Source organism: Bos indicus, chromosome 22 (genome assembly GCF_029378745.1).
Source record: "Bos indicus isolate NIAB-ARS_2022 breed Sahiwal x Tharparkar chromosome 22, NIAB-ARS_B.indTharparkar_mat_pri_1.0, whole genome shotgun sequence".
In the NCBI taxonomy this organism is placed as follows: Eukaryota; Metazoa; Chordata; class Mammalia; order Artiodactyla; family Bovidae; genus Bos; species Bos indicus.
In genome coordinates, this window is record NC_091781.1 from 81,182 (window position 1) to 225,360 (window position 144,179).

General features: G+C 43.5%; 2 protein-coding genes across 4 annotated transcripts; both read right to left on the reverse strand.

Moving 5' to 3' along the window:
* Nucleotides 1–52,828: 52,828 nt before the first annotated feature.
* On the reverse strand, nt 52,829–75,870 carry MRPS24 (mitochondrial ribosomal protein S24). 2 transcript variants are annotated; one of them, XM_070777274.1, is made up of 4 exons: nt 75,405–75,870; nt 75,257–75,325; nt 75,032–75,143; nt 52,829–53,264 (listed from the first exon to the last, which is right to left on the reverse strand). In XM_070777274.1, the coding sequence occupies exons 1-4, from the start codon at nt 75,441–75,443 to the stop codon at nt 52,981–52,983; spliced, it is 504 nt and encodes a 167-aa protein (XP_070633375.1). In that variant the 5' UTR covers nt 75,444–75,870; the 3' UTR covers nt 52,829–52,980. The 2 variants fall into 2 exon arrangements, with proteins under 2 accessions (XP_070633375.1, XP_070633374.1); XM_070777273.1 differs by lacking the exons at nt 75,032–75,143; nt 75,257–75,325; nt 75,405–75,870 and adding an exon at nt 63,572–63,855.
* Nucleotides 75,871–80,773: 4,903 nt separating this feature from the next.
* Nucleotides 80,774–114,201, reverse strand: URGCP (upregulator of cell proliferation). Of its 2 annotated transcripts, XM_070777271.1 has the most exons (6): nt 113,811–114,201; nt 97,764–97,834; nt 89,613–89,663; nt 89,344–89,382; nt 88,394–88,465; nt 80,774–86,299 (listed from the first exon to the last, which is right to left on the reverse strand). In XM_070777271.1, the coding sequence occupies exons 1-6, from the start codon at nt 113,822–113,824 to the stop codon at nt 83,706–83,708; spliced, it is 2,841 nt and encodes a 946-aa protein (XP_070633372.1). In that variant the 5' UTR covers nt 113,825–114,201; the 3' UTR covers nt 80,774–83,705. The 2 variants fall into 2 exon arrangements, with proteins under 2 accessions (XP_070633372.1, XP_070633373.1); XM_070777272.1 differs by lacking the exon at nt 88,394–88,465 and having other exon boundaries at nt 113,811–114,197.
* Nucleotides 114,202–144,179: the final 29,978 nt, after the last annotated feature.

Here is a 144,179-nt window from a genome sequence, read left to right on the forward strand (position 1 = left end):
TCTGAACCCTGCCCCTCTTGCCAGAGTATTCCCTCTGCTGGTAGATGACCACCAGAGGCCCAGAAACAACAAGGAGGGCGGAAACAGGGCCATCTGGTTCTTGCGCCTATCAGTGACCCAGATAGGGGGACCACGCCCCCAGTCGGTGGGAACAGGCAGTACCATTGCCCTTTGCACCTCCTCCCCAGCCCCCATCGGGAACATTAGCCTCTGGCTGCCCAGGCAACCTTGGCCGAGGAGCATGCTTCAGGACACTCCATGGCAAGACCGGAGGAGGAAGGAGACACACATGGACATGCATCTGTGTGGAGTTTGCCTGTGTGCATGTGTGCACGCACACATCCATGATGGATCCAGGCACATGATCCATCTGTGGATGTATTCCTTAGAGCCCTGCCCCATCTGCAGAGCCACCTGAAGTGATTCAGGTGTGTGGGACTCTCCATCCCCTTCACACCGTCTAGGGTATCTGTGCTGTGAACATTCCATGGGCCTTAAGGTCCTCTCCTCTTGGTGTGTTCTTTCTTTGGTAGAATACTGGGCCAGAGAGGCCAGCAGAAAGAGGACAGTCATTTCTCCTTCTCAAACAAGTATCCTTATGCAAGCCTTCAAGAGGGATTGCTTTCTGGGGATTGTCGCCAGGGAAAAGCTGGCTCATCAGACGGGAATCCCAGAACTTGGTGGGCTGAGTGGTGGGTTGTGGGCTGCTTTGGGCTTTGCAGGCACCCCTCATTTCCCAGGACCAAGGGACTCGTTTGCAGAAAATGGCCCTGCAGAACTTGCCCTGGACCTGACAAATTAGAGAACGGGCAGCCAGGTGGGGTGTTGAATGGGCGCTGGGGAGGCACCAGCATGTTGATCTGGATGGTAACGACTTCTGATGTGCCTGTCTGCCTTTTGCTCCCCTAGACATGGTTTCAAAACCGAAGATCTCAGCACCCCTAGCAGAGCACAAGGGGACTGGGAATGTCTGGGCCCAAGGCCCAGGTGGCGCATCAGTGATGACTACTCCTGCTCCAGAGAACTGAAGGACCCCTCCCACTGTCCAGAGCACCTCTCCTCCCCTTCACACCTCTCAACCACAGGAGAGCATGCCATCCTTGGCTGCAGCCACACCTTTGGGCACCCCACCTTCTGGGTGCCTGGTACTGCCTCTGGGGTCTGTGTGGGCCAGCTGTTGATGATCTTCATGGTCCAGCCCAGCCAGGTGGATCTCCAGCCAAGTGGGAAGCCACCACCTCCTTCCCAGGTAGCAGTTCCCTGGGCTGAGCTCTCCCCTGCTGTCACGGCCCCTTGGCAGCCTGGGCCAGGTGCCATCTTGCCACCTGGGCAACCTGAGACACACATCCCGTGGTGGCTGGAGTCACCCTATGGTGAAGTAGTGGCCCCTCCACTAAAACCACAGCCCCATCCACCCAGGCTTCCAAACTCAACAAGCCTCCTATATGAGCCTGTGGTGGCCACGGGTGTCCCAGACATGCAGGCGCCTTCCCTGGTGGCCACTGCAAATGCTGTCCCAGGCGCACCCAGCTTCCTAGAGGGGCTCTTGATGGCCACAAGCATCCCAGACATGGAGGCGCCTTCTTGGGGGCTGCTGCAGATGCAGGAACACACCCTGCCCTCCCAGGAGCACCCAGCTTTCTAGATGAGCTCTTGGTGACCCTGGGCATCCAGACATGATGGGGCCTTCCCTGGGGCCATCTGCAGATGCACCAGCACACCTCCCCCTCCCAGGCTCACCCAGCCCCCAAGATGAGCTCCTACCTGCCACGTGCATCCCAGGCTCGCCGGGTCCTTCCCCAGCGTCCTCTACTGTCATTGCGGGGACCGTCTAGCCCTCCCTGGGTCACCCAACCTCCTAGAGGAAATCATGTCTGCCACAGCCATCCAGGACATACCCGTGGTCTTCATTGGGGTCCATTGCAAAGGAAGAAGGAGTTGAGGTAATCCTAGAAGCACCGCTCAGTAAGGGTGATTACCAGGCCCTCCCGGACATGCTGCCAGGCTTGCCAGCCCCTCTGGCTTAGAGGGAGAGGAAGGAAGGAGCACCATCCCCCAGAGCACCTTTTGGGTCTCCTTTTCTGGGATGTGGAGCCATGGAGCTTGGGGAGGGGGGCTGTATTGGGTGGGGGGAGGAGAGAATACAGATGGGATGTCTACCAACAACTTTGGGGACAGATCCGAGAGCTGGACATTTGGGAAGCAAGGGCCCCCCAAGAGGGAGAGAGTTGGGGAAGACTGAGTGGGAGAGGGAGGGAGGGAGAGAGGGAAGGGAAGCAGGGAGAGTTGGGGACAGAGGGAGGGAGAGATGGGTCAGGGGAGGTGGGTGGAGCCCCCGTCTGGGACTCAGCTTCAAGCCACTGGCAAATCTGGCAGGTATCCCTAAAATACTCGGTCAGGGACACACTTCCCTGGGTTTCAGGATGCCAGCTCCGGGCGGGTTTTCCAAGGTCAGACCCTCTGAGCCAGCAGTAGGGACCTACCCAGACAACTGCTTTCACAACCAGACTCCATGTGAACACACAGGCCCGGAATAGCTACAAAGGCCAATCATCTCCACGTGTCTCTTTGATCCTCACAGTGTAGTGACTGAGCTCGCCCTTGCCACCAGCAACAACCCCCACCCCCCCACCCCGTCACCCGCAGACATAGAGACCTTATGTACTTGCAAACCCGTTCCTGAATTCGTAGATCCAGTGGTTTTGAAGTACATCCAAACCCCTGACTGTTCTCATGTGAACCCCCATGGTTGGGTTGAGAGACCTGGGTGGCCATAGAATACATTGCTAAAGATGGCTGTGGGTGTGGTGTTGTGGTTCGTTCATTTCTTTTCAATTCATTGGGACCTGTTCAGAGCGAAAAGAGAAGTGCCTCTCATCGTGCATCACCCGCGTTGCCTCATGCAGCTTCCTTCCTTCTTTGTCTGCTCCTTCCTCCTGATTTCCTCCTCCTTCTCCTCTCTACCCTCCGTTTCTTTAAGGAAGCACACATTCTTTCCATGTCCCATTGTTGGCACAGGTCAGGGCTTTGTTCTGTGCAGAACGTGCATGCTTCCTTCCTTGGCTTAGTGGAATGTCCTTCGTAAGAGTAGGGGGTACACTGTACCCTTTCCTGGGTCTCTCCAGGGCACTTGGGTTGGGGGGTGGGCTGGGAAGGTGCGGGCATCAGGCTCCACCTGAAAAAGCCCCAAATGGTGTGGATTGGCCCATCACGTCTCTGGCAGTAGGCTTGAGTTACTGGCACTCAAAGACCCGCGGGTGTAGGTGGGGGTGGGGGTGGGCAGGGCAGTGGACTGGGACTGCTGTAGGGAAAGGATGCCGGGGGCCCCAAGTATCTGGGGAGGGATGTGGGAAATTGAAGCAAGGAAAGGGAGGGGTCTAGGTGGAGGCACTGGAGAGAGTGTCCAGTGTCCGGGAATGCCTCAGAGGAGCCTGTAGAGCCCATTGAGGCCAATGTATGTGTGGAATGTGAAAAGGCAGGAAAACCCAGAGAGTTTCAGAAGTCAAGGCAAGCTGGGAAAGGGGACATGGTCGGCAACTTCAAAGGGACCTAGGGGAATTCCCAGGAAGTTAGGACTCTGTGCACTGCTGATGGGGCCCGAGCCTGGGGTTGATCTTAGCTGTTGCCTGTGTGGGCCACAAACAAAAGCCCCGAACAACCCTCCCAGCCCAAAGTGGACCTTGGGGTGTGGGGCACGGGCCATGCCCATGAAAGCCCACTCGCTCCATGGGATTCTTTTTTTTTTTTTAATTTAAATTTATTTATTTTAATTGGAGGCTAATTACTTTACAATATTGTATTGGTTTTACCATACATCACCATGAATCCGCCATGGGTGTACACATGTTCCCCATCCTGAACCCTCCTCCCACCACCCTCTCCATATCATCTCTCTGGATCATCCCAGTGCACCAGCCCCAAGGATCCTGTATCATGCATCGAACCTGGACTGGCGATTCGTGTCACATATGATATTATACATTGTTTCAATGCCATTCTCCCAAATCATCCCACCCTGGCCCTCTCCCCCAGAGTCCAAAAGACTGTGCTATACATCTGTGTCTCTTTTGCTGTCTCTCATACAGGGTTATCGTTACCATCTTTCTAAATTCCATATATATGTGTTAGTATACTATATTGGTGTTTTTCTTCCTGGCTTACTTCACTCTGTATAATAGGCTCCAGTTTCATCCACCTCATTAGAACTGATTCAAATGTATTATTTTTAATGGATGAGTAATACTCCATTGTGTATATGTACCACAGCTTTCTTATCCATTCATCTGCTGATGGACATCTAGGTTGCTTCCATGTCCTGGCTATTATAAACAGTGCTGCGATGAACATTGGGGTACACGTGTCTCTTTCAATTCTGGTTTCCTCAGTGTGTATGCCCAGCTGTGGGATTGCTGGATCATATGGCAGTTCTATTTCCAGTTTTTTAAGGAATCTCCAACTGTTCTCCATAGTGGCTGTACTAGTTTGCATTCCCACCAACAGTGTAAGAGGGTTCCCTTTTCTCCACACCCTCTCCAGCATTTATTGCTTGTAGACTTTTGGATAGCAGCCATTCTGACTGGTGTGAAATGGTACCTCATTGTGGTTTTGATTTGCATTTCTCTGATAATGAGTGATGTTGAGCATCTTTTCATGTTAGCCATCTGTATGTCTTCTTTGGAGAAATGTCTGTTTAGTTCTTTGGCCCATTTTTTTATTGGATCATGTATTTTTCTGGAATTGAGCATTCTTTCCAGGATTTCTGCTTGGTGGCCAGAGGCGCCCTCTCTGACTAAGCACCCAACACTATTTACAAAAATAGGGGCGGAACCGCCTCACCCTATCAAAAGTCCTGAGCTGCTGGGTCCTGGCCCAATGAGACAGCAGTCTGCAGCGTCCATGTGGCTCTCCCACCATGGCTTCGTCCAGCTCCTCCAGCACCTCAAGTGGTACGTTTGCCCTCGCTCCCTGTGGTGGGATCACGTCTCAGGGGGTTTGTGGATCACCCGGCCAAGGGTTCATGGCAAACCTATTGACTGACCGCCTGGAATGGCAGGGACCAATCGGCTGGGCCCCTGGTTTCCAGGCATCATGTGTGCCCAAAGAGGCACCATTTCGTCGTTTTACTCCTTTGGCATGCACATAACATCTCCTTTCTCTTTTCTGTGATGATGGTGTTGGTTGCGGGGAGCGGGGATGGGGTGGGGGGTGGGGGGAGGGAGGAGTGGGGCCTGGGATGGGGCACTTTTTCCTCATCTTCCTGTGGAAATGGAAGTCGGGGAGCTCTGTGGCTGTACTACCTTCAGCGGCTTTCTCTCCACAACGGCCTAGTGCCTTCTCTCTTCCATCAGGTGGTGCGTGTTGGGCTTCACTTCAGCATCCTTCCCTTTCCTTTCCTTTTCCACTAGTGAATCATATATGGCCCGGGCATGTGTTAGCCTGGAGAAGCCAGGTACTTTCCAATGGTCATCGTGATGGAGGGAATTCTGAGAGAAGCCCCATCAAGACGTTTCCCAGGCATCTGCCCAAACAGGTGGGAAAATGTCTCTGCAGACAGGTGGGAAAATGTCTCTGCAGACAGGTGGGATAGTGTTGTGGTCTTTGGTGGGTGGGATTTCTTGCCAGTTTGTTTTGGGGGTGGGTTAGGTTTCCTTTCTGCTTGCTCGTGTTTCTTGGATTCTGCAGTGAGTGGGGGCTGGGGAGTTTCCCCACCAGCCTTGACTCTCAGCCTGGCTCTCAGGGTGTAGCCAAGTGACTTCCAAATGCAGACCCGTCCCCGGGCACACAGCTTTGCTCAGGCACAGGGGCAACTCCTCTCAGCGGGGATCATGCTTGGGCACCCCCGTCGAGTCCTCCCTCACCCCCACGTCCTCTGAGACTTTTCCCTTTCTTCACTTCCACAGGCCCCATTGCCAAAGGATATCAAAGGAAGAGGCTTGTTCTGAAGCTGAGCAGAAGGACGACCTGCAAGCCCTCTTTCAACAGAACCCCTACTCTGGGATAGTGCCCAGAGAATGAGAGCTTGGCATTGCCGAAAGCAGAGTTCAAGTAGTGCCCTCTCCCTCTCAGGCTCCCCGTGCCGATCCACGTCAGCCGAAAGCATCCGGCGGCCTTTCTCTTCAGAACAAATTCTCTCTGTTTGCCCCTAGGTCTGGTTTCAAAACCAATGAAGAAGACGGTTAAAGCAGAGCCAATCACCTTCTGAAAATGTGCGCCAAGACGGGGAAGGGGCACCAAGGTGCACAGCCAGGCCACCATCACCACCTCCTGGACCTCAGTCTTCCTCTCAAGGTAATTTACCCAGCATTCTGCAAAGGCAAGTCCCAGAGGGGGTCCTGAACCCTTCCCCACTTGTCAGAGAATTCTCTCTGCTAGTGGATGACCACTGGAGGCTCAGAAACATCAAGGAGGGAGGAAACAGTGCCATCTGGTTGCTTTCCCCATCAGTGTCCCAGATAGCGGCACCATGCCCCGATTCAGCGTGGATGGACAGCACTGTTCCCCCTTACATCCCCTCCCCAGTCCCCATCAGGAACTTTTGTCTCTGGCTGCCCAGGCAAACTTGGCCAAGGAGCATGCTTCAGGGCACTCTGTGACAAGACTGGAGGAGGAGAGAGACACACATGGACATGCATCTGTGTGGAGTTTGCCTGTGTGTGTGTGTGCACGCACACATCCACGATGGATCCAGGCACATGATCCACCTGTGGGTGTATTCCTTAGAGCCCTGCCCTGGCTGCAGAGCCACCTGAAGTGATTCGGGTGTGTGGGACTCTCCATCCGCTCCACACCGTCTAGGGTATCTGTGCTGTGAACATTCCATGGGCCTTAAAGTCCTCTCCTTTCGGTGTGTTCTTTCTTTGGTAGAAGATTCAGCCAGAGAGGCCAGGAGAAAGAGGACAGTCATCTCTCCTTCTCAAACAAGGATCCTTGCGCAAGACTTCATGAGGGATTGCTTTCCAGGGATTGCCACCAGGGAAGAACTGGCTTGTCAGTAGGGAATCCCAGAATCTGGAATCCAGGTAAGTTCTCCACCCAGCACATGGGCCCAGGACATGGCCCAGGAGAAAGGAGTGTTAGGCCCTGATGAGCGTCTGGAGCTGGATACACATAGGCTTGGGCTGGGGCTTGGGCTATGAGGGAGGGGGCCAAAAGTTGGTTTTGGGCCAATTGTGGCCGTGCAGGCATCCCTCATTTCCCAAGGCCAAGGGATTAGTTTGCAGAAAATGGCCCTGCAGAAGTAGCCCTGGGCCTGACAGATCAGAGGATGGGCAGCCAGGCAGGCTGTCGAATCGTAGCTGCAGAGGCATCAGCACGTTGATCTGGACAGTCATGACTTCTGATGTGCCTGTCTGCCTTTTGCTCCCCTAGATATGGTTTCAAAACCAAAGAGCTTGGCACCCCCAGCAGAGTGCTACAGGGGCTGGCAGTGGCCGGGCCCAAGGCCCAGGTGGCACATCAGCCAGGAGTACTCCTGCTCAGGGGAGCAAAGGGCCCCGCCCACTGTCCACAGCACCTCTCCTTCCCTTCGCCCCTCTCAACCACATGAGAGCATGCCACCCTTGGCTGCAGCCACTCCTTTGGGCACCCCCACCTTCTGGGTGCCCAGGACTGCCTCTGGGATCTGTGTGGGCCAGCAGTTGATGATCTTCATGGTCCAGCCCACCCCGGGGGCTCTGCAGCCAAATGGGAAGCCACCACCTCCTCCCCAGGTAGCAGTTCCCTGGGCTGAGTGCTCTCCTGCTGTCACGGACCTTTGGCACCTGGGCCAGGGGCCATCCTGCCGCCTGTACAGCCTGAGATACATTTCCTGCAGTGGCCGCAGTCAGCCTATGGTGATGGCATGGCCCCTCCGATACAGCCACAGGCCCATCCGCCCAGGCTTCCAAGCTCAACAAGCCTCCTAGATGAGCTCGTGGTGCCCATGGGCATCCTGGACACACAGGCACCTTCTGCGAGGGTTGCTGCAGATTCAGGAGTGCACCCTGCCCTTCCAGGTGCACCCAGCTTCCTAGGCGAGGTCTTGGAGACCTCGGGTGTCCCGGACTTGCAGGTGCCTTCTGCGGGGGCCGCTTCTGATTCAGAGGTGCACTCTGCCCTCCCAGGCACACTCAGCTTCCTAGATGAGCTCTTGGCGGCCCTGGGCATCCCGGACCCAGAGGCACCTTCCCTGGGGGCCAATGCAGATGCAAGAGCGCACCCTGACCTCCCAGGTACACCCAGCTTCCTAGATGAGCTCTTGGCGGCCACAGGCATCCTGGACACGCAGGCGCCTTCCTCGGTGGCTGCTGCAGATGCACAACCACACCTCGCCCTACCACGCTCACCCAGCTTCCAAGACGAGCTCCTGGCTCCCATGTGTATCTTGGGCTCATCAGGTCCTTCCCCGGGGTCCTCAATTGTCATCGCAGGGGACCACTCGGCTCTCCCTGAGTCATCCAGCCTCCTAGGGGTATCTTGGCTGTCACGGCCACCCAGGACATGCCCTGGTTTTCCCTGTGGGCCACTGCAGAGGAGAAAGGAGTTGAGGCAATCCTGAAAACACCCCTCAATGAAGACGATTACTAGCGCCTCCTAGACATGCTGCCAGCCTCCCCAAGCCCTCGGGCTTAGAGGGAGAGGAAGGAAGGGGCACTTTCTCCCCCAAGCCCCTTTCAGGTCTCCTTGCCTGGGATGCAGAGCCATGGAACTCGGAGAGGGGGGCGGTTTTCATTTGGGAGAGGAGAGAATACAGATGGGATGTCTACCAGCAACTTGGGGACAAACATAAGAGCTGTACCTTTTGGATGCATGGGTGGGGGCAGGAAGGCTCTTTTTTGCCAGTGCCCCCTGCCAATGAAGCGCTCAGCCGTCCTTCCCTACCCACCCCACCCCCCAACCCCTCCGTGGCCTTTCAGCATCTCAAGCCAGCCTGGACATTCTCAAAAGATCCATGTGTCTTAGCAGAAAGACAAGAAAGGCATATGGGTGCAGCCTAGGAGGGACACCCACTCACTCACTGATCTTGCGTCATCGGAGATCACAAGTGCGCTCGTGGTAGGTGGTGGTCGGATGGCGGGAAATTCAATGAAGCAGCAGACGTCTAGGCGTCCACCATGAGCTAAGCTACAGGGCTGCAAAATCCTAGGTGAGATGGAGAGTGTTCAAGCCATGCTCCCGCTCTGCCCCGCCTGCCTGCCTGCCCCTGCCATTCCAGTGGGCTGGTAACTGATCAGAAGGGGAGGAAAGGCAGAATTCGAGCCACCCGCCCTAGTGAGACTGCATCCCTCCCCATGATCATGCCAGGGCAAAAGGGCAAAAGGTCTATTTCCCGCTCTGTGACCGAAGCTTTGCGACCCCCTAGGCTAGTTCTGGAGGCCAGATAGTAGTTTTCTCCCTTCTCCAGGGGATCTTCCCAACGCAGGAATCAAACCAGGGTCTCCTGCATTGCAGGCAGATCCTTTACCAACTGAACTATCAGGGAAGCCCCGAGCACAGGCAAGCCAAGTTCAAGGCCATGCCCCCAGAAGAGAACAGGCTAGCTGATCTCAACGTCATCCATCCGCCACCCCCCAGCCTCCCACATCCCAGCCAACAGCACGTCCCAGCATGAATGAGGAGGCATAGGTCAGAGGAGCGAGCCCCAGTGGAAGCACAGTCCTCCAGGGACTGGCTTCTTTCCCAGGTTCAGCCATTTGGCTTGCACCATGCAGAAAAGTGTCTTCTTTTTGAGAGGTGGGAGGAGAAAACGCATTGGGGTGGACACAGCAGCTTATCAGCGTCCACACACCTTTCCTTTTCCCTGGAGAGTTCGGGTGCTTGACAAAAGTCTTCATGCTTGAGAACCTTGGTGCCGATGAACAGGGCATAGCTCCCATCTCTGCCAGGGGCCTTACCCCATTTCAATTCTTCTTGGTTTGGTGGGAGGGGCAGTGTGGTGAGCCCGGCCTGACCTGCTTGATCCTGTGGTAGGTCCTTCCACTCCACTGCTGCAGGTCCAGGGCGGCATCAGCATCTGCACCTGGCAGGACCAACACTCACAGCCAGGCTCCTTTTGCCACAACTTGCCCTCCTCAACCCTGCCCCCATGACCCAAGGACACTCCCCCTCTCAGGTGCTTTTTGTGGTGGGAAGGGGTGGGCAGGGGAGACTAGTTTTTCTTTTTCAAAAACGATGACGTTGGCCATAGGGTGCTTTTACCAAGCTTAGTAAGCGGGATGGGGTGGCATGGTGTGGTTAAAATTTGAAGGAAGTTCTTGCTATATATCCCCAGGCAAACAAGAGGAGCCTTTTTCTAATAGGACTTCTCCGGCCCACACCCTCTGGGGGAAAAGGTCATTGCACGTATCCTAGGCCATTAACCATCCGGGCTTTCCAGAATGCCCCTGCTTCAGGTGGCGGACAATTTGAACCTTCTCCATTGGTCCTGGACAGGAGAGTGCACTCCTTCAGGCGTGGGTGGAGGCGTGGGGTGAGGCTCCACTCCTTTCTCCTCTCAATCCCTGCCCACCGCCCCCTGACCAAGGTTACTTAAGGCCTTGCCTAGGGGGCCCTGGGTCTCTGTTTGGTCATGGACATTCATAGGAGGGACACTTTGGTTGGACCTTCTCCCTGTGCCTGGTGCTTACAGTGTCCTGCGACCTGGAAGCCCATTGCCAAGACAGAAGGAGGGAAAGCCTGAGTCTTGGTCTGTCTGTTTTGTTCTTATATCTGAGCTGCTGGATGGTGTGGGGTGTGTCGCTTTTGCTCTTGTTTTTGGTGGTGGTGGTGGGGCAGGCGGGGTGGGTGGTGGGGAGTGGGGACGTGTTCCATCCTTGACCCTGCAGGCACTCGCCTACACGTTCATGGAACCGCTATCCCGACACACGCTGCATGCACGCGCACACACACACACACACACACATGTACACGTACACATACCTCACCCCCCATTGCTGCTGAGGGCAGTAGAGGAGGAGAAGAAGGAGGAAAAGGGGTGTGCGGTCAGGGTGTCCTAAAAGCCAAAGGTTTTCTCCAGTTGTCTCATGAGGAGACAGATACAATGGATGTCTCTCACCCCAAGGGTCCTCTGGCCTTCACTGCCCACGTGGTGGGCCGAGCTCACCCAGCCTCTCAGGGTGCAGAGGCGATGCCTCAGCAGGGGCACCGCAGGGGCAGGTTGCCTGCACCCCCAGGCCAAGCACCTTGGTGGTTCCACCTCTAGCGCCCTCCTTGGATTTCCCACTTCCCTGGGGAGAGAGCACGGGGCAGTCCCCACCGGATTCAGGGGGCTCGACATCAGCTTCTTCCCGAGTGGTGTCCTCGCTGTCCCCTGGCTTCACCACGAGGTACCATATGTTTGTCCTGTCGTTGCCTACTCCTTCACGCCCTCCCCTCATGGAGTCCTCTGTGGGCCCCAGCTGCTTGTCGCCCAGCACACCTCCCAGACCCTGGCAGGAGTCAGAACCCAGTCCTTGGGACACCAGCGGTACCTGGCAGAGTTTCCCCATGTCTTGCGCAGGGTCACCCCTGGCATCAGCAGCAGCCCCCTGGGACTCTCCTGAGGACCCCAGCTATTCTCCAACTGTCTCCAGGCTTGTGGGTCCCTGGGCCTCTCCCACGCAGGAAGCATCGACCCAAGCACTGAGCCTGCCAGGTGCTGGCCCAGGATCTTCCCTGGGTTCACCCATGGCCCTTGGCTCCTCGCCACCCTGCACCCTGCCAAGCTACCGGCAGGAGGCAGATGCCAGCCCCTCCGGGCACCAAGGGGCCCTGGCAGACCTCCCCCGTGTCCTTGGCAGAGTCCCCCCTGAGATGGGGCGCAGAACCCTGGGAGCCCTGTGGGGACCCCTGCAGCCGCCAGAGGCACCGGCAGGAGGCAGAGGCCAGCCCGCCAGGTCCCTGGCAGACCTCCCGGGTCTCCTCCATGGAGTCTTCCATGGGCTCCGTCACAGACCCTGGGGAGACCCCCAACTCTCCCAGCTCCTGCCAGCCCTGCAGCCCACCAAGCCGCTGTCTGGTCCCTGATGGCAGCTCCACGGGTCCCTGGCAGACCTCCCCAGTCTCTTTGATGGGGTATCCCCTGAGCTTGGGCCCCAAACCAGGCAAGCCCCCTCGAGGCCACTAGCTCCTGGCCACCGTGCATCCCTCAGATGGGCTGGCGCAATGCAGAGGGCAGCCCAGCGGGCACACCCGGGCCCTGGCAGACCTCCCCATGTCTTTGTCCAGATCTCCCCTGAGCTGGGGCGCAGACCCCTGGGAGCCCCGCAGGTACCCCTGCAGCCGCAGAGGCGCCAGTGGGTGGCAGAGGCCAGCCTGCCAGGCCCCTAGCAAACCTCTTCAGTCTCTTCTGTGGAGTCTCCCATGGGCTGGGACCTAGATCCCATGGAGTCCCCCTGATGCCCCCAGCTCCTGGCTGCCCTGCATCCCACCGAGCCCCCAGCGGGTTGCAGATGGCAGCTACCCAGATCCCTGGCAGACTTCCCCTGTCTCTTTGACAGAGTATCTCCTGGACTGGGAACCTAAATCTAGCGAGTCCCCTAAGGCCCCCAGCTCTTGGCCGCCCTGGACCTCTCTGACGGGCTGGCGGGAAGCAGGGCCCAGCCAGCCGTTGCCCTGGCAGACCTTCCACATCTCTTTGGCAGTGTCTCCCCAGAGCTGGGGTGCAGGCACCTTGGAGGCCCATGGGGTCCCATGCACTCCTCCAAGGCGCCAGCAGGAGGCAGGCAGGAGGCAGAGCCCAGCCCACCGCCGGGGCCCTGGCAGACCTCCTGTGTCTCTTGGGCGAAGTGTCCACTGGGCTACCCTGCAGCGAGCTGGGGCTCTCCCATGGCTCTGCACTCGTCTCCCACAAGCCCCACCCGTCTGCTGGAGTGGGCAGGTTCCAGGCTGGAAAGCCCTGTTCTGGCACAGACCTAATGGCTTGACTCCCTTCCCTTTGCCATTTCCCCAGCAGGGACTCTGGCCTCTTTTTCCATGCTCCCATGCTCACCTGGCTTCCCACTGGGATGGACCCAGGGTGTCCCCACCCCTCCCCCTGACAGTTTCTTCCAGGACAGGAAGGCATTGTCTTGAGGATCAAATGGCAGATTCAGGATTTTTGGAGTCAGCAGCAGTAGGCTCACATAGATTATCAGGCCCATCTGAAAAATACAGAGTCAGAGCCTAGAAAGTAAAGACATAAAATGACATCACTTAGTTCTCCTCAGGGTGCCATCTCTTAATTCAAGTGTGGTATATGCACAAATCAATTCCTGGCACTTTGACAGCTGTGGGAGAAGAAGAATAACCTGGTAAGGGCCTTCCCAGAGGGGCTTGAGGGATTGGCCCCCAGATCCCAATGTTTTTATCAGGACCCTGGTTCTTGGCTCAAAGGGTAGCTGGCTTGACTCAGAGGCTGGGTCAAGAGTCACCTCTTGGACTTCCATTAAGGCCTGTTGAAAAGCTGAGAGATGAGTTTCATAGTTAATTCCAAAGTTCTAGGAAAACTTTTCCATTGAGCATTTTCAGGAATTATTAATCATCCATCCTCTGACTGTAACCACACTTTATCAGTGATCTTTAGTCCTCTTTTCTCATATCTTTCTAATTCTTCCTCAGTATATTATAGTTTTTCCTGTTCCACAGGACATGTTCAGATCAAAGGTGTCTGCATTGAAGGGGTTTCCTAAAGTGTGGCCTTTCTGGCTTGACAGTCAGCCAGCTGATTACCTTCAGCTACTTTAGTCCTGGCCCTGCTGTGCCCTTTGCAATCCATAACATCTACTTCTTTAGGACAATATATAAATAGATGACAAGAGTGAACATCAACATTCTAGGTATCAGTGAACTAACATGGACTGGAATGGGTGAATTTAACTCAGATGACTATTATATCTACTACTGTGGGCAGGAATCCCTTAGAAGAAATGGAGTAGCCATCATAGTCAACAAAAGAGTCTGAAATGCAGTACTTGGATGCAATCTCAAAAATGACAGAATGATCTCTGTTCGTTTCCAAGGCAAACCATTCAATATCCCGGTAATTCAAGTCTATGCCCCAACCAGTAATGCTGAAGTTGAACAGTTCTATGAAGACCTACAAGATCTTCTAGAACTAACACCCCAAAAAAAGATGTCCTTTTCATTATAGGGGACTGGAATGCAAAAGTAGGAAGTCAGGAAACACCTGGAGTAACAGGCAAATTTGGCCTTGGAGTACAAAACGAAGTAGGGCAAAGGCTAATAGAGTTCTGCCAAGAGAATGCACTGGTCATAGCAAACACCCTCTTCCAACAACACAAGAGAAGACTCTACACATGGACATCACCAGATGGTCAATACCAAAATCAGACTGATTATATTCTTTGCAGCCAAAGATGGAGAAGCTCTATAGGGTCAACAAAAACAAGACTGGGAGCTGACTGCGGCTTGGATCATAAACTCCTTATTGCAAAATTCAGACTGAAATTGAAGAAAGTGGAAAAAACCACTATACCATTCAGGTATGACCTAAATCAAATCCTTTATGACTATATAGTGGAAGTGAGAAATAGATTTTAGGGACTAGATCTGATAGACAGAGTGCCTGATGAACTATGGGTGAAGGTTAGTGACATTGTATAGGAGACAGAAATCAAGACCTTCCCCAAGAAAAAGAAATGCAAAAAAGCAAAATGGCTGTCTGAGGAGACCTTACAAATAGCTCTGAAAAGACAGGAAGTGAAAAGCAAAGGAGAAAAGGAAAGACATAAGTATCTAAATGCAGAGTTCCAAAGAATAGAAAGGAGAGATAAGAAAGACTTCCTCTGTGATCAATGCAAAAAAAATAGAGGAAAACAATAGAGTAGGAAAGACTAGAGACTGCAAGGAGATCCAACCAGTCCATCCTAAAGGAGATAAGTCCTGGGTGTTCATTTGAAGGACTGATGTTGAAGCTGAAAATCCAATACTTTGGCCACCTGTTGCAAAGAGCTGACTCATTGTAAAAGACCCTGATACTGGGAAAGATTGAGGGCAGGAGGAGAAGAGGACAACAGAGGATGAGATGGTTGGATGGCATCATCAACTTGATGGACATGGGTTTGGGTGGACTCTGGGAGTTGGTGATGGACAGGGAGGCCTGGCTGCTGTGGTTCATGAGGTCACAAAGAGTTGGACAGGACTGAGCGACTGAACTGAACTGATAGCAGTCAAAAATCTCTCAGTCTCTCTGAAACGCTTAATAGGTTCTCCTGTTGCCATTTTAAACTGTTTTTCTTTCCATATCGCAGCATGAGCATGTAAAGTCAGATAAGAATTCTTAGAATCAGTTTAGATATTTACTTGCTGCCCTTTGTTTAACTCTAGAACTCAGGTCAGAGCCACAGGCTCCACTAGCTGAGCACTTATTTTCTGGGGGAGAGATTTTGCTTTTAAAATCTGTTCAGCCGTCACCAGAGCATAACCTGCTTTATGATTCCCATTCCGAACAAAAGAACTGCCATTTGTAAATAATTTCATGTCAGGATTGTCTAACGGGGTATTCATCAGATCTTCCCGAGCTGCATAGCTTAAAGTTAGACTTTAGGAATAATTATGATCAGGTGTTTCATTTTCCTTTTCAGGAAGGAAAGTGGCAGGATTAAGTTTCCACAAACTTTAAGCTTAGTTACCGGTCCTTTTAACAACAATGACTGATATTTAAGAAGCCAACTGTCTGTCATCCAAATTTAACCTCAGAGTTTAAGAATGCATTCCTAGTTGGTGCTGGTAAGGCCTTTGGGGTTGTATCAAAACTCCCAAGTGAATACCTTTTCTTTCAGTGATGAGGAAATTAAATTCTGATCCTGTGGGCAAGTTCAAAGTGGGAGCTTGCAGGACAGCAGTCTGAAGAGCCTTAAAAGACTTTGAGAATCTGGAGACCAAACCAGTTTGTCAGTTTGGGCTTGTTAATTTCACTTATAAGTTTATATAAAGGCCGGGAAAGTTGCCTATAACCCAGAATCCAAATGTGGAAGTAGACTGTGATCCCTAAAAATCCTCTCAATTGTCTTAAAGTCATAGGTAAGGGATAATTTAGTGTAGGTTTAATTCTAGAAAGCATACTGAAAAATATTTGGCTCATCCAGGAACTTTAGATAATAGAATATAAGGATTAGGTACCATGGGATGCAAAGGAACTACAGCCTTATTTATTATTCCTAAATCTTGAACTAGTCTCCATTTATCATTTGATTTCTTTATACCCAAAATAGGAATGTTGCATGGACTGTTACAAGGAATTAATAGCCCCTGCTCCTTTGAATTCTCAATGAAGAGTTTTAACCCTTCCCCAACCTCAGGTTTCAGAGGATACTTCTTTTTATGTGGAAATAAATGTGCATCTTTGCATTTGACAACTACAGAAATAGCATTTTGTGCTCGACCCACAGATTTTCCATCAGCCCACACTCTAGGATTTACATTTTGTTCAATTAAAGGGAGAAAAAGGGAGGGCTTCATATTCATGAAAACAGAGGCATGTACCTTGCTCAGTATATCCCTCCCTAAAAGGGGTGAGGGAGACTCGGGCATGATCAGAAACTCATGTGAAAATAGCACAGAGTCCAAGCTGCAGCTTAGAGGACGAGCCAAAAACGTTTGGCTCGCCCTGACAGTCCCATTATGGAAGTGGATTGGGGAGAAAGTAGGCCAGGGGCTTCAGTAAGCACAGAGTAAGTTGCCCCAGTGTCTAAAAGGAAATCGATGGATTGTCCCCCACAGTTATTAATACCCGGGTTTCCTCAGGTGTAATTAGGACGGGAGCTTGTGTGCGGATCCCCAGACACCTTCAGTCCTGATTGTCTTGAGAGTCTGACCCCTGAAACCTATGCCTCTAGGGGCAGTCTTTCTTCGAGTGTGGTCCCTTCCAAACTGGATATGTAGCCGGGGGCAACTTAAATGTCCGAGGGCAATCCCACTTGAGGTGCCCTCCTTTCCACAGTAATAGCAAGCCCATCCCTTTTCATCTAGGTCCCTTTGGGCATTTTTCTCTGGCTGTTTCCAACTGCTTCTGACAGCCAGTACAAGGGCTTCTGCCTGTTCCTTTGTCTTTCTCTGCCTTTCTTTTCCTCATATTTTCTACCATAATAGACTGAGCCAGTTGCAACAGATTATTTAAAGACTGATTTGGTCCATACACCTGTTTTAATAGTTTACGGCAGATATCTGGAGCCAACTGACTGAGAAATCTATCTTTTAAGATCACTCTTCCCTCTCCATTCTTGGGATTAATTTCAGTGAATCTGTGAAGGGCTTCGCTCAGTCTATCTAGGAATTTACCAGGAGCTTCCTTCTCTTTCTGTTCTATGTCTGCCAATTTGGTATAGTTTAAAGTCTTAGCATGCACTTGCCTGAGTCCTTCAAGAATACATCTGACAAAATGACTTTGATCTCATCTTCCTTTAGCCATGTTATAGTCACAATCTGGTTCTATAGTCAGGACCACCTGATTCCCAGCAGGGAGGGCAGCTATATCATCCTCCCCCTTCCCTACTGATTCATCACTAAGCCATTAATCTCCATAGGCAACAGCTTTCCCCAAAACTCGAGTTTTTGAGTCAGGAGTTAGCGTTTGTCCCAAGGGCCGTTGTCCTTCCAAGTAAGGTCATAAAGCAGAGTAACACCCTTAAAAGCTCTAATATACTTTTCTGGGTTCTCTAAATAATCTTCCAGATAATTCTTGATTCTTCGTATTTCTTCATAAGAAAAGGGCTTATTAACTCTCATAGATAGATTATTTCTCCTGGTGGGTGCTTCATGAAGAGGCAAAAGCTTGTGTGGCTGTTCCTCAGCCTTCCAGGTGCATATGATCCTATGGATAGACTGGAGAAACCTGCTTTTCTTTATCTCTTTATCTCTTTGTCTCCTGTCCTCCAATCTCAACCTGTATTTCACCCTTAGTTTTTGCTGTCTGAGTTTCCTTTGAAACCTCAGAGTTCTGAGGTTGTACTGAGACAGGGGTTGTTTGGACCTCTACTTGGACAGTTTGAATCTGTTTGGGTTTTTAGTGACACCAAGGCAACCCTTTCTGGGGGGGTTCCCTGACTTTCAGTTTGTTCAGTTTGGAGCCCCAGGTTCGGGGCCAAAGTAGGAGGACAGAAGGGAGCTGAAGGCTTCATACCTAAATCTATATTCTTAGGACATAAGTCTGACATGTCTCACAGAGAGAAAAAGGGCAACACATATGCTACTTCTATCCATTTACCTTGTTTTCTACAGAACTGGTCTAATTGTAAAACAGTATTATAATTAAGAGACTTTCCAACTGGCCTCCATTCACGATTCTCCAGTGGATATCGTGGCCATGTACTATCACATTGGAAGATCAGGCATGCTTCTTCAAGCTCTGGGGATCAAATCTATCCCAGTTTTTCAGGATACAGTTCAAAGGAGTGAGGCTGGAATTGTTAGCTCCCATCTGTATGAGAGGAAAAAAGTGACAGTGCCATCTTTCTACTGGAGGTGTCCCTCCCTGATCTAGATGGGGGTGTAAACAGACTTTACAAGAAAGCTTTCCTTCCCTGGTCAGACTTAGTCTGTCCCTTTCCAACGCAGGCACCATACTCAGCCCTCCCAGTTCTACCACTGAGGCGGGATGGCAATGCACCAGGGGTAGACCTGATGGCATCCCAGACTAGTATCCAGTTCCTCGCCATTAAAACCTTGCTTGCCTCTGATGCCATCTGGGGTGCAATCAGAGTAACCTTCCAGAATGCCTCCAAGCTAAGACCACTGGGGAAAACATTTGTCTCCTGAGTGCCTGTGCATGACCCTGGGTATCTTCCTGACCATAATAAGACCGGTATGAACATAAAACCAATATGTTCCTTTCAAGCGTCACCACACCAGTATAAGTGATAGCAAAAGAGACAGTGAAGGGGTGGCCAGTGAGGAAAAAGTGATTTTTGTCCTCAAGTTATTAGGGCTAGTCCTTCCAGTTCATTCCCACAGATTCCACAGAAAGGATATCTAAGGATTTGGGACAAAAGCCACTGGAGAGCCTCCACTGGTCCACTGAGAGCTAGCTTTACCAAAGAAGACCGCTGTACTTCCTATCTGAGCAACCTTTAACCTGAGAGATGCTCTTGGAGCTAGAGCTCCATCTAGCTTTCGAACTTTCGACTCCTAGCAAGTCTAGGTGCTTCCTGACTACCAGTTCAAGTTTGGGACCTAAGTAACAGTACACAGTAAAAACATAGATCACAAGTCCCTTGAAAGTCTATGATCTGAGAGACTGGGTTAGTATTTCTAATTCCCAGGAAGTTATGAAATGGTCAAAGAGACTGGAAAGTTTGACCGAGAAAGGAGAGTTTGATCCACGGGCTTTGTCCATTTCTGGCCATTCCCGAAGGAGGCGTTGGGTGCCTCTTGACATTAGCAGGGGGGTATAATCCCCTGACAGGGTTTTCTGCCATAAACTGTATGAGGCCACCTCAGAACCGCAGATTAGGACACAGCTCTTGGTTTGCACGTGTGTGCCTCTTTCAATTGATCACACACACAAGCACCCCCTAGAGTTAGTAAAGTACAGCAGAAAACGTGTTTGCTAGGAGACGGAGAAGGCAATGGCACCCCACTCCAGTACTCTTGCCTGGAAAATCCCAGGGATGGAGGAGCCTGGTAGGCTGCAGTCCATGGGGTCGCTACGAGTCGGTCACTACGAGTCGATCGCGACTGAGCGACTTCACTTTCACTTTCCACTTTCACGCAATGGAGAAGGAAATGGCAACCCACTCCAATGTTCTTGCCTGGAGAATCCCAGGGATGGCAGAGGCTGGTGGGCTGCCGTCTATGGGGTCGCACAGAGTCAGACACGACTGAAGCAACTTAGCAGCAGCAGCTGGAGAACAAGAACTAGAGTTTCAAGCGTCCTTAACTTGTCCTGAAGAATCCCAGACAAGCCCCCAAGATGAAAGGTTGTTGCTGAGCCATGAAGACACCAGGATTCTTGGCCTCTGGAGGAGAGGAATTCAATCCAGAGCCAATGAGGAGGCTTGATCACTCAGAGCTTTTGTGTAGTAAAGTTTTATTAAAGATAGAGAAAGCTTCTGACATAGACATCAGAAGGGACAGAAAGAGCGCCCCCCTGCTAGTCTTTAGCTGGATGTTATATAGCTACTAGCAGTCTGATAATTAGAAAAAGGAAATGGCTCTAAACTCTGAGACTGGCACCAGGCCCCTCACTCACAACATGAATTTTGAGATAACATTGGCACAGAACAACAAGATGAGTTGTCCTGGGCCATAAAATGATTTACATGAATCTTGAAGAAAGGCAGGTTTCCAAGCAAATACAGTCTCATTAATATAGCTTAAAGAACATTTGCATAAGTAAAACATACTGGTTTGTCAAGTGGGTTCTGAGTCTTAGGCAGAACAGACTTGAAGACAGAGTCTAGGGTAAATACATAGTTCATTAACATAGCTTAAGACAAACATTTCCATAAGAAAAATGCATTGGTTAGCTCAAGGTTTGAGAAAGGTTAAGTTCAGTTGGAGCGAGGCATTGTCATGGCAACACAGAATTTTAAGAGAAACCCCTTTTAAGTTTGTATTAGTTCAGTTCAGTCCCTCAGTTGCCTCCAACTCTTTGTGACCCCATGGACTGCAGCACACCAGGCCTCCCTGTCCATCACCAACTCCCTAAGTTTACTCAAACTCATGCCCACTAAGTCAGTGATGCCATCCAACCATTTCATCCTCTGTCATCCCCTTCTCCTCCTGCCTTCAATCTTTCCATCAGGGTCTTTTCAAATGAGTCAGCTCTTCGCATCAGGTGGCCAAATTATTGGATTTTCAGCTTCAACATCAGTCATTCCAATGAATATTCAGAACTGATTTCCTTTAGGATGGACTGGTTGGATCTCCTTGCAGTCCAAGGGACTGTCAAGAGTCTTCTCCAACACTACAGTTCAAAAGCATCAATTCTTTGGCGCTCAGCTTTCTCTATACTTCAACTTTCACATACATGACTCCTGGAAAAATCATAGCCTTTGTTGGCAAAGTAATGTCTCTGCTTTTTATTATGTGGTCTAGGTTGGTCATAATTTTACTTCCAAGGAGTAAGCATATTTTAATTTCATGGCTGCAGTTACCATCTGCAGTGATTTTGGAGCCCCAAAAAATAAAGTATGCCACTGTTTCCATTGTTTCTCCATCTATTTGCCATGAAGTGATGGGACTGGATGCCATGATCTTAGTTTTCTGAATGTTGAGCTTTAAGTCAACTTTTTCACTCTCCTCTTTCACTTTCATCAAGAGGCTCTTTAGTTCTTCTTCACTTCACCACCATAAGGGTGGTGTCATCTGCATACCTGAGGTTACTGATATTTCTCCCGGCAGTCTTGATTCCAGCTTGTGCTTCTTCCAGCCCAGTGTTTCTCATAATGTATGCTGCATATAAGTTAAATAAGCAGGGTGACAATACACAACCTTGACATACTCCTTTTCCTATTTGGAACCAGTCTGTTGTTCCATGTCCAGTTCTAACCATTGCTTCTTGACCTGCATATAGCTTTCTCAAGAGCAGGTCAGGTGGCCTGGTATTCCCATCTCTTTCAGAATTTCCCACAGTTTATTGTGATCCACACAGTCAAAGGCTTTGGCATAGTCAATAAAGCAGAAATAGATGTTTTTCTGGAACTCTCTTGCTTTTCCGATGATCCAGCAGATGTTGTCAATTTGATCTCTGGTTCCTCTGCCTTTTCTAAAACCAACTTGAACATCTGAAAGTTCACGGTTCACGTATTGTTGAAGTCTGGCTTGGAGAATGTGTTGAGAAGGGGGAAAATCTAGCACTTATTTGTTTCCTCCTGCAGCTTAAGAGAGAGAGAGAAAATGTCTGACACTTGCAGCCTATTTCTTCCGTTTGGAGACTCCAGTCCTTCCTGCCTGTTACCCTCTCAGTAGGTCATTTGTTTTTGTTTCTCCTTGCAATCTACTGGTGCCATTTAAGAAGTGATTTTCAACTGGGGCAATTTTGCCCCAACCCCCCACACCCAGGCGACAAGTGGCAATGTTTGGAGATATTTGGGGCAGCTACCACTGAGGAGGTGCTAGTAGGCTGAGGACAGGGATGCTGTTCAACATCCCACAATTAACAGGGAGCCCCCACACCTAAGAATTCTCCAGCCCAGAATGCCTTTGATGCTGTGATTGAAAAATCTTGCCTCAGAGCAAGAGCAAAGAGCTTAAACTTCACACAGTGTAAATTGTGCACTTTTAAAGGAGCGTTTGACTAATATCTTTGTACAGAAAGTACAGACATCTTTGAGGTGAGTTGCATTGTAACATCTTTTATTGAAAGTCACCCTCCAAAAATGCAGTTCTTTTCCTGAGCTTCTGGTATATATTGGAACTGTCTACAGCCAGATGTGGGGCTATGCAAAACTCTGTTAAGAGGATTATACTGTCAGAGGGGAAAAGAGCATGCAGATGAAACAAGCTCTGAGAGCTTAGAATGCCCACAACAGGGAGTGGAGTCTCTGGATAAAAGCTGCAATCACAAACTATGAGAAGAAGATTAGGAGTGTATGCTCATACAGTGTCAACCACTCTGTCCTTAGTAAGTGTTCGTGGAATGCCTGCTACATGCCAGGCATGGAAATGTCACAGCCTAGCCTCAAGCAGCTCCCCTGTGAGCCTGGACCCTCAGGACATGGAATAGGTGCTGTGATAGATACTAGAAGATTCTTCAGTTGAGGAGGGCACAAAGCATAGCCTGGGGACAGCAGAGGCTCTAATGTGTAAAGCTTGAGGCTCCACGTGTCCTGGCAATGTGAGAAGCCAAAGAAGACCCTGATGAAATGCCAATATTCTTACTCTGTGTTTTCCTAGGAAGGCTGTCTGCCTGGGGCGCTGAGAGACCAGCCCCAGGGAGGACATGGCCAAGCTGCCACCACAGCTGCCTCCATAAGATCTGAACTGTCTGCTCCCACCAACCATACTGGGCCAACTTCCTCTTTTGTGTTAACAGAAAAGGTCTCTAGTTGACTTTTCTCTGACATCTCTCTGGATGATTATGCAATAACATTTTAAAAGTAGTCAGACAGTTTTGACCAAATTAAGTGTTTTGCAGACTTTTGTACATTAAATTCCTGTTTAGTCTGCCATCTGGAAAAAATGGCACCTAATAAATTTCCCAATGACCAATCTTTGCAAATCTGAGTAGAAGTTAGAAATCTCTTACTTTAAAACTGTAGAAACCAAGTGTACGAGAATAGGCTCACTCAAATTCTGAATTTATTCAATCATCCTACTTTTATCAAGGGAGTTTTCTTCTTATTTTATTTATGAACTATAGCTTAAACCAACTCACTGTTTGTGCTTAAGTGGAAAGTATTAATGACCTCCAATCCATTCTAGCATCCCCACTTGGGGGAATTCAGAATTGCCCTTAGTTGGCCTGCACATCCAACCATCTGGAAGGGAGGAAACTGAGAGCAGGCATCCAGGATCTCCAGCCAGCTCTAAAGGAGGAGGATAGGGGCAAGGACAGCTCACTGACTGGAAGGAAGGTGCATATGTCTGGCTGTGTCCCCAGCCTGGGTGGCACCAGCCGGAGAGAATCAAGGAAGGGAAAGAAAAGAAACAGGAGGGAGGAGAACAGTTGGGAGACAGTAACTTGACTTCTAGACAGACAAACACAAGGGTCAGAGCAGACACTGGGGAGGAGAAAGAGGGTCCTGTGGGAGGAGCTGCAGAAGAAATACCTGGAGGATGCTTCCTCCTCTGCATCCCTCACTCCAGAAAGGGTGTGTGTGTCAGGAGAGGGAGTTTACATCCACTCCTTTCACTAAAACTGTGCAGTTCAAGTTGGTCCTGATAACACACTTCATGCTTCACTTGTGTAATTTAGTTCTGGTGCCTTCCCTATAATTTCCCAGAGAAGCTGGGTCTTCTGTGCCCACCTCCCCCTCATGCTTCACTATGGTCTCAAGTCTTCATGGGGGGGCGGGGCGGCAAACAATATATAGTCAGTGGGCAGAGCTGACCATGCAAAATGCAAAGGATTGATTCCCAGGCATAATATATATTCATATTATTATATTAGTTTATTTATACTTATTAATTTAACTTATTATAATATACATCTTCCCTCAAAACTCAGTCAGTAAAGAATCTGCCTGCAAGGCTGGAGACCTGGATTAGATTCCTGGGGTGGGAAGATCCCCTGGAGAGTGAGATGGCAACCCACTCCAGTATTCTTGCCTGGAGAATCCCATGGGCAGAGGAACATAATACTATATAAATGATGTGTATATATAATGTAAATAAAAAGTTAAATATGGTTAGTATTATTATTTTAATATAACAACATTTATATTAATAATATATAGGCTAGTTTAGTTAGTGACATCCTTAGTAAGAAGACTGGTAAATACTAAAGAAATCAGAAGAACCCAGGATTTTGAAGACCTTTGAGGGAACTCCATGCCCATGATGTAAATGGAGAGAAGTATGGGAGGGCCTCCTGGCCAGGCTACTAACAGGGCTTTTCTAAGCCCCTTTTACTGGGTCAAGAGTGAATCATGGAGCTCTGAGTGTCTGGGCAAAGCAGGAGCCTGAAGGCCAGGGCTCAACCTCCCTGGCCAGCTCCCTTCCTTTTTTCACCACATCACAGTGGCCCCAGCCCACCTGGGTATCACCTCCTCACTTACACTAGTATGAACAAATATCATCACTTCTACAGAATGAAGTGTACATGTTGTATGCAAATTGGCACAAACCCAATGGTGACACACATTTTAAAAATACAGAGAAAAGGAGGAGAGGAGAGGTAGATAAATAAATAGACATGTATTCCCCAGTTTAAGACTATAGTGTAAGATTTATGAAAATAGAAAATGATAATAAAGCTGTTTAGCTCTCAGTTTTTGTTTTTATCAAACAAATGAAAAAAAGAACTAAAGCCTCTTGATGAAAGTGAAAGAGGAGAGTGAAAAAGTTGGCTTAAAGCCCAACATTCAGAAAACGAAGATCATGGCATCTGATCCCATCACTTCATGGCAAATAGATGGGGAAACAGTGAAAACAGTGGCTGATTTTATTTTTCTGGGCTCCAAAATCACTGCAGATGGTGACTGCAGCAATGAAATTAAAAGACACTTACTGCTTGGAAGGAAAATTATGACCAACCTAGACAGCATATTAAAAAGCAGAGACATTACTTTGTCAACAAAGGTCCCTCTAGTCAAGGCTATGGTTTTTCCAGTAGTCATGTATGGATGTGAAAGTTGGACTATAGAGAAAGCTGAGCACCGAAGAATTGATGCTTTTGAACTGTGGTGTTGGAAAAGATTCTCGAGAGTCCCTTGGACTGCAAGGAGATCCAACCAGTCCATCCTAAAGGAGATAAGTCCTGGGTGTTCATTGGAAGGACTGATGTTGAAGCTGAAACTCCAATACTTTGGCCACCTGATGCAAAGAGTTGACTCATTTGAAAAGACCTTGATGTTGGGAAAGATTGAAGGCAGGACAAGGGGATGACAGAGGATGAGATGGTTGGATGGCATCACCAGCTTGATGGGCATGGGTTTGGGTAAATTCTGGGAGTTAGTGATGGACAGGGAGACCTGGCATGCTGCGGTTCATGGGGTCCCAAAGAGTCGGACACGACTGAGCAACTGAACTGAACTTTGTTTTTATCAATGCCTGAATTAAAAAATTTATCAGTCACCTGAGTACAGTAGATTCTAAATCATAAAATAAGATTTTAACTTTTGGAATAATGCATTACAGTTTTTTACATTACCAAAATGTATCTTTGGAACCAATGTTCAAATCCTCCAGTGTCTTTTAAACCAAAAAAAAAAAAAAAAAAAATCCTTTGTTGCATCTTTAGAGGGTTTGTCAGAATATTTCCCAGAGGGTAGGGAGAAGTTTACTGGAACATAGCTGGCCTTTCCCCAGTTGAAAGAAGTAAGAATGCTTATATATGGATGTCAGTTTTGAGAGAGCTTGGTGAACTGATCCAGCTCCTACAGATGTGGAAGGAATTTGTCTCCATCAACATTCTCCCAGAGGTTCAGCCTCCACTTGAATGTGCCCTAAATCCTGAGTCACTATGCATGCCAAGACCCCTGCTGTCCCACTGCCCCCACTGCTTCCATCTGCAAGGATCTTGGAACCATGTGATCCAGAATGGACTGAACTCTCTAGGCCATTTGTCCCTTTCTACCCTTCTTCACAGGCATAGGCAAGTCAAGCTCCTTGCCCTAGTTTAAGGAGTAAGGAGGTCCAGCAACCATCCTGATAAAGGCACATTGGAGGGGTCCCGCCACTCACAGGGGACTGTGGACTCATCATTGGGTTGAATGGATCATGATGGCTGGAGGAACCTTACCATCTAACACCTGTGGGAGCTTGTCTGCTGAACAGACTGAGAAACTGCCTATGGGTTGGTGGAGCTGGGGAACAGGGGAGATTTGGATTGGCTGAGGATAGAGGGGGAGGGTTTTCTATGTTCCAAAGCACAGGGCTGTGGTCTTTCTGAGCTGGAAATATTGACAGCTCAGCACCAGCTCCCACCAAATGGAGGATATTAGTGGGAGGGGTTGAGAGTTTCTTAGGGAGATGAGAGGAGATACTGGGAGAATGTGAAATGGCTTGTTGAACCTTGAACAACATGCCTAGCATTCTGACCCCAGCTGTGGGAGGTAGCAGTTCATTATGTTTAAGGCTGTCCCAGGTCAGAGCAACTCATTTCCCGGGGCCTGATCAGAGAGGAACAGAAGTGGGTGTTGCTATTAATGAGCAGTGTCCCAGAGAAGAAGACAAACAAGGGCTCCCAAGCAGCCAGAACACAGGTTGCTGAGTCAGCAAGACAGTCATGAAGGGGGTGAGGAGGACATCATACTGGGGCCTCTCCCTGCTCTCCCCTCAGTGCGCCCTGCTTTCCATGGTTTGGCCTGAATATGTAACGCGGAAGGACCTTTTGTATTTTTTTTTTAATTCTTTTTTTTTTTTTAACTTTATAATATTGTACTGGTTTTGCCATATATCGAAATGAATCCACAACAGGTTTACATGTGTTCCCCATCCTGAAACCTCCTCCCTCCCCATACCATCCCTCTGGGTCGTCCCAGTGCACCAGCCCCAAGCATCCAGTATCGTGCATCGAACCTGGACTGGCGACTCGTTTCATATATGATATTATACATATTTCAATGCCATTCTCCCAAATCATCCCACCCTTTCCTTCTCCCACAGAGTCCAAAAGACTGTTCTATACATCTGTGTCTCTTTTGCTGTCTCATATACAGGGTTATTGTTACCATCTTTCTAAATTCCATATATATGCTTTAGTATACTATATTGGTGTTTTTCTTTCTGGCTTACTTCACTCTGTATAATAGGCTCCAGTTTCATCCACCTCATTAGAACTGATTCAAATGTATTCTTTTTAATGGATGAGTAATACTCCATTGTGTATATGTACCACTGCTTTCTTATCCATTCATCTGCTGATGGGCATCTAGGTTGCTTCCATGTCCTGTCTATTATAAACAGTGCTGCGATGAACATTGGGGTACACGTGTCTCTTTCATTTCTGGTTTCCTCAGTGTGTATGCCCAGCGGTGGGATTGCTGGATCATAAGGCAGTTCTATTTCCAGTTTTTAAAGGAATCTCCACACTGTTCTCCATAGTGGCTGTACTAGTTTGCATTCCCACCAACAGTGTAAGAGGGTTCCCTTTTCTGTACACCCTCTCCAGCATTTATTGCTTGTAGACTTTTGGATTGCAGCCATTCTGACTGGTGTGAAATGGTACCTCATAGCGGTTTTGATTTGCATTTCTCTGATAATGAGATGTTGAGCATCTTTTCATGTGTTTGTTAGCCATCTGTATGTCTTCTTTGGAGAAATGTCTATTTAGTTCTTTGGCCCATTTTTTGATTGGGTCATTTATTTTTCTGGAATTGAGCTGTAGGAGTTGCTTGTATATTTTTGAGATTAGTTGTTTGTCAGTTGCTTCGTTTGCTATTATTTTCTCCCATTCTGAAAGCTGTCTTTTCACCTTGCTTATAGTTTCCTTTGTTGTGCAGAAGCTTTTAAGTTTAATTAGGTCCCATTTGTTTATTTTTCCTTTTATTTCCGATATTCTGGGAGGTGGGTCATAGAGGATCCTGCTGTGATGAATGTCGGAGAGTGTTTTGCCTATGTTCTCCTCTAGGAGTTTTATAGTTTCTGGTCTTACGTTTAGATCTTTAATACATTTTGAGTTTATTTTTGTGTATGGTGTTAGAAAGTGGTCTAGTTTCATTCTTTTACAAGTGGTTGACCAGTTTTCCCAGCACCACTTGTTAAAGAGATTGTCTTTAATCCATTGTATATTTTTGCCTCCTTTGTCAAAGACAAGGTGTCCATAGGTGCGAGGATTTATCTCTGGGCTTTCTATTTTGTTCCACTGATCTATATTTCTGTCTTTGTGCCAGTACCATACTGTCTTGATGACTGTGGCTTTGTAGTAGAGCCTGAAGTCAGGCAGGTTGATTCCTCCAGTTCCATTTTTCTTTCTCAAGATTGCTTTGGCTGTTCGAGGTTTTTTGTATTTCCATACAAATTGTGAAATTATTTGTTCTAGCTCTGTGAAGAATACCGTTGGTAGCTTGATAGGGATTGCATTGAATCTATAAATTGCTTTGGGTAGTATACTCATTTTCACTATATTGATTCTTCCAATCCATGAACATGGTATATTTCTCCATCTATTAGTGTCCTCTTTGATTTCTTTCACCAGTGTTTTGTAGTTTTCTATATATAGGTCTTTAGTTTCTTTAGGTAGATATATTCCTAAGTATTTTATTCTTTCCGTTGCAATGGTAAATGGAATTGTTTCCTTAATTTCTCTTTGTTTTCTCATTATTAGGGTATAGGAATGCAAGGGATTTCTGTGTGTTGATTTTATATCCTGCAACTTTACTATAATCATTGATTAGTTCTAGTAATTTTCTGATGGAATCTTTAGGGTTTTCTATGTAGAGGATCATGTCATCTGCAAATAGTGAGAGTTTTACTTCTTCTTTTCCAATTTGGATTCCTTTTATTTCTTTTTCTGCTCTGATTGCTGTGGCCAAAACTTCCAAAACTATGTTGAATAGTAATGGTGAAAGTGGGTACCCTTGTCTTGTCCCTGACTTTAGAGGAAATGCTTTCAATTTTTCACCATTGAGGATAATGTTTGCTGTGGGTTTGTCATATATAGCTTTTATTATGTTGAGGTATGTTCCTTCTATTTCTGCTTTCTGGAGAGTTTTTTATCATAAATGGATGTTGAATTTTGTCAAAGGCTTTCTCTGTGTCTATTGAGATAATCATATGGTTTTTATTTTTCAATTTGTTAATGTGGTGTATTACATTGATTGATTTGAGGATATTGCAGAATCCTTGCATCCCTGGGATAAAGCCTACTTGGTCATGGTATATGATCTTTTTAATGTGTTGTTGGATTCTGATTGCTAGAATTTTGTTAAGGATTTTTGCATCTATGTTCATCAGTGATATTGGCCTGTAGTTTTCTTTTTTTGTGGGATCTTTGTCAGGTTTTGGTATTAGTGTGATGGTGGCCTCATAGAATGAGTTTGGAAGTTTACCTTCCTCTGCAATTTTCTAGAAGAGTTTGAGTAGGAGAGGTGCTAGCTCTTCTCTAAATTTTTGGTAGAATTCAGCTGTGAAGCCATCTGGACCTGGGCTTTTGTTTGCTGGAAGATTTTTGATTACAGTTTCAATTTCCATGCTTGTGATGGGTCTGTTAAGATTTTCTATTTCTTCCTGGTCCAGTTTTGGAAAGTTGTACTTTTCTAAGAATTTGTCCATTTCTTCCACATTGTCCATTTTATTTGCATATAATTGCTGATAGTAGTCTCTTATGATCCTTTGTATTTCTGTGTTGTCTGTTGTGATCTCTCCATTTTCATTTCTAATTTTATTGATTTGATTTTTCTCCCTTTGTTTCTTGATGAGTCTGGCTAATGGTTTGTCAATTTTATTTATCCTTTCAAAGAACCAGCTTTTGGCTTTATTGATTTTTGCTATGGTCTCTTTTGTTTCTTTTGCATTTATTTCTGCCCTAATTTTTAAGATTTCTTTCCTTCTACTAACCCTGGGGTTCTTCATTTCTTCCTTTTCTAGTTGCTTTAGGTGTAGAGTTAGGTTATTTATTTGACTTTTTTCTTGTTTCTTGAGGTATGCCTTTCCCCTTAGGACTGCTTTTACAGTGTCCCACAGGTTTTGGGCTGTTGGGTTTTCATTTTCATTCGTTTCTATGCATATTTTGATTTCTTTTTTTATTTCTTCTGTGATTTGTTGGTTGTTCAGCCTCCATATGTTAGAATTTGTAATAGTTTTTCTCCTGTAATTGACATCTAATCTTACTGCATTGTGGTCAGAAAAGATGCTTGGAATGATCAATTTTTTTCAGTTTACCAAGGCTAGATTTATGGCCCAGGATGCAATCTATCCCGGTAAAAGGTTCCATGTGCGCTTGAGGAAAAAGGTGAACTTCACTGTTTTGGGGTGAAATGTCCTATAGATATCAATTAGGTCTAACTGGTCTATTGTAGCATTTAAAGTTTGTGTTTCCTTGTTAATTTTCTGTTTAGTTGCTCTGTCAATAGGTGCGAGTGGGGTATTAACGTCTCCCACTATTATTGTGTTATTGTTAATTTCCCCTTTCATACTTGTAAGCATTTGTTTTACATATTGTGGTGCTCCTATGTTGGGTGCATATATATATTTATAATTTTTATAGTTTCTTCTTGGATTGATCCTTTGAACATTATGTAGTGTCCTTCTTTGTCTCTTTTCACACCCTTTGTTTTAAAGTCTATTTTAGCTGATATGAGTATTGGTACTCCTGCTTTCTTTCGGTCTCTATTTGCATGGAATATCTTTTTCCAGCCGTTCACTTTCAGTCTGTGTGTGTCCCTTGTTTTGAGGTGGGTCTCTTGTAGACAACATAATAGGGGTCTTGTTTTTGTATCCATTCAGCCAGTCTTTGTCTTTTGGTTGAGGCATTCAACCCATTCATGTTTAAGGTAATTATTAATAAGTATGATCCCATTGCCATTTACTTTATTGTTCTGGGTTCGAGTTTATACACCCTTTTTGTGATTCCTGTCTAGAGAAGATTTTTAGCATTTGTTGGAAAGTTGGTTTGGTGGTGCTGAATTCTCTCAGCTTTTTCTTGCTGTAAAACTTTTGATTTCTCCTTCATATTTGAATGAGATCCTTGCTGTGTACAGTAATCTGGGCTGTAGGTTATTTTCTTTCATCACTTTAAGTATGCCCTGCCATTCCCTCCTGGCCTGAAGAGTTCTATTGAAAGATCAGCTGTTATCCTTATGGGAATCTCCTTATGTGTTATTTGTTGTTTTTCCCTTGCTGCTTTTAATTATTTATTCTTTGTGTTTGATCTTTGTTAATTTGATTAATGTGTCTTGGGGTGTTTGGCCTTGGGTTTATCCTGTTTGGGACTCTCTAGGTTTCTTGGACTTGGGTGATTATTTCCTCCCCCATTTTAGGGAATTTTACAACTATTATCTCCTCAAGTATTTTCTCACGGTCTTTCTTTTTGTCTTCTTCTTCTGGGACTCCTATGATTCGAATGTTAGGGCATTTAAAGTTGTCCCAGATATCTCTGAGATTGTCCTCATTTCTTTTAATTCATTTTTATTTTTTCCTCTCTGATTCATTTATTTCTACCATTCTATCTTCTACCTCACTAATACTATCTTCTGCCTCCATTATTCTACTATTTTCCCCTCCAGAATGTTTTTTATCTCATTTATTGCATTATTCATTATATATTGACTCTTTTTTATTTCTTCTAGGTCCTTGTTAAACCTTTCTTGCATCTTCTCAATCCTTGTCTCCAGGCGACTTATCTGTGATTCCATTTTGATTTCAAGATTTTGGATCATTTTCACTATCATTATACAGAATTCTTTATCAGGTAAATTCCCTATCTCTTCCTCTTTGGTATGGTTTGGTTTGGTGGGCATTTATCCTGTTCCTTTACCTGCTGGGTATTCCTCTGTCTCTTCATCTTGTTTGTATTGCTGTGTTTGGGGTGGCCTTTCGGTATTCTGGCAGTTTGTGGAATTCTCTTTATTGTGGAGTTTCCTCGCTGCAGGTGGGGTTGTATGGTGGCTTGTCTAGGTTTAGGGAAGCTTGGTCAGTGTTCTGGTGGGTGGTGCTGGATTTCTTCTCTCTGGAGTGCAAGGGAGTGTCCAGTAATGAGTTATGAGATGTCAATGGGTTTGGAGTTACTTTGGGCAGCCTATATATTGAAGCTCAGGGCTGTGTTCCTGTGTTGTTGGAGAATTTGCATGGTATGTCTTGCTCTGGAACTTGTTGGCCCTTGGGTAGTGCTTGGTTTCAGTGTCGGTATGGAGGTATTTGATGAGCTCCTGTTGATTAATGTTCCTTGGAGTCAGGAGTTCTCTGGTATTCACAGGATTTGGACTTAAGCCTCCTGCTTCTGGTTTTCAGTCTTATTTTTACAGTAGCCTCAAGACTTCTCCATCTCTACAGCACCATTGATAAAACATCTAGGTTAAAGATGAAAAGTTTCTCCACAGTGAGGGACACCTAGAGAGGTTCACAGAGTTACATGGAGAAGAGAAGAGGGAGGATGGAGTTAGAGGTGACCTGAATGAGATGAGGTGGAATCAAAAGAGGAGAGAGCAACCTAGCCAGTAATCACTTCCTTATGTGTGCTCCACAGTCTGGACTGCTCAGAGAGGTTAATGGAGTTATACAAAGAAGAGAAGAGGGAGGAAGGAGACAGAGGTGGCCAGGAGGATAAAGGGAGGAATCAAACGGAGAGAGACAGATCCAGCCAGTAATCAGTTCCCTAAGTGTTCTCCACCGTCTGGAACACACAAAGAGATTCACAGAGTTGGGTAGAGAAGAGAAGGGGGAGGGAGGAGATAGAGGCGACCTGGTGGAGAAAAAGGAGAGTACAAAGGGGGAGAGAGCAGTCAAGCCAGTAATCTCGTCCCAAGTAAAAATGGGTACTGAAGATTGGGTTCTTAAAGGTACAAAATTTATAAGAAATACCAAAAAGCAAAGATTAAAAATCTAGAGTACAAGTTGGATTTTCAAAAATACAATATTAAAGAAAAGAAAAAAAAAGTCACAAAAGTTATTAATATATATATATATATATATATATATGAAGTTTGCTTTAAAAAATAGGGGCTCTCTCTTTTTTTTTTTTTTTTTTGCAAAGTAATAGTACATTATAAAAATGAAAATTAAAGGAGTAATCGAGGACTTAAAAATTAAAAAGATAAAGAATGATAGTAAAAATAGTAAAAGTATATCTAGGACTTTCTCTGGTGTTGTGGTGGGCAGTGTGGGGTCAGTTCATTTTCGGATAGTTCCTTGGTCCGGCTTAAATTTCTCAAGATCTATAGGCCCCTTCCTATGTAGTCGGTACTAACTACAGGGTTTTGATCTATTGCACCTGTCACTTCCAAGGCGGTTCCCTCTGTTTTAGCTTCTTCTGTTTGCTGGTCTCTTCAGTGTCTGATTTCCTCCCTGACACAAGGGGGCGGTGGTGGACACTTTTTTAGGCTCACTTGTTCAGTCGCGCTGTGGGGAGGGAGGGACGCTCCAAACAAATAACACTGGCATGTGCTTGCAGTATCTCAGCCACACTGGGCCTGCCCCACCTCATGGCACGTGTGCCCTCCCTGCCTACACTGCTCAGGCTCTAGGTTGCTCCGCCGGGAACTGTCTGAGGCCGGCCCTGGGCTGCATGCACCTCCTAGGTCTAAGCCACTCAGGTTCAGGCACTCGGGTAGTCTTCAGAGGTGCAGACTCGGTTGGGCCTACATTTTGTGCCCTTCCCAGGTCCGAGCAGTTCAGGTGATCAGGTGTTTGGAGAGTGTGGTCACTGGAACTTATCGCCTCCCCCGTACCTGCCACTGGGTTTTCTGGGTGTACAACCGGCACGCCTTCTCAGGTGCCTGTTGACCATCCAGAATCCCAAGAAGTCTTAGTTAGCAAAGAAGCCTGCTTGCAGTTTGGTAGATAATGCCTCTCTGGAGCCGCAATTGCCCCCTTCTGGCTCTGGCTGCCTGTAACCAGAGGGGGATGGTCTGCAGCCAACTATCTCTGCTCAGACCTTTGTTCTGTGAGTGGGCCTAATGGTGTCTTAGGTTAGGGCTTTTCGCGTAGCTCTAGTCAGTCCTTTGTTCTGTGAGCAGGCCTGGCGGTGTCTTGGGGCTTTTCGCGTGGTAGCTATCCCTCAGTCTGGTTTGCTAGCCCAAGTTAGTTCCCTCAGATTGCCCTCGGGGCATTCAGGCCCAGTCCTTACTCTAAGCAATGCAGCCCGCTTCTCCCTGCCCAGCCCCCGCTTGCTAGTGGCGATGCAAGCGTCTGCACTGCTTCTCTGCTGGGAGAGTCACCATTAGACATGTAATCTTGGGTTTTAATTATTTATTTTTCCTCCCAGTTATGTTGTCCTCTGTGGTTCCAAGGCTTGCCACAGACTCGCAGCGAGAGTGTTTCCTGGTGTTTGGAAACCTCTTTTTAAGACTCCCTTCCCAGGACAGAGCTCAGTCCCTACCTCTTTTGTCTCTCTTTTTGTCTTTTATATTTTTTCCTACCTTCTTTCGAAGACAATGGGCTGCTTTTCTGGGTGCTTGATGTCCTCTGCCAACATTCAGAAGTTGTTTTGTGATATTTACTCAGCATTTAAATGTTCTTTTGATGAATTTGTGGGGGAGAAAGTGGTCTCCCCATCCTATTCCTCCGCCATCTTAGGACCGCCCCTGTTTTATCTACAATTTTAATAACCAACAACTATATTACAATGATATAATGCTATTTTATTTTTTATATAAATTTATTTTATTGGAGGTTAATTACTTAAAAAAAAAAAAAAAGCAGCCTTGCTTAGGGAACTGACAGAAAGCAGCACCTGGGGAAAGCAATGGACAGAGATTAGAGTTCAAGTCTTGTTCTTCGCGATTGTATTCTCTGAACTTCATTAGCAAACGATGAGGACAGGATTCTTAGCATCTGCATGAATTGTTCTTGACTTTACTACTGTTTTGCCTCCTCCTTCCGTGCCTCCCCCCAGTACTGCTAACTTGCTTCCTCTCTCCAGATCCGACATCTTTTTAGTTCAGGTGGGTACTGTTTCTCATTGGTAGTCTTAGTGGGTTCTTGACACAGCCCTCTGGCTGCACCTTCTCCACCCTCCTGTTTGCCTTCTCTGTGTGATAAGTGATCTGTTTTAACTGCAGCTCTGAACACGTCAGTTCTCTGTAGCATTTGAATAGCTCCCCATTTCTCTTGGAAGGAGAATGGCATGTATGGCCAGGCCCTAACCCTTTCATTCTCTCTTCCTTGTCCCCTTCCTCTGCTGCACCCACTCTGCATGAACCCGTACAGCCCATGCTTCCTTTGACATCCTCCAGGAGCTTAAATGTATCCTATTCCTTCACACCTGCCTTTTTCAGAGACTTTCTTTCTATGTTGCACCTACCATTGGCTCCTGGCTCCAGATTCTTGGCTGCTAACTGTATTTCTCAGGCCTTGCCTGATAACCATCTCCTCTGACTCCCTCAGGCTGAGTCACATCTCCTTGTCCATTCTTCTGGTCCTCTGTGACATTTGCTTGGTGAGCATCTACCATATGGTGGGACAAATATTTCTTGTCTGACTCCCTTCCTAGGCCCAGGGCTTCCTAAGAGCAGGAACCCAGTCTCCAGCCTTGCATCGGCACAGAGGTGCTCACTGTTTGTCTGCCCAATGACTGGAAGCTGAGACTGTTTCATAAGGCCTCCTGCCTTCCTTGGTCTTTCATCACAAACACTGTCTGTGCTGTGGAGGAGCAGCTTTTCACTTTAAGAACCCCCATCTCTCCATCTTTACAACAGAGTCATATGCTTTCCAGTTTATCCTACTCTACTCCTTCTCCCATTCACTCTTCAGTGTCTGCTGTCTACCAGGGCTATGGGAGCCCAAGAACACAGACGTGCAGGATTCATCAGCCCTGCATTCCAGGAGCTTCCAGAGCAGTGGGAGGTGTGGGGAAGGAACAGACAGGAAGGAATTTGAGCATGCCACTTCATATAGGCCCTATGTGTGTTAGGGAAAACAATAACTGAAACCACTCACCCTACCCAGGCACCCTATAACCATCTGCATGAGCTATTTTATGACAGGAGGTCCTGGCAAGGAACATAGAACAAATAAGCCACCACTTACCAGAAGAATCTCAGTTAAAGATTCTTTAACTCAGAATGGGTGAATTTAATTCAGATGACCATTATATCTACTACTGTGGGCAAGAATCCCTTAGAAGAAATGGAGTAGCCATCATGGTCAACAAAAGAGTCTGAAATGCAGTACTTGGATGCAATCTCAAAAACGACAGAATGATCTCTGTTCGTTTCCAAGGCAAACCATTCAATATCATGGTAATCCAAGCCTATGCCCCAACCAGTAACGCTAAAGAAGCTGAACAGTTCTATGAAGACCTACAAAACATTTTAGAACTACCACCCAAAAAAGATGTCCTTTTCATTATAGGGGGCTGGAATGCAAAAGTAGGAAGTCAAGAAACACCTGGAGTAACAGGCAAATTTGGTCTTGAAGTATAGAATGAAGCAGGGCAAAGGCTAATAGAGTTTTGCCAAGAGAACGCACTGGTCATAACAAATACTCTCTTCCAAAAACACAAGAGAAGACTCTACACATGGACATCACCAGATGGTCAATACCAAAATCAGACTGATTATATTCTTTGCAGCCAAAGATGGAGAAGCTCTATATAGTCAGCAAAAACAAGACCGGGAGCTGACTGTGGCTCAGATCATGAGCTCCTTATTGCCAAATTCAGACTTAAATTAAAGAAAGTAGGGAAAACCACTAGACCATTCAGGTATGACCTAAATCAAATCCCTTATGATTATACAGTGGAAGTGAGAAATAGATTTAAGGGACTAGATCTGATAGATAGTGCCTGATGAATTACGGACAGAGGTTTGTGATTGTATAGGAGACAGGGATCAAGATCATCCCCATGGAAAAGAAATGCAAAAAAGCAAAATGGCTGTCTGAGGAGGCCTTACAAATAGCTGTGAAAAGAAGAGAAGCAAAAAGCAAAGGAGAAAAGGAAAGATATAAGCAACTCAATGCAGAGTTCCAAAAAATAGCAAGGAGAGATAAGAAAGCCTTCCTCAGCGATCAATGCAAAGAAATAGAGGAAAACAACAGAATGGGAAAGACTAGAGATCTCTTCAAGAAAATTAGAGATACCAAGGGAATATTTCATGCAAAGAAGGGCTCCATAAAGGACAGAAATGGTATGGACCTAACAGAAGCAGAAGATATTAAGAAGAGGTGGCAAGAATACACAGAAGAACTGTACAAAAAAGAGCTTCATGACCCAGATAATCACGATGGTGTGATCACTCACTTAGAGCCAGACATCCTGGAATGTGAAGTCAAGTGGGCCTTGGGAAGCATCACTACGAACAAAGCTAATGGAGGTGATGGAATTCCAGTTGAGCTATTCCAAATCCTGGAGGATGATGCTGTGAAAGTGCTGCACTCAATAGGCCAGCAAATTTGGAAAACTCAGCAGTGGCCACAGGACTCAAAAAGGTCCGTTTTCATTCCAATCCCAAAGAAAGGCAATGCCAAAGAATGCTCAAACTACCGCACAATTGCACTCATCTCACACGCTAGTAAAATAATGCTCAAAATTTTCCAAGCCAGGCTTCAGCAGTACGTGAACTGTGAAATTCCAGATGTTCAAGCTGGTTTTAGAAAAGGCAGAGGAACCAGAGATCAAATTGACAACATTCGTTGGATCATCAAAAAAGCAAGAGAGTTTCAGAAAAACATCTATTTATGCTTTATTGACTATGCCAAAGCCTTTGACTGTGGGGATCACAATAAACTGTGGAAATTTCTGAAAGAGATGGGAATACCAAACCACCTGACCTCCCTCTTGAGAAACCTATATGCAGGTCAGGAAGCAACAGTTAGAACTGGACATGGAACAACAGACTGGTTCCAAATAGGAAAAGGAGTACGTCAAGGCTGTATATTGTCACCCTGCTTATTTAACTTATATGCAGAGTACATCATGAGAAATGCTGGGCTGGAAGAAGCATAAGCTGGAATCAAGATTGCCGAGAGAAATATCAGTAACCTTAGATATGCAGATGACACCACGCTTACGGCAGAAATGAACTAAAAATCCTCCTGATGAAAGTGGAGAGGGAAAAAGTTGGCTTAAAGCTCAACATTCAGAAAACTAAGATCATGGCATCTGGTCCCATTACTTCATGGCAAATAGATGGGGAAACAGTGGAAACAGTGTCAGACTTTATTTTTGGAGGCTCCAAAATCACTGCAGATGGTGACTGCAGCCATGAAATTAAAAGGAAGGAAAGTTATGACCAACCTAGATAGCATATTAAAAAGCAGAGATATTACTTTGCCAACAAAGGTCCGTGTAGTCAAGGCAATGGTTTTCCAGTGGTCATGTATGGATGTGAGAGTTGGAGCATGAACAAAGCTGAGCACCGAAGAATTGATCCTTTTGAACTGTGGTGCTGGAGAAGACTCTTGAGAGTCCCTTGGACTGCAAGGAGATCCAACCAGTCAATTCTAAAGGAGATCAGTCCTGGGTGTTCATTGGAAGGACTGATGCTGAAGCTGAAACTCCAATACTTTGGCCACCTCATGCGAAGAGTTGACTCATTGGAAAAGACCCTAATGCTGGGAGGGACTGGGGGCAGGAGAAGGGGGTGACAGAGGATGAGATGGCTGGATGGCATCACTGACTCGATGGACATGAGTTTGAGTCAACTCCGGGAGCTGGTGATCGACAGGGAGGCCTGGCGTGCTGCAATTCATGAGGTCACAAAGAGTTGGACACGACTGAGCAACTGAAGTGAACTGAACTGAACTGAACCAGAATTCGGTAAAGGGCAAAAGGAGACTTCCCCTACCACCTCCCAGAATCCATCTTGGCTGAGCAACATATGTGACACTATAAAGGACCCTGAGTGAGAATGATTGATCAGAGACAACCTGGAAACCAACCCATTATCATTAAACCTGAGAATGTGAGCCATGTGGCAGAGCAGTTCTCCTGGGTTCCCTTACCCTCTGTTCTGCCGAGTTTTAATTTTCATCTTAAGTTCAAATGATTTGTTAACAAAATAAACCACTTGTTATATACATATTAACAATACTAATATTTATTAGAGAATTATCAAGCTTATTTTCAAGACACTAACAGTAAAGGAAAAAAGAAACAGCAGAGGATTCATCAGCAGATTTCAATCAACATTTAGACTTCAACAGCACTGGGACATCCCATGTCATAGCTTGTCCACGGTCCCAATTGGGAAAAGGTCCCAGGCAGTACGTTTGCTCCATGGGTGAGACTTCAAAAGTTGCAGTTTGGTGTTCCTGCTTATCATCCTAGGGCCACAAACTGATATCATCATCAGTCTGTGAGCAAACTGCAGCTCCGGTTTCATGTTAATGCTGTTTATCTTGTGAGTGTTGATATTCTCTAGGTCTGGGAGATTGGTTGGATCTCCAGGGCTTGGGAGAATTCCACGACTCACTACCTATCCTCTCTATGATGCTACCCAGCTGGCTGGTAACAAGTGCAGGCAGGCATGTAGCCAGGGTGTCATCTAGGCAGATCAGGGACAAGTCAGAGGCCTGCTATGCTTTGTCTCTGAAGCCTGAATAAGACTACACTTTTCATTTCCCTAACACCCTCCTGCTTTCCATCAGGGTGCCCCCTTCCCAATAAAGTCTCTTCTTTGTCAGCACATGTTGGATAATTCATTTCTGAGTGTTAGGAAGGGGTCCCCATTCCTGCAACATGCACAGACCACATGGGTGGCCCAGATGGGGTGCAGAGAGAGGACTGGCTACCCAACTGACTCCCAGGATGCTGGCCTGTGTGCATCAGAAGGTAAGAAGAAGAGGGCCGTCATTTCAGGACATGGTGGGGACCAGATAACGCCTGTAGCTGCCCCAGCACCACAGCTGTCCCCTCCGTGTCTGCAGTGACACCACTTGGCCAGAGCCTCCCCAGCTGTTTGCAGGGGCTCTGGTACTATGGAGTTGCCAGACAGACAGAGACCTCACACTTCTGACACCTGCCAACTTTGCTGATGCCCAAACACTGTTGGAAAATCAAGTCACCCCAAGGAACTCTAAGAGTAGCCTCATTTTACACATGAGGACGCTGACCCCAGAGGTGTCACCCAGTGTGTGGTAGAGCTAGAGCCCAGGGTCTCTCCTGAGCCCACTGCCTTCTCTCACATCAGAAATAAAAGCCCTGTGTCCACACCAGGCCACTCAGGGCCACTGGGCCATCAGGAGGTGTGTCCGAGGCTTGGGGGCGTGGACATCACCTTTAGTCACAGAAGCTGTGAGCTAGGAGTAGCCCATCTGGCTCCTGTGTGGCACAGATGTTTCTTTTCCTTCCCAACTTTCTACTCCTCACAGTGAAATACAACTTAAAGCTTCTCAAGCAAGTCCATTTCATTTTTTACCAACTGTAGCAAAGATTCCTCCCTATATTGCTTTAAATCGTTAATTTCCCACTGGAGCCTTGAAACAATGATGACAAACTCAGTGAAGTCCTCATGGAAAGTGTGACTGTAGACACTAAGAAGGGTTCCCAATAAGCCCTCCAAGAAAAATTAAAACAAATGCCCAGAATGTTAAACCACTTGAGTTATATAACCCAGTCTGTGAAAACCACTGATTTATTTTTCTCTGTAGCAAGGAAACACTACCTCAGTTCATCCCACAGCTGTTTCAGGTTGTCAGGAAAGGAGGCCAAAATGGCCCTTGTGTTCCACTCACTATAATTGTAATCTGATCCCTTAGAAACCAGCCCAGCTAATCTACACCCTCAGGTGCTTTAAGACCTTGCTGTGGGCTTCCCTGGTGGCTTAGTGGCAAAGAATCCACCTGCCAAGGCAGGAAACATGAGTTTGATCCCTGAATTGGGAAGATCCCCTGGAGAAGGAAATGGCAACCCACTCCAAAATTCATGCCTGGGAAATCCTGTTTAGAGCATTTTGAGCCTAGAGGCCTAGAGTCCATGGGTTTGCAAAAGAGTCAGACATGACTGAGTGACTAAACAACAAATTCAAAATACAACCCAGGGATCTGCAGTACTGGCATTTTCTTTTCTGGGTGCTTGTGAGAAATGCAGGATCCCAGTCCCATCCCATCCCATTGTTATCAACGGCCGTATGTATCCTTTACCTTAATGACAAGAAGGGAAGACTGCAAACCCTGAAGGAAAGCTCATCGTTTTGGCTTTGTTTGGAATTGTTAGAATACTTGTTGCCCTCTCCCCACTCTCCCCTGGCTTTTTTCTTGTTTTTAATTGATGTATAATTCACATATACCATTATATTAGTTTCGGGTGTATAATACGATGACTGAATATTTGTATATATTGTGAATGATTGTCATACTTCCACTTCACACCCATCATCTATTCTGTTGTTGTTCAGTTGCTCAGTTGTGTCCGACTCTTTATGACCCCACTGACTGCAGCACAGCAAGCTTCCTTGTCCTTCACCATCTCCCAGAGTTTTCTCAAACTCATGTCCATTGAGTCAGTGATGCCATCCAACCACCTCATCCTCTGTTGTTCCTTGCCCTCAATCTTTCCCAGCATCAAAGTCTTTTCTCATGAGTCAGCTCTTCGCATCAGGTGGCCAAAGTTTTGGAGCTTCAGCTTCAGCATCAGTCCTTTCAATGAGTATTCAGGGTTAATTTCCTTTAGGACTGACTGGTTTGATCTCCTTGGTGTCCAAGGGACTCTCAAAAGTCTTCTGTAGCACCACACCTCAAAAGCATCAATTCTTTGGCAGTTAGGCTTCTTTATGGTCCAACTACACCTGTACATGACTACTGGAAAAACCATAGCTTTGACTATACAGACCTTTGTTGGCAAAGTGAGGTTTCTGTTTTTTAGTACATTGCCTAGGTTTGTCAAAGATTTCCCTCCAAGGAACAAGCATCTTTTATATAATAGCTGAGAACTTCCCAAACCTGGGGAAGAAGCTGTACATATAAGTCCATGAAACTAAGAGAATATCTACCTACTTCAATGCAAAAACCTTCTCCAAGACATATGAAAACTGTCAAAAGTCAGTGACAAAGAAAAAATCTTAAAGGCAGCCTGTGGGGGGAAAAGAAAGTAATCCACAAAGGAACCCCCATTAGGCTATCAGCAAAGTTCTCAGAAGAAACTCTACAGGCCAGGAAAAAGTAGAATGACATACTCAAAGTGTTAAAAGGTAAAAACTGCCAGTTAAGAATACTTTTATCTAGCAAAGTTAGCCACCAGATCAGAAGGAAAATTAAAGGCTTTCTCAGATAAAGCTGAGAAACTTCACCACCACTAGATCTACCTTTCAGAAAGACTGAAAGGAGCTCTTCAAGCTGAAATAAAGACACTAACTACTGACATAAAAGCAAATGAAAGTACACAATATTCTTAACAAACATGAAAAGTAAACAGAATGAGAAAACTGTGACTCCATATATTACAATGGTACATCAACCACTTAATATAAAGGCTAAAGGGACACAGCATTCATACAACTACAGCTATTATAATTTCTCAAAAAATTCACAGCATAAAAAAGGTAAATTGCAACATTAAGAGATGTAAAATGGTGGAAACTATAGGTAGATAAAGTTAAGGTGCTATCTGCATAAAAATGATTATTTCACCTGAGATGTTTCACATAAATCACATGGTAACCACAAAGCAAAAGCCTACAGTAGAGTCATGAAACACACACAAAGAGAGGGAAGCCGAGAAAATTCCATGAAAAAACAGACAGAAAGAGAGGTGAAAAGAAATGATGCAAGACTTCCCTGGTGGTACAGTAGATAGGAGTCTACCTGCCAGTGCAGGGGACATAGGTTCAATCCCTTGAAGATTCCACATGCCACAGAGCAGCTAGGCCCAGGTAATAGCTACTGTGCCCACACTCTATGGCCTGCAAGCTGCAACTACTGAGCCCACATGCCACAACTACTGAAGCCCATATGCCTACAGCCTGCAATAAATAAGGTGACAGCAGTAAGTCTTTACCTGTCAGTAATTACTCTAAATGGACTGAAGTCACCAGTCAAAAAATACAAAAATGGATGGATTGATTAAAAGACAAGACCCAACTATAAGCTACCTATAGGGAACTCATATCAGCTCTACAGATACACAGGTTTAAAGTGGAAATATTGAAGAGGATATTCCATGCAAGTAGAAACCAAAAGTATGCACAGTCATAGAGCTATCAGACAAAATAGACTTTAGCCCAAAAATGATAATAAGAGACAAAGAAGGACAGTATATATTGATAAAAAGGTCAATTGTAAATCACACTGGAGCACCACAATATAAACAAATACTAACATATCCAAAAGGAGAAACAGACAATACATTAATAGTGTGTGCATGCGTGCTCAGTCACTAAGTTGTATCCAACTCTGCAACCCCATGAACTGTTGCTTCCCAGGGTTCTCTATCCGTGGGATTTCCCAGGCAAGAGTACTGGGCTGGGTTACCATTTTCTCCTCCAGGGGCTCTTTCTGACCTAAGGATCAAATTTGTATCTCCTGCTTGGAAGGCAGATTCTTTACCACTGAGCCACCAGGGAAGCCCATATTAATAGTAGGGGACTTCAACACCCAACTGCCAGCAATAAGTAGATCATTCAGATGGAAAATCATCAAGGAAACAATGGAATTGAAAAATACTCCAGAACAAATGGAATTAACAAATATCTATATTTTTAAATTCCATTCAATAGCAGCAGAATACAAGTTCTTCCCAAGGGCACATGGAAAATTCTCCAGGACAGATAATTAGATAGAAAACAGATCTCAGAAAATTTAAGAAGACTGAAATCCTATCAACTATGTTTTCTGACCACATGGTATAAAACTAGAAATCAACAACAGAAAAACCTTGAAAATCTACAAATATATAGAAACAAAACAGCATATTTCTGAACAACCAATGGGTCAATGGTGAAATTAAAAAAAATCTCCAACAATTGAAAATGAAAAAACAACATGTAAAAACTTATGGAGTGCAGCAAAAGCAGTTTGGAAAGTTTATAGCAATAAATACAAATATCATCATCAGAAAGACATCAAAAAACACAACTCAAGGCACTAGAAAAGGAACAAATTATGCCCAAAGTTAGCACAAAGAAGGAAATAATAAAGATCAGAGTGGAAATGAGTGAGAGATCAGAAAAACAATAGGAAGAATCAACAAAACTAAGAGGCGGTCTCCCCAAAGATAAAATTGACAAAACTTTACCTAGACTAAGAAAAAAAGAGAAGACTTAAAATAAATTAAATTAGGAATGAAAATGGTGGGGTGGTGGAGACATTACAACTGATCTAACAGAAATACATAGGTTCATAAGAAATTATTATGAACAATTATAAGCCAAAAAAATTAAATAACCTAGAATAAATAGATAAATTTATAGAAACACACAAGTTACCAAGACTGAAGAGACAGAAAATCTGAACAGACCAATAACAAGTAAATAGATTTAATCAATAACCAAAAACCTCCCAACAGAAAACCACAGAACCAGAAATCTTCAATGACAAATTCTACCAAGCATTCAAAGATTTAAGACCAGTCCTTCTCAAACTTTCAAAAACTGAGGAGGATGGAATACTTCCAAACTTATTCTAGGAAGCCAGAATTACCCTAATAGAGCAAGATAAGGACACAATGAGAAAACTAGACCAATATCTCTGATGAATACAGATGCAGAAATTCTCAACAAAATATTAGCAAACAGAATTCAAAAGCACATAAAAGATTATACACCATGATTAAGTAGGATTTATGAGGAGCTTCAAGATGGCAGAGGAATAGGACAGGGAGACCACCTTCTCCCCCACAAATACATCAAAAGATCATCTCCATGTGTAACAATTCCCACAGAACAACTTCTAAACACTGTCAGAGGACCCCAGACTTACAGAAAGGCAAACCAGTCTCCTCGGAATGAGGTAGGGCACAAGAAGACGAGAAGGGAGACAAAGGATTTTGGGACAAGACGAGAAGAAGACCAAAGATTTTGGTACAGGGGACCCATCCTAAGGAGGGAGTCATGAAGGAGGCTATATTTTCACACAATAGGAAATCCTCTCACAGGTGGGGTCAGGGATGAGTTTAGGAATGTCAGAGGGAAGCACAATGAGGCAAAATGGAGAAAATTCACCACAAAGACTGCACCAAAATGCAACTTCCAGCCAAGCAGCAGCTCCCACACTTGTGTCCAGCAGCAGTGAATGGGGGCTGGGTGCAGAAGCGCAGGCCGTGTGGGTCGGTCCTAAGGAAAAGGACTGAGGGTGAATGCCATGAAGACATGCCAAGGAGGCTAATGTGACACAGCATAGCCAGGATAGAGAAAATCCTGGAACCACCAGAAAAACAAAAGATCATTCCCACAGGAAGGCTCTAATGCTGCACTCTAACTCAGTGCACTCACAGAACAAAGGACTGCACCCTAGCAAATACCGAAGTGGGGTGGGCTAGCTGTAGTCTACAGCTCCAGAGGAAGACAGGCAGGCGCATGACTGCCAGAATCAGAAGGCAAGGGCCTGCTGCTGCCAAGCTGTGAGCAGCCACCAGTTGCCACCCACTTCCTCCTGTGATCCTTGGCGGCTCGTATCCGCCAGCAGCCTAGGGAAGCGCACAACCCACCTGGGACTGTGACCTCATGGACTAGCCAGGAGCCCAAGCGGCTTGGCCAAGGGTCCCACAGACTGAGACCGACTCTCCTGGGAGGTGCATGCCCACCTACGGCAGTGGCAACCTCCCATGTGGTCCAGCCATAGCAACTGCACCCCATACACGCAGCAGCGTTTACAGTGTCCCTCCCTCTCCACAGCATAACTGAGCAAGTGAGCCCAAATAAGTGGCCCCTTTCACCCCCTCATGTCAAGGGGTAGGTAAGACATTGAAGAGAGACTTGCAAGCAGAGGCAGGCCAAAAAACAAAGCAGAAGTGTGAGCAAAGCAAAGGGGGAATCGCACCAGAAGTGGCAAGTGTAACAGATTAAAATCCTACAGTTAACTTCAGACTGTGTGCTTTAGGCAAAACTGTAGGCTTTCAGAGCAAGTAAAAACCTGAACAATGGAAGATCTTGAGACTGAACTGATTCCACACTGCACAGAAGTCCAGAGACCTTCCAAGATATATTGGAGAACCTTCTGAGTAGGCAAAGCGACTGGAGCAGAAAAAGGGAGGAATCACACAAACATTTCTCTCACTACCACCATATACATACTATCTACCTCCTATAAATTTATTATTTTTAGATTTTTTATTCTTTTAACTCCCCTTTCCCCCCTTATAGTGTCCTAATACAGTTCTTTATTACTGCTTTTTTATTTTTATAGCCTTTTACCTTTCTTAAAAAAAAAAAAAACACCTTATTTTTAAAATAAATTCCATACTTTAGTGTTTGATATTTTTTTTTTACATTGGACTTTTGAAGGACTAATTTTTATACTAGGTTTTTAATTTTTGCTTTATGATCTTTTGTTAACTATTTTTTTTTCCTTTGTTAATTTTAATCTTTGAGAATCTAAGTTTCCATTTTCACTTAAGAATTTGATTGTTGGCTTGGTTGCTCTCTTCTGACTTTCCCTTTTCTCCTTTTCATCTTCTTCTGTTCTCTACATAGCTCTGTGAATCTCTTTGGGTGTTACTGGCTGTTGAGAGTTGTTTCACCATTAACCTATGGGTTTTGTCTCCTGTGCTATGTGGCCTGAGAAGTTTTGGTCCTCCTGTAAGAGGTCAGAACTAAATCCAAGGCAAGAGACTCAACTCCAGGACTTTGGAACATCAGAGAACTCCCAAACCCATGGAACAGTAATAGACGAGATCCCGCCCAAAAAGTTCCATAACTACACGGAGACCAAGCTCCACCCAAGAGCCAGCAAGCTCCAGTGCAGGACACCACATGCCAATCCTCCAGCAAGAACACAACCCTGCACATTAACAGACAGGAGGCCCAAAACCATATCAAACCCACAGACACTCCCAAACTCACTACTGCACACTGCACTGCCCTCCAGAAAGATGAGATGGAGCGCCATCCACCAGAACACAGGCACAAATCCCCCCAACCAGGAAACCTTCACAAGGCACTGGTGCAACCACACCCACAGGGAGCAGACTCCACAACTAAGAGGAACCATGCCTCTACAACCTTCAGAAAGGAGACCCTAAGTATAGCAAACTAAACAAAATGATAAAACAGAGAAATATCTAGCAGGTGAAGGAACATGGTAAAAACCCATCAAACAAAGAGGAGATAGGGAATCTATCTGAAAAAGAATTCAGAATGATAGTAAAGATGATCCAAAATCTTGAAAAGAAAACAGAGACACTGGAGGAACAGATTGAGAAGAGGTAAGAAATGTTTAATAAGGATCTAGAAGAAATACAGAATAGTCAATCAGCAACGAACAACACAATAACTGAGATTAAAAACACTCTGGAGGGAACCAACAGTACAGTAACTGAGGCAGTTACAGATAAGTGAGCTGGAAGATAGAATGGTGGAAATAACTGAAGCAGAGCAGAAAAAAAGAAAAAAGAATAAAAAGAAATGAGGGCAGCCTTAGAGACCTATGGGACAATACTAAGCACCCCAACATTAGAATCATAGGTGTTCCAAGAGAAGACGACAAAAGTAAAGGGCATGAGAAAAATTTGAGGAGTTAATAGTTGAAAACTTTCCTAAAATGGGGAAGGAAATAGCCACCAAGTCCAGGAAGCCCAGAGAGTCCCACAGAGCATAAACTGAAGGAGAAACATGCCAAGAGATATACTAATCAAACTAACAAAAATTATTCACAAAGAAAAAATCTTAAAAGCAGCAAGGGAAAAGCAAAAAATTACATACAAGGAAATTCTTGTAAGGCTAAAAGCTGATCTTTCAACAGAAACTCTGCAGGCCAGAAGGGAATGGCAGGATATACTTAAAGTGATGAAAGGGAAAAACCTACAACCAAGAATACTCTATCGAGCAAGGATCTCATTCAGATACAAAGGAGAAATAAAAAGCTTCAGATAAGCAAAAGCTAAAAGAATTCAGCACCACCAAACCAGCTCTTCAACAAATGCTAAAGGAATGTCTCTAGACAGGAAATACAAAAAAGGATTATAAAAACAAACACAAAACAATAAAGTAAATGGTAACAGGAACATATTTATCAAGAATTACCTTAAACATAAATGGGTTAAACGATCCAACCAAAGACACAGACTAACTGAATGGATACAAAACAAGTACCCTATATATTCTGTCTACAAGAGACCCACCTCAAACCTAGGGACACATACAGACTGAAAGTGGGGAGTGAAAAAAGATATTCCATGCAAAGTGAAGGTGAAAGTGAAGCCACTCAGTCATGTCTGACTCTTTGCGACCCCATGGACTATAGCCTACCAGGCTCCTCTGTCCATGGGATTCTCCAGGCAAGAATACTGGAGTGGGTTGCCATTTCTTTCTCCAGGGGATCTTCCCAACCCAGGGATTGAACCCTGGTCTCCTGCATTGTAGGCAGACGTTTTTACCATCTGAGCCACCAGGGAAGTCACTATTCCATGCAAATTGAGACCAAAAGAAAATACAAGTAGCAATGCTTATATCAGGTAAAATAGACTTTAAAATAAAGATGGTTATAAGAGACAAAGAAGGACACTACATAATGATCAAGGGATCGATCCAAGACATAATTATTACCATAGTCGCTCAGTCATGTCTGACTCTTTGCGACCCCATGGACTGTAGCCTACCAGGCTCCTCCTTCCATGGGATTCTCCAGGCAAGAGTACTGGAGTGGGTTGCCATTTCCTGCTCCAGGGGATCTTCCCAACCCAGGGATGGAACCCAGGTCTCCCACATTCCAGGCAGACACTTTAACTTCTGAGCCACCAGGGAAGCCCAATTATTAAATTATTAACACACATGAACCCAACAAAGGAGCACCTCAAGATGTATAAGGCAAGTGGAAATAACTATTAAAGAGAAAATCGACAGCAACACAGTAATAGTGGGGGACTTTAATCCATCCACTCATGGATGGATAGATCATCCTGACAGATAATTAACAGGAAACACAAGCTTTAAACAATACATTGGACCACCAGGTGGACCTAATTAATATCTTCAGTACATCTGATCCAAAAACAATCAGTTCAGTTCAGTCACTCCGTCGTGTCTGACTCTTTGCGACCCCATGAACCACAGCATGCCAGGCCTCCCTGTCCATCACAAACACCCAGAATCCACCCAAACCCATGTCCATTGAGCCGGTGATGCCATCCAACCATCTCATCCTCTGTCGTCCCCTTCTCCCCCCGCATCAGGGTCTTTCCCAGCATCAGGGTCTTTTCAAAACAATAGATTTCATTTTTTTCTTAATTGTACATGGAACATTCTCCAGAATAGATCAAATCCTGGACCACAAATCAAGCCTTGGAAAAATTTAAAAATTAAATCATTTCAAGCATCTTTTCTGATCACAACGCTGTAAGCTTAGATATTAACTACAAATGGTGTATTAAAAAGCAAAGACATCAGTTTGTCAACAAACGTCTGTATAGTCAAAACTATGATCTTTCCAGTAGTCATCTATGAATGTGGGAGTTGGACCATAAAGGCAGAGTGCCAAAGAATTGATGCTTTTGAACTGTGGCGCTGGAAAACACTCTGAGAGTCCCCTGGACTGCAAGGAGATCAAATCAACCAATCCTAAAGGAAATTAACTCAGAATGTTCACTGGAAGGACTGATGCAGAAACTGAAGCTTCAATACTTTGGCCACCTGATGCAAAAGCCAACTCATTGGAAAAGACCCTGATGCTGGGAAAGATTTAAGGCAAAAGGAGAAGAGAATGACAGAGGATTAGATAGTTGAATGGCATCACCAATTCAATGGACATGAACTTGGGCAAACTCCAGGAGACAGTGAAGGACAGGAGGCACAGGGTGACCGAGTTGGGCACAATTTGGTGACTGAACAACAACACGATAAAAAAATTATAAATAACAAGAAACATGGAGGCTACACAATGCACTTCTGAATAACCAATAGATCATTGAAGACGGGGGAGCCTGGTGGGCTGCCGTCTATGGGGTTGCAGAGTCGGACACGACTGAAGTGACTTAGCATAGCATAGCATAGCAAAAGGAAATCAAAACAAGCTTAGAAGAAAATGACAATGAAAACAAGACAATCCAACACCAATGGGATGTAGTAAAAGCAGTGCTAAGGGGGAAGTTCATAACAATAAAAAGCTACCTCAAGAAACAAGAGACAATCAAATCAACAACCTAACCTTACACCTAAAGCAACTAGAAAAAGAAGAACAAAAAAAACCAAAGTTAGTAGAAGGGAAGAAATCATAAAGATCACAGCAGAAATAAATGAAAAAGAAATGAAAGATAGCAAACATCAATAAAAATAAAAGCTGGGTCTTTGAGAAGATAACATTGACAAACTGTTAGCAAGATTCATCAAGGGAAAAAGGGAAAAAAACTCAAATCAATAAAACTAGAAATGAAAAAGAAGCTACAAAAGACAACACAGAAAAACAAAGGATCGTAAGAGACAGCTATGAGCAACTATATGCCAATAAAATGGACAACTTGGAAGAAATTGACAAATTCTTGGAAAAGTACAACCTTCCAAAACTGAACCAAGAAGAAATAGAAAATATGAACAGGCCAAGCACATGCATGGAAACTGAAACTGTAATCAAAAATATAGATCAATGAAACAAAACAGAAAGCCCGGAGAAAAGTCTATACACCTATGAACACCTTATTTTTGACAAACGAAGAAGGATATACATGGAAACAAGATAGTCTTTTCAATAAATGGTGCTGGGAAATCTGGTCAACTAATGTAAAAGAATGAAGTTAGAACACTTCCTAACACTATACATAAAAATAAACTCAAAATGGATTAAAGACCTAAACGTAAGACCAGGAACTATAAAACTCTTAAGAGGAAAACAGAGGCAGAACACTGATATAAATCACAGCCAAGATCCTATATGACTCTCCTCCTAGAGTAATGGAAATAAAAATAAGAATAAACAATGGGACCTAATTAAACTTAAAAGCTTTTATAGAACAAAGGAAACTACAAACAAGATGAAAAACAACCCTCAGAATGGGAGAAAATAATAGCAAATAAGACAACTGACAAAAGATTAACTTCAAAAATATACAAGCAGCTCCTGCAATAGCAAGGAAAAAAAAATTTTTTTAAGGTATTTCCAGAGAAAATATACAGATGGCTAATAAACACATGAAAAGATGCTCAATATCGTTCATTATTAAAGAAATGCAAATCAAAACCAAAATGAGGTATCAGCTCACACCAGTCAAAATGGCCATAATAAAAAAATCTACAAATAAATGCTAGAGAGGGTGTGGAGAAAAGGGAACCCTCTTACAATGTTGGTGGGAACGTAAATTGGTACAACCACTATGGAGAACAGTATGGAGAGTCCTTAAAAAACTAGGTATAGAACGATCATACAACCCAGCAATCCCACTACTGGGCATATACCCTGAGAAAACCAGAATTGGCAAAGACACATGTACCCCAAAGTTCACTGCAGCACTATTTACAATGGCCAGGACATGGAAGCAACCTAGGTGTCCATCGACATTGAATGGATAAGGAAGTTGTGGTTGTTCAGTTGCTCAGTCATGTCCAACTCTTTGTGACCCTGTGGACTGCAGCATGCTAGGCTTCCCTGTCCTTGCCCATCTCTCAGAACTTGTTCAATGAGTCAGTGATGCCATCCAACCATCTCATCCTCTATTGCCCACTTCTCCTCTTGCCCTCAATCTTTCCCAGCCATCAGGGTCTCTTCCAATGAGTTGGCTATTCCCATCAGGTGGCCAAACTGAAGCTTCAGCATCAGTCCTCCTAATGAATATTCAGGGTTGATTTCCTTTAGGATTGATTGCTTTGATCTTCTTGCAGTCCAAGGAACTCTCAAAAGTCTTCTCCAGCACCATAATTCAAAGGCACTAGTGTTCAACCTTCTTTATGGTCCAGCTCTCACATCCAACCATCACATCCATGGCTACTGAAAAAACCATAGCTAGGTATATACGAATCTTTGTCAGCAGCAATGTCTCCACTTTTTTATACACTGGACTGAAGTAGAACTAACCAAACAACTAACCAAAAAAGGGATGTCCTTATGTCATAGGGAAGTGGAATGCAAAAGTAGGAAGTCAAGAGATACCTGGCTAAACAGGCAAGTTTAGCCTTGGAGTACAAAATGAAGCAGAGCAAAGGCTAACAAAGTTTTGCCAGGAGAATGCACTGGTCATAACATACACAATTTCCCAACAACACAAGAGATGACTACACATGGACATCACCAAATGGTCAATTCCAAAATCAGGTTGATTATATTCTTTGCAGCTGATGGAGAAGCTCTATACAGTCAGCAAAAACACAACCAAGAGCTGACTGTGGCTCAGATTGTGAACTCCTTATTACAAAATTCAGACTTAAATTGAAAAAGGTTTTTAAAAAAATAACTGCTTTATAATCTCCGAAAATGGATCTTTCCATTTTAAGAGAAAACAAAGAACTTCAGGTAAAGTTCCTGACACAGTGATTGGCACAGGATATGCACTGAACCATAGCTATTACCTAAACCTCAGGTAACTGGCAGCCTTCTTCGGAACCCTGGAGCATCCTCAAAGACCCTATTCTAGTTCTCTAGACAGACGAAGAAGCAAGACAACATGGAGAGTCTATTTATTCAATAGCAACTCTGAAGACAAAGTCTCAGAAATCTGAAGGGATGTATTTCCCCTATTTCTACTTCAGTCCGTTTTCACAAGTTTCTGTCCTTCGCAGGCTACAACTTGATGTAAAAAGCTTGATGTATGTCCTAGATATACTTATACACAACCTTTGAGGGAACAGTTTGGAGGTGCAGACGAACAGGACACTTGTAAAAGTGGGACAGCAGGGTCTCACTGTAGCCCACAAGGAAGTAGAACTTGTGCGCAGGTAGCTGCCTCAGAACCAGGGCACAGATCTCCACCTGGTTAGCCCGGCGCTTCAGAATAAGCTGGTCAGCCAGGCAGCCTGGGAAGGTGCCCAGCATAAATTTGCGAAGGAAAACATCTTCCACTGTTCGCTCAGCAGCGTGGTCCTCCCCATCCAGGTTACCTGAAAAGAGAAGCGTACCGTGGTGAGTTGGCCAAAACTCCAGAGGTAACATCCAAAAGCACTGGGCATTCAATTCCCCACCTTAGCCTCTTCTCTTTTCTTCTACAGTGGAAAAAGAATAATACTTTGAAGCTTCAAGAACATTATTTCAGTAATCCTGAAATCCTGTGAAGCATTTATTATCATTATCTTGTCTCACAAAAAAGAAGGGCACAAAACTGAGATTCCTTTATGTAGACACAGAGTACCCCTTTCCCACTCTCTCCTCACTGCCATACAAAAGCACTGGTCATTCCATGGGCCAGAGAGATGAGGCCATCAGCTACTTCTGAGGTGTGAGCTCTCTCATTAACTAGAGCCATGGCCTCAACAAGTAAATTCTCACTGTAGACCATAAACCTTTGCACCTCTTACAATATTTGTTATGAGTCTCCACACCCACCCGCTAGACCTCAGAACAAGAACTTGAAAAGGGTTTGGGATAGAAATCCATACTTTAAGTAGGTTCTCTAGACAGATGTATCTCAAACGTTCAAGTTGAGAACCCTTATAATGAACAAAATATTGTTGATTCTCATTAATTCACAGTAGTTATGCTTTGTAAAGTTAAGAGTTATGTTCTATATAATCAAAATGAATAACAAATTAGTAAATACTAAACTAAACCACTGCTCCTGGTGGAAATTCTGCAAGTCTCTGGTTACAATACTTTTATCAACAGATTGATATTGTTTTATTTTCTCTGTTAAAGACACCTACAAATGGCTGATTAACACTGAACTCTCTCCCAACAGCTCTGTAACACATGCTTGAAGAAAGCTTTTCTAACAATCGTGCCCTGTAAAGTACAACACAGTCTTCTTGTGCTTAGAAACACTAGATGGTGTTGCAGTGAAAAGAAAAAAAAAGCAATGAGTTTCTCTTTTTTCTTTCTCTTTCCTGAGAACAAAGGAAATAATGAAAACAGTAAACAAGCTGGAGGGCAAATATAAACAGGCCTGAAAGAGATAATCACTCCTAATTTTACTTTATTCCCAATCTGTAGTCTGTATCTAGGTTTACTTTTCCCCAAACTAATCTGACACTATGTAAATTACATCCTGCACCTATCGCCCCCAAACTGCATGAGTTACATCCAGAACCTATTACCCTTTCCTAAGTGAAGTTGCTCAGTCGTGTCCAACTCTTTGTGACCCCATGGACCAGAGCCTACCAGGCTCCTCCATCCATGGAATTTTCTAGGCAAGAGTAGTGGAGTGGGTTGCCATTTCCTTCTCCAGCGGATCTTCCCGACCCAGGGATCGGACCCAGGTCTCCTGCATTGTGGGCAGACGCTTTACCATCTGAGCCACTAGGGAAGCCTATTACCCTTTAAGTGAAAGTGAAGTGCAGTCGCTCAGTCGTGTCCAACTCTTAACAACCCCATGGACTGCAGCCTACCAGGCTCCTCTGTCCATGGGATTTTCCAGGCGAGAGTACTGGAGTGGTTTGCCATTGCCTTCTCCACTGTTGTTGTTGTTACTGTTGCTGTGTCATTTCAGTCGTATCCGACTCTGTGTGACCCCATGGGCTGCAGCCTACCAGGCTTCTCCGTCCATGGGATTCTCCAGGCAAGAACACTGGAGTGGGTTGCCATTTCCTTCTCCATTACCCTTTAACTCTTTACTAATTACATCCAGTACCTGGTGCATACCCTTATCACACTCCCTTTGTAGACCACTCCTTGTAGCTTTTTCATTTCAGAAAGAAGGCCACATTGAACAAAGCAGAGACAAATGAACCCAATTACTGGGTTACCTGATGCCTGCTATTACTGTTTTAAAACAATGCAAGAATGCAAGACCTTCATTACTTTGAGCCTTATCATTTACCCTAAGACCAGGAGACCCAGGCTATATAAAGTCTAAAGGAAAAAAAAAAAAAATGAAGTCTCTTGACTCACAGTTCCTGAGGCACTAGCATGCTGTGTTCTCCCCTCAGCTAACTTCTTCCTCTAAACTCTGTCTCCATAATTTTTATTTGGCATGGGTGGGCAGAGAAGGGAAGATTTTGGCAGCAATAAATGGGAGCTCACGCAGAATCTGCTTGTGGGCAGGTGACCCCACAGGGCCCGTTGGCTTGATTGGAAGTTTAGGGATCTCTCTCCACACAAGGCTCTTTCAGGAAGAATAGCTCACTGGGGGATTTCTCTGAGGCCAGATGGCCTGGGACTCCCTGTTGTAGGGCTGTACCCCAAACACACCCAACTGGCCAACTTGGCTGCAGAAATCTGAGGCTATGGTGGAGAACAGGGGAAAAGATGCCCTACAGCTGCAGAAGCTTTATTTCTGCCTTGAGGACACCTTCTCTTCCACTGCCCTCTCTGGCACAGATTTCTACTCCGAGAAGACATTAATTCGTGGAGGATAAAAAAGAGGGAGTTTGGTATGTCCCAAACTGCTATGTTTGGTAAGCCCTCTAGAGACAGTTGATGTTTCCTATTTGGGGAATAGCTTCAGTCCCAGTTTGGAAAATTCTATGAAGAGAAACTGCTTTCACAAGGTGCCACTTTGGACAAATGTCACAGGTTTAGCAGGACTTGGAAGTCACATTTGAGGCATTCTTGCCATTTGGCTTTTTGATTTTTGGACATCTTCATGCCATCCTTTTGGGGCATTTTTCTGCCCCCTTGCTTTTGATTTCTGGGCATGTCTTTGCCATTCTCTTTCTTTTTAGTGACTTTCTGCTGCTGCAGTTTGGTTTGTTTATATTGTTATGAGCATGCAAACATCCAGTACTAACTGTTCAAGTTGGAACAGGAAGCACTTCCTCTAAGGTTCCATCACAGAGTCCCCTAGGAAAAATTCTAAGTTATTGTCGACGTATAGATAACAAGGGGTGGCGGCCGGGAGGAGCTACCCCTCGCCTGAGATCAGGGGTGGTGGCCGAGGAGCAACCCCACATCAAAGGGGCAGTGGCTGCACCTAGAGGAGCTACTCCATGTTCAAGGTCAGGAGGGGAGGCGGTGAGGAGATAGCCCTCGTCCAAGGTAAGGAAGGAGCAGCAGCTACGCTTTACTGGAGCAGCCATGAAGAGATACCCCACATCCAAGGTAAGAGAAACCCAAGTAAGACAGTAGGTATTGCGAGAGGGCATCAGAAGACAGACACAACGAAACCATAATCACAGAAAACTAGCCAATCTGATCACACAGATCACAGCCTTGTCTAACTCAATGAAACTAAGCCATGCCCTGTGGGGCCAACCAAGATAGGCAGGTCATGGTGGAGAGGTCTGACAGAATATGGTCCACTGGAGAAGGGAATGGCAAACCACTTCAGTATTCTTGCCTTGAGAACCCCATGAACACTATGAAAAGGCAAAATGATAGGATACTGAAAGAGGTACTCCCCAGGTCAGTAGGTGCCCAATATGCTACTGGAGATCAGTGGAGAAATAACTTCAGAAAGAATGAAGGGATGGAGCCAAAGCAAAAACAATACCCAGTTGTGGATGTGACTGGTGATAGAAGCAAGGTCTGATGCCGGAAAGAGCAATATTGCATAGGAACCTGGAATGTTAGGTTCATGAATCAAGGCAAATTGGAAGTGGTCAAACAGGAGATGGCAAGAGTGAACGTCGCCATTCTAGGAATCAGAAAACTAAAATGGACTGGAATGGGTGAATTTAACTCAGATGACCATTGTATCTACTACTGTGGGCAGGAATCCCCTAGAAGAAATGGAGTAACCTGCCCATTCCTGCCACTATTTGTCAACATAGTTTTGGAAGTCCTAGCCATGGTAATCAGAGAAGAAAAAGAAATAAAAGGAATCTAGATCAGAAAAGAAGGAAAATTCTCACTGTTTGCATATGACATGATACTATACATAGAAAACGCTAAAGATACCACTAGAAAATTGCTAGACCTAATCAATGAATATCATAAAGTTGTAGGATATAAAATTAATACATAGAAAGTCCTTGCATTCCTATACACTAACAATAAAAAATCAGAAAGAGAAATTAAGCAAACAATCTCATTCACCATTGCAACCAAAAGAATAAAATACCTAGGAATAAACCTACCTAAAGAGACAAAGAGCTGTATGCAGAAAAGTGTAAGACACTGATGAAAGATGACACAGAGATGGAGAGATATACTATGTTCTTGGACTGGAAGAATCAGTATTGTGAAAATGACTAAACTACCCAAGGTAATCTACAAATTCAACACAGTGTCTATTAAACCACTGATGGTATTTTTCACAGAACTAGAACAAAAAAATTTCACAATTTGTATGGAAACACAACATACTTCGAACAACCAAAGTAATGTTGAGAAAGAAAAACGGAGCTGGAGGAATCAACCTTCCTGACTTCAGACTATACTATGAACTACAGTCATCAAGACAGTATGGTACTGGTAGAAAAATAGATAAATAGATCATTCTTTAACTTTACACACAAAAATAAGCTCAAAATGGATTAAAAACCCAAATGTGAGACTGTACACTATAAAATTCCTAGAGGAAAACATCAGCAGAATGCTCTCTGACATAAATTATAGCAGCATCTTTTTTGATCCATCTCCCAGAATAACGTAAATTAAAAAAAAAAAAAAAAACCTACTTAAAACTCAAAGCTTTTACACAGTGAAGGAATAAACAAAAAGACAACCCACAGATTGGGAGAAAATATTAAAATATTTGCAAATGATGTGACTGACAGGGTTTTAGTCTCCAAAATTTACAAACAGTTTATAATCCTCAACAGCATCAAAAGAAACAGCCTGCTCGGGCAGGAGAACTGAACAGACATCTCTCCAGAGGACATACAGACAGCGTATGGACAGCTGCTAAACATAGCTAATCATTAGAGAGATGCAATCAAAGCTACAACGAGATACCACCTCACAGGGGTCAGAGTGTTATCACCAAAAAATGCAGACAGTAAATGCTGGCGAGGGTGCGCAGAGGAGGGGCGCCTTCTACACTGTTGGTGGGAATGTAAATTGGTACAGCCACTATAGAGAACAGTACAGAGGTTCCTTAAAAAACTAAGCTACCATATGACACTACAATCCCACTCCTGGGCACATATCTGGAGAAAAACATGATCCGAAAAGATACATGCACCTCAATGTTCATTGCAGCACTATTTACAATAGCCAAGACATGGAAGCAACCTAGATGTCCATAGGCAGAGGAATGGATAAATAAGATGCTACATATATATAATGGAATATTATTCAGCCATTAAAAGGAATGAAATAATGCCATTTGCAACATGGGCAACCTAGACAGTGTCAAACTGACAAATAAGAGAAGAAGAAACATCATATGACATCCCTTATATGTGGAATCTAAAAAGAATATAAATGAACTTACGTACAAAACAGAGACTCAGACTCAGAAAATGAACTTATGGTTGTTGGCATGAAGGGATAGTTAGGTTGTTTGGGGAGGTCACGTATACACTAATATACTCAAAATGGAAAATGAAGAAGGAACTATTATACATAGTAATGATGGAATTCCAGTTGAGCTATTTCAAATCCTGAAAGATGATGCTGTCCAAGTGCTGCACTCAATATGCCAGCAAATTTGCAAAACTCAGCAGTGGCCACAGGACTGGAAAAGGTCAGTTTTCATTCCAATCTCAAAGAAAGGCAATGCCAAAGAATGCTCAAACTACCGCACAATTGCACTCATCTCACACGCTAGTAAAGTAATGCTCAAAATTCTCCAAGCCAGGCTTCAGCAATACGTGAATCCTGAACTTCCAGATGTTCAAGCTGGTTTTAGAAAAGGCAGAGGAACCAGAGATCAAATTGCCAACATCTGCTGGATCATGGAAAAAGCAAGAGAGTTGCAGAAAAACATCTATTTCTGCTTTATTGACTATGCCAAAGCCTTTGACTGTGTGGATCACAGTAAACTGTGGAAAATTCTGAAAGAGATGGGAATACCAGACCACCTGACCTGCCTCTTGAGAAATCTGTATGCAGGTCAGGAAGCAACAGTTAGAACTGGACATGGAACAACAGACTGGTTCCAAATAGGAAAAGGAGTACGTCAAGGCTGTATATTGTCACCCTACTTATTTAATTTATATACAGAGTACATCATGAGAAACGCTGGACTGGAAGAAACACAAGCTGGAATCAAGATTGCTGGGAGAAATATCAGTAACCTCAGATATGCAGATGACACCACCCTTATGGCAGAAAGTGAAGAGGAACTAAAAAGCCTCTTGATGAAGGTGAAAGAGGAGAGTGAAAAAGTTGGCTTAAAGCTCAACATTCAGAAAACAAAGATCATGGCATCTGGTCCCATCACTTCATGGGAAATAGATGGGGAAACAGTGGAAACAGTGTCAGACTTTATTTTTGGGGGCTCCAAAATCACTGCAGATGGTGACTGCAGCCATGAAATTAAAAGACGCTTCCTCCTTGGAAGGAAACTTATGACCAACCTAGATAGCATATTGAAAAGCAGAGACATTACTTTGCCAACAAAGGTCCATCTAGTCAAGGCTATGGTTTTTCCAATGGTCATGTATGGATGTGAGAGTTGGACTGTGAAGAAAGCTGAGCGCTGAAGAATTGATGCTTTTGAACTGTGGTGTTGGAGAAGACTCTTGAGAGTCCCTTGGACTGCAAGGAGATCCAACCAGTCCATTCTGAAGGAGATCAGCCCTGGGATTTCTTTGGAAGGAATGATGCTAAAGCTGAAACTCCAGTACTTTGGCCACCTCATGCTAAGAGTTGACTCATTGGAAAAGACTCTGATGCTGGGAGGGATTGGGGGCAGGAGGAGAAGGGGACGACAGAGGATGAGATGGCTGGATGGCATCACTGACTCGATGGATGTGAGTCTGAGCGAACTCCGGGAGTTGGTGATGGACAGGGAGGCCTGGCGTACTGCGATTCATGGGGTCGCAAAGAGTTGGACATGACTGAGCGACTGAACTGAACTGAACTGAACTGAATGCAACTCTACTCAATGTTAGAGTGGTGAGGGCGTGGATGGGAGGGGGGTGTGGGAGAAAATGGATACATGTAAATGTATGGCTGAGTCCCTTCACTGTTCACCTTAAACTACTACATTGTTAGCTGGCTATACCCCAATACAAAATAAAAAGTTTAAAGTTAAAAAAAAAAAAAAAAAAAACTACAATAAGGTATCACCTCACACCGGTCAGAAAGACCATCACCAAAAAAATCTACAAACAATAAATGTTAGAGAGGGTGTGGAGTAAAGGGAACCCTCTTGCACTGTTGGTAGGAATGTAAACTGATATATCCACTATGGAGCACAGTATGGAGATTCCTTAGAATATAAAGAATGAAACTTTCATGCGACCCAGCAATCCCACTACTGAACATATACCCTGAAGAAACCATAACTGAAAAAGACACATATACCCCAATGCTCACTGCAGCACTATTTACAATAGCTAGGACATGGAAGCAACCTAGATGTTTATGGACATATGAATGGATAAAGAACTTGTAGGACATATATACAGTGGAATATTATTCGGCCATAAAAAAAAGAACGCATCTGAGTCAGTTCTAATAAGGCTCTAATAAACCTAGAGCCTATTATACAGAGTTAATAAAAAGAAAAATAAATATCCTATATTAACACATATTGATGCAATGGTAAAAGAATCCACATGCAAATGCAGGAGATGCAAGAGACGTGGGTTAAATCCCTGGGTCAGGAAGCTCCCTGGAGTAGGAAATGGGGACCCACTCCAATATTCTTGTCTGGAAAATTCCATGGACAGAGGAGCCTAGCAGGGTCCAGTCCATGAGGACACAAAGAGTCAGACACAACTGAGTGACTGAGCACTCCTGCAACGCATATATATAAAATCTAGAAAGCTGGTACTGATGAACCTATATGCAGGGCAGCAATGGAGACAGACATAGTAAACAAACCTGTGGACACAGTCGGGGAAGGACATGATGAGACGAACTGAGAGTAGCACGGAAACATATACATTACCATATGTAATACAGCCAGTGGGAATTTGCATTATGACTGAGGAAACTTCAAACTCGGTGTTCTCTGAAAACCTACGGGGTGGGATGGGGTGAGAGATGGGAGGGAGGCCCAAGAGGGAGAGGACATAAGCACACCTATGGCTGATTCATGTTGATGTACGGCAGAAACCAATACAATATGGTAAAGCAATTATCCTCCAATTACACTCAACATTAAAAAAACTATGCTCATGGCATCCAGTCCCATTACTCATGACAAATAAAAAGGGAGAAAATGGAAGCAGTGAGATTTTTTTTCTCTTCAGCTCTAAAATCACTTCTGACAGTGACTGCAGCCCTAAAATTAAAAAATGCTTGCTCCTTGGAAGGAAAGCTATCACAAACCTTGACAGAGTATTAAAAAGCAGAGACATCACCTTGTCCACAAAGGTCTGTATAGTCAAAGCTATGGTTTTTCCAATAGTCATGTATGGATGTGAGAGTTGGACCACAAAGAAGGCTGAGAGCCGAAGAATTGATGTTTTCAAATTGTGGTGCTGAGAAGACTCTTGAGAAGCCCTTGGACTGCCAAGAGATCAAACCAGTCAACCCTAAAGGAAATCAACCCTGGATATTCATTGGAAGGGCTGATGCTGAAGCTCCAATACTTTGGCCCCTAATACAAAGAGCCGACTCACTGGAAAAGACCCTGATGCTGGGAAAGATTGAGGGCAGGAGAAGAGGGCAGCAGAGAATGAGACAGTTATACAGCATCACTGACTCGATAGACATGAATCTGGGCAACTCCGGGGGATAGCAGAGGACAGAAGAGCCTGGCATGCTGCAGTCCATGGTATTGCCAAGAGTCAGACATGACTTAGTGACTGAACAACAACAAAGATTATACTGTATGGTACATGTGTGCATGCTCAGTCATGTCTGACTTTTTGTGAACACGTGGACTGTAGCCCTAAATTGTTACCGAAATTGCAAGTCTGTGTGCCAGATGCACGGTGAGGTCCATCAATACTAAAACATTACAGTTTAGAACAGAGAAAGGTTTATTATAGATTCATACAAAGAGATGGTGGCTCATTCCCTAAGAACCCCAAAGTTACTAAAAAGATTTCAGCAAGCCCTTTAAAAGAAAGGGTGAGGGATGGGCATGGTTACTTGTTGCAGACTTCTCCATTTCAGATCCTTTGTTCTCAAAGTCAGGTCATGGTTAAGTAACAATGTTCCTGTAAATCTCTACCAGCTGAATGTTATTCTCTGTCCTGACAAGAAAGGGCAAAGTCCCAAGGCACAACAACTTTCACCCTCTAAGGTCCCAGTTTGGCTAAGAGAAGGCAGCTCCTTCCACAGTCTGCCCAGCTGTCATCCCTGAGGGAGCCAGGCACCCAACCAACTGATCGTCAGTCTCCTCAGCCCATCCAAATGAGGAGACCAGGTCCCCCAGACTGTGGCCAGGCAGAAAGCAACTGCTATCAGGTTGCAGAGACAGGGATGAGGAAAGAGGTTCACTGCTGCCTCAAGGCCTGGGCCAAGGCTAGTGGAGGGCCTCAGTAAGGGCTATGAAGCCCTGCAGGACATCCCCAGTCTATTCCCTGGGCCCTCCAGCTCACCTGCTGGCCCAAGGCTGGGTAAGCTGTAAGGGCCTCCAGGAGGCGGCCTGAATCTGCCTCTTACCTCAGTGTCTACCTCATGACCACACCACTAACCCTTGACTGAATCACTTCCCCAGTAGTCCTTCATTGACAGTTACCAGTGGATAGGGCCAACTGTGGCACTGACCGATAGCTAAGCAGGACCACTAACGGTCGCTCACTGACAGTTGGTTGCTTGTGAGCAGGGCCCACTGAGGCCGCAAGCAGTGGCTGAGCAAAACCTGTTGCTTAGTAACAGGGTGCAGAGTAACAAGGGACAGCAACGGCTGCCTGCTAAGGGCTATGCTCATCCTGTTGTTACAGCCTGCCAGGATCCTCTTGTAACAGCACAGTGAGCTCAGCCTTTAGCATACAGCCACTGCTGTGCATCATACTCTGTACCCTGTTATCAGGCAACGGGTCCTACTCAGCTATTGGTTAGTGCCTCAGTGTGCCTCACCCACTGGCAACCAACTGTCAATGAACAACAGTTAGTGAGAGGATTCAGACAATAGCTGAGTATTGGTCATGAGGTGGAGAGTGAGGTAAGAGGCAGATCCCGGCCTTCTTCCCAAGGCCCTCCAGCTCACCCAGCCTTGGGCCAGTGGGGCAGATGAGGGGCCCAAAGAACAGGCTTGGGTCTGTGTACTGTAGGGCTTTTCAGAGCCCTCACCAAGGCCACTCACTAGTTTTGGCCCAGGCCTTGAGGCAGCGGTGAACCTCTCCCCCATCCTGGTCTCTGCGACCTAACAGCCATGCTGGTGTGGGGTCCCAGATGGGACCCAAGGCATAAGGGGCCTTTCCCTCCCTGGCGCTGGCCTGCATGCTCCACTAAGACAGACACCAGCTATAATGGTTCTCTCAGCCATTGCCCCACCCCGGTGGGCCCCTCCCCCAAAGCAAGTGAGCAACCATAGAGAAGTGACCATTAACAGTCCTGCTCTGCCATTGGTCAGTGCTACTGAAAGCCCCTCCCTCTACTGTATAGACTCTGAATTCTAAGGGTTTTTGAGGGGCTAGTCTGCCATCTTCTCTGTTTGCTGACCTTCCAATTAAAGTCATTATTTCTTGCTCCAACAACTCATTTCCAAATTTATTGGCCTGTTATGCCGCGAGCAGAATGAGCTTGGGCTCAGTAACAGTGGCAGTTTGCCTGGGACACAGTCTGTGGGACCTGGTCTCCCCTCTTTAGAGGCCTGAGGACTAGCTGGGTTGGGCAAAGCCTGGAGATCTGGCCCTGAAGGAACTGTCAACTGAGCTCTGCCTCCTCTTACCCAGGACCAGGACTCTGGAGTGTAAAAGCTGTGCCTTGAGACCTTGTCCTTTCTTGTCAAGACAATAACATTCGTTTTGGTAGAGATTTACAGGAAAATCATTACCTGAACATGACCTGACTTCAAGAACAAAGGATCTAATATCAGGAAGTTTGCAACAACTAACCACGTCCCTCCATCACCTTTTTGCTTTTACAAGGACTTTGCTGAAAACTGGGATTCTTAAGGCATGAACCACCTGTCTCCTTACATGGCCCTGAAAAAAAAACTTTTCTCTGTCCCAAACTCCAATATTTTAGTATTGTTTGGCCTTACTGTGCATCAAGCACACAGACTTGACTATGTTCAGTAACACTCTGTCCATGGGATTCTCTAGTCAAGAATACGGGAGTGGGTTGCTAATGCCCTCCTCCAGGGGACCTTCCTGACTCAGGGATCAAACCTGCGTCTCCTGCATCTCCAGAATGGCAGGCGGACCTGGTAAAATGTCATCAACCATAACCCTAGTTATCTGAAAGTGTTTTATGTCACACCAGTAACCTAGTTACTCTGTCAATTGCATTGTAATCAGATTTTAAACATGATTTAAGTCTTCTGTCATTATATATACCTATGGGTTCACTCTGATGCCTTTGAAAAATGCTTCAGCTTCAAGATTTATAGAAGGATTTTTAGATAAATACAAGTTTCTGATTTTCACACCATAATACTGAACTGGCTAAGAAATCAAAGAATCCTAATAAGTACCTGATGGCTTCATAAAATGCTAACAGAAGGATTAAATGGACGGAAGATATGGTTTTAATTTTATGATTTCTATTTGAAAAATAACAGATTTGAATTTGTGTTTTCCGGTGTAAGGAAAACCTTCTCAAACTGATTATGACGTAAAGTAATTTGGTAAATTTTCTTTGTAAGCAGAATGGAAACATTTATCTTTTCCCCTTTGTCTGCTTTCTAGAGATTAGGAACTCTTAGATTCCCAGCAGCTTATTAGGTAAGTCAGGAAGCCTACCTCACTAACAGGTACAAAAATCTCAAGATTTGGGGGACCTTAAAAAGGAAGGAAGTCAGTGGGTCTGATAAGTAAAATCTGTGACAAGCCCTTGGAGTGATTTTCTTAGCCCTGATAAGTCTTTTAAAAGTTCAGTCTGAGACTCCTTAAAAAGTTTCAGCAAGCAAAAACCCTCTAAGATCAACTGTAATTATATAAATCATCAGGCCAAGTTCATTGAAACTAGACTGAAATTTGGTTCTTTCTCTTAAGAGAACAAAATTTTCTTGGAAGGCTGCTTTTAATTAGTCTGTGTAAATTTATTTGCTTTTAAGTGACTTATATTTGTTGTTAAAATCTTCTGTTATTTTGGTAAGGTAAACAAGTATTATCTCACAATGATCTACAAAGGTTATGGCACGTGTAGATAAAGCTCATTCTGCTTCTACAAAATTTGTTATCTTAACATGGCAACAATCTACTACTGCATCAGGGGATTAAAATGGGTAAACAATAGCTGTAAATCAGACTCAGGACTACGGAAAACCCAAGAAGGCCACCTGGCTTTTCCCAGCCCCCTGACAAATCAAAAACTTTTTAATTTGATGGGTTTAATGTCCTCACAGTGGAAACAACTATGTTTCACTTAAGAGTTTTGTTAACTAAGGGTTACCAAGACTCATTTCCCAGTTTCTTGCTATTATGTTATAATGCTAAAAAAGTTTAATTAAGGCGTACTTTTAAGTTTGTTTCTGAAGCTTATCTCAGTAATCTTATCTTTGAAGGGAGATCAGATGCCCTGTGACCTGAAACCAGGGTATTATGCATACTGGAAAAGATCTAATTCAAAGGACAATCACCAACCTAGATGGAAGGATCAGGTACTCTTAATTAGCTCATGCACAGTGAAACTAAGAGGAATTATCTCTTGGATTAATTTTCACTCACAAAGGGTCTCTGCATTGGATTGGCTTATAGTGAAGACTGCTGATCTCAAAATTACCTTAAAACAATGCTCAGAGGAGAAACTACATTCATACCAGGATGAGAAGACATCAGAAGTAGACAGCTTGCTCAAGATCCTGGACCTGACTCATATGATTCTTTAAAATATTTTCTTGACTTCTTGGACCTCTGCATATGAATCAAATGTTTTTCTATCATAGACATGATCCTATGCTAATTTTAAACATCAATCCAATTGTTGGGTTTGTGGCCAATTAACTGTGTCTAGTGCTTCTGGGTTACTTTGGTGGATTTCTCCACTCCAAGGCTCTAACTGGCTGACTGTTAGGGAATTTATTTTAAAGAAAAATTATAGTCATGTTCAGGCCACTATTGATATTAATAGATATCCCGTCACCTGATCAATTAATAATACCTGCTCTGAATTTGGCCATAAACATAAAATTTCCTTATCACTCAAGTTCAGTCACAGCAACAAGCAAAATTTCAGCCAAGGAATAAAAGCCTCTCATAAGTATGAGATTTATGCAGTTAACACCAGGCTACGGTAATTTAAGTTTTAATGGTCCTCTATGTTAGAAACAAGTAGACTATACTAAGGATAATCAGTCTAGTAACATTAGGAAATTAAGCTGGGTGTCTTCTAAACAGTGACAATATATAATTTCCCTTAAAGATAGGGGCTGTAACAGAACAGACTAAGATAACCTGGGGATATACTGGGTTACACCTAATGGAAGTTCTTGACTTAAATTCTAACTTAACCCTACTAATACTATTAGTTATTTTCTATACTGCCTGCTTCAGAAAATTGTTTCTTACATTACCAAATGTGTGATTGAGCCTTTGATAAAATGATGATATGTAGTTCCATATGAGAGCAGTGATTCTAACAGTGTAACTCCAGATATGAGAAGAAGCAACAAGAGGGGATATCTTCCTGGACCACAAGAGACTGACTAGTAAAGACAGGTAATTCAGAGAATTCTGCATATTGTTTTATGGCCTAACCCAGTAACAGCACATTGAGTGGCCTGTCAATGAAATCTTCACCAGACCTGGGAATAAGCATTCCTATTTGGATTGTGCAAAGTAATTGCGGTTGGGGCAAAAGTAATTGAGGTTCAAAAGTAATTGCAGTTGAGTTTTGCACCAACTGTAATTACTCTTACTCTTGCATCAACCACAATTACTTTTGAACCTCAATTACTTTTGTACCAACCAAACAGCACACTGGGACAAAATGGCCATGAATGCCCCCAAACCATGGTCAAATTTATGACCCTGAAGGGAATCTACCAACTAGATATTGGCACTTGCCATCTACCTCTACAAAGATTAAATCATGGCCACTGCAGCTGCTGACTTTCAACATCTCTTGAAAGGAGTTCTGGGTGGAGATCAGGAATGAAGCACTCTGTGCTCTGGAACAACTGGCAGAACAGACCTTCAAATACTTAAAATACTTTCAAGAGGAGATTTTATGAGCCCAGACTCTTGCTCATACCTAGCTCATCCTCTCATACCTAGAGAAACACTAACGCCATTGACAGTGACATTTGCTATGGCTATTAAGGAGAAAACTACAATTAAAAGTCAAAATAGAGTAGCTGTGGTTCAGACATTCAAGGAAATAACTAGATGGCACAATGGGTATGATTTCAGACAAGTCCTTGTATTGTTAAAAACTTGAGTTTTCTGAGTTGTATCCAACTTGGGATACCATTCAGTTTAGTTAAGTTCAGTTGCTCAGTCATGTCCGACTCTTGGCAACCCCATGAATTGCAGCACGCCAGGCCTCCCTGTCCATCACCAACTCCCGGAGTTCACCGAAACTCACATCCATCGAGTCGGTGATGCCATCCAGGATGCCATTAGCCATTCTAAAAACAATGTCTGCTAGCAGTGGGTCACACAATGTTACCTTTTAAAGGTCTCTTCTTGTAATTATTGTTATGTTTAGACAATGAAACTGCCTCAGATCACATGTTAACAAAAATAGAAAACACATGTGGAGTGACCAATAGCCATATTAAAGGTTAAAACCTACTTGGATAAAACCAGACAACTGGCTACCCTGGCTTCAAGTCTCCTTGAAGTGTAAAGTCTAGATTAGGATTCAGGTGTCTTTACCTAAAAAAAAAAAAATAATTTCTATCCTGTTTACTATCATTCTCAGTTCAGTTCAGTCGCTCAGTCGTGTCCGACATTTTGCGACTCCATGAATTGCAGCACGCCAGGCCTCCCTGTCCATCACCAACACCCGGAGTCCACCCAAACCCATGTCTATTGAGTCAATGATGCCATCTAACCATCTCATCCTCTGTCGTCCCCTTCTCCTCCTGCCCTCAATCTTTCCCAGCATCAGGGTCTTTTCAAATGAGTCAGCTCTTCACATCAAGTGGCCAAAGTACTGGAGTTTCAGCTTCAGCATCAGTCCTTCCAATGAACACCCAGGACAGATCTCCTTTATTATGGGCTGGTTGGATATCCTTGCATACCAAGGGACTCTCAAGAGTCTTCTCCAACACCACAGTTCAAAAGCATCAATTCTTTGGTGCTCAGCTTTCTCTATAGTCCAACTCTCACATCCATACATGACCACTGGAAAAACCATAGCCTTGACTAGAGAGAGAGGGACCTTTGTTGACAAAGTAATGTCTCTGCTTTTTAATATGCCGTCTAGGTTGGTCATAACTTTCCTTCCAAGGAATCAGATCAGATCAGTCACTCAGTCGTGTCCGACTCTTTGCAACCCCATGAATCGCAGCACGCCAGGCCTCCCTGTCCATCACCAACTCCCAGAGTTCACTCAGACTCACGTCCATCGAGTCAGTGATGCCATCCAGCCATCTCATCCTCTGTCATCCCCTTCTCCTCCTGCCCCCAATCCCTCCCAGCATCAGAGTGTTTTCCAATGAGTCAACTCTTCACATGAGGTGGCCAAAGTACTGGAGTTTCAGCTTTAGCATCATTCCTTCCAAAGAAATCCCAGGGCTGATCTTCAGAATGGACTGGTTGGATCTCCTTGCAGTCCAAGAGGCTCTCAAGAGTCTTCTCCAACACCACAGTTCAAAAGCATCAATTCTTCGGCACTCAGGAATAAGCATCTTTTAATTTCATGGCTACAATCACCATCTGCAGTGATTTTGGAGCCCAGAAAAATAAAGTCAGACACTGTTTCCCCATCTATTTGCCATGAAGTGATGGGAACAGATGCCATGATCTTAGTTTTCTGAATGTTGAGCTTTAAGCCAACCTTTTCACTGTCCTCTTTCACTTTCATCAAGAGGCTCTTTAGTTCTTCACTTTCTGCCATAAGAGCGGTGTCATTTGCATATCTGAGATTATTGATATTTCTCCCGGCAATCTTGATTCCAGTTCTGACTGTAAATGGCTCCATTCCTTTGGACAGGATAACCCAAGCAGTGATCATTATCTGGACCACACTCAAAACTGTTATCAAATGTAGCTTGGTTCTTATTCCTGCTTTGACTCCTAGTTTGACTCCTAGTTACAGTAATTCTTTCACTGATCTTTGGCCTCTGTTTTTTTTTAAGAAAAACAAAAAACTACTTGTTAAATTTTGCCTCCTCCAGATTATAACAGATTCACCTCAAGGTAATGATGATACAGAGATTACAGCACTCCTAAGAACGAGTGCCTGATGAACTATGGAATGAGGTTCATGACATTGTACAGGAGACAGGGATCAAGACCATCTCCCTGGAAAAGAAATGCAAAAAAGAAAAAAGGCTGTCTGGGGAGGCCTTACAAATAGCTGTGAAAAGAGAAGCAAAAAGCAAAGGAGAAAAGGAAAGATATATCCATTTGAATGCAGAGTTCCAAAGAATAGCAAGGAGAGATAAGAAAGCCTTCCTCAGCGATCAATGCAAAGAAATAGAGGAAAACAACAGAATGGGAAAGACTAGAGATCTCTTCAAGAAAACTATAGATACCAAGGGAACATTTCATGCAAAGATGGGCTCGATAAAGGACAGAAATGGTATGGACCTAACAGAAGCAGAAGATATTAAGAAGAGGTGACAAGAATACACAGAAGAACTGTACAAAAAAGATCTTCATGACCCAGATAATCACAATGGTTTGATCACTTACATAGAGCCAGATATCCTGGAATGTGAAATCAAGTTGGCCTTAGAAAGGATCACTACGAACAAAGCTAGTGGAGGTGACGGAATTCCAGTTGAGCTATTCCAAATCCTGGAGGATGATGCTGTGAAAGTGATGCACTCAATATGTCAGCAAATTTGCAAAACTCAGCAGTGGCCACAGGACTGGAAAAGGTCAGTTTTCATTCCAATCCCAAAGAAAGGCAATGCCAAAGAATGCTCAAACGACCACACAATTGCACTCATCTCACACGCTAGTAAAGTAATGCTCAAAATTCTCCAAGCCAGGCTTCAACAATACGTGAATCCTGAACTTCCAGATGTTCAAGCTGGTTTTAGAAAAGGCAGAGGAACCAGAGATCAAATTGCCAACATCTGCTGGATCATGGAAAAAGCAAGAGAGTTCCAGAAAAACATCTATTTCTGCTTTATTGACTATGCCAAAGACTTTGACTGTGTGGATCACAATAAACTGTGGAAAATTCTGAAAGAGATGGGAATACCAGACCACCTGACCTGCCTCTTGGGAAATCTGTATACAGGTCAGGAAGCAACAGTTAGAACTGGACATGGAAAAACAGACTGGTTCCAAATAGGAAAAGGAGTACGTCAAGGCTGTATATTGTCACCCTGCTTATTTAATTTATATGCATAGTACATCATGAGAAACGCTGGACTGGAAGAAACACAAGCTGGAATCAAGATTGCCGGGAGAAATATCAATAACCTCAGATATGCAGATGACACCACCCTTATGGCAGAAAGTGAAGAGGAACCAAAAAGCCTCTTGATGAAAGTGAAAGTGGAGAGTGAAAAAGTTGGCTTAAAGCTCAACATTCAGAAAATGAAGATCATGGCATCCAGTCCCATCACTTGATGGGAAATAGATGGGGAAACAGTGGAAACAGTGTCAGACTTTATTTTTTGGGGCTCCAAAATCACTGCAGATGGTGACTGCAGCCATGAAATTTAAAGACGCTTAAATTTAAAGAAATTTAAAGACGCTTCCTCCTTGGAAGGAAACTTATGACCAACCTAGATAGCATATTGAAAAGCAGAGACATTACTTTGCCAACAAAGGTCTATCTAGTCAAGGCTATGGTTTTTCCAGTGGTCATGTATGGATGTGAGAGTTGGACTGTGAAGAAGGCTAAGTGCTGAAGAATTGATGCTTTTGAACTGTGGTGTTGGAGAAGACTCTTGAGAGTCCCTTGGACTGCAAGGAGATCCAACCAGTCCATTCTGAAGGAGATCAGCCCTGGGATTTCTTTGGAAGGAATGATGCTAAAGCTGAAACTCCAGTACTTTGGCCACCTCATGTGAACAGTTGACTCACTGGAAAAGACTCTGAGGGATTGGAGGCAAGAGGAGAAGGGGACAACAGAGGATGAGATGGCTGGATGGCATCACTGACTCGATGGACGTGAGTTTGAGTGAACTCCGGGAGTTGGTGATGGACAGGGAGGCCTGGCGTGCTGCGATTCACGGGGTCGCAAAGAGTTGGACACGACTGAGCGACTGAACTGAACTGAAGAACAGATCCTAGAGGAATAACAAGAGAACTCACCAGAGGGCCCCTTAATAAAACATAATGAAACAGAGCGAGAACTCCGCAACCCCAACCAGGTAGGGTCAACGAGTCCCTTGTCAGTCTGAACAAGCTACAGAAGACAGACCATCGTCCCTCATCCTCCCAATAAAGATTTCTTGGGGTTCACAACTCTCAAAGGGGATTTGAAATAGGACATAAATGAGCCCCTTGGTTGGACAGCTGGTAACTGTCAAGTGGAGCAAAACTGAGGTTTTATCCTCAGCCAGACAAGAATGATGCCTATTTCCCTTCCTCCACTGATACGGAGTAAATAAATTAACACTGGGGAATTTGTTGCAGTGAAAAGGAAAAAAGAGGAATGACTTTCTCTTTATTTTCCTTTCCCTTTCCTGAAAATAAAGAAAATAAAGAGAATACTGAACAGGCTGGAGAAGAAACATAAACAGGCTTGAAAGAGCTAATTTTAGTTTTACTAGTTTTACTTTAGTTTACCTAGTTTTACTTTACCTATTCCCAATCTTTGTCTGCAACTAGGGTTGCTTTTCCCAAAACTAACCTGACTTTACGTAAACTACATCCTGTGCCTACTGCCCCCTAATTCTGCATGAGTTACATCCTGCACAACTACGCTTTAACTCTAATGCTAATTACATCCTGGACCTGTGCTTACTTACCTTCATTGCACTCCCTTTGCAGACCACCCTTGTAGGTTTTTGCATTTCAGAAAGAAGGCCACAGTACAATAAACCAGAGATAAATGGACCCAATTACTGGGCTACCAGATTGCAAAACCCAATTACCAGGTTACCTGATGCCAACTATGACTGTTTTGAAAGAATTCAAGAAAAATTCAAGATCTTCATTACTTTAAGCATTATCATTTACCCTAAGACCACAAGACCCAGGCTATATAAACTCTCGTTTCCCCTAGGAGTGGGGCGCAGCTCTTCAGACACTAGCCTGCTGTGTTCTCCCCTCAGCTGGCTGAAGATTAAAACCATCTTTCTATTCCCTCGAAACTCTGCCTGTATTTTTTTTTCAGCATCAATGGACAGAGAAAAGCAAGATTTTGCTGGTAACAAGAGCATGTCAGGGGAATCAACAACAAAAAGCACAAAACTTGAAAACATTGCACTCTGGCTAAGTTGCTTAGTCGTGCCCGACTCTATGTGACCCCATAGATGGCAGCCCACCAGGCTCCTCCATCCATGGGATTCTCCAGGCAAGAACACTGGAATGGGTTGCCATTTCCTTCTCCAGTGCAAGAAAGTAAAAACTGAAAGTGAAATCGCTTAGTTGTGTCAGACTCTTCGCCTCCCATGGACTGTAGCCTACCAGGCTCCTCCTTCCATGGGATTTTCCAGGCAAGAGTACTGGAGTGGGTTGCCACTGCCTTCTAACAGATCTCAAAAAGAGTACTTGTTTACAGCATGAAAGCTGAAACAAGAAGGCAGAGAGCCTTATTCAACCTCAGCTGGGAAGGCATACGCAGAGTTGTTGCTCCGCCCACATCTGAGGATGAATGTCAAAATGAGGTAGGAGATAGACGGAATTCAGGTTGGACATTTATAATTAGCCACTCTTCTGCTTGCATTTCCTGAGATGAGAGACAGGTGCGCTTCAGTTGAGGAATTTACAGGCAACAAAAACAGGGCATATAGCCAGTCTTTGTCTCTTGCTAACACCTCAAGGGAATAATCATGGCAAGGACAAAGAAAGGAAAAAACCCTGTCTGATAAGGGGAACACTACACATGCACGGAAGGGCTCCTTGGGGTCAAAAGTCAGAGGGTAATTCCAGGCCACAGTGACTCTTGCTCCTCCCAGAAGCCTTCACTTAAAGATCCATCTTGGCTAGGGTGTGCGTGGGCACCCTAGAGGAGGGTCCTGAGACAAATTAACCAAAGGGAACAAAGCAAGGTGACTGGCCTGAGGGAAGACACAGACTTGGAAAACTGCCCCTTTACAAAGGATTTAAACTTCCCAAAGGGTTGGCTCTCTCTGAGCTTGTCTATGCACCTTTCTACATGTATTTTTCCTTTCAATAAACTTTCTACTTTATCTTCTGCCTCCTTACCTGAATTTGTTCTTGACTAGGCAGACAAGACTAGGGCACGTGGCCCTAATTGCTGGCTTCTGTGGTACAGTGGTTAGGACTCCCTGTCTGGGAAACTAAGGGCCTGTTATTAGCTACCGCTTACTGTGACTTGCTGCAAGCTACCGCCTAGTGTTACGCAGGTCTGAAATCAAAAAGCACCTCAAGCAGGCAAATTCACAAACATGGAATCTGCAAATAATGGTATCAACTGTATGTAGATTTGTGCTCTGGTGGAAAACTGCAATATTTAGAACAGTTTCCTGGGTTGTTCAAATTCTACAAGGTTTCACTTTTTTCACTGCCTCTGGGCTATTTTATATCTCTAAATTATAATCAAGTTTTATTGTTTTAGTCATTTAGTCATGTCTGACTTTTTTTGCAACCCCTTTAACTGTGTTACCCACCAGGCTCCTCTGTCCATGCGATTTTCCGGGCATGATTAATGGAGTGGGTTGCCACCCCATCCCAGGGATCAAACCAGTGTCTCCAGGTTTCCTGTACTGCAGACAGATTCATCACTGCTGAACTATGCTGCTGCTGCTGCTGCTGCTAAGTCACCTGAGTCGTGTCCGACTCTGTGCGACCCCATAGACGGCAGCCCACCAGGCTCCCCCGTCCCTGGGATTCTCCAGGCAAGAACTCTGGAGTGGGTTGCCATTTCCTTCTCCAATGCATAAAAGTGAAAAGTGAAAGTGAAGTCACTCAGTCCTGTCCGACTCTTCGCGACCCCATGGACTGCAGCCCAGCAGGCTCCTCCGTCCATGGGACTTTCCAGGCAAGAGTACTGGAGTGGGGTGCTATTGCCTTCTCCAGGCTGAACCATGCAGGAAGCCCCAAATAACCAACAGCAATGCAAAACAATTATCTTTAGGCATGCAAGTAATTTCTGTGGAAGTTAAACAAAATCCTTGCCCACCCCCCATGGAAAAAAAACAATTTTGCATCCCTTCAAATACATTTGGACATTCCGTATCACATACCTCTCATCTATATTAATTCTCCTTTACTTTAACTGATTTCTGATCCACCCATTTATTACTGAGTTAACTAAAATATCTGACACGTGTTCAATTCGTGTTTTATGTGACAGTCACGACACAGCACGTCTCTGTCCCGCACCGTCCCCTCACCTGTGTGCAGTGACAGCCAGCCCTTGCGGTGGGCGATGTAGTGAGGCGCATGCGCTTCCTCGTAGGTCACTGGTTTGTTCCCCTTGCCCACTCGGACTCGGGCCGCCCGGTTCTGAAAAGAGAAGCCGTGACTTTCCGCGACCACTGACCAAGGACGAGCCCTAGGTCATGTCCCCACCCCCAGGTCCCAGACCCCGAGGCCGCGAGTCCCCATGCTGCGCTCACCTTGAAGCAGACCGCGGAGGTATGCAGGGCGCGCCAGATGCATGGCAGATCCCGGCTCCAGGACAGCATCTGTAGGGACAGTGAGGGGTGAGACCCAGACAGGGGCCCTCACTTCCACCCGGCCGTCCGGCCCGCACTGCCCACTCACCAGAGGCCTGAGCCCGCCACCGCAGTGGAGCGCCACCATCTTGGACGTGGGGGCGGGGCGGGGCGGGGCGGAGCGGAGCGGGCCGCGTAAAGACAAACCGCGCGAGGCTTCCACCAGGGCGAGACCACCCGCGGGCCGGCGCAGGGGCGCGCACCGTCGGCACCGACCTGCTGTGGGCGGTGGAGGCCCTGGCTCCGGGCTCTGGAGACGGGCTGTGTGGGGCCGGGAGGTGCGGGGAGTTGGACTCAGCGCCTCCCCTCGCAGCCCTGTGCATGTCTCGCACCACTCCGCCGTGCCACAGTCGTGGTTTGCGTCATCTATGCGGAAACTGAAGGATGCTGAACGCGAGGATTCGCTGTCTTGAGAGTTCTCACAGGTGGAATGACGAGTGTTTCGGAGGGTTGGTGCTAACCCTACCGCCTGGCCAGGGTCTCTAGGGAAACAGCGTTTTACCACCTCTGACAGATTAGGCTGCTAAGCTCTGTCTTCAAATAATATCCTTTAAAAAAAAAAAGGTGGGGGGTACTGACTTATCCACAGATAAAGAAGAAATATCTTTTGGTTAAAACTTTATACAGTTCTTGGGAGGGGCAAGATAGGGGTACGAAACTGTGAAATGAAATATTTCCTGCCATATTGGTGGGCAAGCGATGTCACAGCTTTCTGCGTGATTCCAGCCTTCCAAATGTGAATTACTGAGCCATGCTGGCAGTCGGCACCACTCCCTACATAACGTACTTAAGGATGTCACAGTCACCAGTGATTGACCAAAGTCACAGTTACAGCCTCCAGTGTGACCCAGAAGGCCCTAAGGGAACTCAGGAAAGAGAAATTATCTCTGTAAATACGCAACATGGTGGCCCCAAGCTGAGAAGCATATGAAAGGAATGACTTAAATAATCCCACACTCTTGCATCTTCCCATTACATAGAAGAATACTAAATTCCTAAACTTGATAGCTGGGTTTCTTTACTTGACAATAATCTTCGATGTTTAGATTGCCTGCCCCTACCTCTCCCTTTGTTGCAAACTTGACTGCACACCGGGCACCCACGCCCGCCTCCTTGGAGCACTGTGCTCAGAGCTACTGCGCTGCTGTCTCCCAGGCTCAGGGTCCTAAACATTCCCACCAAATAAAACAACTATTTACAGGTTGTAACTAATATTTTTTAGTTGACAGGGTTCAGGGACACAGACTGCAATGTAAAAATAAGCAGGGTAAAAGAAATATTGTTCAATACAGGGAATATAAAAAGTTTTTAATTTTATAATAACTTTAAATGAAGCAAAATCTATAAAAAATATTGAATTATTAATATTGTTGTACACTTGCCTGGAAAATCCCATGGATGGAGGAGCCTGATGGGCTGCCGTCCATGGGGTCGCTAAGAGTCAGACATGACTGAGCGACTTCACTTTCACTTTTCACTTTCAAGCATTGGAGAAGGAAATGGCAACCCACTCCAGAGTTCTTGCCTGGAGAATCCCAGGGACGGGGGAGCCTGGTGGGCTGCCGTCTCTGGGGTCGCACAGAGTTGGACACGACTGAAGTGACTTAGTTTAGTTTTTTAGTTTAGCACCTAATATAATATTGTACACTAATATTAATAAATTAGCTGTAACTTAAACTTAAAAATCATCCAAGTCTTCAAGGATGGGTTATGCAGAGGGTAAGTTTTCAATTAGCTGTAACTTAAACTTAAAAATCATCCAAGTCTTCAAGGATGCGTTATGCAGAGGGTAGGTTTTCACATCGGACCATACCCTAGGATCTGGTCCTTGAGGAAGGGAAGTTTTAAAGGAGAAAGGACTGATGGTCAGAAAATTCTTGAAGATATTATAGAACCTGGTCTACTCAGCATTGCCAAAGCATTGCCATTGTAATTATATCCAGAAATTGTCAGAGGGGAAAATATCAACACTGGATATCTTAGTTCAGAATTCAACATAGTAATGGAAAAAACACAGACTCTGGATTCAGATATAACAATTTTTGTACAACTGAGCCTCAGTTCCATAATCCATATAATTGGTTTTGTTAATAATACCACCTCATAGTGCTGTTATTGGTACTGTTAGGGTGAATCATGTGAAGTTGCCACCGTTTGACCATTTTGACTTAAATCATTCACCTAATGCTGCTTAAAACTGCTGTGCTTTCCCATGGGAGGGAGGACTAGATTATCATGTGTGTGGAAGGGAAACAGAGGCAAAGGCAAACGGTGAGCTGCCTCAGACGACACGGGGAGGTTTGGAGGGGACTCTTGGCTTCAGTGCAGTCCATTTTCCATGATCACGTTTCCTCTGACCATTGGGAGCTGGCTTCTCCAAAAAGGGACAACGTCTTTCAAGCCCACTTTACTAGGAACATTTTATTTCTAAAATGTTTAACTGTGGCCTCCAGCTGTTCTGCATATTGAATAAGGGGACAGAATAGGACTGAGATGTTCTTCAATCACAATATTTTTCAAATATAAGAAATTTCAACTTTAACTGAAGGACTTTTTTAAGCTGATAGTATTTTTTTCTTTTAAAAGTTTCCATAAAGTTTGGTAATTTATATTTTGGTAAATTTTTGAAAAGTGAAAGTTGCTCAATCATGTCTGATTCTCTGCAACCCCATGAACTGCAGTCCATGGAACTCTCCAGGCCATAATACTGGAGTGGGTAGACTTTCCCTTCTCCAGGGGACCTTCCCAACCCAGGGATTAAACTGTGTCTCCAGCATTGCAGGTGGATTATTTACCAGCTGAGCCACAAGAGAAGCATTTTTAAATCTCCAAAGTGGTGAGGCACGTGGGATCTGGTAGATATAGATCAGGTAGAACTACAACTTCCTGGCTTGTAAATTTTGGCAAGTGACTTGACCTTCCTGAGTCTCAGTTTCTCTTATCTATAAAATGAGGACAATGATGGTTGTTGTGAAACTCACATTGTAAAATGCCTGACGGAGTGAGCAGCTAATAAATATTTTGTTGTTATTGTTGTTGTTGTTTAAATAATAAAGTCCCTGGTATCTATATCCTCTTAGAGAAATGAACCAGCCATTGAGGGTTCATGAGAATTCACTGAAATACCACCTTCACCCAAGGAAAGGCCTGGTTTTCCATCAAGGTGACAATGGCCTGGACTTCACAGCAGAAGGCAGTGCTGTCCAGCCGAGCAGGAGCTATTGTGCTTGGGGTTCAAGTTTTGCCACTCTTCCTTATGCCTGAGAGTCTCCCAGGAATTCCAAACTGATCCAGACCATTTGCTACCTTTTGTTTATTATCTTTATTTTATACTATGCCTTGTTGCAAAAAGGGATTCAGCTGGTTCCTTGAAAGGGGGTGGGAGAGGAGGGGGGATCACATAAATGTGTTTGCATGATTTAAACAACTTAAAAGTACATTTTAATACATTAGCATGAACTTACATTGTTTTAGATCACCAAGAGAAATAATTTAGTAGGATATTTATTTTTCTGTAATTTCCATTTAACAAAACACTAACGGTGTTTTTATGTACTTTGCTTCTCCCATCAATCCTAGAAAGGAGGCAGTATTGTCCAGGTTTTGCAGATCAGAAGATGGAAGCTCAGAGACTCCTCTGAGGTTACAGAACTAGCAAAGAGTAGCGGACTTCTTGTTCCAAAGCATGTGCTCATTCCGTATCTGGGGTTCCACTGCATCACTGAGTGGGGGTGAGTGTTCAGAACCATAGAGAATGGACGAATGGCCCATGTGTCTGTGGTTGGGCACAGAGTGCTCAGGATTGGCCCTGGGGGACTCCCTTGCTGGGAGTCCAGACCAGAACCCTGGGGAGACAAGGGTGTCCGGCTGTTTATTCTCACAGGTGAGCTCCTTTGCTCTCCTCATGGTAGCCAGGAGGATCCAGATTCCCCTATTTACTCTCAGAGCAGCGATTCTCCACCCTGACTGCATATTAGAGCCCACTGGACCCCATACCACAAGGACAGTACTGGGCAGAGGAGTGGCAGCACTCCTTAGATGATCCCAATTTACAGCCCAGGTTGAGAAACAGCATCCTCAACTCCAGGTTTATGTGAAAGACCCTCGGAACCTGAGACCCCTTTGCAGGAGAGGGACATTAGATGCTTCTTACAACCCTTTCCTACCACCAGTCTTGTGAGACCATCACAGCTCTTATTCTGAGGGGACTAGAAAAAGGAGGGGGCTGCTGTGTGGTCTGGACTTTTTTTTGAAGATGGTCTGTTCGGTGGGTCCAGTGTAGCCCAAAGGCTGACTTGTATCAAAGGATAGAGCAGTGGCTAGGCTGTGGGGTGGCACTGTGTGAGAAAGAGACTCTGCATAGCACAGCACAGCCTAGAACAGTGTTTTGTTTCCTAGAACTCACAAGAATGCACCCTCTGGGAGAGGTGTCTTAGGCAGAGACGTCTGCAATCCTGTTGGCTGTGGGGTCATGGAGACAGCTCCACTCATGTTGATTCTCCTCACAAGATGGACTTGTTCTAATTCAGAACTGCTGATACTTTAAATTTTGTAACCCTATGGTTTTTGTGTCACTGTTGGTAATTCATTTTCTGCTAATAACCAACCCATTCACCAAGAGAATCCCAGAGGTTCTCACGACCTCTCTTCTGTGAATTATGCCAAACAACCACTGAAACCAAATTAAAGCAGAGTCTTGAATTGTCTTCTCTCTTGCATAGGAAGCTGAAGGGGCCCTAATCCCATGTTTCCCCATGAGCCTCTACTCCTACCTCTCAACTCTCCTTCTGTTGAGGCACAAGAAGAGGGGTTACATCCAAAACTATCATTACTGACCAGCATTGCCATCCTGAGGAAGTCCAGTCTCTGATGGTGGAACCAATTAGAAACACCCTTTGCTACACTGGTAGCCTAAGCTAAAACAATCCTACTTCAGGACGCCTTGAAGTAGATGGATAGGAGTGGGCCTCATGTATGAAAGGCATTGAGACGTCACTCCCTGGTCCTTAGCTACTGTGCTAGACCTGGACACAAAAAAATAGGCTTGATATCCTTTCTTCTGATGGGGAGGGCAGAGAAGGAGACAAGTAAAAGGGGCTTAGACGAGGACCATGACCCCCTTAGGTGGTAGAGTGGAGGTGGGGCTGCCGTCAAAGCCATCCTGAAGAAGGGTCAGCCAGGACCAAGGAGAGGTGGACGGAGGCCCCAGACAGACAGCGTAGATGCAGCCATGGAGCCCAAGTGTGGGTGCTGTGGATGGGGGCTGGAAAGTCACAGAAGCCGGAGCAAGACCACCGTGGAGCTCTCTTTTGCGGCTCTGACTTACAGTGCTTGTAAGGCTGCATTCTGATATAATTTTGTTGAAATTTTAGGAACTCAGGATAGGTTTGTAGCAAAAATCATTTTTTTACTACTGACTCAGAAAGAAAGGATTTCTCTTTATTGGGCTAATTCACATCTGAGGAGCTGGGGAGAGCTACCAGATCAGGTTTACACTGGCACAGATTTCTCAACAGTAGCCCTGCTAGACAATATGTTTCAGTAAATCTAAGATCACATCGTTTAGAAGACATCACTAATTAGAAGGAGAAAAGGCTGTAAATTAAGATATCACTAATCAATTACAAGATAAATCCTTTTTGGCCTGTTAAAATGAATTTGATGGAGAAGGCCGGCAGCTTCCTTTGCGTAAGTCTCATGGGCATGCAGACTGGTGTAGACACATCTTCAGGTGCCTTGTTTGTGCACACAGACTGGCTCCTCCAAAACCAGCTTTTGTGCACTCACCACAGAGGAGGTGCTAGGAGTGACAGATAAGGCTTAGAGACGTTGAATGACTCTGTTCAAGGGCTATGTAATTAGCAGGAAGCAAGGCCAAGTTCAAAACCAGACCTTGAGTTCCACATCCTACTTTCTGTCTCCAGAGAATGGGGCAGGCGTTCTGTGCCCAATCTTAAGACTCATAGGCCCATTTACTCCAAGATCATTGACATGGTTTATGTTTTCATCAAAGCACCTGATACCCTGTGAGCTGTCCACCCACCCATTCTTCTGAGACACTCTCACATTACAAAGCTGGGCTCTAAAGACATTACTGCCCAGTAGCCCTACAGCAAGTCCCATGACCTCTCAGACCCTAAAGATGTCTTCAGGTCTGATGCAGGGAGGCCTTCTGACTGTGGTGTACCCGTGAATGGCTACAGTAGGCTGATGCTTAGTGTTCTGAGCTCCAGGACCAGGGTCACCTGTCTGAGCCGCAGACCCCAACCCTAGCTGTGTCACTAGTTCTGGAAGTCTCTTGCTTGGGCCTAGGGCCTCCTCCCCTCTGTAATTTGCGATTTCAGGAAAATGAGGCCTCCAGGTGGGGACCAGGAACTTGTCTGTTCCCTGAACTCCTTCTACCAGACTTAGAAAGGGAGCCCTCCAGACTGGAACCCTTTCTTTAATGGCAGGCTCCTCAGCCCCCGTTCCAGAGCCCCAGGATGTTCCGCCTGCTGCCCATGTGGTCCCTGTGCTCTGGGAGCCTGGCTCTGGATATGTGAAACAGAGGTTGGAAGAAGTGCTGGAACTCGGGGAACCTAGTCTTTTGCTAACAAATTTAGGAAAACCTTATCACTTCTGAGGGCTTCTCTTGTGGCTCAGATGGTAAAGAATCCACCTGCAATATGGGAGACTAGGGTTCAATTCCTGGATTGGGAAGATACCCTGGAGAAGGGATAGGCTACCCACTCCAGTATTCTGGCCTGGAGAATTACATGAACTCTACAGTAGGTGGGGTCACAAAGAGTTGGACATGACTTTCACATATCACTTCTGAAACTCAAAAGAGTTTCTAGTGCTCAGGCACTAAAAATTCATTTCTTCCTAGATCATTATATACACAAATAGTAAGATGTTGGTTTACCTGGAAATACCAAAACCTGTCCTTCCTTTTTCCCTCTTAGAGTCATGAAAACTACCCAGTTGCCTCTCTAGCACTTATAGGAATTTCACCCAGGACATTCCTGGGTCCCAAATTCAAGCACTGGAAATCTCTTTATGATGGATGAAAACCAATCAGTTCCTTTAAACATTGATTCAAGCTGTTCCAGCACAGACAGATTCCAGCTGGAGACTCACCAGAGGAAAAACTCCATGTTCTGGCTCATGGTGTCAAGTGGGCCATGGATGATGTCAGGGGTCTTGCCCTGGAGGCATGAAACTGGGGACACCCAAGGGGCCAGGCTCGGGTTCAGCCTGGAAGCTGTGGAAGTCTGGGGACAATAAGTGGTCACAAGCAGAGGTGCAGGGCAGAGGGCACCCGCTTCCTCATCAGCTCCTCACCCCTGATGCAGGTTTGCAGGCTGGATGAGCTGCTGAACTGCTCCAGGCCTCCTTTCCTAAAATGGGTAATGATGGAGCTATCATCACCATCACAGAGTTCCCGTGAAGATATTTAGTTCAGTTTTCTATTAATACCCTGAAGACTGGATCTCTGCTTAAAGAAAGGGGACATGATGGCATTTTTAAAGATGCTCTCCCAGGTGTCCAGTATTTCAGATGTTCTAGTAAGCAACCCTCTAAGATGACACTGTGATCCTCTTTGAAGAAAAAGAAAAATCAAGGCACAGAGAGGAACCTGCCCATTACTTACCATTTGTGCATTCACTAATTTCATTCATTCAACACACATTTATTAAGTGCCTACAGTGTGTCAGGCTCTGGGGGTACAGATGTGGGTCATGTACTCTCAAGGAGCTCACAGGTCTAGGCAAGAGGCAAACATATGCACAGGTAAGACACTGCACATGTTGAGTGTTGTGGCGGAGGTGTAAACAAAGTGCTGTGGGTGCAACAGAACCAGCAGGAGCCCTCCTGGGGCACGGGCAGTCCATACATCGCGTGCACACAGCAGGCACTCCCTCAGTGGGCAGGACTGGGTCACCCATGCTGACGCTGAAGTTTGCTAGTTGGGAAGGCCTACCTGCTTCCTCAGGGCACCTTCCCAGCCCTATCCTGATTACTGTCTGCCTGGGCTGCAGTTTTCAGGAGCCACTCTCTGCTTCAGAGGCTAATGACAGAGAGTAGCTGTACAAAAGGCAAACCACCAGGGGCTGCAAAGTTCAGAGACAAAGAACACTTTACTGCTTGTGTCAACAGCTCCTGCCCCAGGTTGTTATACTCCTGAAAGCATCTCTGAGCTGGTCTGTGAGGTAACTTCCTTTCCTAACACTGTGTAGGCAACTCCAGACCCAGCCCCATTTTCACTTTTCTCCCCTCTCAGAAGCTGGGCATAGCCCCACGTGGACAGGCCCATCAGAACAGGTTGCCCAGAGGAGGCCTCTGGCAGCTGATCTTTTCTTTTGATGACTCACAGCCGTCTTACTAGCTCAATGAGCTGCTGAATGTTTTTATTTTGGTTGGACAGGCCATTCCTGATGTTTTCTAGCAGGCATCTCTTCAGTTCAAAAATGGCTTCACTGTACGCCAAGTTCACAGCGGCCATGGGAGGCACTCCATGCCATAAGCCAGGGATGTGCCAAATGTGCTGCTTCTCAGGGTCCCAAAAGGCCAGGTCAGCCAGCGTCTGGATCCCGTCACCCTGTTTCTCCATTTGCACTGTGGCTCTGCCCACATCACTGGGCTGGTCCAGAAGCTGCCTCCGATCTCTTGGCTTGGAGCCAAGGGCAGACACATCATGAAGGTTCTGGTGTACAAACTGATAGTTGGGCATGTGCCCTGTTTTTTCCAGCCTTAGAAATGCATGCAGAATAGCTGGTGGAATGTTCCTTGTTTCAGCTAAACTGACCACAGTGACATTGCTCAGCCCCATAATCAAAGTGGCCAGGGAAGCCTCCCGCTCAAACCTCTCCCCTGCCTCGGTCCGGACTCCAGCTATCAAGCCCCCAGAGTCTATTACCAGGATGTGATCACAGCCCAGGTCCTGGCTAAAGCTCTCGGCCACCTTAATGAGCTGCATGAAGGCCCCTCGAGGACCACGGCCCCTTCCTGTGACAAACCGCAGCCCGAACATGGTATTGAGAAGGGTGGACTTGCCCGTGCCTGGCACGCCAAGTGCTGACAGGACTACCAGGCGTGACCTCCTCTCCAGGCGGACGTGTAGCTCCTTCAGGAGCCCTGTGACCCAGCGCAAGGCGGGGCTTAGGGTGTTCCCATCGATCAGCTCCAGAGGAAGCCCCTTCAGCAGCAGCTCCAAGGCCAAGCCTGGGAAGTGGGCAAACCGCCTCTGCCCTGCTGGCAGCTTCCCTGCCTCCACAAGGCAGCTTTCGGCCTCGTAAAACTGTCCCATCTCCCGCAGGAAATGCTCCACCCCCAGGGGCTCAGGCCAGAACGGCTCACTGAAGTCCACGGCCCCACAGTGCTTTGGTCTCAGGGTAAAAATCATCTCTGGAGATGGTCTTGGCCTTGGCTGGGCCACCCGGGCCAGTCCCCACTCCATCCACTTCAGGAAATACTGCTTCTCCCCCAGGGAGGGGCTGCTGATGCCCGAGATGAACTCCTGGACCCCCCAGGAAGGGTCATGGTCATTCTGCTGCATTCGAAGTTCCAGTAACCGATGCCTCAGCTCAGCCCTGTACTTCTCAGGAGGGTCGCTGGCCCACTGGATCTGGCAGAGCTCCTTCTCCACCTGGGCCACCTTTCTCCAAGTTTCCCCCTGTAGCCTCAGCTCATCCCTGCGGTAGGCATCCAAGTCCTTGATTTTCCTGGTGATCTGCTCCATCCGGTCCTTTGCCCGCTGACACTCCTCACAATCCTCATCGACCTTCAGCCCCAGCTTGCGGGCCGCGTTCGCCATGTCCTCCACGGATACCCTCCTGCAGGGGGACCGGGTCACATGTGTGATGATGGCGCGGACCCTACGCACAAAGCCTACACTGTCTGTGCTGCTGACCTTCACGAGGACGTGCGAGTGGTCCATCTTCAGCACAGGAATTAACCTGTTCAGAAATCTCAGGTTTGTGTTTCGTTTCCCACGGTAGGGACTCAGGATGAAGTAGTATTTTGTGGCTGACCCCTTCATGGAAGACAGCAATTTGTATTCCTTCTTACTGATGTTGTCAGTCAAGATGAATATGGCCGAAGAGATTTCTGTCAAGAGCTTGAACTGCAGCCAGTGAGACCCAATGTCACCTCTCAAGTTTAGGAAGGCCATGGGCTCTGGGAAAATGTCCAAGTCCTCCCTGCCACTGGGAAGAAACCAGGAAATTTCTACCAGCCCGTCTGCTATCTCCCGAGGGTTAGTGCCCAAGTTCAGATCCCGATGCCAGAAACAGTCCTGCTGCCTGTGGCCAGGGCTGAGCACGTCGTTGAGAAGCTGGGATTTAGAGTTGCTGCTGACCTCCATGCGCACAAAGGCGAAGGCAGGTGCTCGGGACAGGACCATGCTGTCTTCTCTGAAGCTTCCCATCACCCTTGGGGGCTGTGACCCCCATGTCCGCACAGTCCCCCTCATGGCCCACAGCAGAAATGTGTGGTAGTGGTTTTCTGGGTCAGGCAAAATGAGAGGGAGTGCAAACTGGCAGAGAGACATTTTTGACACAATTTCCTGTTGCAGGAAACTATCAGAGGAAAGCAGAAGGGCACAGAGAAGGTCCAAGGGATTCACAGGTGTGTCGGGTGTTGGCAGCTCGGAGAAGGAATAGATGTCTGCTGAGATGTCCTCAGCCGTGTCCCAGTAGATGATCTCCTCTTCCATTTGGCTCTCCTTCTCCACAGGCCTGGTGTCCAGGGGAAGGTCCAGGACCATGGTGGTATTCCTGGCTTCAGCATTGAGGGCCTGCAGCTTCCTGAGGAAATTCCAGGGCAAGTCTTTGGGAGTCTGAGGAGCCCAGTTCTTCATGCTGTCACTGCTGATCTGTAAGGCGTCCTGGAGGCTGAGTTTCTGTGTTTGGTATGTCTCTAGTCCCAAAAGGAACAGCATTTCTTGTAGTCTGCTCCTCTCCTCTGTGGAGAGAAATGAAGATATAATTACATACTCTGCATGTCAGAGGATCCAGGTTAGAGGTGGGGAGGGAGAGCCCAACTCAGCAGGTAGGAGATGGCCTCCTTCAGAGCAAAATGCAGGCACCCCTAGGCCACCTGAGAACAAGACAAAGGTAACATCACCCACCCCAGACCCAAGTGTGGCCAGATACATGTGACATTAGAGACGAAAAAGAAAGGGACATCCAGGGGCTACATTTAAGAATTGGGAGATTTTATGTAAAAAATTGGCTAGAGTGAGCAGCTATGCACTTGAGATGTGGAACACAGGCCTCATTCTCTGGCCATACCCCGCTCCCTTCAACATACTCCTGTGCTTCTGGCCCAGCAGTGGATTCCCTCACACTGTTACCAGGAACTTTCCACAGTGGTCACAATCACTGATGCACTGTGGTTTTCTGGTTGATGTTCTTTTCTGTCTACAAACAAGCTGGAAATTTTGTAAAGGAAACAGGGAGTTACTCTTGGTACAGAATAATAGCAATCACTTTTAAATAACATTTCTCCAAACTTGAAGCTGCTAGTATGGTTCTAAATTTTCGCTGTATTAAAATATTTGGTAGAGATCATAAGTCTGTACTTATTTGTTCAGATTTTCAGCCATAACATCCAATAGAGTATGAATTCTTACAAGCACTAGATGCTCAGAACAGTAATGTCACCTGCAAAGGTTTCCTCCACCATCCCTGTTCTTGGCCACAGCATCTTACCAATTTTCATTGCATATAATTTACTGCATATAATTTGTTCAGTCGCCAAGTCATGTCCAACTCTTCGCGACCCCATGGACTGCAGCACACCAGGCTTCCATGTCCCTCACCATCTCCTGGAGTTTGCCCAAGTTCATGTCCATTGCATCAATGATGTCATACAACCATCTTATCCTCTGTCACCCTCTTCTCCTCCTGCCCTCAATCTTTCCCAGAATCAGGGTCTTTTCCAATGTGTTGGCTGTTCACATCAGGTGGCCAAAGAACTGGAGCTTCAGCTTCAACATCAGTCCTTCCAATGAGTATTCATGGTTGATTTCCTATAAGATTGACTGGCTTGATCTCTTTGCTTGAGAGTCCAGGGGACTCTCAAGAGTCTTCTCTAGTGCCACAGTTCAAGCATCAATTCTTCAGTGTTCTGCCTTCTTTATGGTCCAGCTCTCACAACCGTTCATGACTACTGGAAAGACCACAGCCTTGACTATACGGACCTTTGTCAGCAATGTGATGTTTTTGGTTTTTAACACACTGTCTAGGTTTGTCATAGCTTTCCTGCCAAGAAGCAGTTGTCTTCTAATTTTATGGCTGCAGATTTTAGAGCCCAAGAAGAGGAAATCTGTCACTGCTTCCACCTTTTCCCCTTCTATTTGCCATGAAGTGATGGGGCTAGATGCCATGATCTTAGTTGTTTTAACATTGAGTTTTAAGCCAAATTTTTCACTCTCCTCCTTCACCCTCATCAAGAGGCTCTTTAGTTCCTCTTCGCTTTCTGCCATTGGGAATCATCTGCATATCTGAGGTTGTTCATGTTTCTCCCGGCAATCTTGGTTCCAGCTTGTAATTCATCCAGCCCAGCATTTCACATGATATGCCCTGTGTATAAGTTAAATAAACAAGGTGACAATAAACAGCCTTGTCGTACTCCTTTCTCAATCAAGCAGTCAGTTGTTCCATGTCTGGTTCTATCTGTTGCTTCTTGACACATACAGGTTTCTCAGGAAACAGGTAAGATGGTCTGGTATTCCCATCTCTTTAAGAGTTTTCCACAGTTTGTTATGATCCACACAGTCAAACGCGTTAGCATAGTCAATGAAACAGAGGTAGATGTTTTTCTGGAAACTCCCTTGCTTTCTCTATGATCCAGTGAATGTTGGCAATTTGATCTCTGGTTCCTGCCTTTTCTAAACCCAGTTTGGACATCTAGAAGTTCTCTGTTCATGTAATGCTGAAGTCTAGCATGCAAGACTTGGAACATAACCTTACTAGCAGGGGACATGCGTGCAATTGTCCAGTGGCTTGAACATTCTTTAGTATTGCCTTCTTGGGGATTGGGATGAGGATTTACCTTTTCCAGTCCTATGGCCATTGCTGGGTTTTCCAAATTTGCTGACATATCGAGGGCAGCACTTTGATAGCACTGCATATAATTAGAAAATTTTAAATGTTAAATATATTAACAAAACAAATAAACATAAATCCTGCTGAGCTCTAGGATTCTCTCCATTCTTTCCTTAAAAGAGGAAGCTATGCCTATGATGCTACGTTAGGTGCTGACAGAAACCACAGGAGGAAGTGCAGGTGATCAGCCTTCTTCTTGTTCCCAGTAAGTTATATGATGGGATCAGGACCATGCCTGGGTGAAGAGCAGGACTCAAAGCACTCATTCCCCTGTAGGGATCCACTTGCTGCCTAATGTCTCTCTTCAGAAGCTCAGCCTTCCACAGGGGCTAACTGGCCATACCATCCCAGAGAGTCAAGAGCTGGCAAACTTGTTGCAGAAACAAAAGAACCACATGGGGAGAGACACCTTAGTAGAAATCCATCATATAAGTAACTTAATTTTCTGATTGTTGCCTGAATTAAAACCAGGGACATTGTTTTTCTTATCCAGGCATAGAATAACTTTTTTAAGCAGCATGTAGCTAAATGTGACAGGGAAAGCCAGAGCAAACAAACCTATTAATGTGTACACCCATGCCCAGTCCATGACCCTTGGCAGATCTATAAATGAAACCACCGGATCAGATGAATGACTCCCAAACTTGGATAAGCTTTAGAATCACTTTAGGAACTTGTTAAAAATAAGGTTTTTGAGCTTTATGTCCAAATATGCAAATTCATTATGTTACTCTGTATGGTAACAGCTCCCCAGGCGTTATTTTCCTGGCAGTATTATTAATGGCACATAAAGGATTAATGGACTAGCAGTGCTTTGATGCAGTCAGGGGTTGAAACTATCAGCCCAGATGATGTTTTCCATCAATAACACAGACAGAGCAGAGAGATGAAACATACCTATTGGAAAGTCATTATCCTGAGCTTCATTTGGACCCTCTAAAAAAAAGCAAAGGAAAATGAAATATCAATCAAATCAGGGGGCTTGAATTGACACAAATTAATTTAGGCTAAACTTAGAACCCCCATTCTTTCTTACTAAGGTAGTAACTTCTCCCAATTGTTCAAAATCTAAAATCCCAGTTATTTTTTTCACTTTGCCTATCTTTGCCCATCACTTCCTTATCTCTTTCCCTAATCCAATCTGTTGCCAATCCTGTAATTTCTACCTCCATAATGAAACTCGCAGTCATCTCCTTCCATTTCTCTCCATTCCAAATCTGGAAGAAAAAAACATATATACACATTTAGTTTCATCAGCAACTTAGGACCTTTCTACCAGAAAATTCAAGTGAAGATACAATGTTTATTTTGAGTACTATTATTGGTTTCAGTTTTTCCTATGTAAATTTAATTTGCTTACAATCCCAAATAGGACACAAAGTAGTAATAACCACACACACAAGATAATGATTTGCTCTAGGATTATCAGTCCAAAAGCACAGGCCACAAAAAATACATAAACTGGACTTCATCAAAGTAAAATTCTCTATGCATCAAAGAACATTCTCAAGAAAGTGAAAGACCACCTATGAATGTGGAAAATATGTGCAAATCATATGTGATTAGATCTAGTATCTGGAATATGTAAACAAGTACAACTTCACAACAAAAAAAGACACACACAAAAAAACCTCAATTGAAAAGTGGAATATTCAAAGAAGTTGAATAGACATTTCTCCAAAAAAATATACAAATGATCACAAGAACATAAAATGATGCTCAACATCATCAGTCACAAGGGAAATCAAATCAAAACCACAGTGAGATAGCGCTGCACACCTGTTAGGATGGTGACTTTAAAAAAGGATGGAAAATCGCAAGCATTGACAGGATGGGGGGAAATCAGAACCCTTGTACATTTCTGGTAGGACTTTAAGCGGTGCAGCTGTTGGGAAAACAATTTGGCTATTCCTCAAACAGTTAAACACAGAATTACCATTTGATTCAGTAATTCCACTCTGAGGTATCTGCCTAGAAGAACTTAAAACTGGGACTCAAACAAGTACATGTACATGCATGTTCATAGCATGATTATTCACAATAGCCAAAAGGTGGAAACCAAATAGCCAAACGTCCACTTGACAAATGAATAGATAAACAAAATGCAGTCTAACCATACAATAGCATATGATTCAACCCTAAAAAGGAACAACATGGAGGAACTCCAAAACACTATGCTAGGTGAAAAACAACAACAACAACACAAAAGGGCACATATTGTGTGACTTCATTTATAGGAAAATACTTAACATAAATATAAACAAAGACTTAACACAGATTGGTGGTCCAGCCTGGAAATTGAGAGGAGAGATGGGAGAAACTGCTCAAGGCGTAGACAGTTTTACTTTCAAGTGATGGAAATGTTTTGGAAATTAATAGATAAGAAGTTGTGATTTCATAAGTTTATGAATGTACTAAATGTCATAGAATTGTTCACCATAAAACACTTTTTTCCTTCAGTATTTTTCCGTTTTTAAAAATTGTGTTAAAATACACGTAACATAAAATTTACTATTTTGGCAGGGTCGGAGGGGCATGCCATACAGCTGAGAGGATCTTAGTTTCTGGACTATGGAGTGAACCCAGGCCCTGGGAAGTGAAAGCGCAAAGTCCTAACCACTGGACCACCAGGGATTCTTGAGAGTCCCTTGGACTGCAAGGAGATCCAACCAGTCCATCCTACTGGAGATCAGTTCTGAGTGTTCATGGGTAGGACTGACACTGAGGCTGAAACTCCAATACTTTGGCCATCTAATTGAGGGCAGGAGGAGAAGGGGATGACAGAGAATGAGATGGTTGGATGGCATCACCGACTCAATAGACATGGGTTTGGGTAGACTCCAGGTGTTGGTGATGGACAGGAGGCCTGGCATGCTGAGGTTCATGGGGTTGCAAAGAGTCGGACACAACTGAGTGACTGAACTGAACTGAACTGATAGATATGTATAATCCTATTACTGTTTTCTTAATTGTTTTGGGTTTATTTTCTGTAGGTCTTTTCCTACTCTTGTGTTTCCTGCCTAGAGAAGTGCTTTTAGCATTTGTTGTAAAGCTGGTTTGGTGGTGCTGAATTCTCTTAACTTTTGCTTGTCTTGGAAAGCTTTTGATTTCTCCATCAAATCTGAAGGAGAGTCTTGCTGGGTAGAGGAAGTATTCTTGGTTGTAGTACTTCCCTTTCATCAGTTTAAATAAATCACGCCATTCCCTTCTGGCTCGTAGAGTTTCTGCTTAAAAATCAGCTGATAGCCTGATGGGAGTTCCCTGTATGTTATTTGTTGTTTTTCCCTTGTTGCTTTTAATATTTTGTCTTGTCTTTAATTTTTGTCAGTTTGATTAGTCTGTGTCTTGGTGTGTTCCTCCTTGGGGTTTTACTTTCTACGACTCTGTCTTTCCTGGACTTAGCTGACTATTTCCTTTCCCATGTTTGGGATGTTTTCAGCTATTATCTCTTCAAATATTTTCCCAGGTCCTTTCTCTTTCTCTTCGTGCCCCTCTTACTGTCTCACTGCAGCTTCTTGTTTGTCTTAGGATGTGCGGTATTTTTTTTTTGGTGGTTTCCAGCATCCTCCTGTTGATGGTTGTTCAACAGCTAGTTGCAATTTTGGTGCTCTCATGGGAGGAGATACACGCACATCCTTCTACTCCACCATCTTGAACTGGAATCTATTAGTTTTCTATTCTCTATTTCATTGATCTCTGCTCTAATCTTTTATTATTTCTTTCTTTGTGTGAGCTTTGCATTTAGCTTGTTTTTCTTTTCCTGTTACAACTTAAAGTTGTAAAGTTAGTCTGTTTATATGGGATGTTTCTTGTTTTTAACATGAGCATTTATAAATTTCCCCTTAGTACCACTTTGGATGCAGTCCATAAGTGTTAATATGATGTGTTTATATTTTCATTCATGTCTTCTTCACTATTTTTTAAATTTCTTTGTGATTTTGTCTTTGATCCATTGGTTGTTTGAAAGGACATTATTAGGTCTCCAAAATTTTGTGAATTCTCCAGGTTGTTATTGATTTCTAACTTTATCTCAATGGTCAAAGAAGATACTTTGTATGATATCTTTTAGAAACCACTGACACTTACTTTGTGGCCCTATATATGGTCTATCCATATATTTATATATGGATATCCTATATCCAGTTGAGAAGAATGTGTATGCTGTTGTTGTTGCTGGCCGGGGGAGGGGGGTGTTCTGCATATGTCTCTTAGATCTAGTAGGTTTATTGTGTTGTTGAAGGCCTCTATTTCCTCACTTATCTTCTGTCTGGTTGTTCTATCCATTATTCTGAGTGGGGTATTGGAATCCACAACTATTACTGTAGAACCGTCTATTTTCTCCTTCAGTTCTCTCAGGTTTTGCTTTTTATATTTTGATGGTCTGACATTACATAAATGCTTATAATTGTTATATATTCTTGCTATATTGAAATGTTTGTTAACATGTAATGTCCTTCTCTTTCTCTTGTAGTTGTTTTTTACTTAAAGCCTATTTCATCTGAAATTAGTATAGCCACTGAAGTTCTCTTTTGATAATTATTTGCACATTCTCCATCTTTTTACTTTTACAAGTTGTCTTTGGATCTCAAAAGTGAGTCTCTTATGCTGCTGCTAAATCGTTTCAGTCATGTCCGACTCTGTGCGACCCCATAGATGGCAGCCCACCAGGCTCCCCTGTCCCTGGGATTCTCCAGGCAAGAACACTGGAGTGGGTTGCCATTTCCTTCTCCAAAGCATGAAAGTGAAAAGTGAAAGTGAAGTCACTCAGTCGTGTCCGACCCTCAATGATCTCATGGACTGCAGCCTTCCAGGCTCCTCCATCCATGGGATTTTCCAGGCAAGAGTTAGGTCATGTGTTTTTATCAATTCTGCCAATCTCTGGTTTTTGATGGGAGAGTTTAATCCACTTACATTTAAAGTAATTAATGATAAGGAGGCACTTATTTCTGTCATTGTGCTATATCTTTATGTCCCTCATTTCCTGCATTCCTATCTTCTTTTGTGTCTATTTTTTGGTAGTGAAATGTTTAAATTCCTTCTTGATTCCCTTTTGTGTATATTCTATAACAATTTCCTTTGTGATTGCCATGGGGATTACATTTAGTCTCCTAAGTTTATAACATTCTAATTTGAATTTATACTAATTTAATGTCAACAACATATATATTCTAATTGTTTACACACTGTAAAACCAAAAACCCCTTTTGTTTTTTGATATCACAAAATTACATCTTTATATAATGTGTGCCCCTAAACATAAACTAATAACTCTTCAAATGTATTACTCTCCTGAATTACATACAGAACAAGATTTGGAATTACAAATCAATGTTACAGTAATGCTAGCTATCATATTAATTTTTAATTTAAATATATTGGTCTCTTACATTACATAGAAAACAAAAACTGCAGTTACAAACAACTGTTACAATAATACTAACTATATAATTGCCCATGTATCTACTTTACTGAGATCTTTATTTCTCATACAGCATAAGGTTACTGTCTAATGAATGTCCATTCTCTTTGCAGCACTCCCTTAAGCACTTCTTTTAGGAATAACTAGTGGTCTCAAACTCCCTCAGCTTTTCTTCATCTGGGAATGTCTTGATTTCTCCCTCATTTCTGAAGCACAATTTTGCTGGATATATGAATCCTGGTTGACAGTTTTTTTAAACACTTTGACTACATTTTCTGGCCTTCAAAGTTTCTAATGAGAAATCTGCAGATTATCTCTTTGAAAATCACTTGTAGTGACTTATCACTTGCTGCTTTCAAGATTTCTTCTTTTTCTTTGTATTATGTGTCTTGGTGTAGGTCTCTCTGAATTCATTTTACTTGGAGTTCACTGAGCTTTTTGGATGATTACATACACATCTTTCTTTAGATTCAGCAAGTTTCAGCCATTATTTCTTCAAATATTCTCTCTGCTTCTTTCTCTTCGCCTTCTGAGTCTCCTACAATGAGTATCTTGGTCCTTTTGATGGTGTCAAACAGGCTCTGTCTGCTTTTATTCAATCTTTTCTCTTTCTGTTCCTCAGCTTTGATAATTTCCACTGTCCGATCTTCAAGTTCACTAATTCATTCTTCCGTCTGCCAAGTCTGCCTTTGAATCCTGCTCGTAAATTTTTCATTTCAGTTGTTGTACTCTTCAGCTCTAGAACTTGTTTTGGCTTATTTTTAGGTTTTCTATTTCTTTATTGATATTCACCTTTTGTTCACTCACCATTCTCCTGACTTTCTCCATATCCTCCTTTAGTTCTTCTAGCATCTTTAGGATTGTTGTTTTAAAGTCTGTCTAATATATCTGCCACAAAGTCTTTTGAGGGACAGATTTTGTTGATATATTTTTCCTTTTGAATGGACCACATATTCCTATTTTTTCTATGCTTTCTGATGTTTTTGTTGAACACCTTTGAATCTAATAATGTGCTAATTATGGAAATCAGATTATTTCCCCTTACTCAGGGTTTGCTATGCTTATTTTTTTATTGTTTGTTTTTGATTGCAGTTGGCTGTTGCTGTGCTGAGATTCAGCTTAAGATGTAAACTTAAAGTCTTCTCTAAAGCAGAGACATTACTTTGCCAACAAAGGTCCGTCTAGTCGAGGCTATGGTTTTTCCAGTGGTCGTGTATGGATGTGAGAGTTGGACTGTGCAGAAAGCTGAGCGCTGAAGAATTGATGCTTTTGAACTGTGGTGTTGGAGAAGACTCTTGAGGGTCCCTTGGACTGCAAGGAGATCCAACCAGTCCATTCTGAAGGAGATCAGCCCTGGGATTTCTTTGGAAGGAATAATACTAAAGCTGAAACTCCAGTACTTTGGCCACCTCATGCGAAGAGCTGACTCATTGGAAAAGACTCTGACGCTGGGAGGGATTGGGGACAGGAGGAGAAGGAGACGACAGAGGATGAGATGGCTGGATGGCATCACTGACTTGATGGATGTGAGTCTGAGTGAACTCCGGGAGTTGGTGATGGACAGGGAGGCCTGGAGTTCTGCGATTCATGGGGTCACAAAGAGTCGGACACAACTGAGCGACTGAACTGAACTGAACTGAACTGATCTTTTTTGAGCATTTTCCTGGGAATGCACAGTTATTTTCTAATTTTTCCCAGATATGCAGTTGTTTTTGAATGTTCTACTCTTTAATGTGTGGCTTACAAAATAGAAATAAGCAAATAATGATAGATGGGAAGGTGTTGATCTTTTGATTCTCCCTGTAAGGCCCTTCAGCCAGAGGGGGAGGGGCTTGCAACAATGTTTGGAGTTCTGACAATTGCTGTCCCCCTCTTTGCCTTCAGTTCTGTGATCAGAAACAGCAATCAGCAATTAGAGCACAGATACTGGATATTTAGAGGATGGGTTTTTTTTGCTCACCCTGGATCTCACATGCTGTGTCAAGTTACTCCAAGACCATGTACACAGTTGCCTGCCACTTGGCTGTGGGTAGAGATGGGTAACTGCTACTGTATTAAGAGCTGAAACTGACCAAAATTAACTGCAGTTTACCCTCTAATTCTGCCCCTGGAAGTTGGAAGCCTCCATCAGACTGCAGAGTCCCAGAGTAATTACATCAGATTCTGCCAGCACAACTGCTGTCCAGGTGAGGAGAGGTATTCCTGGCATATCTTGCTATGCCATCTTCCAGAATTCTCTTCAATGATTTAAATAATTTTTTTAAAGAAAAAGTTATGAAGTAATTAGAGTCCTCAGACTTGAGATAAAGCAAAAGCAAATATATTCTATAGGATAATTATATAAAGCACAAACCAAGCAAAATTAATCTAAGCTTTTAGAAGTCTAAAGAGTGGTTATGTCTGGCAAAGGCATGGTAGGAAGTGATTAGAAGGTGGACTTCTTAGGTAATGTTTTTGTTTAGCTTCTTCTCCTGGATGCTGGCTAACATAGGTCAGTCTTTGTGAAACTTTATGAAGCTATGTACTTACAATATGGGCTCTTTTCCATATTTATATTATACTTCAATACAACTTTTTTTTTAATCTTATATGTTGAAAAGCTTGCTTTAGGTCTAATATGCTTAAGAGGAATTCACATGCCTCAGGCATGTGAAGAAGAAATTTTTTTTAATAATTACAAAAGCCTTATTCACTGGGAAGATAGAATTTTGGAGAAGGGCTAGAACATCTCTGACCCTCAGTTTCCTCAAATGAAACAAAGGGCTGATAATGACTATCTTATGAGGCTGTTGTAAAGAACTAAATAGGGCAACCTAGCTGGCACCCCACTCCAGTACTCTTGCCTGGAAAATCCCATGGATGGAGGAGCCTGGTAGGCTGCAGCCCATGGGGTTGTGAAGAGTCGGACACGACTGAGCGACTTTCCTTTCACTTTTCACTTTCATGCATTGGAGAAGGAAATGGCAACCCACTCCAGTGTTCTTGCCTGGACAATCCCAGGGACGGGGGAGCCTGGTGGGCTGCCGTCTATGGGATCACACAGAGTCAGACATGACTGAAGTGACTTAGGAGCAGCAGTAGCTCACAATAAGCCAGTAAGGCCACTGCTTTTCCCCAGCCCACCCTGAAATTTTCTTTCCCGATTTTATACAGCACTGCCTGCCAATAGATTGCCTTGTTCTCTATCTACACTGTTAAACATGCAGTCACTAGCTGTATGGCTACTGAGCACTTGACATATGGCTAGTGTGATTGAGGAACTGGATTTTTAATTTTATTTAACTTTAAATGTGTGCCTAGTGGCTAATGAATAGTACAATTCAAGGTCTGGAGAAACTGAAGGGCTTTGAGCAATTATTGCTTGATCTCAGCTTTGCTTAGCCTTGAGCAACTGACCATGAACTCCCACAATGCCTACCTTCTAGAACTTAAGTTCCCAAAAGACTAGGATTTTTGGTTATTGCATTCACTATTGTTTCTTATATTCACAATCCCTACAATAAAACCAACACATGGTAAATAGTCAACAAATATTTGTTTGAATGGATAAAATAAAATTTGATTAACCCAAATTTATTTGCATATTTTTGTAGGGTTATTTCTGCATAACACTATTAATATCCAATAGGACGCATTCATTTTGAGGAGCACCAAATTAATAAAAGATAGATCCAAAATGGGGGCTTCCCTGGGTTGGGAAAATCTCCTGGAAAAGAGAATGGCTACCCACTCCAATATTCTTGCCTGGAGAATTTCATGGAAAGAGGAGCCTGGCAAGCTCCTTATGCTTACTTATTTTTGAGGTCCATGATCCTGCCCAGTATGATTCTGGAATCCAGAATCCCAATGGGACAGAAGAAATGGATTTGCTTCAGGGTGGGCCCAAGCCCAACTTTACCTGCAATGGCCACAGCTGTTCGTCTCTCAGAAGCTTTTATTTCTGATGTTACTTCTCCCAAATCTGAGTGTCTGAAACAATTTCAGAAGAAAATTATTATTAAATTAATGAAATGCCACTTTCACCTATCAAATTGGATGCACATCAAAATCTCTTAAGAAGCCTTTAAAAAGTACAAATCCTGGTCACACTCTAGATCCTCAAAACTAGAATCTCAAAGCCAGGCCCATATGTGTCTAGAAAAACCAGCACTCAAAAACTGTGGAACAGAGCAAACAGCCATCCAGAAAAGCATAAAAGAAAAATATATATATATATGTATCCTTTGACCAGTAAGTCCACTTCTATCCTACTGAAACAATTAAAATTTAGTTACAAATATGTTGATGCCAAGTGGATAAAAGATAGATTTTCATTCTTTTACACTATTATGTGAAAAATTGGACATCTTTTAAATCAAAGTCCAATAACAGGAATTATGGTACAGTCTTATTGTGCAATCATTAAAAAATATTCTATGGATCTCATTTTGTGGAAAAAAAAGATGTTGTATGATATGGAATGATGTTAATGATATTTTCATTGGTTGGGAAAAGCCAGGTTACAGAAGAGTATGTAGAGTCTGATTACTATTTAATAAAACTGTCTTTTTATCTAAAGGTGTATACAGGGAGATCTAGAAGGATGTTCATCAAAAGTTAATACTGTGGGCAGGGAGGGATGATCCTGAATTAATTTAAGTAGCCTTGATAAGTATAATCTATTTAAGAATAAACTATTTAAGGTATATTATAGGAATGATTAAATGTGTTCATTTTGTCAGAAGTCAGGGTTCCATTGTTGAAGAAAGGGCACACAAATAAAGAATGAAGGAAGTTAGAAAAAGAATTCACAGAGGTACACTGGGATTGGAGGTACTGGTATGCACTCGTGATTTCTACATGCATGTCCGTGTATCTGTGTACACATGCATACATTTCCTAGCTCTGTCCATTGAAAAGGCCTGAAGCAAAGACACTACAATATTAGTGAGCATACCAAGTACCTTTCAATATCACACCACACTAAAAGCTATCAGGTCTCCTTGGAGGAATTAGAGAGTCCAGGGCTGGAGCAGCAAAAGAACAAGATGAGCCTGAGCATTTTATTTCTGAAGACTAAAAGTGCAAGTGAAAGTCACTGAGTTGTGTCCGACTTTTTGTGACCCCATGTACTATACAGTCCATGGAATTCTCTAGGTCAGAATACTGGAGTGGGTAGCCATTCCCCTTCTCCAGCGGATCTTCCTGACCCAGGAATTGAACTGGGGTCTCCTGCGTTGCAGGCTAATTCTTTACCAGCTGAGCTACCAGAGAATCCCTCTGAAAACTAGGAAGTACTCGAAAAAAAAAATGCTGGGGTACGTCACAGGACACAGAAGCCACCTTGAAGGGGCTCCCACTACCAAGTGTTAGTCAGTTTGAGCATGAATATAATTAAATACAGTAATCAATTTAAAACCATTGAAAAACAGGTATTAGTGAGTCCGTATAGATAACAAACAGACAAACAAATGGCAGGGGGAGGAAATGAGGGCTCTTGCTTATAACAGAATGCTAATGTGGACGGTGCTGCAGGTAGCACAGCATGACTTTTAGAATTATCCTAATAAAGAATGGTTCAAGCTAGAAACACCAATGAATGCCAGTTCTGGCAAGAGAATGTTGACAGGGAGTAAGATATTTGCCCAGGCCCAAAATGTTTCCTCACAGATTGCTTATTAGGTGCCAGGAGGAAAAAAGAAAAAAACTAGCAATTATACTTGACGGGGTAAGCAAAGCCAGTGAACATGGGGATAGAGAGCTGTATGTGCCTCCAGCTGCGGTACCCTGAGGAAGTACACACCATCACCTATGAGGCACTCTGGCTGAGACTGTAGAACCTTGATGTAATCATAAGGACAAACCCAAAATGAAATGTATTGTGACAGGGGAAAAAAATATTATCACAAAGTATGAACGTCTTGGGCTTCCCTGGTGGCTCAGCAGTAAAGAGCCCGCCTGTGATGAGGGCGACCCGGGTTTGATCCCTGGGTTGGGAAGAGCCCCTGGAGAAGGGAATGGCAACCCACTCCAGTATTCTTGCCCAGAGAATTCCATGGACAGAGGACCCTGAAGAATGGGGCTCCTCTACAGTCCATAGGGTCACACAGAGTTGGACACGACTAAACAACAACAATGAATGTCTGAAAAGAAAAAAAAAATTATTGAGGAACTTTCCAGATTAAGGGTGCTACAGAGATAAGGAAAAAATGTAGTAACTACCCCTGGACTGGATCTTAAACCAGAAGGAGACATTTTGTGATCTATTGACTAAATTGAAATATAGATGCTATCCATGTCACATTTACTGATGTTGATAACTGGTACTGTGGTTATGTAAGAGAATATCTCTACTCTTAGGAAATAAGGTACTGAAGAATTTAGGAATAAAGGGTAATGATACATGCAAGTTAGTTTCTAACTTTTTCTTAACTTCTGGTTAAGAAAAAAGTATATATGTATGTATTTATGTGTGTGTGTATACACATGCATACCCATAGAACGATAAATGGGAATGGTAAATGAGCTAAAAGATTAAGAATAGGAGACTCTGTATGAGGTGCCTTTTTAATTTTGTAACTTATTTCTAAGTAGAAGTTATTTCCAAACAAAATGCGTTCAAGTTAATAGTGTTAGTTATTTGTGGGTAGTATGATATCAGTTTATTTTGTCTTATTTGAATTTTTTAAATAGAAGAGGCACATACTGATTTAATAAAGCTAAATGAGCTATTAAAGTAATGCTATTACTCAGGGTCAGGGTGAGAACTGTATGTGTGTCTGCCCCAAGAAAACTTGTAATCTGCTGCCCCTTCAAACCAATGTTTTTCCAAGAGTGTAAAACACTGTGGCAGGCCCCCTTAGAGACAAGTAATCTAGCTCCATTTAATTCATCAGCAAAACAAATGTTTTGTGTTAATGAAATTCATCCTCCTAGAGGAAAGAAGGATTTCAGGACCATTGGTTATTATCCCAGCATGTTCCTTGAAGGTCTCATCTTCAGCCCTCTCTGAAAAGAGTTCTGGTAACCCCAGTGGTTACTGTGTTCACAGCTGTTTTAGCCATTTTAACAGTGCACTGTGTGTGTGCTCAGTTGTGTCCAACTCTTTGTGACACCAGGGACTATATAGTCTACCAGGCTCCTCTGTCCATGGAATTTTCAGGCAAGAACACTGGAGTGGATTGCTATTTCCTACTCCAGGTTATCATTGCAGAGTACTAGGCAACTCTCTAACTAAATCTGATCCTATTGCTGACAAAAATGGAGGTTTTCATTGTCTTCGCTTCATTTTTCTGAAAAGAACATATATAGCTTTTGTAAAAAGAATAAAAAATTAACCATGACTGGTTAAAAATAGTTTTCCAGAGGGGAAGAAGCAGGCCTGTCGTGGCGGTGACATGGAGCCCTGTGCTGAGACACAGGGAGGACAAGGGCAGAGGACAGGTAGTTCCACTGAGGGTATTCCCTGGCCTCTTCCCCCTGCACACAGGCTTTCAGGACACTCGTCAGAACTTACCAAGACAGGAACTTAACTTCAGCCCTTTCTTCTCCATGCAAGACGTAGAAGACAAGAGTGTAATTATCACAGGGACAACCCTGAATTTGTGCCCATTTCTAAAAATATACATATAAATCTCTTCTTTTTTCTCATCAAAGAACTTCACATCTAACTGAGTCTCTGTGTTTCAACTGGAAGCAGAGCCAAGTCTTGCAAGAGAGAGCAGCAGCAGAATCACACCTTTGTCTCATGCATTTTAGTTTACAACTCTCCTTTCAATGATTGCATGGCCTGAATTATATTCCCCCAAATTCCTATAGTGAAACCATAACCCCCTATGAAACTATATTTGGATATATGACCTTTAGAGGAGTAATTACTGTTGAATGAAGTCACCAGGGTAAGGCACTGATGTGACGGGATTGGTGTCCTATGAGAGGAGACCCCCAAGAGCTTGCTCTCTCTCTGAGAGAACAAGAGGACACATTGAACATAAGGTCATAGCAAACACCCTCTTCCAACAACACAAGAGAAGACTCTACACATGGACATCACCAGATGATCAACACCGAAATCAGGTTGATTATATTCTTTGCAGCCAAAGATGGAGAAGCTCTATACAGTCAGCAAAAACAAGACCAGGAGCTGACTGTGGCTCAGATCATGAACTCCTTATTACCAAATTCAGACTTAAATTGAAGAAAGTAGGGAAAACCACTAGACCTAAATCAAATCCCTTATGATTATACAGTGGAAGTGAGAAATAGATTTAAGGGCCTAGATCTCATAGATAAGAGTGCCTGATGAACTATGGAATAAGGTTTGTGACATTGTACAGGAGACAGGGATCAAGACCATCCCCATGGAAAATAAATGCAAACAAGCAAAATGGCTGTCTGGGGAGGCCTTACAAATAGCTGTGAAAAGAAGAGAAGTGAAAAGCAAAGATACAAACATCTGAATGCAGAGTTCCAAAGAATAGCAAGAACAGATAAGAAAGCCTTCCTCAGTGATCAATGCAAAGAAATAGAGGAAAACAACAGAATGGGAAAGACTAGGGATCTCTTCAAGAAAATTAGAGATACCAAGGGAACATTTCATGCAAAGATGGGCTCAATAAAGGACAGAAATGGAATGGACCTAACAGAAGCAGAAGATATTAAGAAGAGGTGACAAGAATACACAGAAGAACTGTACAAAAAAGATCTTCACGACCCAGATAATCACGATGGTGTGATCACTGACCTAGAGCCAGGCATCCTGGAATGTGAAGTCAAGTGGGCCTTAGAAAGCATCACTACGAACAAAGCTAGTGGAGGTGATGGAATTCCAGTTGAGCTATTCCAAATTCTGAAAGATGATGCTGTGAAGGTGCTGCACTCTATATGCCAGCAAAGTTGGAAAACTCAGCAGTGGCCACAGGACTGGAAAAGGTCAGTTTTCATTCCAATCCCAAAGAAAGGCAATGCCAAAGAATGCTCAAACTACCGCACAATTGCACTGATCTCACATGCTAGTAAAGTAATGCTCAAAATTCTCCAAGCCAGGCTTCAGCAATACGTGAACCGTGAACTTCCTGATGTTCAAGCTGGTTTTAGAAAAGGCAGAGGAACCAGAGATCAAATTGCCAACATCTGCTGGATCATGGAAAAAGCAAAAGAATTCCAGAAAAACATCTATTTCTGCTTTACTGACTATGTCAAAGCCTTTGACTGTGTGGATCACAATAAACTGTGGAAAATTCTGAAAGAGATGAGAATACCAGACCACCTGATCTGCCTCTTGAGAAATCTGTATGCAGGTCAGGAAGCAACAGTTAGAACTGGACATGGAACAACAGACTCGTTCCAAATAAGAAAAGGAGTATGTCAAGGCTGTATATTGTCACCCTGCTTATTTAACTTATATGCAGAGTACATCGTGAGAAACGCTGGACTGGAAGAAACACAACCTGGAATCAAGATTGCTGGGAGAAATATCAATAACCTCAGATATGCAGATGACACCAGCCTTATGGCAGAAAGTGAAGAGGAACTCAAAAGCCTCTTGATGAAAGTGAAAGTGGAGAGTGAAAAAGTTGGCTTAAAGCTCAACATTCAGAAAATGAAGATCATGGCATCTGGTCCCATCACTTCACGGGAAATAGATGGGGAAACAGTGGAAACAGTGTCAGACTTTATTTTGGGGGGCTCCAAAATCACTGCAGATGGTGACTGCAGCCATGAAATTAAAAGACACTTACTCCTTGGAAGGACAGTTTTGACCAATCTATATAGCATATTCAAAAGCAGAGACATTACTTTGCCAACAAAGGTCCGTCTAGTCAAGGCTATGGTTTTTCCAGTGGTCATGTATGGATGTGAGAGTTGGACTGTGAAGAAGGCTGAGCGCTGAAGAATTGATGCTTTTGAACTGTGGTGTTGGAGAAGACTCTTGAGAGTCCCTTGGACTGTAAGGAGATCCAACCAGTCCATTCTGAAGGAGATCAGCCCTGGGATTTCTTTGGAAGGAATGATGCTAAAGCTGAAACTCCAGTACTTTGGCCACCTCATGCGAAGAATTGACTTATTGGAAAAGACTCTGATGCTGGGAGGGATTGGGGGCAGGAGAAGGGAATGACAGAGGATGAGATGGCTGGCTGGCATCACTGACTCGATGGACGTGAGTCTGAGTGAATTCCGGAGTTGGTGTTGGACACGGAGGCCTGGTGTGCTGCGATTCATGGGGTCGCAAAGAGTCGGACTCAGCTGAGCTACTGAACTGAACTGAGGAACTTTTCTAGGAGTTCTGGATTTATCTGTGAAGGACATAAATACCTCTGCTCTTAGCTTACATTCAAGGAGGTAGGGGAAACTGACAAACTATTTTTGAAAGTTTAAATAGAAGATACACTAGGAGGTGTTCAAACACTGTGGAAGAAAGAAAGAAAGTGTAGACTAAGATCAGGGTACCAGACATGTGGTGAACGGGCAGCACATACTGCATAATTAGGTCAGGGTGGGCCTCCTGGAGAAGGGGACATCAAGTGCAAGCTTGGCAAGTGGGGGCATATGGTTGGCTCCATGAGGAGAGTGTTTCAGGCACCACACAGGCCAGAAGGTGCTCAGCATTCAGTGGGAAGATGGTGCAACTGGTATGGAGTGAGTAGGAGGAAGACACAGAAGAGGTCACGTATGAGCAAACTTTCCAGGCCATAGAAAAGACTCCGGTTTTTACTCTGGAAGGTGGTCTGAGTGCAAGTCAATATGCCTGTTTCATATTGGGAACAGACTAGAGATGAGGAAGATCAGATCTGGGTGGCAGCACCAGAGGCAACAACACAGGGTTGGGCTCTGAACTCTGTGCAGGACTGGAGAGCATGTGAGAAAGAGTCTGGTAAACCTCAAATGTTAAGACTCAGTAGAGCTGCTACTGTCTCAAATGGGAAGGCTATAGATGAGCCTGGCTGGAGGGCACCATGAGCAAGCCAATGTTTATGTTCTGGCCCAGGACCCACAAACAACCTCCTTGGAGATGTTGAGCAGCAAAGGGGCTGGGGGCACTTAGGGAAAGCAGCATTGCACCATGGACCCAAAAGACACACAGTCTGCCCATAGCAAAGGAAGAATCAACTTGTTATTTATCCGTGATAACAGAAAGAAAATAGAAGAGATCAACTGAAAAATTGCTGTGAGCAAGAAGATAACTTGGTAAGCTGGGGACATACAAAAAAAATTGTAATAACCAAATTGCCTTCCTATATACAAACAAGTTTAACAATGTGAAAGGAGGACTCCCATGTAGAGTATCAAAAAGAAAAAAAAATTTTAATATACATAAAAATGTTCAACCTCTAAATGAAAAGAATTTCTAAATACTAAAGAAGAGAATGGCACTGAAACATGTATAATATCATATATGAAACGAATCGGCAGTCCAAGCTCGATGTATTATACTGGTTGCTTGGGGCTGGTTCACTGGGATGACCCAGAGGGATGGTACATGGAGGGAGCAGAGAGGGGGGTTCAGGATGGGGAACACGTGTATACCCATGGCAGATTCATGTTGATGTATGGCAAAACCAATACAATATTGTAAAGTAATTAACCTCCAATTAAAATAAATAAATTTATATTTAAAAAAAAAAAAAGACTTGAACAAATGAAAGCCCATATCCTTTTTGGATAAAGAAAGTCTTACCATAATTTTAAAGTCAATTCTCACTAAATTGACCTATAAGTGAATTTAGGTTTAAAAACAGATAAGTTGGCTCTACTCAGGAATATCTGTACAATAATAATCAGGAAAATTCTGAAAAAGAATAGTAATGAAGGAGGACAAAACCTGCCAGACAGTAAAACATAGTATAAACCACAAAAAATTAAAGCTGTAGTACTGGTTCACAAATAGACGAAGAGTTCAGTAAAAGAGGACCCCAGAGTAGGCCCAAATACAGTTGGGAATTTTGTCCCTGATCCAGGTAGCTCTAAGTATCTGGTGATTATTCAATTATAACAACTTGGAAAAAGTAAAGGTAAATTCTTACTACTCCTTTCACCAAAATGAAAACTACCTGGATCAAAGAGTTAAATTAGAAAATGAAACAAAAATGCACTGAAATAAATATTTAAAACTTTAAAATTTGACTTCATAAAGTCAAAAGGCCAGACAGTGGAAAAGCATGTATAACGCAAAGGATGAAAGTTAGTTTTCTCAATGTACAAAGATCTACAAATCCATGAGAAAGAACCAAGCTAAATAGAAACAAAGTAACAAAGATATCTCCAAAAAACATTCTGGGTTTAAAACAGAACAAGAAGGACTGGAATCCACCCTGTGCCCTGCCTCCCAGGGAGATGCTTCTCTAATGAGGAAGCCAGCTTCTCAGACAGGAGCAGGAGGCAAGGTGCCTGAGTTTTCATTTATGTTCATTTTGAAAATTTTACCATGTGCATTTAAGACAACTAACAGTTTTATAAAAAGTTACAATGCAGAGAATCTAAGACAGAACAACGTCTGAACTACAACAGAAAAAAAGGCCTTCCTGACATGCAGGTCATCTCACTAGGAATGTAAAACCTCCTAGAGGGAATTCTTCTTTAAAAGAAAGAGCTGTGTCTAAATTATTCTACACTGAGCCATATTTCATACAAGCAAAATTGAGGGTATAACCACTCTGCTAAAACAGTTTCTTGCTCCAATAAACCAAGTGAACACATCCTCACTTCACTTTCATTCCGAGCATGCCAGAGATGCTGCACGTGCTTTGTGATCAGAACAAAATACTGAATCGAACATTTTTGTTGTGCCTCAGTAAATAAATTTAAACCAGTTATCCATAATGGGCCTGTTAGGTATCAAGTTTTAACTTAAACTGCTTAGCTGGGCCTCAATTTCTTTATCTTTACAATGCAGGTAATAATAGTACTTACTATAGGGTTGCTATGAAGATTAAATAACACAATATAAACAAAAACACTTCAAGAGGGCCTAACAACACACTCCTTAGAAGCAGGCAGGATCTAAATTTAAAAGAACATTCCTTTGGGCTGGAAAACTCCTGACACTCATGGTTATGTGTAAGAAGAGGTTCTCCTTTAAGTTGAGAGAGAAGTCACCACATGGCACTCCATCTGACGAAGCACTGACACATCTGACACCCGTGAGCACGTAAGTGGAGTCTGGTGAGCTGCTCTTGCAGAGCCAGGGATGCTTCAGCTATAACAACCCTCCCAGTTCTCTAGTTTTCTCCAGCAGGGAGCCACTGGGGTGGCTGCTGGTTCACTGAGCAACCCCAGATCTACAGAGGAAGAGCGAAGTCTGCATCCTGCTGCCAAAGCCACATGCATGCATTCTTTGGAAGCCACAGCAGCTCCTGAGCAGAGGCTCACAGCTCTTTTGGACTTTACCCAGGAGCAGATATATATACCTCACACGAATTCCTCAGTGTCTCATCCCCATGGTGTGATCTGTGGGCCCTTTTCTTCCTCCCCCTGGCCTGGCCATAAGACCCATCCTCCACCCAGTGTGAAGAGCTTGAAGCTCTTGTGGTCCATTTGGACCAGAACAGGCTTCACTGGGAAAGCTGAGTCCTTCCCAGGAAGGGAAGCCCAGGATCCTTTCCTTTCCCACAAAATGTTGGTGTTGGAGAGAATCTTCCTGGACAGGAAAGACAAAAGGTTGCATTAAGTCTGGGGGACTTTTAAATATCCAGTCAATGTTAATGGGAGTTGCTTTCAGCTGCCAAGGGAGATGAATCCTGGGAGAGTGGTCAGGAGGGCAGGTGAGGTGTTCTGTGGCTCTCCTTGCTTCCCCTACTTTCAGTCCAGGACAGATCTCATCATCACTCCAGGCCTTGTGTAGAGACTACTTAAGTGTTACAATGACCACATTTTCTGAAACAAAAACCTGAGGGTATGAGTTTACTTATGAGATATTATGGGTGGTTAGAGTTCAATGTTATCAACCAGATCAAAGAAATTAGGACTATTTCCAAGGGCTTTCCTGGTGGCTCAGATGGTAAAGAATCTACCTGCAATGTGGGAGACATGGGTATGATCCCTAGGTTGGGAAGATCCCCTGGAGGAGGGCATGGCAACCCACTCCAGTATTCTTGCCTGGAGAATCCTCATGGACAGAGGAGCCTGGTGGGTTACAGTCCATGGGGTCACAAAGAGTTGGACACTACTGAGCGACTAAGCACCAAGGGGATATAAGGAGTCAGGGATGAAGTTTCTATTTTGAAGACAGGGTGAATGAACATGCCATTAGCTTACTATTTCTTGATTCAATAATTCCATCAGACAGGCAAAACTTTTAAAGTTTGATGTCATCACATGTTGGAAGGTGTAGAGGACCCTTACAATGTGGTGGTGGAAGGGGAATGTGGTACAGTCATTTATAAGGATATTTGGTAGCATCAGCTAAAAAACAGACAGGTCCTCCAACCACAATGCATTGTTATCTATTTTAGAAAAACACTTGTGCATGTCCATAGGGAGACACCAATTGTACAGCATTATCTTACAAAGAAAACTGAAAGCATTCTTAACTAGATAACATAAGCATCACAAAATATTATATAACTGTCAAATTTTAGGTAGATCTGTTCTTTGTTTTCACATGAAAAGCATTTCAAAGCATACTGCCGGGTGAATAAAGCAAGCTGCAGAACAGTATGAGACCACTTATGTAAAAGAGAGAGCAAATATTTAAGACGGCAAATTTTATGTTATTTGTAAAATAATAAATTAAAATATGGGGGGGGAAGGATAAAACATGTAAATGCAATAGAAAATGTCTATCAGGATACCTGCCTAACTAAGATGGTGGCAGGGGCGGCGGGGTGGTGGGGAGCAGAGCATGTCTCTCTGATAAAATAATGGCCTGATTTTAAAAATATCAAAATGTTTAAACTGGTGGTCTATAGAAACTCAGACTACACTTGATTTTTATTTTCTGTTTTATACTTTTTTTGTTTTTAAATTTTATACTTTTGTTTATCAAATTATCTGCCATTAACAATATGATATATATATGTGTGACTTATATAAGTCACACATATATATATATGAGTGACTTCGCTTTCACTTTTCACTTTCATGCACTGGAGAAGGAAATGGCAACCCACTCCAGTGTTCTTGCCTGGAAAATCCCAGGGACGGCGGGGCCTGGTGGCTGCCATCTATGGGGTCACACAGAGTTGGACACGACTGAAGTGACTTAGCATAGCATAGAATATATATGTGTATATAGGTTAACTAGGTTAACAGTTAACTAGGTTTGCTATCCCTCTAGATAGGTATGGATGGATGGTTGTAAAGTTGCTCTGGGTAGGAGCCCCTTCAAGACAGGCTGCAGATGATGAAGGCCACAGACTATGGTCCCAGGAAAACACACACTTTGTACAATTTCTTTATATAATAAAGAATACTAATTCTTTATTAGTATTTTATACAAATTCAAGTATATCCAAATACTTTACACAATTTCAAGGAATGCAGGAACTTGGAAGCCCACCCGTAAGTTATGAACCCCAGGTTATGAACCTTTGATTTGGACATTTAAAGCTGAAGAAATGGATGCAATCATGCAAAGAACATGTGCTACGTAGGAATTAACAGAGATAGACTATAGAACCCAAAGAACCCCCAACGATGAAGGAGCAGGCAGAGTAAAGAAGAGATGCAGGCTGTAAGGAGTGGAGGCCTGCAGAAGAATAGCCAGTAGCAGGCTGATGAGCTCCATCTCTCCTGTCCCCTCTGCCACCTCCAAACTGCTGTCACATGGATTGCCCAAGAACTGTATGACAAACATCCTCCCATAAACAGTGGGCAGTAAACCCACAAAAGGAGGCTAGGTCCAGGAGCTGACTGTGGCTCAGATCATAAACTCCTTATTGCCAAATTCAGACTTAAATTGAAGAAAGTAGGGAAAAGCACTAGACCATTCAGGTATGACCTAAATCAAATCCCTTATGATTATACAGTGGAAGTGAGAAATAGATTTAAGGGCCTAGATCTGATAGATAGAGTGCCTGATGAACTATGGAATGAGGTTTGCAACATTGTACAGGAGACAGGGATCAAGACCATCCCCATGGAAAAGAAATGCAAAAAAGCAAGATGGCTGTCTGGGGAGGCCTTACAAATGGCTGTGAAAAGAAGAGAAGCAAAAAGCAAAGGAGAAAAGGAAAGATATAAACATCTGAATGCAGAGTTCCAAAGAATAGCAAGAAGAGAGAAGAAAGCCTTCTTCAGCGATCAATGCAAAGAAATAGAGGAAAACAACAGAATGGGAAAGACTAGGGATCTCTTCAAGAAAATCAGAGATACCAAAGGAACATTTCATCCAAAGATGAGCTCGATAAAGGACAGAAATGGTATGGACCTAACAGAAACAGAAGATATTAAGAAGAGATGACAAGAATACACAGAAGAACTGTACAAAAAAGATCTTCATGACCCAGATAATCACAATGGTGTGATCACTGACCTAGAGCCAGAAATCCTGGAATGTGAAGTCAACTGGGCCTTAGAAAGCATCACTACGAACAAAGCTAGTGGAGGTGATGGAATTTCAGTTGAGCTATTCCAAATCCTGGAGGATGGTGCTGTGAAAGTGCTGCACTCAATATGCCAGTAAAGTTGGAAAACTCCGCAGTGGCCACAGGACTGGAAAAGGTCAGTTTTCATTCCAATCCCAAAGAAAGGCAATGCCAAAGAATGCTCAAACTACTGCACAATTGCACTCATCTCACATGCTAGTAAAGTAATGCTCAAAATTCTCCAAGCCAGGCTTTAGCAATATGTGAACCGTGAACTTCCTGATGTTCAAGCTGGTTTTAGAAAAGGCAGAGGAACCAGAGATCAAATTGCCAACATCCACTGGATCATGGAAAAAGCAAGTGTTCCAGAAAAACATCTATTTCTGCTTTATTGACTATGTCAAAGCCATTGACTGTATGGATCACAATAAACTGTGGAAAATTCTGAAAGAGATGGGAATACCAGACCACCTGATCTGCCTCTTGAGAAATTTGTATGCAGGTCAGGAAGCAACAGTTAGACCTGGACACGGAACAACAGACTGGTTCCAAATAGGAAAAGGAGTACGTCAAGGCTGTATATTGTCACCCTGTTTATTTAACTTATATGCAGAGTACATCACGAGAAACGCTGGACTGGAAGAAACACAAGCTGGAATCAAGATTGCCGGGAGAAATATCAATAACCTCAGATATGCAGATGACACCACCCTTATGGCAGAAAGTGAAGAGGAACTAAAAAGCCTCTTGATGAAAGTGAAAGTGGAGAGTGAAAAAGTTGGCTTAAAGCTCAACATTCAGAAAACAAAGATCATGGCATCCAGTCCCACCACTTCATGGGAAATAGATGGGGAAACAGTGGAAACAGTGTCAGACTCTATTTTTCTGGGCTCCAAAATCACTACAGATGGTGACTGCAGCCATGAAATTAAAAGACGCTTACTCCTTGGAAGGAAAGTTATGACCAACCTAGAGAGCATATTGAAAAGCAGAGACATTACTTTGCCAACAAAGGTCCGTCTAGTCAAGGCTATGGTTTTTCCTGTGGTCATGTATGGATGTGAGAGTTGGACTGTGAAGCAGGCTGAGCGCCGAAGAATTGATGCTTTTGAACTGTGGTGTTGGAGAAGACTCTTGAGAGTCCCTTGGACTGTAAGGAGATCCAACCAGTCCATTCTGAAGGAGATCAGCCCTGGGATTTCTTTGGAAGGAATGAAGCTAAAGCTGAAACTCCAGTATTTTGGCCACCTCATGTGAAGAGTTGACTCATTGGAAAAGACTCTGATGCTGGGAGGGATTGGGGGCAGGAGGAGAAGGGGATGACAGAGGATGAGATGGCTGGATGGCATCACTGACTTGATGGACGTGAGTCTGAGTGAACTCCGGGAGTTGGTGATGGACAGGGAGGCCTGGCGTGCTGCGATTCATGGGGTCGCAAAGAGTCAGACATGACTGAGCGACTGATCTCATCTGATCCTGCAGTTTGACCCTGCCTCCATCTCTGGCCTTATCTCTATGTAGCTCCAAACACACTGAGCTGTGAGTCATCTCAAATATATCTTTTCCCTTTCATGACTTCATTTTGCCATTTTCTTTTGTATAATGCCTAGCACATTGGTAAGGTCCTCAAAACTTGTCAGAATTTCTTCTTTCCTTACCAATCCTCTTATGGAAATTGTCACTTAGAAAAGAACACTAGATTTGGAGGCTCTTCCATAAACAGCCCAGCAGAAATCATGGCTCCCCTCCCATCCCTGCCCTGAATCTCTGGACTTATTCCTGCAGCACCTCATCTAGTAGACTGACTTGGAAAGGCCAAAGGATCTTAGGAAACCAGGTCTGCCTGGCTAGACACTGGTCTATCAGCAAAACCTGCAGACATCTGGAGATGCAGACTATTCCCAAATTTGTACATACCATAGTAAGTACATAGTTCTTTCCATGAAATGAAAATAAAGTATACTAAAAATGTGACCTCAGTTTTCAAATGGGTACCTCTAAGAAATAAGTAACAACTGCAGACTTATGAGATCACTCAAAAATACTTCAAACTGCAAATATCAAATCTGCACTTATATGATCTACCACAGGGACACAGTTTAGGGACTATTGGCACACAGAAGGGCATACCAGCCCAGCATTAAGTCCACCTCTGACCCATGACTACAAAGTAGTGGACACCAAATGCACCATCACTTGTTAAAAGGCTTCATGGAAGCCCCACACTGGCTCTGCCAGCCCTTGCTGCTTCCAGTCTGCCCTGCCTCACCCTCTCCTGACAAGAGGGCCAGCAACACAGTGGGACCTTGAACCTCTGGGTGAATCAACCTGGGCTTCTGAGGAATGACTGTTTATTACATTTACAACCTCCAAGTACTGGGTACTTCTGACTGCTCCTCCCCAAACCTAGAAAGACAGCAGGTAGATGGAAAATGCCCATGACTTGGCTGGAGTCAAATCCAGCTTGCTCCATTAAGACCCACTCCACTGAGTCAGTTCATTAAGCCATGGCATGAGTGAACTCCCATCCCCTGTAAGGGTCGTAATATCCATCATTTCTACCAGCAACCCCACCCCCACACCACGAACAGGTAAAAGCCCTTTGAGATGTGAAAGGATCTACAACTTGAATTGCTATCACAGCCACTAGATCTATGTCACTTTCAACAGTGGACAATAGTCAAATGAAAACTAGTAACGACTAAAGCAATGACCTTGAGACTAATTTTCCTCCTCTGTTAAGCATAGCTGTTTGATTAATTCTGTCAATCCTAGCTTTCATGATCATAATGAATTGCTGAGGTTTTACTTTGCAATTAAAAAAAAAAAATTTAATTACAAACTCCGTGTGTCACCATCACTTCCTAAAAAAGCATTTTAACACCAAGACGGTAGAATGGAGGTGATGTCGGAATCGCGGTAGCCACTGTAACCAGGCCCACGGCCCAGACCAAGAAGGAGGCCCCGACCTGGCCAAGTCGAGGGCTGACCCTGCCCTTACCCCCTGACGTTTCGGGTACATTCAGGCTGCGTCCTGACTGCGATGAGAGCCCAGCATCAACTCTAACGAGAACAAGAGGAGAAAACAGATGCGGAAGGCAGGGTGGCAAACCCCAGCCGAGCTCCGGGCGCTGCGGCTTCAGGCCCCGGGCGCCAGTGGGGGTGGGGAATTGCCGCGCCCGCGCTCCAAGCCCTCGGCCCCCTGCGCTGCCCGCCTCCGCGGCCCGGGACCCCGATCCCGCCCCCCACGCTCAGAGCCTCAGCCCGCGCCCCCAGCCCTCCCCTGCCCCGGCCTCGGCCGCCCGCGACCAAGGTCGGCAGCAGAGGGCCGCAGGGCCGGGTGGGCGGGGGTCCGGAGCCGCGAGCCGGGGTAGGCCGCCGGCGGTGGGCCGAAGCACCCACCGCGCAGCCCGCACCGGCGCGGCCGCGAGCGCCGCACTCACCCGGACGACGCCATGAGCGCGACGAGGCCTCGGTACTGTCGCCGCCTGTGCTTCCTCCGTGCTGAGCCGCTCCGCCGGGGAGGGGCCTCTCGCCGGCCCGACTCCACCAGCAGGCGGCGGGGGCGGCGGGGAGGGCCCGGGGTCAGCCGGAGAAGGGTGTGAGCGCGCCGGCGGCCAGATGAGGCTGAAGCCGGGCATCGGTTCTGAGCGTCTAGGGCGGTGGGGCCTTGGGAGGGGTCCAGGGCCCGCTCCGAGCGGCCCAGGGTGGGGGGCGGGGGGCAGTTGGCGCGCTGACGGCGCTGGGTGGCACCGAGAACGGGGGCGGTGCACGACCCGCAGGCCTGAACCTCCCACCTGCTCAGGTGCACCGCTGCCTAGAGGCCAGCAGTCGCTGGAAGACGCCTCCGGTGCCAAATCAGCGGGAGAACCTGCCCTGGGGCCACTAAACAGCTGCAGGACCCTGGTGAAGTCAGAACCTCCCAGATTTGAGTTTGATTTCCTTAAGAAAATCCTTTAGCGCTGGTGTGTGAAGATGTGTTGTTATTAAGCAAAACAGTAACTTCACTATTTCTTACTTGGTGTACTGTGTTGCATGAATGTTGGCTTCGGAGTCAGTTATCCATTGTAAAAGATGTGTAAAATCACATTGTGAAGGCTTGAGGATTGTGGGGGCACTTTTTTATTATTCTTTACATTATACTATTTATCCATAGTAATGGCTCTGGAATTCCTGCAGTGGGTTTCACAGCATCAATGATGGGTACTTGAACCTCAGCTCTTGTCTCAACAAAATGAGTTTTCAGAGGTAAATGAGCTCTTGTAAGTAAGAACACTTAGTAAAAAGCTCTGGACAATGAAAATCATCGTTGATTACACTTCTGTGTTATATTAAATATTATTAATCATTATTTCATTATTTTTACTAATAATAAGAGTTAAGAGACAATAAAGTTGTGACTGAAAGCCTTGGCTTTGGAGCCAAAATACCTGGATTGAAATCTCACCTCTACTAATTATCATCTGTGGAATCTTAGGAAGATAGAACCTTCCAAGGGCTACAGTTTCTTCAGTTGAAAAACGAGGATAATGATAGGCCCCTTCCTCCCTATGAGAATTGAATGAGTTAATATTTGTAAAGTGATTAATACATTGCCTGGTAGATGGCCTTGTTGACTTAAAGATTAACAACCTAAAAGCTGAGAGTTATTTTTATTCAGTGGGAATTTTTAGGAATTTAAGCCTGGAGAACTGCTTGGAGAAGGTGAGGGGAGGAGCCAAGTTATATAGAAGTTTTTTAACAAAGGACAGGTAGTCTGAATATCAAAAGGTTATCATTAAAGAAAACTAGATAACCCAAGTTAAGGAATTTAGCACTTTTCTATGTATGGAGAGATATAAGAGTCTGGGCTTCCTGAAACCATTCCTTTGATATGTACTCCAGCTTTCACTGTAGGTAGTGACTGCAGTCTGACAGCTGCTAGATGGCATATATTCTCTGTGTTTTTTAAAATTTTATTTATTTATTTTAAATTGAGGGATAATTGCTTTATGATATTGTGTTGGTTTCTGCCACACATCATCGTGAATCAGCCATAGGTATACCTACATCCTCTCCCTCATGAACCTCCCTCCCACCTCCTGCCTCCCACCCCATCCCACCCCTCTAGGTTGTTACAGAGTCCCCATTTGAGTTCCCTGAGTCATACAGCAAATTCCCATTGGCTGTCTATTTTATGTACAGTAGTGTACAGAGGATGAGATGGTTGGATGTCATCACCAATTCAATGGACATTAACTTGGGCAAACTCTGGGAGATGATGAGGGACAGCAAAGCCTGGCGTGCTGCAGCCCATAGGATCACAGAGTTGGATACAACTTGGTGACTGAGTAACAAGCATATATATTTCCACGTTACTCTCTCCATTTGTCCCATTCTCTCCCTCCCCCCCACCCCCCGCACCATGTCCATTAGTTTGTTCTCTGTGTCCGTGTCTCCGTTGCTGCCCTGTGAGTAGGTTCATCAGTATCATCTTTCTAGATTCCATATATATGCATTAATATACAATATTTGTTTTTCTCTTTCTGACTCACTTCACTCTATATAATAGGCTCTAAGTTCATCCACCTCATTAGAACAGACTCAAATGCATTCCTTTCTATGGCTGTGTAATATTCCATTATATATATGTACCACAGCTTCTTTATCTATTCTTCTGTTGATGGACATCTAGGCTGCTTCCATGTCCTGATTATTATAAATAGTACTGCAGTGAACATTGGGATGGCAGGTATTCTTTCCTTCCTAAGTTCCCTCGTGGCTCACCAGCTCACCATATATGGTAGCTGTAATCACTGGTGACTGTGACATTCTTGTGTAATGATATGGGAGGAAATATTCCATTTCTCAGTCTCTTAACCTCCAGAGAACCCATCCAATGTTTTGAGAATCCTCTTTCCTTCAGTAAAATGGAATGTCACAATTGATGCCTTGAGTTCAGAAGATAATGCTCTGTAAGTGTGAGCTGAAAAGTAAAGCTACAGGGGTTTGTGAGACCCAAAGTAGATGTGAATCTTAGAGGGTTAAGGAAGAGTTTGGGGAATGGGCAAACTCTATCAGTTGCCCATTCAACTGATAAAGTGGCCTGATTCCAGGCAGCAGTGGTTGCCATTGGAGCAGAGGAGGTCCAGTGTTTTTTAAAATAAGCTGTTGGTTTTAAAATGTATTTTGAAATAATGACTAGTATTAGTTCAATGAAAGTAAATATTCTTCCTCAATATGAGTTACACTAGGTATGTAGCATTTCACTGCATGGTGGAGCACCATATGTTTTAACCAACCCCTATTGTTGTGGTCCATGTGTGGATTGGAAAATAATTTTCATATGTGAGGCAGAATGAGAGGAGAATAAAGTTTATTAGAGTGGGAGGCACTGTTAGAACAGAAGGCCAGCCTGAGAGAGAGCAGAACCCTTTCGCAGGCTTATAGCCAATTTTTATAGCCTCAAGACACAGAAAATTCCTACTGGAATGGTGGCATTACGTGATTGGTTAGGGTTCTATAGGGTGGGTAATGAAAAGTGAAAGTGAAAGCCACTCAGTTGTGGCCAACTCTTTGCGACCCTGTGGACTATACAGTCCATAGAATTCTCCAGGCCAGAATAGTGGAGTGGGTAGCCATTCCCTTCTCCAGGAGATCTTCCCAACCCAGGGATCGAACCCAGGTCTCCCTCTTTGCAGGCAGATTCTTCACCAGCTGAGCTACCAGGGAACCTCAAGACTACTGGCGTGGGTAACCTATTCCTTTTCCAGGGCATCTTCCTGATCTAGGAATTGAAGCTCAGGGTGGGTAATAGGGTAGACATTTTACCTAATATGGGGTCAAGGAACTGGCCTGTTTAGATCCAGAGGCTCAAGGCAACAGTTGCTATGAGGCTTGGTCAGTTCCAGAGGTTTTTGTCCTGTGACCTTCGTACAGGGCTCTACACCTATGACTTTGGGCTTCCCTGGTAGCCCCAATGGTAAAGAATCCGCCTACAGTGCAGGTGGATTCCCAGGTCGGGAAAATCCCGTGGAGGAGGAAATGGCAACCCACTCCAGTATTCTTGCCTGGTGGGCAGGCTTGTGGGCTGCAGTCCTACAGTCTTGGGGTCACAGAGTTGGACATGACTGAGCGACTAACACTTTCACTTTTTCCATACATATTATTAGACAAAATTTTGCTTCCAATATTTCATTATTATAGAAAATGTGGACTATAAATATAGCAAAATCTCTGTATATATACCCATGAGTATTTCCTTAAGCTAAGTTCCCAGGAGTCAGATGATACTAGTATTTTAGGTCTCTTCAGATACATATATAATCTCTGTTTGTATTTGTGTACTTAATTACACAAACACACACGCACACATATATACTTATGTGCACACACACACACACAGATATATATACTAACACACACACATAGAGATTGCTGTCCCAGCAGTCACCAACACCGATGATGGTGCCAGTTTGCCAAAACTCTCAATAAATTTTATTATTTCTTTATCATTGCAAATTTAGTAGATTAAAAAACAGTATTTTGACAAAATGGTAGACTAGGAAGTTCCAAGCTCTCCTTTTCCCATAGAAAGAAACATGAAGAAAGCAAACAAGTTGTCTGAACTAATTTTGTAGATACTCTGAAAAAAATCAAAGATTCATAGGAACCAAGCAAACATTCAAGAAAGAAAAAGCCATCTTTAAAATGACACAAAAATTTTGTGGCATTTTCAGATTCCATTGCCCTACTCATTCTCTAGTGTGGCAGTGGTCTTGGTCTTGAGATAGTAGCATCCTATTTTCCAATCCCCACATTCCTATCACCTTGAACTGGAAGGAGCAGAGCAGACTTTATTTGTATACTACCTGACCTGTAAGAAGTGGTAAAATCAGTCCTTCAGTTTGAAATGAAAAGATGCTATACGGTAATCACAGCAGTATGAAGATGTAATAATCCAAAAAAGAAATCCATGGGCAACATAAAAGAAATGCATGGGCAATATTATTTTAATTTTGGTAGCAACTCCAGTTTTTATTTCCAAAAAGACTTTAAAAATACATATTATAAATATATTATTGGACATACAACATATAAAGATGTAATTTGTGATATTAACATAAAGGGGAAACAGAACTTTTAGGGAGTAGAGTTTTTGTATGCAACTGAAGCTAAGTTGGTATCATCCAAATTAGATTGTTAATAACATTAGAATGTTATATGAATTCCTCATGGTCATCACAGAGATAATATCTATAGAATATACAGAAAAGTATATGTGAGAAGGGAACTAAAAACATGTCATTACAAAAAAAAAAAAAAGCTGAATAGAAAAGATGGCAGTTGCTGCTGCTGCTAAGTCGCTTCAGTCGTGTCCAACTCTGTGTGATCCCATGACAGCAGCCCACCAGGATCTCCTGTCCCTAGGATTCTCCAGGCAAGAACACTGGAGTGGGTTGCCATTTCCTTCTCCAATGCATGAAAGTAAAAAGTGAAAGTGAAGTCGTTCAGTCATGTCCAACTCTTAGCGACCCCATGGACTGGAGCCCACTAGGCTCCTCCGTCCATGGGATTTTCCAGGCAAGAGTACTGGAGTGGGGTGCCATTGCCTTCTCCGTAGATGGCAGTAATAGAGACCAAAAAAAACCCAAAAAACCCTATAAGACTTTTTCAAAAGTAGCAAAGTGACAGTAAGAAGTTCCTCCTCACAAGTAGTTATTTTAAATGTAAATGGATCAAACTGATCAAAAGGCAGAGATAGCTGAATGGATTAGAAAAATGATCCAAATATACAGTCTTCAAGAGACTCACTTTAGATATAAAGATAGAAAACTGAAAATGAAAGGATGGAAACAGATATTCCATGTAAATATTAACCAAACGAAAGCTGGGTAGGCTATACTAATTCAGACAAAATAGACTTCAGTTTTAAAACTTACAAAGGATAAAGACATTATGTAGTAAACAAAAGTTAATTCAACAAGACCTAATTATAAACATATATGTACAAAAATGAGCCTCAAAATATAATGAAGCAAACATTCACAGAATTGAAGGGAAAATAGTTCCACAGTCATAGGTGAATACTTCAGTAATCATTTTCAATAGTAGATGGAACCAGACAAAAGAAAATAGATAACCTAAACAGTACTACAAGTCAGTTTTACTTAACAGGTGTCAACTGAAAAAAGTGCACAATCTAAAAGCTGGAAATTATGTTTTAAGGCTTTCTGAGGACTTAATTCCAGAAGACAGCCTTTCATATAGCTTTGAGGGACTGCTCTGAAGAGGTAAGGGAGGAGACAGGACATATAGAAGTTTTGCAACAAAAATCAGGTAGTCAGAACTTCAAAAGATGATTAATTAAAGAAAACCCAGACATCTCAAGTTAATGAATTTAGCACTTTTCTATGTATGGCAAGGTTCAAGAGTATAGGCTCATTAAAAATATTCCTTTGATGTGCACCTTAACTGTCTAAGACCAGTATCCTGTTCTTAACCATCCTGAATTTCCTTGGGATATAAAGTCTGGGGTGGCTATAGGCACTGATGGCAGCAACATAATTTGCTTACTGATATAGCAGTCCACACAGACATATACAGAACACTCAACTCAATAACAGCAGAGTACACATTCTTCTCAAGTGTACATGGTACATTGTTTGGAATAGACCCTATGTTGGGCCAAATTTTTAAAAGACAAATCATCCTTAATGATCTTTAAAGATACTACAAAGTTACTTTTCTGATCACAGTGGAATGAAACTAGAAAAAAGAAGGAAAACTAGAAAATTCACAAATATGTGGAAATTAAAAAACTGACTCTAAAAATGTGGATTAAAGAATAAATCATAAGGAACATGAGGAAATACCATGATAAAAATAAGACACACAGTATGTTAAAGCTTATGTGACACAGCAAAATCAAGGCTAAGAAGGAATTTTATACTTGTGAATATGTGTTAAAGAAGAAAGATCTCCAATTAATAACCTAACTCTGTATCTTAAGGAAAAACAAAACAAACAAACAAAAAAATGAAGAGCACTCAAAGGTAACAAAATGAAAAAAAAAAAAAATTAAAGATTAGGGCAGAGAAAATAAAGAGTAGAGGATAAACTAGAGAGAAAAATCAATGAAGTAAAAAGTTGATTCTGGGACTTCCCTGATGATCTACTGGCTAAAATCCTGTGCTCCCAGTGCTTGGGTCCTGGGTTTGACCCCTGGTCATGAAACTAGATCCTGCATGCCACAAATAAGAGTTCGTATGCCACAACTAAAGATCCCTCATGCCTAAACTAAAATGATTCCACATTGCAATGAAGATAGAAGATCCCACATGCCACAACTAAGACCCAGCATAGCCAAATATTTTTTAAGAAGTTGACTTTTTGAAAAGATCAACAAAATTAACAAATCTTTGCTCAACTCAGAAAAAACAAAGGAAGACTCAAATTACTAAAATCAGAAGTAAATGTGAGGACATTACTATAGACTTTACAGAAACAAAAATAATTTTAGAGAACATTATAACAGATGTATACCAATGAATTGGATAACCTAAAAAAGTTTTCCTAGAAACACACTGTCAACCATAACTCAATAAGGAATAAGTTGAACCACACTTTTGACCAGGAATAAATCCAGTTTGATCATGGTGTATGATCCTTTTTTATGTATAGTTGGATTTAGATTGCTGACATTTTGTGAGGATTTCTATATCTATAATCATCAAAGATATTGACTTGTAATTTTCTTTTTTCTTTCTTTCTCTTTTTGTGTGGTGTCTTTGAGTTTGGTATCAAGGTGCTGGTGACTTTATAGAATGAATTTAGAAGTGTTCCTTTCTCTTCAATTTTTTGGAATATTTTGAGGAGGATAGTTGTAAATTCTTTGTATGTTTGGTAAAATTCACTGGAGAAGTTGTCCAATCCTGGAATTTTGTTCACATGGAGTTTTTATTATTATTATTGCAAATTCTATTTCACTTTTAGTGATTGGCCTGTTCAAATTACCTAATTTTTCTTTACTCAGTTTTGGCAGGCTCTATATTTCTAGAACCTTGTCTGTTTCTTCTAGGTGGACCAATTTGTTGGCATATAACTGTTAATAACTTTCTTTTATAATTTTTTTTTCCTGAGGTTGTTACTTCTCCTCTTTCATTTCTTATTTTGTTTATTTGGGTCCTCTCTCTCTCTCTTCTTGATGAATCTGGCTAAAGGTTTGTTGGCTTTACCTTTTTAAAAATCAGCTCTTAGTTTCATTGATCATTTTTATTGTTTTTAATAATATATATTTTATTTATCTCCTCACTGATTGTTATTATTTCCTTCCTTCTGCTGAATTTAGGTTCTGTTAGTTCTTCTTTTCCCAATTCTTTTAGGTGGTAGGTTAGATTTTTCTATTTGAGTTTTTGTTTGTTTGTATGCTTCTGGAGGAAGGCCTATTTGCTATGAACTTCGCTCTTAAAACTGCTTTTCTGCACTCCATACATTTTGTAAGGCTATGTTTTCATTGTCATTTGTCTTGAGGTATTTTCTGATTTCCTCTTTGAGTTCATAATTGACTGATTGGATTTTTTGGGTAGTATTTTGTTTAGGTTCCACATGTTCTTTTCCCATTTTTCTTTTTGCAAATTGATTTCTAATTTCATATGACTGTGGTTGGAAAAGATGCTTGCTTTAATTTCTATCCAACTGAATTTGTTGAGACTTGTTTTGTGACATCAAATGTGGTCCACCTAGAGAACTTTTCCTGTGTGCTTGAAAAGAATATGTATTTAGATGTAGTGTCCTGTAGATATCAATTAAGTCCAAATGGCCTATTGTATCATTTTGGTCCTCTATTGCATTATTGATTTTATTTCTGGAATATCTGTCCATTGGTGTCAGTAGATTGTTAAAGTCTCCTACTATTATTGTATTATTGTCCATTTCTCTCTTTATTTCTATTATTATTTGTTTATATATTTGGGGACTCCTCTATTGGGTGCATATATTAAAGAGTTTAATATACCCTTCTTCTTCCTTTTATCATTATGTAATGTCCATTGTTTTCTTCATGGACTTTGTTCTAAAGTCTATTTAGGAGACCCACACAAGGTGGCAGAAGAGTCAAATAGGCACATCACCTTCCTGCCCACAAATACATCAAAAATGCATCTGCATATGACCAACCCCTATAGAACACCTGAACACTGGCAGAAGACCCTAGACTTCCAAAAAGCAAGCTAATCTCCAGAGAATGATGTAGGGCAAAAGATATAAAAAGGTAAATAGACAAAGGATTTGGGACAGGGACCTGTGTCTTGGGAAGGGAGCTATGAAGGAGAAACACTTTCTGCACACTTGGAAACTCCCTTAAAGGTAGGGACAGGTGGAGATATGGAATCTCAGAGGGGAACCAGCAACAGGTGCTTGGAAAACAAAGTGGAAAGTTCACCATAGAAATCATTGCAAACCAACACTTCCTAGCCAAAACACTGTTTGCACACCTGCCACGGTGAGTAGGGGTTGGATGCTGAGGCTCAGGCTTTAGGGGCTGGACCCCAGAGAGAGGACTCTGGTTACTTGCCATGAATATACTCTGAGGAGGCCAGTATGACACAGCTGAGCAAGTCCAGGGGAAAGCCTGGGCCTGCCAGAGAGACAAGAAATCACTGCTGTAATAACCTAACTTTGCACACTTGCAAACTTCAGGACCCCATCTTCAAGAGTGACATAGGGAAAATACCCTGATGTTGGGAAAGAGTGAAGGCTGAAGAAGGGGGTGACAGAGCTTGAGATAGTTGAATGGCATCACTATTTCACTGGACATGAATTTGGGAAAACTCTGGGAGATGGTGAGGGATAGAGAAGCCTGGCGAGCTGCATGCAGTCCATGGGGCTGCAAAGAGTCAGACAGGACTTGGCAACTGAAGAACAACGACAAATCATGATAAAAACTCTCTAGAAAGTAGGCATAGAAGGAACCTACGTCAACTTAATAAAGGCCATATATGACAAATCCACAGCAAACATTATTCTCAGTGGTGAAAAACTGAAAGCATTTCCTCTAAGATCAGGAACAAGACTAGGGTGCACACTCTTGCCACTGTAATTCAACATTGTTTTGGAAGTCCTAGGCATGGCAATCAGAGAAGGAAAGAGATAAAAGGAAACCAGACTGGAAAAGAAGAAGTAAACTCTTACTGTATGCAGATGACATGACACTATACATGGAAAACCCTAAAGATAACACTAGAAAATTACTAGAGCTCGTCAAAGAATATCATAAAGTCACAGGATATAAAATTAATGCACCGAATTCCCATGTATCCCTATACAGTAACAATGAAAAATAAGAGAAGGAAACAATCCCTTTCAACACTGCAACAAAAAGTATAAAATACCTAGGAATAAATGTACCGAAGGAGGCAAAAGTCTTCCCAGGTGGCACTGGTTGTAAAGAGCCTGCCTGCCAATGCAGGAGACTTAAGAGACGTAAGCTCGATCCTTGGGTCAGGAAGATCTCCTGGAGGAGGGCATGGCAACCCACTCCAGTAGTCTTACCTGGAAAATCCGAGAACCCCATGGACAGTGAAGCCTGGTGGGCTATTGTCCATGAGGTTGCAGAGTCAGACACAACTGAAGTGACTTAGCACATTGAAGTTAAAGGGCTGAAAGAGTGGATTTTGATTATCAAAAAATCCAGACTATCTTATTCAGTTTGACCCTAATGCTATAAAGAATTTTAAAACTCTGGGAAATTTAAAAAATATTAAATCTCTCCAATGAGTTCATAAGAAGTTAAGAATTCTTTGGTTAGAAACAAAGTGAACCTACAGAGTATATTCAAACTCTTTCTTCTTGGAGATCTTTGTCTTACCAAGTGAAAGTTTGAGAGTCTGAAAAACAGAAAACAAATCTCAGGACCCACCCAAGGCAATAACTGTAAAAGAACAGCCTCCATCTCTAAAGCTGGTACCACAAAGGGCCATATACACAGGATTGACAGTGAAATAGGAGCAAACTGGCATCCATTTCAGAGGAGAGTTGATTGTCTCCAGTTTGGCTTAGGAGGATAACCTCTGAGAATATCAAAGTGAGAGGTGGTCCTCACATGAGTTTACAGCCTGAATTAATATTACCTGGGAAAATCTGAAAATTGAGAAGTAAATTTAGAGTAAATTCTGGATTGGGAGTCCTTCCAGGAGCCTGGAAGACACAAGCACAAATCCCCTCTGGAAAAATACACATTTTATTCTAGGCCTCAAAGAATTTCTGAAATAAAATTCCAAGAAAAATGAGCATTTGATAGTCGAAAATAACGCAAACAGAAACAAGGCACCATGAGTGAGAAAAAACTCAAACCTTCAAGAATTTTAAGTAAATGGAATTATTATCCATAGATTTTATAGTAACTATGTTTAATATTTTGAAAGAAATAAAAGATAATCTTAAATATATTTACCAAAACATGTGAATGAGATTTGAAAAATAATCAAAACAAATAAATTATAATTAAAATCACAAGTGTAATGGGTGGGTTTAACTGCAAATTAGACATACTGAAAAGAAATTGGTGAATTGAAATATAGAAGTTAAAAAATTATCTAGAATGGAACAAAAAGTCAAAGATAAAATATGAATAAGGGTTAAGAAACACAGAAGATGAAGAAAGTTTAATGTATATGTAATTATTGATCCAGCTGGAAAGGAAGGGAATGTGGAGAAGAAGCAATATCTGAAATACCTGCAGCAATATCTGAAAACATAATGACTAAGAAGTGAGGAAAGGGAACAACTCACAGATCCAACAAGCTAAACAAATCTCAAGCTGAAGAAACAAAAAGAAATCCATACCTGGTTATATAAGAATGAAATGCATAATACACAGAATATACTCTAGGGAAAAGGAAAATTAGCAGGTAGAAGATCTGGGCAGCAAGAGGTAATAAAGAGCACAAGAAGCAGTAACTTTGTGGATAAATTTAAACTAACATTGGCCTTAAAAACAATAAGGATGTATTTGGGGTGGCTGCGACCGGCGCACTAAGTGGGGCCGTGAGGAGCTACCCCACGTCCGAGGTCAGGGGCAGAAGCCGGGAGGACCCCATGCCTGAAGGGGGGCGGCAAGAGGAGTTACCCCACGTCCAAGGTCAGGGGCAGCAGCCGAGAGTGCCAGGCTGCGACGGTGCAGGAACAGCCAAGAGGAGCTACCCCGCGTCTGAGGTCAGGGGCGGTGAAGAGAGGAGTTATCCCATATCCGAAGTCAGGGGCAGCGGCCGGGAGGAGCTACCCCATGCCTGAGGCCAGGGGCGGCAGTCGGGAGGTCCAACTCCATGCCAGAGGCCAGGGGCGGCAGCTGGGAGGACCAACCCCACGTCCAAGGAACAGTGGCTGCGCGGATGCAGGAGGGCCTAGAGGAGCTATCCCACGTTGAAAGTCAGGAAGGGCGGCGGTGAGGAGATACCCCTCGTCCAAGGTAAGGAGCAGCGGCTGCGCTTTGCTGGAGCAGGCGTGAAGAGACACCCCACGCCCAAGGTAAGAGAAATCCAAGTAAGACGGTAGGTGTTGCAGGAGGGCATCAGAGGGCAGACACACTGAAACCATACTCACAGAAAACTAGTCAATCTAATCACACTAGGACCACAACCTTGTCTAACTCAATGAAAGTAAGCCATGCACGTGGGGCAACCCAAGATGGGCAGGTCATGGTGGAGAGATTTAACAGAATGTGGTCCACTGGAGAAGGGAATGGCAAACCACTTCAGTATTCTTGCCTTGAGAACCCCATGAACAGTATGAAAAGGCAAAATGATAGGATACTGAAAGAGGAACTCCCCAGGTCAGTAGGGGCCCAATATGCTACTGGAGATCAGTGGAGAAATAACTCCAGAAAGAATGAAGGTATGGAGCCAAAGCAAAAAGAATACCCAGCTGTGGATGTGACTGGTGATAGAAGCAAGATCTGATGCTGTAAAGAGCAATATTGCATAGGAACCTGGAATGTCAGGTCCATGAATCAAGGCAAATTGGAAGTAGTCAAACAAGAGATGGCAAGAGTGAATCAGGAATCTAGAATCAGAAAACTAAGATGGACTGGAATGGGTGAATTTAACTCAGATGACCATTATATCTACTGCTGCAGGCAGGAATCCTTCAGAAGAAATGGAGTAGCCATCATGGTCAACAAAAGAGTCCGAAATGCGGTACTTGGATGCAATCTCAAAAATGACAGAATGATCTCTGTTTGTTTCCAAGGCAAACCATTCAATATCACAGTAATCCAAGCCAATGCCCCAACCACTAACACTGAAGAAGCTGAAGTTGAACAGTTCTATGAAGACCTACAAGACCTTTTAGAACTAACACCCAAAAAAGATGTCCTTTTCATTATAGGGGACTGGAATGCAAAAGTACGAAGTCAAGAAACACCTGGAGTAACAGGCAAATTTGGCCTTGGAATACGGAATGAAGCAGGGCAAAGACTAATAGAGTTTTGCCAAGAAAATGCACTGGTCATAACGAACACCCTCTTCCAACAACACAAAGGAAGACTCTACACATGGACATCACCAGATGGTCAACACCAAAATCAGACTGATTATATTCTTTGCAGCCAAAGATGGAGAAGCTCTATACAGTCAGCAAAAACAAGACCAGGAACTGGCTGTGGCTCAGATCATGAACTCCTTATTGCCAAATTCAGACTTAAATTGAAGAAAGTAGGGAAAAGCACTAGACCATTCAGGTATGACCTAAATCAAATCCCTTATGATTATACAGTGGAAGTGAGAAATAGATTTAAGGGCCTAGATTTGATAGATAGAGTGCCTGATGAACTATGGAATGAGGTTTGTGACATTGTACAGGAGACAGGGATCAAGACCATCCCCATGGAAAAGAAATGCAAACAAGCAAAATGGCTGTCTGAGGAGGCCTTACAAATGGCTGTGAAAAGAAGAGAGGTGAAAAGCAAAGGAGAAAAGGAAAGATATAAGCATCTGAATGCAGAGTTCCAAAGAATAGCAAGAAAAGAAAGCCTCCCTCAGTGATCAATGCAAAGAAGTAGAGGAAAACAACAGAATGGGAAAGACTAGAGATCTCTTCAAGAAAATTAGAGATACCAAGGGAACATTTTACGCAAAGATGGGCTCGATAAAGGACAGAAATGGTATGGACCTAACAGAAGCAGAAGATATTAAGAAGAGGTGACAAGAATACACAGAAGAACTGTGCAAAAAAGATCTTCATGACCCAGATAAGCACGATGGTGTGATCACTCATCTAGAGCCAGAAATCCTGGAATGTGAAGTCAAATGGGCCTTAGAAAGCATCACTACGAACAAAGCTAGTGGAGGTGATGGAATTCCAGTTGAGCTATTTCAAATTCTGAAAGATGATGCTGTGAAAGTGCTGCACTCAATAGGCCAGCAAAGTTGGAAAACTCAGCAGTGGCCACAGGACTGGAAAAGGTCAGTTTTCATTCCAATCCCAAAGAAAGGCAATGCCAAAGAATGCTCAAACTACCGCACAATTGCACTCATCTCACATGCTAGTAAAGTAATGCTCAAAATTCTCCAAGCCAGGCTTTAGCAATATGTGAACCGTGAAATTCCTGATGTTCAAGCTGGTTTTAGAAAAGGCAGAGGAACCAGAGATCAAATTGCCAACATTTGCTGGATCATGGAAAAAGCAAGAGTTCCAGAAAAACATCTATTTCTGCTTTATTGACTATGTCAAAGCCTTTGACTGTGGATCACAGTAAACTGTGGAAAATTCTGAAAGAGATAGGAATACCAGACCACCTGATCTGCCTCTTGAGAAATTTGTATGCAGGTCAGGAAGCAACAGTTAGAACTGGACATGGAACAACAGACTAGTTCCAAATAGGAAAAGGAGTACGTCAGGGCTATATATTGTCACCCTGCTTATTTAACTTATATGCAGAGTACGTCATGAGAAACGCTGGGCTGGAAGAAGCACAAGCTGAAATCAAGATTGCTGAGAGAAATATCAATCACCTCAGATATGCAGATGACACCACCCTTATGGCAGAAAGTGAAGAGGAACTAAAAAGCCTCTTGATGAAAGTGAAAGAGGAGAGTGAAAAAGTTGGCTTAAAGCTGAACATTCAGAAAACGAAGATCATGGCATCTGGTCCCATCACTTCATGGGAAATAGATGGGAAAACAGTGGAAACAGTGTCAGACTTTATTTTTCTGGGCTCCAAAGTCACTACAGATGGTGACTGCAGCCATGAAATTAAAAGATGCTTACTCCTTGGAAGGAAAGTTATGACCAACCTAGATAGCGTATTCAAAAGCAGAGACATTGCTTTGCCAACAAAGGTTCATCTAGTCAAGGCTATGGTTTTTCCTGTGGTCATGTATGGATGTGAGAGTTGGACTGTGAAGAAGGCTGAGCGCCAAAGAATTGATGCTTTTGAACTGTGGTGTTGGAGAAGACTCTTGAGAGTCCCTTGGACTCAAGGAGATCCAAGCAGTCCATTCTAAAGGAGGTCAGTCCTGGGTGTTCATTGGAGGGAATGATGCTGAAGGTGAAACTCCAGTACTTTGGCCACCTCATGCGAAGAGTTGACTCATTGGAAAAGACTCTGATGCTGGAAGGGATTGGGGGCCGGAGGAGAAGGGGACGACAGAGGATGAGATGGCTGGATGGCATCACTGACTCGATGGACGTGAGTGTGAGTGAAATCCGGGAGTTGGTGATGGAAAGGGAGGCCTGGCATGCTGCGATTCATGGGGTCGCAAAGAGTCGGACACAACTGAGTAATTGAACTGAACTGAACTGAAAACTATTTTAAGGGCAAGATTAGTAGACAAAGTAAGGTCCCCCCAAAATGCCCATATTACTTGTGAATATGTTATGTTACATAACAAAGGGAAATTAAGATTAAAGATGGAACTAATCAGATGGTTCTAACAAGGGAAGAGTATATGGATTACTGGAGGAAGAGCCATGTCCACTACATAGGGTCTTTAAATGTAGAAAAAGGAGGCAGAAGAAAATGTCAGGGTGATGGTCTACAAGGACTTGATCTACTGTTGCTGGATTTGAAGAACGAGGAAGGGACCTGAGCCAAAATATACAGCCCATCTCTACAAGCTGGAAAAGCAAGGAAACAGATTCCCTTCTAGGGTCTCTAGCAAGGAGCAGAGACTTTCCAACAGCTTGATTTTAGCTCAGTGAGATCTGAATTGAACTTCTACAGAACTGGAAGATAATACATGGTGTTGTTTCAAGTCACTAAGCTTATAAGAATTTGTTACAGAAGCAATAGAAACTTAACAGAGTTAACATGTCAACAACAGTATAATAGCAGATGGAAGAAAAGTACTTCTAAGACCTTTTAATTTATTGAGGGTGTAAGTAGTATGAAACTTCCATGCCATTTCTGGACATTTCTGACTCCCAATGTTGGCAACTTGAAATCAGCCATGATGGGAGTACTTAAATCACAGAAATAAATACATGCTACAAACCAGGCTTTTATTTACTAATATTATTTTTAATTTATTTATTGCCTTTTGTTAAAGAGAAAAAGCATATTGTAATTCTTGGAATATAGAAGCATTATAGTCCTAGCCCTAACTTCCAGACTAATACTGAATTTATTTAAAATGTTGTTGTTGTTCAGTTGCTAAGACAGTGCTGACTCTTGGTGACCCAACGGACTGAAGCACACCAGGCTCCTCTGTCCTCCACTATCTCCTGGAGTTCGCTCAAATTTATGTCCATTGAGTTGGTGCTGCTATCTGCCTCATCCTCTGCTGTCCCCTTCTCCTTTTACCTTCAATCTTTCCCAGCATCAGGATCTTTTTCAATGAGTCAGCTCTTCACATTAAATGGCAGAATTACTGGAGCTCCAGCTTCAGCATCAATCCTTTCAATGAATATTCAGGGTTGATTTCCTTTAGAACTGACTTGCTTGATTTCCTTGTAGTCCAGGGGATTCTCAAGTCTTCTCCAGCACCACAATTCAAAAGCATCAATTCTCTGGTGCTCACCCTTCCTTATGGTCCAACTCTCACATCTGTACATGACTACTGGAAAAGCCATAGCTTTGCTGCAAGTTCCTTGTAGTCAGCAAAGTGATGTCTTTATTTATTTATTTATTTTTAATTTAAATTAATTTATTTTAATTGGAGGCTAATTACTTTACGATATTGTATTGGTTTTGCCATACATCAACATGAATCTGCCACGGGTGTACACGTGTTCCCCATCCTGAACCCCCCTCATAACTCCCTCCCCATACCATCCCTCTGGGTCATCCCAGTGCACCAGCCCCAAGCATCCTGTATTCTGCATGGAACCTGGACTGGCGATTTGTTTCTTATATGATATTATACATGTTTATGCTGTCTAGGTTTGTCATAGCTTTTCTTCCAAGGAACAAGTGTCCTTTAATTTCATGGCTGCAGTCACTGTCCTCAGTGATTTTGGAGCCCAAGAAAATACATATAAAACAGGTGAGACAATAAAAAGTACAAAGACGACAGTTATAAATTGGAACATTAGTGATTACAATCATAAAAGGCAAAAGTTGTCAGACTGTATTTTTTAGAAATGTACTACATATTATTAAAGAGACACTTCTGAAGTACAAGAACGCTGAGAATTTGAAAGTAAAAGGTTAGAAAAAGACATTTAGGCTAATTCTAACCAAAAAAAAAAAAAAGTTGCTAAAGTTACATTAATACTAGGTAAAATAGATTTCAAGGCAAAAATCACTACAAGTGAAAAATAGGGAAAGTTCATAAAGTGTTATTTCACAGATAGACACAACAATTTTAAATTTGCATGTGCCTAGTTATATAACATTAACTATAGAAAGTAAACATTGATACAATTATGAAGAGAAATAGATTTATCTACCATCATAGTGTAAGATTTTAACACATTCAGCAGGTGAGAAACACACAAAAAGTAAGTTAAACACATAATATATTTTCATAACTTGGCATAAGGCGTATTTTCAGTGTACAGAAAATCTGCAATGATTGTGTTATATTCTATGTTCCTCACTCAGCATCCCGTAATGTTAGTATCTGTAGAACCATAATACAATTGTCAAAATTGAGAAATTAATATTGTCACAATACCACTAACTAAACTACAGACTTTACTCAGATTTTACCGGTTTTTCCACTGATGTTCTTTATTTCTTCCAAAATTCAATCCAAGATTCCACTTTGCTTTTGGTTGTAATGTTTCCTTATTTTCTTCTACTCTGTGACAGTTCCTCAATCTTTCCTTGCCTGTTGGGGGCCAGAGTGAGGTACTCCGCCCATGGCAAAGGTCATGAGGAAGGAGGCTCGACATATGCAAAGGCGGGATCGAGCCTCAGGAGTCCCCCTGGAAATCCTCGAGCGTCTACCCCCATAACCAGAGCCTGCCTACTTTACTACTTTGTGCTCTCACCTACACCTCTGACTTTACGGGGGGCTGTCCCCCACCACCTCTTTCGGAGAAGGAGTTAACCTAGAGCTCCAGTCAATAAAAACTCTTGGGTGTGACAAGAGTGTTTTAACCTACAAACTCCTCTGAAGGTTCTCTAGCCTGCCTGACAGGCTCCTCCGGCCACATGTGATTGCTCACAGCCTCCCAACCGTGAGAGGCACAAGATGCTTTAAACCCTCTAAAAACAGGTTCTTTAGAGAAGTTAGAAAACTATAAGTATAGTGGGCTAATTAGAAATTGTGTTGGTGAAGGGTTTTTCATTTGTTGAGCCAATGTTTGTTGCTAAGTCTCCATATCCCCTGCCCTTACACACATTAATGAATATATAGAATTAACCTTTGATATTAATCACGTTAGACCTTAGGCTAAGTAAATTCTTTCCTTAACTAAAACCCACTACACCCTCACCCTGTAGGAATGTAACTTTATTTGGGTGGCGTCTGTTTTGAGAATAATCAGCCCTGGAGAAATAAGTGTCCTGATTGACCGCTGTCACAAGGAGAGGGTCGTAAATTGTCAGCAGGCCCCCCTGCCCATGAATACTAGGTCTCTTTGCCCTCGCTGTCAAAAAGGATATCATTGGGCAAGGGACTGTAGGTCACGATTCCATAGAAATGGAGTTTTTTTAGGCCCCGACCAGCACTCGGGAAACGGGTTGAGGGGCCAGCCCCAGGCCCCGACAACGATTGGGGCAGCCTCACTGAACCCATTCATTCCCTTCGTCCCGTCGTAGAGCTTCTTAGAGCAACCCCAGGCAGTGCAGGACTGGACCTCAGTTCCACCACCTCAACAATATTAACTCCAGATAGCCCGAGTGTAAAAATTCCTACAGGAATTAAAGGGCCATTACCAACTGTCCTGGTAGGAATTATACTAGGCAGAGGTTCCCTAGCTGTGCAAGGTCTTACAGTTATTCCTGGAGTAATTGATTCAGATTATACAGGAGAAATTCAAATAATGATTTCACCCCCGACTAAAACTTTCCAAATACATCAGGGACAGAGAATAGCCCAACTTTTACTTTTGCCTTATCATACTGCAATTGGGCAGTCACCCAAAATGAAAGACAGGACAAAGGATTTGGGTCTAGTGATATGGCTTTTTGGGTAACAGAAATTACTAAAAAGCGTCCTATGAAATCTATTCTTGTCAGTGGCAAGTCTATTGAAGGGCTATTAGACACAGGAGCAGATGTTTCCTGTATTTCTGGGAAAGACTGGCCCAATTCCTGGCCCACACATACTACCGCAAATAACTTAGTGGGCATCAGGAGAGCTCCTGCAGTAGCCCAAAGTGCAAAAATTTTAGACTGGCAATTTGAGGATACCCGTGGAACATTCCAACCGTATGTGATTCCTTCGCTGCCCTTCTCGCTGTGGGGGAGGGATGTGCTGTCTCAAATGGGCATGTTACTTTTTAGCCCTGATGATAAAGTAACTTCTCAAATGCTACAAATGGGCTATGATCCCTCAAAAGGGTTAGGTAGACAGCAGGCAGGAATAACTGAGCCAATTTGCCCTGCTCCTCTAAAGTTCCGTGCTGGATTAGGGTATCCAAATTTTTGATGGAGGCCATTGTTTTTGCTGCCGACCCCATTACGTGGAAATCTCAGGACCCAGTATGGGTAGAACAATGGCCTCTGACTAAAGAAAAACTTCTGGCAGCTAAAACATTCATTTTTGAACAACTAGATTTGGGACATATCGAGCCCTCCAATAGCCCCTGGAATACTCCTATTTTTGTTATTAAGAAAAAGTCTGGTAAATGGAGACTTTTACAAGATTTAAGAGCTATTAATGCCACCATGGAGGACATGGGGGCCCTACAACCTGGGCTCCCTTCCCCAGTAGCCATTCCAGAGGGATACAATGTAATTGTAATTGATTTACAAGATTGTTTTTTCACCATTCCCTTAAATACTGAGGATAAAAAGCGATTTGCCTTTAGTCTTCCGTCAGAAAATCTTAAACAGCTGTATCTACGGTTTCAATGGAAGGTTTGCCTCAAGGAATGAAAAATAGCCCCACCCTATGTCAAAAGTTTGTTAGTGCTGCTTTAGAAGATGTTAGAAGTAAATATGAACAAGTCTATATGATCCATTATATGGATGACATCTTAATTGCCCACCCTGATAGGGCTCATTTACAAACTGTCCTCCAGGATTTGACCCAGGCATTAACAGACAGAGGCTTAAAAATTGCCCCAGAGAAAATTCAAGTCAATCCGCCCATAACCTACTTAAGACGAGTTATCAGTTCAGAAACTGTAACTCATGCCCCCTTAAAATTGAGAAAAGATCACCTTGTTACTTTAAATGATTATCAAAAACTTTTAGGCGATATTAATTGGATCAGACCTTATTTGAAGTTAACCACTGCTGAATTAAAGCCTCTTTTTAATATTTTACGTGGGGATCCTGACCCAACTTCTAAAAGACAATTAACTGCTGAAGCTCAAGGAGCTTCAGACAAAGTAGATGCAGCCTTATCTGATAGCTATGTAAAAAGAGTTAATTTACAGACAAACTGGCAATTCCTCTGCTTAGCTACTCCAACTGCACCTACGGGAGTTTTATGGCAAAACGGCCCCCTAGAATGGGTCCATCTCCCCGCCCAAGCTAAAAAAGTAGTGGCTTCTTATCCAGGACTGATAGCTATGTTGATATTAAAAGGGAGAAAGTGGAGCATTGAAATGTTCGGTAAAGAACCAGCAGAAATTGTAATTCCATATAATAAAGAACAACTTGATGCTCTTCTAATGTTTGATGAGGACTGGCAGATTGCCATAGGAAATTATTGTGGTCAAATTCTGCATCATTTACCTTCGCATGTTTTGCTGAATTTTATATCCAGACATCCAGTTATTTTCCCTGTCAGATGTAAACAATCTCCTATTCCAAATGCTCAGATAGTTTTTACTGATGGGTCAGCAAACGGTAAAGCCTCCATAGTCACTAAAAATCACCAAAAGGTTTTAGAAACACGGGAAACTTCAGCTCAAAAAGCTGAAATAACAGCAGTCATAGAGGCTTTTGCTATGTTTGCAGATGAAGAATTTAACCCTTATTCTGATTCTCAGTATATTGTCAGGTTGTTTCCACACATTGAAACTGCGGTTTTGCCTGAAAATAAGACTACCATATTTCATTTGTTAAGTAATTTACAGCAACAAATTTGGAAAAGAAATAAAATATTTTTCATTGGACACATTCGGGCTCATTCCGAATTGCCTGGCCCTTTAAATGCCTTTAATGACTTGGCTGACTTGTTAACCAGAAATACAGTGGCTACGGCGATTGAGGAAGCCAGAGCCTCTCACTTACTTCATCATCAAAATGCTACTGCTTTAAGATATCAATTCCAAATTCCCAGAGAAACTGCTAGGGAGATTGTGCGCTCTTGCTTACACTGCCCCACTGTTTATAATAGTCTACCTATGGGAGTTAACCCTCGTGGTCTCAAACCTAACGTACTCTGGCAAATGGATGTAACTCATGTCTCTTCATTTGGAAAACTTTCCTTTGTTCATGTAACTGTAGATACCTTTTCTCATGTTATTATTGCAACTGCTCGTACCGGAGAGGCAGTTAAAGACGTTATACAACATCTCTTTACTTGTTTTTCATATCTAGGTCTGCCAAAGACTTTGAAAACTGATAATGCCCCTGCTTATACTTCTAAGTCTTTTCATGAATTTTGTTTACAGTTTCAAATTAAACACAATACAGGCATCCCTTATAATCCCCAGGGACAAGCCATTGTGGAAAGAGCACATCAAACATTAAAGCTTCAAATTCAAAAATTAAAAGAAGGGGAGTTTAAGTATAGCTCTCCCCATCAAATCTTGCAACATGCTCTTTTTGTAATAAATATTTTAAATGCCGATTCGGCCGGAACTACTGCAATGCTTCGCCATTGGTGCCTGGAGCAATTGAATGCAAAGCCATTAGTCAAATGGAAGGACCTCCTCTCCGGACAATGGAAAGGTCCCGACCCATTGTTAACCAGCGGTCGAGGATATGCTTGTGTTTTTCCACAGGACGCAGATTCTCCAATTTGGGTTCCAGACTGATTCGTCATGTCTCAGCCCCTCGGATACCGAACTCCACGGCTGCCACGACCCCGCAAGAGGAAGGGACCCCCTCTGCCTCCTCTTCCCCCGCCAGCACGGGAGATGTCGCCGACATCGAGACAATTAACTTCAGGGACCTCGGATGAGCAAGGAACGGATCCGCCCACCAAACAGATGTCTTAACTACACATACGGGACACTAACTCCCCCTGATTTCCTGCGCCGCAGAAACATCCCAGGCCGCCCAACTCAGGCGACCCGGAATGCCCCCATACCCACATGGGGACAAATAAAAACACTTTGTCACCAGGCACGAGGAATGACTTCCTCGCAGGGATCTCCAGCTTCTCCTGAGAAAATGTTTATTGCCATGCTTGCCTTGCTTTCCTGCCAGGTAAGCGCCTCTCCTATTCCAGCTAAGTATTGGGCATATCTCCCAGATCCTCCAACTTTCCAGGTTGTTTCCTGGAATAATGAGCCTATACGGGTCAACACAGACCAACCTCAGCTTTTGGGAGGATTCTATACTTCTTACACCAAAGACAAATACCCTATTAATTTTAATTATACCTTCAGGGGATTAATAGACGACCTTCCTGTTTGCTTTAACTTCCCCAATAATCCAAAGAGTTTTATTACACCCACTAAAGAAGGGTGCATTGGGGCCTCTACAAAAATAATTGTAACAGATTCCTCAAAAATAGATTCCCAGTCTTTACGTCATCGGGTAGTTTGGGTATTAGTGGCCCGCTTGCCCGGGATCCGTGACCCTTATGTGACCCTGCGTTTTACACCCCCTCCCGGTTATCCAGACTGTTATAAGGTTGCTCCTTCAGATGAAGTGTGGAAGACCATAGATGGCCGTACTGGGTATCCGACGTGGACAACTTGTACTTATAGTTCAAGGATCAATTATAGAATACCAGGCAGTGGGAATTATACTATTCAGGACTGGAGCAACCCGAATCCGGGTGAGGATCCATTGATCAAGATAACATTTAAAGGCAGATTTGAGAATTGGAATAGGATTCCTCTCCCTTGGCCTGCGCAAGCCACTAGATGGCATATTAACCAATTTGTTCCTCCCATGCTGTCTTATACAACTAAAAGCAAAACCTATTGGCAACCTGAGATTTGGAGAGCCCTTGCTGCTACTGCCCCCGTTTCTTTATCTCGCCCAGATAACGATTCCACTTATTCTGTTTTAGCTTGTTTACCCTCACCTTATGTTTTCCTTTTTACTAATGACTCCAACAAACTTAATGTACGCATGAATTATTCAGGTGGACCTAACGTGGTAAATTGTGAACAATGTATGCTTTCATCCTGTTTGACCCCTCAATATAATGTTTGCTCTTTTGTGGTGTTGCGACGCCCACCCTATCTCATGATACCCGTGACAGTGACCTCCCACTGGTATGACAATTACGGTCTCGCCGTGTTACAACAACTACAGGATTTAATGCGATCACGACGGTTTGTGGGCTTACTTATTTTAGGAATATCAGCTTTAATACCAGCAATTAGTTCTGTTACTGCAGCAGCAATATCATTGACTTAACAAGTGCATACTGTGCAATATGTTGATACCATGTCTAAAAATGTTTCTTTAACTCTAGCAACTCAGGAAGCTATAGATAGGAAATTAGAGATGAGAGTAGACGCCTTAGAAGAAGCAATTATGCATATTGGGACTGAGTTACAGGCTTTGAAGGTGAAGATGGCTTTGACATGCCACACTGATTACAGGTGGATATGCGTGACATCTTTGAAGGTAAACGAGACAGATTATGAATGGGAAAAGATTAAAAATCATATCTCAGGTGTTTGGAATAGTTCTGATATTGGCCTGGACTTAGGGAAACTTCATAATCAAATACAGACCTTGGAACACTCTCGACTGGATTTTACCGCCACTGGAGCAGCTAATGACTTTTTTCACACCTTCTCTAATTTTATTTCTGGAAAAAATATTCTGTCTAATATCCCTAGTTATGTTGTTTTTGGTGCTCTAATCCTACTTCTCATAATCATTCTTCCTTGTATTGTCAGGATTCTTCGGCAGAGCATTCGGAGGCTCGTGACTGAGCTGCATCTGGCTGTTTTAAGAAATAAAAAAGGGGGAGATGTTGGGGGCCAGAGTGAGGTACTCCGCCCATGGCAAAGGTCATGAGGAAGGAGGCTCGACATACGCAAAGGCGGGATCGAGCCTCAGGAGTCCCCCTGGAAATCCTCGAGCGTCTACCCCCATAACCAGAGCCTGCCTACTTTACTACTTTGTGCTCTTACCTACACCTCTGACTTTACGGGGGGCTGTCCCCCACCACCTCTTTCGGAGAAGGAGTTAACCTAGAGCTCCAGTCAATAAAAACTCTTGGGTGTGACAAGAGTGTTTTAACCTACAAACTCCTCTGAAGGTTCTCTAGCCTGCCTGACAGGCTCCTTCGGCCACATGTGATTGCTCACAGCCTCCCAACCGTGAGAGGCACAAGATGCTTTAAACCCTCTAAAAACAGGTTCTTTAGAGAAGTTAGAAAACTATAAGTATAAGTATAGTGGGCTAATTAGAAATTGTGTTGGTGAAGGGTTTTTCATTTGTTGAGCCAATGTTTATTGCTAAGTCTCCATATCCCCTGCCCTTACACACATTAATGAATATATAGAATTAACCTTTGATATTAATCACGTTAGACCTTAGGCTAAGTAAATTCTTTCCTTAACTAAAACCCACTACACCCTCACCCTGTAGGAATATAACTTTATTTGGGTGGCGTCTGTTTTGAGAATAATCAGCCCTGGAGAAATAAGTGTCCTGATTGACTGACCGCTGTCACAAGGAGAGGGTCGTAAATTGTCATTAGGCCCCCCTGGCCAGAAGATGATGTAACACCCCTAAGACCTCTGTATACCTTTGTATGAAGCACCTGACTTTGATAAAAGTCAGGACTGCTGACCCCGCGTGACTTTTGCATAACATCTCAGTGTATAAAAGTAGACCATGGAAAATAAAGAATTGGGATCAGTTTCTCAAAATACTGGTCTCCCCATGTCTCTCTCTCACTCTGGCTGAGTCTCCATCTGGAGCGCGGAACCCACCAAGCTTACTAATTTTGCCTGGGCTTCTAAGATCCGACCGGGGAGGCCTCAGTGTCTCCTCTCCTTCGGGAGAACGGAAGGACGCCTGCAGCCTACGTAAGTGGTGCAAGCTTCTTGTCTTGAAGTTTTATTGGTCCCCAGCGTAAACCAAGCTACTCAGCCTCTTTTCTCCACTGAATTTTCCTACTGAGCTATCCTTATTCTATTACTCTTTATATCTCTAATTAATATCTAATTGAAGCTATCGTATCCTGACCCTCGCCGACGCCGTCCCAGCTTCGAACTCCCTGGATCAGCCGAGGCTGGACCCCGGCACTTGCCTTTCATGACCTTGACACTTTTGAAAAGTACAGGTTCAGTATTTCAAAGAATGTCCTTCAATTTGGGTTTGCCTGATGTTATCTTATAAGTAGTCTGAGGTTATAAGTTTTGGGAAATATCACAGAAATATTACTCAAATTTTTCCAGCTGTGATAACGGGAGCTCTTTCAGGCTGACTACTGTGTCTTTCTACATGTTCCCATTTTCTCTCAGGTTTCCCCTAGCACTTCCTGACTTTCTGCCACAAAAGAAACTCCAGAATTATCTCACATTTTCCTTGTCTCAGCCTGAAATTAACCACTTCTCCAGGGGGCCCTGGTCATTTTTAATGGAGAATGGTATTTAGAAACCAAAATCTCTGTGCTAGGTAGTTAGTTCATCACCACTGTTGTGTTGCTGCTTCTAGGTCCTCTCAGCTGGCAGAAAAAGGAAATATGTATATACTAAGTCATATAGACACACATCTATATTTAAAAATCCATTAGCACACACACACACACACACACATATATATATAGGCAGAAAACAAAAAGTGTTGGCAAGGATGTGGAGAAACTGGAACCTTTGTGGGTTTATAGTGGAATTATAAAATGGTGCAGTCATTGTGGACAAATATGGTTGTCCTCAAAATATTAAACATAGACTTAACATTTAACCCAGATATTTGCCTCTGTGTATGTAACTAAAATAATTGAAAAGATGAACTCAAGCAATTGTCTGTAATCAGTGTTCAAAGAAACATTGTTCACAATAGCCAAAAGGTGGAAATGACCAAAATGTCCATCAGTGGATGAATGGATAAACAAAGTGTGGTATATATAGTCTTTAAAAAAAATGAAGTTCTGATACATGCTACAATGTAGCTATACCTTGAAGACATTATGCTACATGAAATAAGCCAAACAAAAAAATATAAATATTGTATGCATACATTTATATGAAGGAGTTTGAAGAGTTAAAAACACAAAGAAAGTTGAACAGAAATTATAAGGGGCTGGGGGGAGGGAGAATGGGGAAATATTGTTTAGTAGGTGCAGAGTTTCAGTTTGGGATTATGAAAATGTTCTGGAAATTGATAATGGTAATGCTTGTACAATGATGTGAATATACCTATTTTCACTGGACTAATACTTTAAAATTATCAAAATAACAACTTTGTGTTATGTATTTTTACCACAATAAAAATACGTATTAAAAAGGTCAAACTAATACCTCAGAATCTAATTCACTGCAAGCAATAGCATAGCATTTTTCCCTCTGACAGTGAAAAACATGATGTTCATTATCATAGTATATATCAGAGTGCATGCAACTTTTATTGATTAAATTCACTGTCTTCCTTAAGGATAGTTTGTGGCATCCCAAAACAATTACTGTAGTAATATCAAGATCACTGATCACAGATCACCATAACAAATGCAATTCATTTTCTAATGACTGCATAATAAATAACCCATAGTAAAGATGTACTCTAGTTTGGCCAAACATTCTATTGATTGGCATTAAGGTAGCTTTCAGTTGTTAATTGTGTATATATTTATGTCCATAGAAAAATATCTGTGGAAAATGCATGTTTGTTTGTGTTCACGTAAGCTTAATTTTCACAAGATACATTATCTAAAATGAAATTTCAGAGAGTATGTGTATTTTTCATCTTAAATCGACCTCCAGGCTTTTATTCCCAAAGAGTAGAGCAATCCATACTCCCATCAGGAGGATCTGAGGCCCTGCTCTGTAGTATTGTGACTATCTGCTGAATGGAAAAGAATATCCCTTTGTTGTTTTTCAATTTCATTTTCCATGATCACTAATGAGGCTAGGAATCATTTCAAACTGTCTTCAATCATTGGATTTGCTCCATTATAAGTTGTTATTCATACTGTTCACCTGCATTTTCCATTGAGCTTTTTCCTTATTATTTTTTTTATTGGAATATAATTGCTTTACAATGCTGTGTTAATTTCTGATGTACAATAATGTAAAATAGCTATGCTGTGCTCAGTCACTTCAGTCGTGTCCGACTCTGTGTGACCCCATAGATGGTAGCCTACCAGGCTCCCCCGTCCCTGGGATTCTCCATACAAGAACACTGGAGTGGGTTGCCATTTCCTTCTCCAATGCATGAAAGTGAAAAGTGAAAGTGAAGTCATCTAGTCTTGTCCGACTCTTAGCAACCCCATGGACTGCATCCTACCAGGCTCCTCCATCCATGGGATTTTCCAGGCAAGAGTACTGGAGTGGGGTGCCATTGAAATCCCCTCCTCTTGAGCCCCCTTCCTAACCCTCCATCCCACCACTCTAGGTCACCACAGAGCACTGGGCTGAGCTCCCTGTACTATACAGCAGCTCCCCACTAGCTTTCTATTTTATATGTGATAGTGTATATATGTCAATGCTATTCTCTCAGTTGTCCCATCCTCTCCTTCCTTTCCTGTGTCCACAAGTCCATCCTCTACATCTGTGTCTCTATTCCTGTCCTGCAAATAAGTTTATCAGTACAATTTTTCAAGATTCCATGTATATGTGTTAATATATGGTCTTTTTTTTTTTTTTTTGTTCCTGGCTTACTTGACTCTGTATGACAGGCTTTTGTTATTGTTCTTCACTTAGTCGTGTCTGACTCTTTGCGACCCCATGGACTGCAGCATGCCAGGCTTCCCTGTCTTTCACTATGTCCCAGAGTTTGCTCAAACTTATGTCCATTGAGTCAGTGATGCCATTCAACCATCTCATCCTCTGTCATTCTCTTCTCCTTCTTCCTTCTGTCTTACCCAGAATCAGGATATTTTCCAATGAGCTGGCTCTTTGCATCAGGTGGCCTAAGTATTGGAGCTTTAACCTCATCATCAGTTCTTCCAATGAATATTCAGGATTGATTTCCTTTAGGATAGACTGGTTTGATCTCCTTACTGTCCAAGGGACTCTCAAGGGACTCTCTTCTCCAGCACCACAGTTCAAAAACATCAGTTCTTCAGAACTAAGCCACTCAGTGGTCCAATTCTTACATCTGTACATGATTACTGGAAAAACCACAGCTTTGTCTATATGGACCTCTGTTGGCAAAGTGATGTCTCTGCTTTTTAATATGCTGTCTAGCTTTGTTATAGCTTTTCTTCCAAGGAGCAAGTATCTTTTAACTTCATGGCTACAGAAATATATCAAGATACTGTACCTTCTGCTTCTATAAATACTTTTGTAAATACTATTCAATTGGAAATAAAGTTACATAGCTCTTTACTTAAGAGAGAAAATATAAGTGATGTAAGAGATGAAAATACAAGAAAAAACATAGTGAAAATTTAAAATCCTGTTATCTAATGTAACATGATTAATGAACTTTTCCTCAAAAGAGGTAGATTAGGTGTAATAAGACATTTGAAATTATTTTCTTTTCATGTAGATTATTTGGTATTTGTGCATATCAATTAAAATTTATAATATATATATAAATTTATCATCAGTTCAGTTCAGTTCAGTTCAGTCGCTGAGTCATGTCCAACTTTTTGTGACCCCATGAAAGGTTAGTTTCCTGTTTTCTTTACAACATAGTATTTCGTTATATTCTCAGAATTGGATTAGAAGTTTCAAGCCTCATTCAAATTTTATTTTTATTAAAAAAATTTTTTTTTAGTCTCAGTCTTTCTTTTCCTGTTATTATTTTTTAAATTTATTTATTTATTTTATTTCTTAATATAAATTTATTTATTGTAATTGGAGGCTAATTACTTTACAATATTGTAGCGGTTTTGCCATACATTGACATGGATCTGCCACAGGTGTACATGTGTTCCCCATTACGAACCCCCCTCCCACCTCCCTCCCCATCCAATTCCTCTGGGTCATCACAGTGCACCAGTCCTGAGTACCGTCTCATGCATCGAACCTGGACTGGCAGTCTATTTCACATATGATAATATACATGTTTCAATGCCATTCTCCCAAATCATCCCATCCTCACCCTCTCCCACAAAGTCCAAAAGACTGTTCTATATATATGTGTTCTTTTGCTGTCTCACACGTGGGGTTATTGTTACCACCTTTCTAAATTCCATATATATGCCTTAGTATACTGTATTGGTGTTTTTCTTTCTGGCTTACTTCACTCTGTATAATAGGCTCCAGTTTCATCCAACTCATTAGAACTGATTCAAATGTTTTCTTTTTAATGGCTGAGTAATATTCCATTGTGTATATGTACGACAGCTTTCTTACCCATTCATCTGCTGATGGACATCTAGGTTGCTTCCATGTCCTGGCTATTATAACAGTGCTGCGGTGAACATTGGGGTACCCATGTCTCTTTCAATTCTGGTTTCCTCAGTGTGTATGCCCAGCAGTGGGATTGCTGGATCATAAGGCAGTTTTATTTCCAGTTTTTAAAGGAATGTCCACACTGTTCTTCATAGTGGCTGTACTAGTTTGCATTCCCACCAACAGTGTAAGAGTGTTCCCTTTTCTCCACACCCTCTCCAGCATTTATTGCTTGTAGAATTTTGGATTGCAGCCATTCTAACTGACATGAGATGGTATCTCATTGTGGTTTCGATTTGCATTTCTCTGAGTGATGTTGAGCATCTTTTCATGTTAGCCATCTGTATGTCTTCTTTGGAGAAATGTCTGTTTAGTTCTTTGGCCCATGTTTTGATTGGGTCGTTCATTTTTCTGGAATTGAGCTGCAAGAGTTGCTTGTATATTTTTGAGATTAAATCTTTGTCAGTTGCTTCGTTTGCTATTATTTTCTCCCATTCTGAAGGCTGTTTTTTCACCTTGCTTATAGTTTCCTTTGTTGTGCAACAGCTTTTACGTTTAATTAGGTCCCATTTGTTTATTTTTCCTTTTATTTCCAATACTCTGGGAGGTGGGTCATAGAGGAT

What these genes read in the sequence shown, in the direction of transcription:
- URGCP (XM_070777271.1), bottom strand. An exon ending in AACAGCTGTGGCCATTGCAG is followed by an intron (nt 89,664 to 97,763) that starts GTAAAGTTGGGC and finishes TTTTTCTTCCAG; the next exon opens with ATTTGGAATGGAGAGAAATG. An exon ending in GGATAATGACTTTCCAATAG is followed by an intron (nt 88,466 to 89,343) that starts GTATGTTTCATC and finishes AATTATATGCAG; the next exon opens with TGCTATCAAAGTGCTGCCCT.
- MRPS24 (XM_070777274.1), bottom strand. Translation starts at nt 75,443, where the DNA reads ATGGTGGCGCTCCACTGCGGTGGCGGGCTCAGGCCTCTG. An exon ending in CCTCCGCGGTCTGCTTCAAG is followed by an intron (nt 75,144 to 75,256) that starts GTGAGCGCAGCA and finishes TTCTCTTTTCAG; the next exon opens with AACCGGGCGGCCCGAGTCCG. An exon ending in CTGGCTGTCACTGCACACAG is followed by an intron (nt 53,265 to 75,031) that starts GTGAGGGGACGG and finishes TTCTCTTTTCAG; the next exon opens with GTAACCTGGATGGGGAGGAC.